We start from the raw sequence: 105,604 nt of genomic DNA on the forward strand, positions 1-105,604 counted from the left end.
GGGTATTTTTAAAACGTATCAGACATTTCTTTACTTTCTGAAGCAGAATACGGGGCCAGAAGGCTTTTTCTCCCCTTTGCTCCTATTTTCTTTAAAGAACACACTGCACAGCACCATCAGTGTGATCTAATTCAACAATCATTCTTTAGGAGACTGTAAAGCCTGTAATGTGTAACTATCAATATGCAAAAACTCCTTTTCAGCAGAATAATTACATTTACACCAGTCACACTAAGTGGCTGGCTGAACAAACAACACACGTTCACACAATAAGTCAACCGTCTTAACAAGGATTTACTTTAACAGAACCTTGAATGGGTACACTATACTCGGTCTCATTAATAGAGAGTTGATTGGATTTTTATACAGCACGAGCCATAGGCAATCTAAAATAGACCCACTGAAGAATGGAATGAAGAGTCAGAAATGCAACATTTTAGACCCAGGCTCTAGTTGCCTTTAATACTTCCTGGTTTTTTTTTCTTTTCTTTCCTTTCTTTCTTTTTTCTTTTTCTTTTCCTTTTTTTTTTTTTTTTTTTTTAAGAGAGCAAGCACGCACACAAGTGTGTGCTAAACAGATCTTTTCATTTATCATGTTTTTAACTTCTTTTCTGATGAAGAATTCTCTGAATCTGTGTCTTCATACTCTGCTCTGTGCCTTTTCAGTCCTCCAAGAGCTTGAGAGCAATCACTGTCTGTCAGATGCAAGTTGCTGATATCCTCTTTTGTGCCCACACTGTAAGTGTTGGAGTCCATTTCAGACAGGCAACAGTCTTTGTGTAAGGTCACACCTGTCTGTACAAGGTTGCCATTGTCAGCATTTAAATGCGATTGTAATCCTTGGGTCACGATCTCCTGCTCTCCAAATCTCTGTCCATTGTTGAAGTATGAAGGGCAAGGATGTAAGTGGCCATTATTGTGATTTACACAGGAGGTCTCAAGGTTCCTCTCTTCACTGTCATCAGTCTGGTTTCTGGAGTAATTACCAGATCCACTACAGACAGTGGCAGCAGAGAGTGAATCCTTGGAAATAGACAGTGAGTGATGACTTGATGCTGGTAGGCAGTTCTGGCCTTTTTTCTGTTCTAGAAGTCCTGCAGGTGGATTGCATGGCTCTTCATTACGACTAGTTAGCCCTTTGCAGATGGCTTTTCCATTGAGCTTTTTAGTCTCAAAAGAATGTTCCACAGACCCACTGCTGGTGTCTTGGGATGTGCTTTCTTGATCCTCCATCCGTCGCTGATTGTCATATTCATGATCTTGACCATTACTAGAGTTTTCTACCAAACCATATTCCTTTAAAGTTTCTTTGCTGTGACTTTCAGTAGAAATATCTTGGGAACCTTGAGGAACTAATAAACTCAAATTACTAGCATCTTCCTTATTTAATGAGGGTGCTGTACTGTGTCTTCCACTAGTTCCTGGTTTCCCCTCATCATTTTCCCCATCTTCATGGGAGGATTCACCATCTTTACCAGCTGAATAGGATATATAAGAATACTGAAGCCATTTGTAAGCCTTGTAAATCTTTCGCTCTACTGATTCACTATCTGAGCAAGGAGAAGCCCTTTCTTTGAGGACCTCCATATTAGTGGAACTCCTTCCAGGTGAAGAAGCTGGAGAAGAAGAAAGGTCATCTACTTTGATCTGTGGGTAATCATAGATATCCTCACCTATGTAGGTGCTCACATTTTCTGGATTTGTGCTAGTCCTCTCTTCCCTTTGCATTTTCTGTCGGCGTCTCAATGCATTGCGTTGACGTGTTGATGCACGTCGTTCATTCAATTCCTCTTCATTGTCTGTGCTGCTACTACTGCTGGAACTGCTAGATTCATTCTCCTCAGGACTTGGGGACCTTGGCCGTGGGAAAAGGTCTGTATCCAGTTCTGCCTCACAGGTATTCTCATCAGAATCAGACTCATTGGAAAGAGCCAAGAGACGTTTATCCTGATACCTTCTAAGTGCAGACAGCCTCTGTTGACGAGAAGCCACATCTTCTCTCGCTGGTGGAGATTCTGTTGCTCTTAAGGTCCCTAAGTTATAGGCCGTTTCATCTGATTCTTCTGCCATTTGGGGTGGGGAGTGATGCAGAGAGGCAGAGGATTCTGACTCGCTATAACCTGAGCGTTCACTTACTCCAGCATGGAGCTGCAAGATGGTGCTTTCACTAAGGTCGCTGTCAGAGTCAGAACTCCAACCTTCAATCTCCCGGCGCACGAGGGAGTCAAAGAACGCCATCATTCGTGGATCCTCTTGGACAGACTGGTTGGCATAATCATGGGACAATCCACTGCCACTGTTCAGCACAAGACTAATGTACTCTTCATGAGTGTAGAGGCAACGAGAATCATCCTCAATTCTACCATCCAGATCTCCTGTGCAGTCAGGCTGCTTATAAGGACTCCATATCTGTAAGATGAAAACAGAAGATTACATTGTTTTATTTTACACACACACACCCAGCCACCCACTATTTTAAAGCATTTCAAATACAATAGCAATAGAAATAGTTTTTCCTCCCTTGAACTTGGAGGCTCACATCACAAATCCTCAATAGTTTCAATATTTCAGACTAAATATTTCTCGCAAATAGCAGTGTTCTATTTTTGTATAAATAGGTGTTGCTTACTCACTATGGGTAGGAATAAATTGTTGCCTACAGTACAGCCTGAGCAATAAAGAAGGCACTTGTTTCCCAGGAAACTAGGATCACTTGTAATGATGATGTGCAGTGACATTTCATCCAGTTGCATATTTATACCTGTTCAGTGATCAGGATGCTGAATGCAGGCAAGTAAAAAGCTGGCTATTACTAGTACATCTGCTAAACAGTCCTGAATGAGGAGTTTATGTAAGAGATTGTTGTCGCTGAGGTCAAGTGACTGCAGCAGATCTAGTAAAAAAAAGATCCCCACTCCTGCATTCTCATGAAAAAGAAGAAAGTACAAATGTTTAGATATTCAGTTTTGCTACCTTTGAATGGGAGCTGGGCAGTGATATTGGGAAATTAAAAGTGAGTCAGTCAATGTCAACACTCTTGGCTATGCTACCAGTGCAGAGTACATTGCTGGTGGAGGTTTCCTTGCTGAAAGAACAGATCTTTTTTTATTCCCAGATGGAGGAGCAACAAGACAAAACCGTGAATCTGGACTAACCACGATCACACCCTGCTAATGATTAATGAGTCCATAGCCTGGATATTACTACCACCAAAATCTTTCTGATCACTCTGCAGGCATAGGAAAGACTGAAATATGACATTTAGTATTGAGAAATTGGGGGCAGAGGGCAGGCCCTGGAGCTTTTCCCCTGTGAGGTGCATTTGCCTAGAGCAGTGGTCCCCAAACATTTTTGGTCCACGACCACCCCCCTTACCCATTCCGTGCCCCTCAGAAACCAGAGCTGTGGCTGGGGTCAGGAGCTGCGGCTCAGGGCGTGGCTGGGTGGCACTCCCTCTTCTGCCCCTCCATGGGGGCTGGCCTGGGCCCCACCATGCCTACCTGAATGTTCCTCTGTGCACCCCACAGTTTGAAGACAACTGGCCTAGAGGAAAGGGAGGAGGAAGTTTCGAGACTTTTGAATTTCTTCCCAAAAAAATGCCTGATTGTAAAGAACGGGAACTAGGTCCTAAGAACTGAAGAAAAATGATCTGGCCTGTTCTTGTGGAAGTATCTCTGGAGGAGTCTGGTGTGTGGAGGTGGGTGAAATGCAGAAGTCCCAATAAGCCAATCAGAATAAGCCACTTTTCCTGGCAAAGTGAGGGTCTGCAGACTGGAAGCAATTGGGGCAGAGTTTCCTTTTGTGGCACCTGAGCTGGGTTTCTTCATAAACTAAATGCCTTGCCCTTTTGTCCTGTCTGGGTGACAGCCACATTGAGGGATGTGGAAGAAATGAAGATAATAAGCTTTGCAGGCAACAATCCATAAAATAATTTATCTCCCAGTAGAAAGATGAGAGGAGATGAACACTACTCACAGTTGCCCCAAATTTGGTTTTAAAACCTGAGATGGCAACAGATACCAAAGTGCAGAATTATCTGCCTAGTCAGAGATGGGATGTTGGGATGATCTTGCAAGGGACACAACTGAGCTCTGGAACTCTACATACAAGCCTGAGCTGCATTTATTATTTACAGGAAGAGAAATGCAGGCCCCAGGGTCTCAGACTTGGGGAGAGGTAATAATCCAGAAACATCCATGAAATACTGTACATAATTTATACACCATGTCAAAATAACTGAAAAGCTATGCTTCTTACATAAGCAAGAATAATTAAAGCCACCTGACTACATCAAATTATCCTACCAAGCAGCAGCAGATAAGCTAATGTCTACATGGCTGTCACCACAGAAACAAGGGTGAATAAATTTTCCTATATTTGATAGGCTGGTAATTTTCAGACAAGTGGGACAACATCACTCATCCTCAAATCCAAAGCTCCCATTCGTTTTAGGATTTAATGCAAAAGGGCCTTCATTCTTAAAACTCTCCCTGGACTTGCTTTAGTTTATCCCCTATGGACATTCTCTCTGTTCTCCCAGCATCCCCTGCCCAGCTGCACAGACCTCCTCTGTGTGATCCTTCCCAGAATTTCACAGGTGCTGGTGGGAATGCCTCATCTGCAGTTCTTGTCATCTGCACCTCTCTGTGGCAGACCCTATTTTATTCATTTAATTGTAAAGTATTTTGCAATGAAGTTTGTAGGAAAGATGGTAAGCTAAATAAGGCTGCAAAGGACAGCTATGAAACCAGTACCTTAACTCACTTCTACACCCTTCAAAATCATGTCCTCCTTTCAGAAGTCTGCACTTGGAAAGAGAGAGAGGCATATCCATGGGTTAATGCATCCAGCATTTCCTCTCTGGTAATATGGATTCAAACACACTTGAATCCTGAGCAAAATGAGCACGTTGGGTCTCAATCAGAGCATTTGAAATACTCAGGGTTTAACTATACTCTCAAAATAAGCATCCAGATTTGAATTTAAAGGTTCTTAAATGCCATATTTTCATGTCCAAGCCAATGAGTTATATTCATGTGGATTCATTTTTAAATATTTTAAAAAGGCCAAAGCCACCTCTAGAGTAACACCACAGATTTTATTGAAATTAAAGCAGAGATTAATTTGGCCTTTATTTGGGACCAAGCACTTAAACAGCAAGTGTGTTTGCAGAAGTGTGTGGAAATCTCAAATAACTTGTCTGTATTATACCTAGATGTTGGAGCTAGCAGTGCCTTTCTTCAATAAGTGCTAAATTTAGTCAAGCTAGGCTAAAAATTAACACCCAGACAAACAACTGCTTGTATCCATATTTTTAACTCATCACAGACTTCCTACAGCTGACGAAATAAAAACACTAGTCAATAGCTGAAAGATTGTCTTTAGATCTTCATTTTAAAAAATAATAAAAAAATAAATAAGTAAATAAGTAAATAAATAAATAAATGGATTTTTCCAAGCAGCAGTGAAGGGAAGAGCAGAGCTCTGAAAATGATTCGAAAACTAGCTCCAGAGGTCAGTTGTGCATCTCCCTCTCATTTGCAATATCATGACAACCCCAGGATAGCTACAGGAACTGCTTACATGAAGGAGTCACAGTAGGAAAGGATATGCATTTTGAGCATCTTTAATGTAATAAAAAACCATCTCATGTTGCTCTTCGTCTCATCTTTTCCATCCACCTGTTCTGGCCGCCTCTCCCCTCCACATGCATCTCTGCCACCTGGTGCTGTTCTCTTTGTCTACCCCTCCACATGCCTATTCCCTACTTTCCTGCTCAAGCTGCTCATCCACCTGGTCCGTTTCTTCCTTTTTTCTCTAGACAGACTGATCGACTGCCTTGCTTCCTGGACATCGTTCCCTCTGGCAGATCCTGCATCCTCTCATCCAAATACACAGGATGGGCTCTTAGAAGAGGTCGCTAAGCTGGCTTTTTCCTTTTTACAGGCAGCTGCTTTTATTGGTCACCAGGTTTTTCCTTGCAATGAAGAGCCTGTGCACTTGTTACAGGAGCTGGAAACAAGCAGCAGCAGCCACCACCTGCTTTCCATGATGAGCAACTGCTCTGCTGATCAGTTTGATAACTGCTGCTATGTAAGATGATATCTCTAATAGGTTAGCAACCTTCACCTGCAGTACTTCAAGTGCACTGGAAATGAGTTCAAGTGCTGGTAACAGACTTGAACCCAAAAACGTAATTAGCTGAGCCAGATTGATGTACAACAACCAAAGGGCAAGAAGTTCTGCCACTTTCATGTATGGAGTTGCCTGGATTTTATTAAAACGTTTTCCCCCTTGATTTGTTTCCAACTTGTGATATTAAAAAGACTCCACTTCTTTCAAAGTAGATAAGCAAGTTCCATCACACACACTGAGACACAACAGAAATTCTCTTTTAAAAGAAGTACTGGAGCAGAGTGGTCTTCGAAAGAGTTACACAACCTTTGAATGGACACTTAATTGAACCAACCTTTTAACCATTAAGCAAAGAGAAAAATAAGAAAAAAAAAAAAAAAAAAGTACACAAACACAACACAGAGGATGTATTTATGCCAAAATTAATCCAGCAGACCAAGCACAGTCATACAGAAAGGATTCACAGGATGAAGGATCAGTATATCCAGAATCCAAAAGAGAGACTTTATATTGCATGAATTAAGTTCACAGAGCCAAAAAATCCTCCGGCAGAATTGCGTTTAAATAGAAACAGGCAGTCTGTTAGAAATTGAAAGCCAATAAGCTTCTAAGACTATACGACACACCTTGTCAAAATCCATACTTAGGATGATGCAATCCAGATATTTTCTTTTGTTTTAACACACAGAAGTCTTCAGAAGAATATAGATGAAAATGAAAAGAAAGAAGAGGAGGGAAGTGGAGGAACAAACTAAAGTGCCCATGGAAGACACGAAGAAGAAAGTGGAATTAGGATAAAATTCTAAACGCTGTTAATAGTTGGAATGTGAATGACACAAATGGGCATTGGGCTGTGCTCCCAAGGATTTGGGCCAGGTCTAGTCCCTAAATTGCACATTATTAAAATATTCCTTGGCAGGGTTAAGATCAGTCAATTTGTAACTGACTAAAAGCATTTACTTATACTTGAACTACCTCAATTACAGCCATGTACATTCAAGAATCTTACAAAGCCTTTCAGCAATTTGTTTGAAGTAGGGTGGTTAGAAATTTGGTCAGTCTAGGTCTGTCAACATGAACAGTGACACTGAATTACTTATTTCTGTTGCAATAGTGGTAAGCAAAGCATGGTAGGTGCTGTACAAACACCTAGGATGACTCAGGAATAGAAGCCAATTTATCCTGTACCCCCAAGACAAATACTTGATAGCAAAATAGGTTATCCCTCAGCATTCCATGTAGTTTCTGCAGGTCACATGGTTCTAACTCTTGTCCAATACTCAGATGCTAAATTAAATTATATTAAAAAAAAAAAAGCTAACCCCTCACCCCACGCTTTCCTAATGTTACTTTTCTATGTATGCAATTTCTGTTGTTGCCACAGGAATACGATCATGAATGGGAGGGCACGGGATTACGAAGGGGAAAATGTCCACAAGACAGATTCTCCATTAAAATATAGTCCATATTATGAGAGCCCTGCTATGAAGTAATGACAACTTGTGGTGTACACACCCTGTCTGTGGTCAGATGGATAAAAGGACTAGCCCCTTAGTATCAAACCTTTTGGAAGAAAAGAGAATGAGTCATTGAAACAGCATATTCATTTTGTTAATATCAGTTTTTAAAAGGAGACATGTATTTTATGACAATGACTGTTCTCTTACCTTTATGATCTTTTCAACACCAGAGGAGCAAATCATGTAGGTATGGGGATTAAACCGGACCTGGTTTACAATTGACCGATGACCTTTCAACACCATAAAGGCACCATTAACAACCCTACCGATCCCACCTAGGAAAACATAAGTAAAAACAAGGGAACTGAACAGGAGCATACTATATTTAACAGTATATCTTAACTATATTCTGTAACTCCTATATTGATAGCAGAATACCAAATTTGCACATAAAGTTACTAAGGAAAGAATGCAGCTCTGATGGGTACTATAACTCTAGCAAATTCGCACTTGGAGACTAGACTTCAAACTCTTAAATAAAAAACATAGGAGGCTTTAGAACCCAGGGATAAGTGTGATAAACATATGCATATCATATAAAAGAGCAGCAACATATTTAACTGAACTGCAAGTGAAACTGGTTTGTTTGAAGCAGAAGACCCACTAGTGTCTAAATTTGAGGCAGAGAAAAACACGCAGGGTGGTACCCCAATCATTGTGCCTTCCTTTGTCAGTGGTAAAAACTAAAAGATAATTTGTAGGTAATAAAATGGAACAATGCAATTTTGCTCCACTGTGTGTTATTCCTTGTCATGAGGAAAATAAATTAATCCACACTGGCTACATAAAAGGAGTGCCAGAAAACAATGGTAGTACCTGTAAGGTCCTACATTAGTGATTCACATTTAAGTGAGAAAAGCTCTCTGTGTTTTATTTTATTAGGTCTATTTCCCAATAACAGTTTTTACACCATTGATTCTTCAACATATTTATATATAAATATAATTTGTTTGAGAACATGCACTTGCATGTTCAGATAAATAAATGCCATAATGAAGAACATGAGCAAAAACAGAACTGTTCTTTAAAAGTCAAAAATGAAAACTACAGAGGAAGGAAAGTGATTTAACAAAATACAACTCCTGAGGTCAAAATGCATCTTTTAGGAAACTGAAGGCGGTTTACTAACCTCTATGCTGCCTGCAGCAATCCTAGCTTCAAACACACACAAAGCGTGCTTGTTAGGTTTAAAGCGAACTGCTTTTCCCCCAAGTGGCTCTGCTCATCAGGTTTCTTTCCCCCTTTGTCCCTGTACTTGAGCTATTTCAGAACAAATATGCTACTGTAGTTTGATTCCTATGTTGTCCTAATTTACTAGGAACATTTTCTCCTGAAATGGAGAGTAGTGGAGTTTCCATAAAATGGCCATTTCCTGTAGGAAAAGCTGCACTGACACTTAACGGCAGCTGGGTTGGGGGCGGGACGACGACGACGACGGACAACCTCTTAAATGAAATACAGCTTTTATGGCAGCCTTCACTTGTTAGATTACATGAATAGTGTGGAACATATATTCTCTCAATGAATACTTTCATCTGCTGATTTCTATTCCACCCCTCTACCCATGAAAGCTCACCTCGTAACTTGGCAATGCATAAATGAGGGACACAATGTCTGACAAGAACCCAAAATGAGAGGGACACAAAATTACTCAATTTAAAAAGTGTAGGATTTATTCCTTTTATGTAAATAACTCTTTCCACAACTTCAGTTTCACGGTGCTTTATTTCTGGTGGAAGGACTTTTCAATGGTAAAAGTGAAGGGATGCTAGATCTGCATGGGATGCAATTAACTTTGGGACTAGAATGAACATAACACATTTGAGATACATGCATGAAAGAAAGAGGGAAGAGAGGTGGCCATAAATTATAAGAAAGTAAACAGCAAGACAGAGACAAATGCTTCATATGATAAGTTATTTAAGACTCCAGTAACCTCTGAGAAATTTGGAAAGCTCTTCCCCCCTAAACTATAAGAGCAAAACCTCTCTTCTCAGGCAGTCATCAAGATTGAACCGTGTGACATTTCAACTCATTTGGGCAAATCTCTGCAGAAAATACCAGTTATGCAAATGGAATCCCACTGGCATAAACAGGGTTGGTACAGGTATAACTGGAAGCATACCAGGATCCTACATCCTTAATTTCAAACTAGGGTTTGACTCCTCAACCTTTTCATTCTATTGTCCATGCTAGACATTCATGATCACATTCATTCCTAGCAACTTGCCCTACTTGCACAGCATTCTTTCCAACCAAATCACAGTTGTCAATCATTGGCACAGATCAGGCCAACTGTCCAAGTTTACACCAAGTCCATTTCTTGAAGTTTTATCTTAGTTTGGTGCACAAACATTGCAGGAAAAAGTTTCAGGAGTAAATAATTGGAAGCATTTACTGAGCAGCTTCTAACACATGTGATGCCTGGAAGGCAAGTTTTAAACCATCCACTGATTCCACACACTGGCTAGCTGAACACAGTCTAGTACAAAACTCAGTCTGATATTAGGAAATGCTTTGCAGAGGGTTAGGAATGCTCCTAAGAGACAGGCACAAGAGATGCAATGAGGAAAGGATGGGTGGTTTTGTGGTTAACACAGACTTGCAAGTCAGACACCTTGGGTTCTATTCTCAGGTTTGTCACAGGCTTCTTGCATGCCCTTGAGCAAGTCACTTCACCATGTGCCCCTCAGCTTCCTTATCTGTAATATGATAAAATTAGTTATTTTACCTCAGAGTTGTTCTGAAGATTAAAATTTGTAAAATAAATTGAGAGCTCTGGTTGGAAAATACCATGTAAATGCAGATGATCTTAAATACATGGTTATCCAGAACTTCACAGCTGTCACTATGCTGCGAAGCCTGGCCACTCAGAAATTCAGAGGCAATGGGAAAGGATCTCCACTCATTCTGCTCCAAAACTGGAAGTCATTACTATTTGAGCTAATAGAGACTCCACTTTAGCTGCTAGTAGGTAAAGACATATGAAACGTCATGCTGGACCAGATAGACTCATCTGGCTAATCTAGTCCGGTGTCCTGTGGCCAGTAACAAATGCTTTGGAGAAAGATGAAAGAAACTCTAAAATAGACAATTACGGAAAAATTTCCCTATGAGCAGGTTATTTTAACGCTATCAAATTAATGGTGAGCATGTGCTTCCAAACACAAATGTTTATATCCCTTATAATATTTTTAATGCTCTCCAATGTTACTGATGAGCTTGTTACCCCTTGTGACCTGGCTAGCCAAAAATTCAGGGTCTTTTAGATTGTTCCAGCTAGGGTGACAAATGAGAGAGAGTCAGGTATTTCTTTAATACAATCTTGTCTATTTACAAAAATTATACATAAAATAATGTTTCTTCGAGCAGAAATCAAATAGGAGACACTTCCTTTGGTGGCTGTTCCAAGCCTGCCTTTCCAGCCAGCACTTTGTGCCCCAAAAGCTTTCTCTTCTAGCTTTCCCTCAGGGCCACATTACCAGTACTTCTATTACTGTTTGCTTGGCTTTCTCTCTGCTTCTGTCGCTGTTCTGCTTTTCAATATCATGCACATATTCTTACCAAAACAATGCCCAGCTGAGCTCCTGCCCACAATTGAAATTCCTGAGTGCCTTGGATGTGCCTTTATTTTGGCAGGAGACATGGACCAGTGTTTGGGGTAGAGGCTGCTTAACTGTTTCAGTCATCTGATTACAATGGCTTCTTTACCTTTATCCTGAATGTAAGATGGCAGTTAAACCTTGTTATGGGTCCAGTGTAATTCAACCCATAACAGTATTCTCATCCATCTGTGTGTCATGCTTTTCAGTTTGTTGCAGCACTTGGTTTTTAGACATCTCAGTCTCTGACAATGGTGAAGGCTGATGTAAAGAAGCTATTTAGCTTTACTGTAATGTACTTATCCTCTAACTGGTCCTTTTACTCCATACTGATTTAGCGGACTCATTCTAATAGGTTCCATCTTCTAATATATTTAGATTTTGGGAGGTTTTGGTGATTAGTGGTTCAAATTCCTAACTCCATCTTATGTTTTATTTCCCGTAATTTATGTTTCTTTCTATTGGCGTCACTTGGGTTGGATTTCCATTTTATGAAAGACAACTGTTTGGCTAGAATAACCTCTTGTATTATGCCATTTAACTACACAGGTTCTTTTCTTGCTGTCCTTATTTCTTTTTTGTTCAAGGGTATTCATACCTTCTGTGACTGACTCTACATGGTAATTTTGATGTTCCTGTGTAATTATAGTACACATATAAACTGCTTCTATTCTGAGTCTGAGGATTTAATTTCCACACTTTTGACTTTAGGGTCTCTTTGATTATCTTCCTTATTTTAAAAAAAAAAATCCTCTTTTCCAAAAGTTAGGAATCAAAATGTTTAGCTTGGTTTTAATATGATTCTTCCCATGAAGACAATAAGTTTAGTTATACTGTAGTCACTGTTACTCAGTGGCTCAATAGAGGTGGTAGTTACTTTTTGATCTCTCTCTACCTCCTATATGTTACTCAGAACTAGAGTCAAGAATAGGTCTCCTTTCGTATGCTCAGAACTAGCTGCTCCAAGGAAGAACTGTTTAAGGTGTTCTATTTATTAGTAGTAGTAATACTGGTATTACCATATCGACTAGGAGCTATATAGCGTCCCAACATATTTGACTCATTTCTGAGTTGAAGTACAGGGCTTATGAGATACAGTAGGGTATTTCTGATTACATTTAGTAGACGGCAGTGGCAAATGCACTAACCGGTTTGGTTTAATTTTACATTATTATAGTAAAATCTATTTCTTCTTGTATTGAGTTAGTTTCTTTAAGCTAGAGATCTTGGATTACAAATCTGAACAAAACAAAATTCTACAAGCTATTACAGCCTACTTAAAGTTCTATTTAAATGTAATCTATTTACTAATCTTTAAAAAAGGGGGTATTTAAGACTTTTTAAAAATGGCTAACACAATAATTTATGAAATATGTCTGGACTCTAGCAGTAGACAAAAGGTAATAACCTGCAATGTGTCAATCTGGTAGGTGTCTAATAAAGCAACAAAGGGGCTAGAATTAGGCCTGTTGTCATCATATTTATTAATGATCTGGAAGAAGGGGTTTAACAGTAGGGAAATAAAATCCACTGATACTAAATTATGCAGTGCTGTAAACATTAATTTGGACAGAAACACCACAGACATGCCAGGAAATACCAAAGTGCAACTACGCTTGGAAACATGCATGCCAATACATTCAGGAAATGCTGTTAAACATATTGAAGGAGAGAGATTTACGTGGACAGGAGTAATTGTCAACCAAAATCTACAGGTATAGGAGATTGAAATCAGATAGGAGTTTGAAATGCCACATAGCACTGGGAAGGAATTAAGATTTTTGGACCACACAACCAGGGATATCACTGAGGCACCTATAGCATTCTAGGGTGGAGAGGAGTTGCTTAAGTGTAATGAGATGAACATAAGTAACAGATTGTCAGATTAGCTGGAAAAATGCCCTAATGTTGGAAGTCTACTGAAATGTGAAATAGTCTGAAAAGTAATAGAAGCCCCATTACTCAAATCATTTAAAATTGGACAAGGCTCTGGAGAACTTACTGCAGGGAACAATCCTCCACTGGCTCTCTGAGGACAAACTGAGTGACCTACTAAAGTCTTTTCCATCTAAAACTTTGAAAAAAATCTACTCATTCATTTAAGGTAGTGGGATGTTCCAGAGACAAACGTGTAACTTCATAGAAGCCTTGTAAGTTATTCAAAGCGCTGAAAACTAGTGAGAAGAGCCAGATGTTCACAGCTGCTGACAGTTTGCCACAAATTGCCATTAGACTGAAGTCATGGCACTATAGTAGGAAGCCAATTTAAATTAATTTATTTTTCAACAATAATAATAATCTGGGCCACATTGTGCCTTTGGGGCACAGTCCTGTATTTGAGTTGAACAATACTAGAGTGAGCTCATGGAGGGATTGTATCGCAGAGAGCCATGTGGTGTGGGGGATGGTGGTGGTAATGAAGGACCATGGCCTTGCCTCATCTCTCCACGAATGAGGAGGAAACAGGTTACCAGACTGGGCATGGCTCCTGCATAGGAGCGTGGGGGGTTGGGTAAGAGTGGAGGTAAAACTCCCTAAATTCTTCCTTCTCTCCATTTCCTTGTGCACTCATGCAAGGGACAGGCATGGTCTGGCTCTCTATATGTTAGCAAACACCAATGTTTCTAGTTTTTAAAATACATAGCCTCCTATTTGCGAAAAACACCCCAAAAAACCCAAACACACACACCATGGACTTTGTGTGCTGCCACCTCCCCTCTTTCCCAAAAAACAAAAAATCAAAGAAAAACACCTTCGTGAAGCTAAAGTTAAGCAAAAAACTGTCTTGTAGCTCATGGGATTTCTATTCCATCCCTTCTAGAGAGTGGGATTTAATAGCTTATAATGCGGACAAAGTGGTGGCCATTCAACCCAGGAGATGTTTTGAAATCCACAGGAAAGCTCAGACAAACATCTAAAGAGGGCAGGGGCTTCTGCACAGAGGGTGAGTCCCTGTTTAATGCCATCCCCCACCATTGGAGGCTTCCCCCCACTCTTTGAATAAACAAACAACCCTCCAACAAACCATATGCTTGACAGTCTGCAGGTGCAGAGCAGGATTTAAAGGAATGAACGCTGACAACGTTAATTCCTCAGAGGTTTGCCAAGGGACTGTCATGTGAAGGAGCCCCTCCACCCTCCCTAGAATGCTAGAACACCTAAATTGCACACGCCCAACCTGAGGATGAGGGGCAGGAAGTATGATACTACATAAACTCAGTTTTTCCCTCCAACAAATTTATGACCAATTATTCAGGGTTTCTACACATTTCTTCCTTCCACAGGGGAAGTTGTAGGGGATAACAAGGACCTAGCATGAATGGTAAGTATCTCATGTGAACAGAGTTCTTGTGAAACAAACAAACATTAACAGAGGTTTTTTACTGATTAGTGTGACTGGAATGTAGGTGGGCTAGGTAATTTGCTGATGAAAATTCTTGCTTTTCCCCTCTGGGGCATTTCGAATAAATTCCACCCTAACATAATCCAGCTCAGCATTCTTCATAAATGAAAATTGCTAATTGCATTCAAGTGGTTAAGTCACTACTGGGATAACACTGAAAGTGAATCACTTCCTAGCCTCTAGGGGAAGGGCCATGCCTATGAATGAAGGTATGCTAGAATGTGAAGTTTCTATAGTACAATGGAATTTGATTTACGAAGGAGTTACTGTCTGCCTGTTACTGTCAACTTGATTGTGAAACTCCAGCATCACTTGCTAGCAAGAACATTATTTTAAAAAGTTACAGTAAAAAATCACTGTGTCTGGATCCAGGACTGTGTCTACCTCAGGATTCTTTGTTGCTAAAAGCTGCCAGCACCTCACCTACCCTGTCCTCTTTTTGTTGCTACACTGACAAGCAGACAAGGTCAGAGTTATTACTGAAATAAACTGGAAACAATATGGAGAAGCAGCATACACCCTTCACATTTGCTCTTCTCTTCTGTCAAGAGAAACAATGTCTGCTGGTGTTTTTAGCTATACAGTTCTCAAAAAAGTGTCTAGCACATTGTTGGCGCCATACGATTAACAATGATCAATAATCCTCCAGAATTAATTTTAATGCTGGGGTAAGTAACCAGAAAGAGTCCTGGATGCTGAACCTTCTATTTGGCTATAGCAGTACAAGCTGCAATGCCTGTATTCTGGAGGCTGTCCTCTCAACAGCATCCGCCTTCACAGCCCACTCAGGGTTTCCCTTCTCTCCCAAGAAAGCCAACAAGGCCTTGTTAATGATAGCTGAGGTGGTAGTTTGTGCAATATGGAAAAGTTTTGGTCATTACTGACCTGAGGTGGATTTGAACCAGTGTCCTAGAAATGAAGGGATTTATATCCCATCACTAGTCCTCTGAGACACCACAGACTTTCTAAACTTAAAATTTCTTGAGTAGATTCCCACTGGCTTAGATCTCTTCCAAGAAAGCTAACAGTGTCTTTTATGTATATATATATTTGACACTAACATAAGAGGCAACCAATCTATTATTTAGCTCCACTAATCATGTTGGGATTTTGAGAATTTAAAGCACAAATTGTCTCCAATGCGATCAAATCTTGCCATCTAATACTTCAAGCATGAAGAACTGTTTGCATTTGCAAGGACAATGCAAAAAAGGAAGAAAAATTGCGCAAGTCATGCTGAAAATTGCCATAATTAGTTTAGTAACTGGACCACAATGACAGGCCGCTTACTGCCAGCAGTTACAGAGTTGCAGTCAAAAATGGGATTAAGAGAGATTTGGAAAAGGAGTTTATTTATTAAGCAGCTCAAAAGTTTGGTAACAGTCACTTCAATTAAACAACTGAGTGATCACCTTCTCCAATCACAAACTAACAACAAAATTCCTCAGACACATACACGCACCCCACCTCCCCACTGTGTTTATGGTAAATTCTGTTGAAAAACTGCAAGCAGTTAAACCAGTTTCTAACAGTTTTGCTGAACAGTGTGGGTGAAGCCTACATCTAATCTCACTTCAGCCTTCCTCACTGCCAATATAAAATTGTGGATATACTGTATTTGGTTACTGAAATAAATGACCAATGTCCCAGCATGGTGCTAGGGTGCCCTGTGCTACAGGAAACACTGTGTTAGAAGAAAGATAAAGTTGAGGCTCTGCCCACGTTTACTCTTCGATGAAGAGTCCATAGCTTTAATGAGGGAATTAGCTAACTCACTCACCAAGCCATTCATGATTATTTCTGAAAAGAAACTGAGAACTGGGTAGGAACTAAAGATGTGGAGGGAAGCATAGGAACAAATGTTCTATCATCTTCAAAGAGAGAGGGAAAGGGTGAAAGAATTGTGATCGCTGGCACTTACATATGTATATTACAGGATCCCTATTAAAAATGATCAAACATATATGGGAAAAGTTAGAAAAACATTTATGGGAAAAGTTAGAAAAACATTTCTAAGCTTCTTAACTGCTAAAGAGCTATTCTATTGTGACATAAATTTCTCAAGGTAAGCAGTGAAAGCCCCATTGTATGGGGCATTTAAAACTAGGCTGAATAAAGTCACTGGACAGTTTACTGTGGAGCAGGGAATGACTCAGACTGCCCACTGGGGGAACGCCTCTAACCTACAATTATTTGCAAGAGTAGCAGAGTATGCTCCAGTGACCTGGAAAGATGACAACACAAGTAGTTACATTCCACATACGTAAATTCCTTTGCAGTTCTATTTAAACAGCATATTCTTTACTGACTCTCCTAATCTGTGGTGGGGTGATGCTCTGAGCTGTTAAACAGCTACCACTTTCCATCCTAGAAGTGGCTACACTTTGGTAATGGAGTGAAATTCTCCTTATCTTGTAATTCTGTAAAGCAATTTCAGGGTTGCTAAAAAGGTACTATTTTATGTGCAGATCACCAGTACTGTTCCATTAAATACGTGTCTATGGAAATATGTCTCTGATCAGTTGAAGAGGGCTCATAACTCAGTTGTAGTCATACTGCCCACAATCTACCTTAATGGATCCTGGGCATACAAACATTTCTTAAGATTCCTATTGGAGGTCAGAAACTGAGCACAAGGAATTCCCTGTATTAGCTGAGATGGTATGAGGTGAAAAGGCCTCACCATGCCTGTGGCAAGAGATTTTTTAAAATTAAATAAAAGCAAATGTTCGTAATTTTTGTAGTCAAACTCCATTCACTGGGTTGGAACAACTGCCCTGTAGTTAAGAAAGTGCCTTTCACCACAACAAAGAAGGCTACATGAATTCTGGAGAATTCCCCCACTCTCTCTGTAGAGTGGAGGAAGAGGTGAGTGAAGAAGAGAGATAACTACAGATCAGTTCATCCTGGTTGAACTGGGTGGCTGGTGAATTAGTTACCACAGAAACCAATATCCATGGGATATATAATGGCTCTAAGCATGTTACTACTAGTGGAAGTCTTGAAAAGTCATTCTCAGATCAAATTCTGGAAATATTCAATGGGTACATTAAAATACATTGGGGATTTAAAAACAGATTAGCAGCACAAGACAGTTAAATTTGGCCTTCTCAAGGGAATGACATAATATCAATAAATAAAGTGATGCCTATGAGAGACAGGAATAGTTTACCAGCATGAATATAAGATCAGCTAAATTCTTCCAAAAAGAGAACCACTCCAGCTACAGGAGATCAAGACAAACATATTCCTCTCATGATTACTGCATTTGACCTTAAGCAATTAGTTTTGTAACTGAAGTGTTGAAAGCTTACTAACTCCCATCCTCAAGTTACAGTAAGAACTGTCAGGAAAAAAGTTGATTAACTTGACATTAATTTGTGTTAACTCTAGATCTCATTTCTTGCACATAGGTGCTAATCTGCTCAATACCAAGTTCAGGACTGTGTGGTTCACAATCAACAGCTGAAGACAATTAATAGAGGGCTGGATACTCTAGATATTAAGGCCATCAGCATCTTTTGCCAGAGAAATGCAGTATCCTGAATCCAGGAACTGATAGATAAGTAAAGGAAGAATATATGAACATGCCTAATTTAGAATGTAAAAGTTAAAAATCTACACAATTTTATTACAGTAATTACAGATAAAAATCTGTTTTAAACCAAAGATTACATAGGAAATTGAGGAGAGTGATCTTCTAGAGAAAGCATGAGAAAGTCAGAAGAGGAGGCAGGACAAATCCATATAATTCAGGTAAAGAGATAGAAATTAAACTATATTAACATGTTCTAAACATAGTCATCATTTTTATATCCCAATAAAATACATTGTTATACAAAATCAAGTTGATCAATCACTCCAAAATTAAGAGGCCACATTTTCTCCAAAGTTCTCCAGTTTGCTGAGCCTTTTATGACTTACTCTCCCCATAACAGCTAGCTCTCATAATTCAGTGTACCTGAACAGCTTTTTAAAATAAAATAAAAACATTGCACTTTACTTTTAAGGCAAGTTATCTGCTCCGTTACTTTGTAATTGTAGCACAAGAAATCATGACAGGTCATACTCAATTGTATTCAATATAAATAAGGTACACATTTCAACTGTGAGGGTTAAGAACTGAAGCCGTTTACCAAAGGAAGTGGTAGATTCTCCAAACACTTGAAGTCTTCAAATTAAGAGTCAAGGTTTTTCTAAAAAGATATGTTTTAGATCAAGCACAAGTTACGTGCCTCAATGCAACAGAGTGACTAGGTAAAGCTCTAGAACTTACATTATGCAGAAGTTCAAGCTAGAATACATCTAGTAATGCACAGTCTGTAATACAGTATGATGTTGTGCAATATTTTGAGAACTAACTAACATTTAATACTAGTATTCATTAGATTCCACATATAAACTTACCTGCTTCTGGATCTGGAGGAATTCTCCACATGTATAAGTTGAAGTCGTCAGAGCCAGAGAGGATATACTATTAAAAAAAATATAAAAATAAAGCAAATTACAGTGAGGCATCATTTGAATTAGATTCTCTTTCTTAAAAGTGGATTGAGAGGATTCCAGCTGTTTGGTCATGATTTTCAAGGTTTTACTTATCTTTGTTTTGGGTTGCCACCCTAGCTAAGAATCTCAGAACTCTGGACACAAAAGGACAAGAGTTCCAAGGAAGTGTCTGCTGTCCATGTTTTATTTTTGGTCTGCTAGACAGTCTAGCCTCCAAAGCAGAGATGGATCCAAAACAAAATCCTAGACCCAATTTTGGTCTAGACCCAACCATCCTGAACTTTGACCTCTCACCCTTTCCTAAACCCAAAAATTGTTGAGTCTCTCTCCTTCTGGGTTTCCACAGAAAACATCCTCAAAAACCACAAGCACCTAAAATGTGCCATACATTCAACCACTTGCACCACCAACACATTGACGTAGATTACCATAAAAAGTCACTCTCTGTTGCCAGGAGACATTTTGTTATTCACTAGAGGAATAATGACCAAATCTAGCTCTCTCTTATATTTCAGGAAATGCCACAAGTACAAGTGTATCACAATACTTTTTTTTTTTTGTGCTTATAGTTTTGCTGGGGAGGTGGTTGCAAACAGCACCTCCCTTCAGCTGCATATAATGGGTAAATAAATGCTTTATATGTACAAAATGGCACATTGCACATTACTTTAGGTAGTCCCTACTTTGCATAGTGCAAATGTGCAGTATGACAAGGGGGCATTTGAAAAGGAGAACATTTCACTACCTTCCAGTTGCCAGAGGACACAAAACCCATCTCTTACCACATCTTCCAACAAGCTCTCTGCTCTCTGACTCAGCTACCTTAATCTCAGATGATTGACAACAGGTATGTAAACTAAAGGGGCAGATTCTGATCTCAGTTACTCTGGTGTAAACTGAAAGTAACTTTGTTGGTATCTACTGACTTATACATCATTTAAACTGGTATAAATCTGATCAATGTAGCCCCAAAAATCAATTTTTTAAAAGCTTGGTTAGAGAGAGATGGAAGTAAATTTGGCCTTTTCTTGACCCCTGACAGAAGTTAAATTCTGTTTACCTGGATTGAGTTTAACTGGTTTCTAGTTTTCATTTTCTAGGAATAAACAAACTCATCAGGCAAAGCTATAGCAGGCGGTGAAGAGACAGGTCCCATGATCTTAATACAGGACTGAGAAACAAAAATAAAGCCAAACTACATGGAGAAACATTTGCTACAGAGTTGTGTGTTAACAATATGCTAATTACTGTACAGTTAAAAATGTATGCTGCCACAACAATGCAACATCAGACCTCCGGAATCCCCTCACAGTCCCCCTACTGACCCATAGCAGCCAACCATGCTTTTCTCCTCCCAGCTCCAATTTTTAAAATATATGGGTACAAGTAAGCACCTGCAAATGCAAATCTGCCTGTTTACTGATGTGAAAGAGCATGAATCAAACACCAGTTGCTTTACAAAACTTGTGTGCACTAGTTCTGTATTGCTTAGAGACCTTTCCTTTCAGTGCCAAGCACTCCAAAGAGTAATTCCTACAAGCCAACATGTTCAGGCACTTAGGCAGTTTACCAGTGCCAAAATGACCCGTTGGTGCCAGGAATATAAGCGGTTCCCTTTCATATGACAGCTTATAAATGTTAGGCCACAGCAGGCTAGGAGACTGTGCCAAATCTCCTCAAATTGGGGCTTATGCAGGCAGCCTCCCAAACAAAAACAGTTCAAGAAACAAAGCAGTTCTGCAGAAGGTATTTGTTATACAAGCAAAGGCTACATGGAAAGTTTTTTGTTGTTGTTTAAATTATACAAACTGTTGCCATCTTATCAGCATTTGTTACCTCAGAATGTAGTCAAAGCAGAAACTACTCAGTACAGGGCAAAAATGGCCCTTGCTTGAAATTAAATGATAAAATATCCTGAATAACTTGAAAATGGTTTAAGAAAAAGCTTAACTTAAATACTTCTATCAGGAAGCATCTGATACTGAACAATAATGTCCCAAGTTTTTCTCTCAACCAGAATTATTGCCTTACACAGCACCTCGTATCTTGCTTTAGATAACACATGTACTACAAAAGAAGTAACCAGAAGATTAGCTTCCAAATTATTTATTTATTTATTTATTAAGGGGAGAGGAAGAGAAATCAAAAGAAAAACATTTATAAAAGGGTAGAACAGACACATACAGCCCATCTGGAAACTTCAAAATGTATCAGGCTGCAGCCATGCTAAGGGTCTGATTTAGGAGCAAACCTCTTTGAGAGCCTAGTAACAATGGGAAAAACTGATGCTACGTACGTGGTAGTGTTAGCTGTACTTTAGTAAGTGGATGTACATAGGTCTAGGAGGCCAAGTTTTAGGGAGTCTAACTTGTCATAACTTGCATGCCAAGCACCTGCAAGATGAAGTTAAAGTAGTTCCTCTACTACTTTTTAAACTACTCTTTCTTAAACTTTCCTGCTAGTCATTCACTTCTTGCTACACTCCTCTCTCTTAGCCCATTGACAAAGTTGTACAAGCTTAAAACACTCGTTAGAGTCAGTGGGCCAAATTCAGACGTGAGGAATATTGGTGCATACATGGCATGATGTATTCTGTTGCTGCAGAATTTGCCACAGAATTCACTTCTCCCAGTTTTCATTTTAAATAGTGAGTTGTGCCTAACCTTACAGTTGAAGAGATAGCCATCAAAATACATTAATAGCGAAAACTGAAGAGTCACCTGCACAAATCTGCAGACAGCCTGAACCAACAGCTCAGAGGTGGGAGCTTCCTCATTCATCTTGCTCAGAACCCCATGAACTTTGGGTAGGAGCAAAAAGCCACATTTCAGAAGAGGCCAAGGATTCAGCATTTCTGCCACAGAATTTGCCATTTTACTGCTGTCATGCCAGTAGTCAACATTTTGTTTTCGGTCTCCTTGCCCTGCCAGGACTTCTCTGTAGTTGCCTCTGGTTTTCCAGCTTTCCTCACAATAGCAGAGTTTGCTTGCTGCACTGTTTCATGGAGCCATCTAGCAAGGGTCAGGGAATCACAGCTGGAGTCCAGTTTACAGCCAGGAACTAGGGAGCAGGCAGGAGTGTAGGCATGTGAGCTGGGTTGGCTGAAGAACAATGCAGCAACTAAGGACTGAGGAACAGGAGATGAGCTGCTAAAGCCGTCTACAAGCTCCCCCTGTTCCTGGCACATTCAGAGGGGAAATGAAGTTCTGATCTGGGCTATCTGCACAAGAGCATTGGAGCCAAAATGTGGGATGTGTGAATAAGCTACCTGTCCAGGATTGTTTAAACATCTATTTTTAAAAATAAATATTTTTACATCAATTAGTATTTAAATGAATCATAGTTACATGTGTTTATGTGGAATTGGGGGGATAGGAATGGGAATAAGGTGTACTTCATGATAGAGTGAATTAATACTGCTGCAGAATGTAAAGTGTTGCCATGGAGCACACAGTGCCTTGGTTGTGTGTTGATAACTGGCAGAAAGCATGAGGGAGACTAAGCTGGTATAAAGAAAGGCACCCATTGAAGCCATATAAGGAATGTTATGTTAGCTTAGATTCCACTTTATATATGGTCCAAGAATCTTTGTCTTGCACATTCCCTCAGAATCTGACTCCTAACAGAGTATCTTCTACCATTTGATTTGTAGAGCAATGCTGATGATGATCATGGAGGTTAAGCCAGCAGCGACAGAATCACAAGGGTTGTAGGAAACAAAGGATAAATGGTGGGCCCCCAAATAGAGGATGAGCGAAATAGTGGTAACTTTTGAATCAGGCCAGACACGGAGGGAAAAGCTCACATGCACAGATGTTAGAGAGGAGAAGCCTCCACCAACCTGTAAAAACACCTGCTTCACAATCTGCATTTTTGCTGCAGTAGTTGATCAGTACACTAGATATTAACATGCAGAATGTTCACATGTGCCATTAACCAAAAAGCATTAGCTAAGAATTCACAAATAATTAAATATTTCACTCTTTTAAAGGGAAGGATCAGCCTCCATCTATGTGGTTAGCAGCAATGAGGAGAAAAGGCTTCTAGATGGCTACAAGTTGCTGATTCAGAAGTTTGCCTTAGAAGGAAGAAAACTCGTGTGTGGTTAATATCTACTGCTGAAGAACACATGGATTCTCTCTCAGAGCTGTAAGTACGCATCAAATGCTTAGAATTAAAGAATAACCGGGACTCTGACAGAGTTACTTCTCAACTTATGTGCTCCCCTCTTGGTCCACTGCAGCTCCTCCCGTTTTTCCCACCCTTAATCTCCCTATGTCTCCCGAAGAAAATTACCACAGCTGATATACACAAGTTGGGATCTGATCTGTTGCCGCTGCAGTCTCACAACAGTAACATTAGCACATTCTAGAATCCCACTGCCTTCAGGTTTTGTTCCCCCCCCCCTCCCCCCATTGTCGTCTGTTGGAAAGCTTTCAGCATCTTGCAATCTACCTGAAGAATTTGAGAATTCCACTTTCTCTTATCCCCATGAAATGGTCATTCAGCTATACTGATTAAAGCAAAGTATGTGTGTAAGGAAGGGTCACTTAAATCTATCCCAATAAGCGGAATTCTATATGCCCCCTCAACTCCCACTTTGTTCTTTTTTTTTTTTTTTTTTTTTTTTTTAACGTTTATGTACTTGTTTTTGGGCCTTCCATCATATTAAATCAGCCCTATGACATGAGAACTACAGGCCCATTCAAACAGATAACAAAGAAGATACGTTTCATATGGAGAATATTAAATGACTGACATCTACTTTACAATTTCACTGGAATTCTAGTAATAATTCACCATTTTTCTTAGGTGTAGATAATGTGCAAGCAACAAGAGAATTTGGTATTTATGAAGGACCTCTTTTCAGTACTGTGTCACTGTCATGCTAGCCAAATGCCTGCTGGCCACAGCTGAGACAAAACTAAGGACATGTCCATGGAAGAAGTTGAGAGAAATATCTCAAAAAAACCTATTAGCAAAATACCACTGCCTAAGAGGAAAAACATATAGTTCATATCTAGGCTTCCCCTTTCCCCCAGAAAACCGGACAGTCTCCCCCCACTCTGAGAGATCAGTCAGTCCCTTGACCAAGCCTTCCTTTCCGCACATAAGCCTGTTGTCTCCCTGGCCTGGCTGTAGTCTCCAGGCCTGTGAACCCAGCTCCCTTTAAGCCTCTCAGTATGCGAGCTCCCCTCCTCAGGGCATCCACTTCCAAGGCTTCCCTCCTCCTAACTGTTCCCTTCCTATTTCTAACTCCAACCAAAGGGCCCAAGCTTGACATGCCACTTATATGTGTAGAGTGGAACGAATTTAAGTACCTGTATCCAGGACAGACTATTAATCCCTTCTTGCCCTCTCTCAGTGGGGAGTTTGTATGCCCAAATCAAAAGTATGAAAAGAGGCAAGTGGAAATTCTTCCTAGAAGCATTTGTTAAAATTAGAAAGACTTAATAGAAATTCTGTATGCAGAGTTGTTGTAGCCATGTTGGTCCCAGGATATCAGAAAGACAAGGGGGGTGAAGTAATATCTTTTATTGGACCAACTTCTGTTGGTGAGAGAGAGTAGCTTTTGAGCTTACAAAGAGTTTTCTTCAGATCTGAAGAAAACTTACTCAGTGTCACAGATCAAGGCCAGGTCTACACTACACACTTACTGTGGTATAACTATGTCACTTAGGGATGTGAAAAAATCCACACACTTGAGCGACATAGTTATACCAACCATCGCCCCCCAACTTCTCTCACCAACAGCTTCTCCCACTGCCAGCTAACACCTCTTGCAGAGGTGGAGTTAAGCCGATGGGAAAGCTCTCTCCTGTCAGCTTAGAGTGTCTTCACCAGAAGCGCTGCAGCTGCACAGATGCAAGTTTGTAGTGTAGACCTGCTCAAATACAAGGAGGAACAGATTGTTTAGCATAAATAGTGCATATTTCAAGGGACCATTCAAGGTGGCCCATTAACACCCCCTCCAATCATGGGGGGGGGAGGAAGAGGGAGGGAAAAGGCAATGGGGGGGGTGGTTGTTAGGTCATAGATAAGTCATAAATTCAGTGTCTCTCAGACACTTTTTTTTTTTCTTTAAATATTTAGCAAAGTCATGAATTTGAGCGCCCAGGCTCATCTTTTGAAGGTGTTGTGCAGATTTCCTTTCAGTATGCGGACTGAGAGAGGTCAGACAGATTGTTTTGTGAAAAGTGTTCACTCACAGGTGATATGGTGTTTTTGTCTTTTATCATTTTCCTGTGAGAGTTCATTGGAGAGCGTAGTGATTGTCTGATTTCACCTACATAGTTGCTATTGGGGCATTTGGTGCACTGGATAAGGTACATCACATGTTATAATAGGCACATGCAGGGACCCTAGGATCTTGAAAGGGTTGTGGGTGTTGATCATCTTGCAGTACAGATAGGTCTACAGGCTTTGCACCTGTTGTTCTGGCAGGGTATGGTGCCGCTTTGAGTTGGTGTGTCCTGGTCTGTGGACAGCTTGCTTGCGATGATGAGCTTGGAGAGAGTGGGGCTTGTTTGAAGTCAGAAAGGGGATTCAGGAAAGAACTCTTTCAGGATATGGCCTCATCAAGTATGGGTTGTAATTGTTTAATGACACCTTGTATAGATTGCAGAGTGGAACAACAGAAATGTCATTTATCCATTAAAAGTCTAGAAACCACAACTGTCTGCTTAGTACAGTGTTTAGATTCTATATGTGAAAGGTGCATCCAAAACAGGGTAGATAAAACAGGAAACAAACTGATAGAAGGAGGAGGAGACTGGCAGATGAGACAGATTAGATAACTGCATTGGACTATTACTAAGCAATTATCGTAGCATTTTTTATTGTTAATTTTTCCATTCCAGGATAGGACCTCTACAATTGCTTGATAGAGAGGTAAAAAGTAAGCTTATGCTTATGGTATTCCCTTATGGTGCTTATGATGTTCTCACGTTGAAGGAGGACAAGCTATTGGCGCAGTTCTTCCTAAATGGCCTGCCTCTGTTTAATCTATAACTGATAATCATTCCTCCCTATTCATGTTGTTGCCAATTTTAAGATTTCATCTGATCAGCTGAGTTTCCTATTGTTGTCTGCAAAATTTCCAGCCCATCCTTACTAATTACCTGTTCTTTTTATGAAAGAACTCAGGTAATGCCTACGCCTGCCTGGATAATGTGGGTCATTATTTAGCATTTGATGGTAGTATCATCGCTTCCTCCTTAATCCATTACCCTTCAGCAATCACAATTTTTTGCTATCTTTCAAAAGCCTTGGTAACTTTGCCAGACAGAAAAGAAGGTTGATACCATTGGTCACCACTATTTCATACCAGGCATCTTGTTTCTAGAGTCACCATCTAAATGCCAAGATGGTGACACTGAGTCTGAAGCTTTCCATTCCATACTTGCTCATTACTTCAGGGATTTATACAAGTTTCAGTCCCCAGCCAAGCAAACATTTGTACGTTTGATACTTTAATTAAACTTATCTGTACTTCTGAGGTAACAAGTGGCTTTTCCCCAGCTTCACCATCTCTTTCCCTGAGCCCAGATATCAAATCTATCCTTCCCTCTGGAAAATCAAACAAAAGGAAACCAAGCCATTCCATGTAAAAAGCATATAAAGAAATAAAAATAAAATTCATGACTAAGACTAAAAAGAATACAAGTCTGATGATTCTTCTCTGGGGTTTTTTGCTATCCAAGACTCACTTTAAAAAGCAAGACCCTGCCCTCTATGAATAAGATATACAGGATTCATGCAACACACCTATATTGGCTTTGAAAATTCACAAAGCCCTCCACCTGAATCTACCTTACAAGTTTGTCTTGTGCCCTAAAATAGCTTTTAAGTGTGGTTAATGAAAACCAATTCCATTAATATGGCTGTGCCACTGGTGATGCCAAGGCACAAGACATACTGAAAATCATGCAGACCTATGTATTGTGACCAAGAGGAGAGATTTTCAACACAAAAATTTGACAACAATCAGGCCGCTGGTGCGTGGTGAACCACTACTCTCAATGCTGGCCAATACAGTCTTATTGTTTTCTTGTACTCCCCCATCAGTTGATGTATCTGTATCCATCTGTCTTGTTTTATACATTGAATTGTAATCTTTTAGGGACAGGGACCATCTTTTTGCTCTGTGTTTGTACAGAGGGGTCCTGGTCCATGACCAGGGCTCCCCAGGTGTTATGGTAACAACAAAAACACTTGCTTAAAAGAAAAAATATATATATCTTTTTTCATACAAGGCAGCAGAATTGTGTTAACCTGAAACTGTTTTTAAAGCTGGTTCTTTAATTGTTTAACGTGGCTCAAATTGTAGCGTAAATAAGATTTAAAACCTCCGTTAGCCTCAAGAAGCAAGTCAAGAGCAGAGAAGAATCTTCTCCATTTATAATATCTACACAAATGTAGACACTGCATACGTTTGTTCAATTATAGCTGTTGGAGAAGGAAATATTCATCAACTACTGTTGTTAACCATGTGCTGATCAACTTACAAAGACCTCCAAAAGCTTTTTCTGCAGTAATTGATCGATTGTTCTCCAGTAAGAGACACATGCTGGTCTAATGAACTTACTGTAGTGACTGGAAAAGAAAAGCCAGATGGCTGTGTAACAGAGACTAAAGAACTTCACTGAAGATTCAAATCAAAGAATTACTATTCCCACCCCCAACATGCATCTCAATCTTAAAAGTAATTGAGTGTCCAAAGGGCAATTGTAAAGGCCTGTAATATAAAAGTGTCATAAAAACTTATCAATATTTTGCAGACTCACTGACAAGCATGACAATTTTTAAATCACCAGGAAAAGTAACTGAAAAATCTATGACTGCAGATTTCTGCAGCAGCAAGGAAAATAATCCCATTATGTCCCCAAAAAAATAAAGAAGAAGTTTTTATGCATGTGGAGAGGAAGAGGGGGAGATGTAGACTATTTCTGCACATTGTTACAGCTGCAGGCATCCTGCATGCTTTTCCTGCTCTCTTGAACCCACTGAATAGGAAATTCTATTAATGATGAGAGTACAAAATTTTTAGTCTTTTTTCCCCACTATCTATCTAAAAAAGAGCAGATTTTAAGCTTGGTTCTGAACACAGTCTGTCCTTTTCTACACTTGCAGTTTAACAGTTCAGTACCAGGCCAATTCAGCTGCAGCTGGCTCCTATTTTGTTAGCAAACAGGTCCTCCTTCCCCCCCCCTCCCCCCCAATAGACTAGACCACACCCATCATTCGAAAGAGAAGTCCTGACCCTGCAGTTCTCTTAAGGTGCACATAAAAGGAGTCTCAATTCTGCAAACCTCTAAGTCCTCAAAATCAAGGCTCTTCACCTGCAGAGTCTAGGAGGAGTGAAGGAGTACAGCTCTCTGTGTTGACTTCAACATCTAGAGAACTAAAGCTCTCTTACAAAGGTCTGCAGGAAACAGGGGAGAAGAAATGTACAGGACAGGAGGGTTTGTGGGGGATGCAAGGGAGACAGCAGAATCAAAGGGGAAGTTCCCCATCACTTCTGCTGAGACCCAGACCCCATGAAGTCTATTTTGGGCAGGGGGATGGAAGGAGGAGGGAAAGGGGAGACAACACTGAAAGTAACAATGTTTGGCTATGGAATTGGGACTCTTCAACTTCTATATACAAAGCTGGGTTCCAGCTGTATTCTTTAAAAAAAAAAAAAATTTAAAATCTGCAATAAAGAGCAGCCATTCAGCAAGCTGACAGGCAGACACAATTTCATCTCTTAAAAAGGAATATAGTGTCTTACTATATTTTAATGTAAGCTTGACAACCCCTCCCACCCCAAACATATTTGGGCACTGGATCCTTTACATTTTGAGACATGATGCTGCAAGAGAAATTAGTTGCTCTGAGCTATCATTCATACGCAGGCATCCTTTCACACAGGAAAAGCATAATGTACTCTTTAGAGAGGAAGACGCCCTTTAATTTTTTAAAAAATTAGACCCTGGTAAGTACCACTTCCTTAGAGAAATGTCCTTTTAATTGGAAAACATGCAGGAAAGTATAAGAAAAGTTATATTTCTATACCACAGCAATATACTCCATTTATGGAACTTTGCAGCCATACAACTAATCCTGTTTGGGGGAGGGCAGCACTGATGTTTTGATTAATTGATGGACACAAATCATATCATCCCTAACCAGAATTTAGCATGCAGAGTTAAACATAACGAAAGCTGTAACTTTATAGGGAGTTTGAACAGTCTGCAGTACAGCAAGTGATGCATTCCTGAAACTTCCCTCCAGTGTAACCTCAACAGAAGAGGCTGAGTGGTGATGTAATGTCTGAGGGCATGCCATATAGATTCAAGACACTTTTTGTTCTATTCACAGGGTAAAAATTAACCCTTTTTTGACACAAGCAACAACCAGCTGTATTTTACTACCACAGGCCTTGTAGTGATTCAAAATGCACACACACACAATGTGGGAAAAAAAGGCTGGTTATCAGCATTCTGTTCATTCGCACCACATATTGTAGCAGTGAATCACAAGCAGGAAGTTTATCTATCTTTTATATTGCTGCCCAACACCAAGATACAAATGCCTTCTACATAAATGTATATGTACAAAGTTTGGCCTATTCAGTTTGCTTTCTCCTCCACCCCTTATTTTCTTGTGCGGGTGTATGAGCACCTAGGCTGGGCTGAGCTCCTGACTAAGACAAACAAGATACTATATTGTATTCATTCACTGATCAAAATCAGAGCTCCTATACAAGGAAGAGGAGAGGCTTCTTAGTAAGTGGCACATAAGCAGTGCTTTTATATTTAATAACTAGGACAAGGGCAGAATTGTGTGTGGATCCAAACGATAAAAGTTTTCAGTCTGACTTTGGTCACCATAAGAAACCGGTATTTGAAGAAGAGTAATGCATCACTCAACAAGTTTGTAGCAGAATCTGGCTCTATCATCATCATGATGTCATAATCCAAACAAATGGAAATTCATTATGGGCTTGATTAAAAAACTAAAAAGAATGCAGGTATTTGGAGCAAACTAGACTGAGGGTCTGGCATCTCTGGGAAAAAACTTGAAATAATAAACAGACTATGCAACAGGTTCATAAGGACAATGGCTATGATAGTGTTCAGATTTGAATGATTCAGATGTTCTCATAGGAACACAAAGGCCTGTTACCAAGGGCTGTCCTCTACCCAACAAAAGGGATATGTTCTTGTCACAACCTCCATGCCCAAAATAACTAAGTCCAGGAGGAACTCAAACTGGTGAAGCACTTTTATAACATTTCTCTCAATTTCATTAATGATTGAGATTAAGTTTAAATTTTGTATGATTTTGAGTTTGGCAATTAAGACTAAAGAATGAACATTTCTACTTTTTACAGCTTCAAGGAACAATGATACTAACTCATTGACATCAGGCTTCTATTTAACTATTGACAGGCCTGCTTTAATACCATTTGCATGCATGCAAATCACTTAAAGCAGGTTCCCATTCTCAATGACAAATATTACACCATGTTCCATGGGATGGTTACCAGAGTCTATCAGTGAGGTATGCCAGAGCACAAAGCTCTATGAAGAGACAAAACACAAGAGCACCAGTAGAGACTGAATGCCAAAAAACTAACAGTTTTTATCTTCATCACTGGCTGGACAAAGAATCATCTAACCCAACAATATACTTAGCAATGTTGCTTAGTTAGGATTTTTGCTGTACAATGAAGAGTATACTTAATTCCCAATAGTGAGTAGAAACCTTTATATTCAGCAATCAGCCTAATATATCTGTAAAACTAAGTAGTGGAGTACTGAGGGGGAAGGCAGGAGGGGCCCATGCCCCTGGGCGCCAGCCTGGGAGGGGTGCCAGCCGGGCCCTCGTCGGAGGAGCTGCCACCTGCTCACATCCCCAGCGACCATGCTGACCCGGCCCCTCCACACGCGCACTGGGTGCAAGGAGAGAGCCACAGGGATCCCGGCCATGCAGGGGCCAGGTAAGCCCCCCCGCTACTGGGCAGCCAGGGGCATCTGCCAGGCCCCTGTCACTCTCGCTCCTCATCAGAGGGGCTGGGTTGGCACAGCCACCAGGGATGTCAGTGCAGGGGCGGCTCCTCCTCCGAGTCCCTGGCCAGCACTCCCCCGGCCACCTTATAGGAGCATGGCCCCCTCGGTACGCCACTGTCACTGCCCCAACAGCGGGAGGCTGGGGGGGGAGTGAGGGAGAACAGGAAACAGACCCACAGACACCCCTCCCCCAGGGGGCGCTGCTGCTTCCACCAACAGGGGGGCACAAATACCAGTATTGGCCCTCAGGCACCGGAGACCCAAGATGCGCCACTGAAACTAAGCTAACTAATGAATAACATATAGGGGAATGAGGACAAGGAAATCTACCTCTTCCCCTGGCTCCAAACATTTAATGAACTGCCATCCAAGAAATTTATTTTTCCTCCTCCATGTCTTTTCCTGATTTTGAATGATCATTTGCTAATATATTTATGACTTGTTCCATACCTCATCTTTGAGACCCCTTGAGTATGGGGTCTTTCCCACCTCAGCTCCCTACGACTAAATGAAATGAATCACTAGTTTAATGGATAGAACTCATTTCTCAAGTACCACTCCCTCAATGCAACCCTACACCGCAGCGCAAGCCCTATAGAGGTATGCTTTGGCTTACGATTTCCATTTAGGAGAATCATCTTTAAATCAACTACAACTTTGCAAGGTGGTCTCAACTTTTATACAACACTCAGTATTATTAAATGAAAATTGGAATAGAATATAAAGTATTAATCACTAGGTCCAACGTAAAATATTAAATTCCGAGTCTTTAAAATATCTTATACATAAAATTTAAAACAATGAGAACTGAATCGTTCCTATTGTCTGCTTAGCACTTATCAGAAAACAAGAAATGAGATTTGCAGCCAGAGAAAGCCCTTTTATTTCACAAATTGAACATCCCTTCTATTTCCAAATCCCTCTTCACATCTTTCTGTCTCCAAGACAAACCCCGACCTAAAGCAGAGTTCTGACCCCACAAAGGGAAAGGTGTCAGAAACTCCACGAAGCTCACTAGGGACCTTGCTACTGATTTTACATGAAAGACACTAAGGTACTACAGTGATGGGATGCAGTATAACACTTTAAGATAAACAGATGGGAGCAAATTTCCAAGCTCTTTCTGTAAATTCTGTAATTTTTCTGGGTTTCATGAATGGACACATATCACAAACAAAAAACAAAGAACTCCATCACACCAGGAAAAGTACAGAATTTGCCTTACAAAGAGCTGCAGAAGTCTCCTGCATCCCTTGTGCATCTGGCAGCAGGTTCCAGTATCTTCATGTGTAGATATGCCCCATCAGGATGCAATTCCGTTTGGAAGATATGACCACATGTCCAATTACTATCACTGGATATTTTAAAACATATCCAGTTACTTTTAACTATTGCTCGGTAGTTTCTGGAACCTTCATATTCCAATTAATTGTTTTTAGAGTCCTCTAAATCAGTGGTGAAAAAAGTCATTGAATTTTTCCGTTAGTTTGGTTGACTGACGTACTAGATACAAGCAAACGTGATTCATGTTCGTAGTTATACTTGATATTTCTACAGTTAACAGACTTCCCAGCATCAAAGACTAAAGTTACATGCGCATGTTTTGGTACCAGTGAAAGGTTTTAAGTAAACACACTAAAATAAGGTTGCCATTTTGGAAGACTGCCCCAATTGTCTCTTGAAGTTCCATCTGACATCTCAGCTTCCCTCTTTCCTGCCCTAAGTTTCATAAGGAAATGCATCTCTCATTCCTCAGACACTTCATACTGTATGTAATGCTTATATGCCAGCTTCCTAACTGAACCAGACAAGTTTTCTGTCTGTTGAGTTTTTTAAAAAGATTCAATAACTTGTAAATGCTTATTACATAAAGCAGATTCTTCCAAGGCAAAGAATGGGCCCAGTGAAAAATGCCCATGTTCTTTCCATAAAGTAATAAATGTACCAATAAAAAAAAGATTTAAAAATATAATGCTAAAGGTTTATCTGGGTCCTGAGTTAGAGAAAGAAGGTGAACCATCTTCTGCAGAGCCATGTAGTTCTACGCTGACCTCTAGTTGCTTCTGCAATATATTTCTTTGCCCTTTCTAAGTTTCTTTAGGACAAACTCCTCTTATTTTTAGATTGCCTTCAGTACCGCTTTCTATGCATTCTCAGTAGAAATGCATAAACATAGCCTAAGAAGCACAGGGAGTAGGTATGTGTAGACTAGCACTTTTGTCAGTAAAACTTTTGTTAGTCAGGGGTGTGGTCACTGCTGTCTGACATAAAAGTTTCACCAACAAAAGTGTCCATGTGGACCATGCTCCCATTGACACAAATACCACCGCTTGTTGGGGGTGGTTTAATTAGAACATAGAGCAGCACAGAATGGCTATACAGGAGACCTTACAGCAGTACAGCTGTGCCACTTTAAGATCCGTAATGTAGACATAGCCTAAGTCACAGGCATTTACTTCAGTAGCAAATGTGTTTTCATTCCTGTTACTTCTGCAGAGCCCTTCTAGCTACAAGAGACTCTTTTCTATCTCTTGCATAAGAAATAGAACTGAAATCTAAATTCTGATTCCAGATTCTTTATTGTTGATGATATGAGGGGAAATTTCAAATGCTGGGCAGGTTTTGTGGTGACAACTGTAAAAAAAATTTTCACTTGTAAAATGATAAAATTTGACATGAAAATTGAGAAAGAAGAAAACCCACAATGTTTGATTTTACAAGGCTGTTTCTCTTGCTTTAAAATAATAATTAAATGAAAAAGTTTAATTTTCTGACCTAGACAATATTGTCTAATTCATGGGTCTGAAAATTGGTCAGACCTTTCAGAGAGCTAGTTTACATCTTTCATTTGAAAACATTTTCTAATTTTAGACAACTTTGTTCGGACATAGAATTTACCATACCCCTTGGTGTGCATTCATTTTCATTTAATTTCTTCTTGTTGCAACACTACACAATTTTAAGAACCGCTCCCCGTGTGTTCTGGAGTAAATAATATTGCCCAAATCAGAGAAGGTTCTTAAAGTTGTTTTCAAATGCTCATGAAAGCCTCTACTCTTGCACAGAGTACCTGGCATGTGAGCTTGGGAGGGCATCACTTGTCTGTTACCTGGTCACGATCGCCTGCAAAACAGCAGCTCTTCATCGTACATGAGTTGAAGTAACCTTGGTTGTCAAACTGGAAGACAGGCAGTCGGGAGTGGATGTCGTAGAGGACTGGTGGAAGGCGCCGACGCAGTGCCAGCAGCTGGGTTCCATTGCTGTTGAATCGGACACTCATGGCACTTTGAAGGGACAGATTTCCACCATAGCGGAGAAGTGAACTAGGAAGTGAAAAAAAGAACAAGTCAGGCAAACTGCCCTATATTTAAAGTTTACATAAAAGAGTATCAATTGTGTTTCACTTTTTAAAATACATGTGACCTCCCAGTGTAAGTTATCAGTTTTAAAGAGAAGAGGAAATTCTGCAGAATGATCTTTGCTCTAGGTTTTGTCATTTTCAGCATGCTGCAATATAAACAATTTCATACATCTCAATAAAGTCTCTCTCTGCCCAGTTTCTGCAGAAAAACATTCAAAGGACCATTCCCAAGCAAATTTGACTCAAAGTTTGAATGGCAAGCTATCAAAAGTGCTCATCTTAGAAAAGCTTCTGGAGATAGAGGCTAATACTATTTGCTTCACTGACAGATTTTATCCTCCTCCTATTCCCCACCTGCAACAAATGGAATTTTTCCCCATGCAGGGATTTTAAGATAGACACAGATGATTACAATTGTTAAAAAACAAAAACAAAAAACCCCAACACTATTCTTGTAGGGTTGGGCTATTTGCATTTTTGACCAACCCTGCCAGCACTCAAGATCTTTTGGCTCATCTGGTGCCCTCATTAGCTTGAGCTAATCCTTTTTTGCTATCATTTTGGTGGAGGATAGAAGCTGCAGCTCTTTGTCCACAAGTAGATGTTCAGACCCTTCCCACACTCCTGCTTCCATTTACAGTTTACATCTCTACAGCACATCAGATAATGTCTGTCCTCACTAGCAGTCAACACAATCAGCTCCAGATATCTTAAATAAAAGCATATGTAATTGTTAAGTTATTATGAGAAAGCAAAAGATGAGAGCTAGCTAATCTCAAACATGCTTCTTCTATAAATATTGCTAAGTAGGCAAAAAGCTTATATTACATATGACACTATTACCTAAAATTCTTACATGGTAGAAGTCCATAGCCTCATGCAGCACTGTGATCACAACTAGTGTGCCTATGTCAGCTCTTGGTCATGTGTCCAGGACAAAATGAGTGCTGTGTGTCCCTAGACACTAAACATTCTTCTTTATAGGAAAACCAAGCTCTTTTTCTCCCCCAGGAGCACAGGATAGTAGAAACCTGCTTGAAATCCAGTTTGAGAGGCTTGGGTTCCTTTGTTCTTCCAAATGCATATTCACTCCCTGGATGGGGAAAACCTTCTGTTTGCTCTCTGTCTGGTTTTAAAGGATTTAATGACTCCTAAAATAACATCTGAGATAGACTTTTTGGTTCACGGATTTGGGGGTGTCCCCACAAGATGATTTATAAACTGCTGTGAATCTTGTCCACCCTCAGTAGCTAACAGGTGTGTGCAAACAGAAGTTACATTTTCAGAAGAAGTTACTCATAGGTTTTAATGCAACATATTTTCAGAGATAGTCCTCTGCCAACGCTTTTATAAAAATGAGTCACTCCCCATGAAAAGGAATCTGCATTCTACACAGGTTTAAGCATGTCTTGTTTCATGAGATATACTATAAAAGTGAACAGATACTGCTCTTTAGTAAGAATCAAGAAGAAACTACTAATGTACTTGAAATGTTCTCAGTTTTTTCCCAAGTGGCAAGAGCTGGATTTCCATGAAGAAACTAGAGACCAATTTTTCAAAAGTGATTAGTGACTCTCACGTTGGGCACCCAAGATGCTTAAAAGGATCTGATTTTCAGAGAACAGGTGCTCAGCATTTTCTGAAAATCAGCCCCCTCTTTAAGGTATCAATTTAAGCACACAAAATCACCAGTCCCTTTTGAAAATTTAGCCTTCGGTTCTATTCCTAAATATCAAATCTAGAAACCATTCAATGCCACCTTCATAACTGATTTCTTTATGAAATCTGAGACAGTGGTAGTATGGAAACCTAACAACAAATTGAACCCATTTCCAACCTCATCCGAAGGGAACAAACCTGAGGGGGAAGTTATATAAAGCCAAAAGTACCGCGAGGTGTTACAAATAACACTTATAACTATATTCTTGGTCACTAAGGCCAGGTCTATATATGGAAGGCTTTACCGGTACCATTATACTATATTAGCAAAGACCATGTAGCCCTGGTCTGCACACAGATTTTGTACTGGTCTAGTGATGTCACTTATGGGTGTCATTTCTTTTCTTAAAACCAGCATAGGTATACCAGTGCAGCTCTAGTACTGACAGTTATCTAGTATTGGTACAAAAATGCCTTATGCCAATATAAGTTATTTCCCTTCCAGTACGGGAACAGCTATCCTGGCATAACTGTGTTCACACTAAGGGGAGTTGTACTGCTTTATCTATACCAGTATCATCAAAGCGGTACAACTTTCTAGTTTAGACAAGCCCCTAAAATAGATGAAGTTAATACTGGAAAACTATGCTTTTGTCAATTTAGCTTATTCCAGCCACACATACCCCAGCAAAATAAGCTATATTTGCAAACGCCCAGTTTCTCCAGTATAACTGCCTGTATACTAGAGGCTTTTACCAGTGTAGCTATGTTAATCACAAATCATACTTTGTCATACCCCTAACCAACATAGCTATGCTGGCAAAAATCTGTAGCATAGACCTGACCTAGCAATGAAAAAGGGTAAGAGGGAAAAAGAGAGTCTCCTTCCGTTTGTTTGCACTGTTTCTGTGTATAGTCAAGTCAGTTTCCCTTGTTGTTTGTGTGGGGGTTTTTCCATACAGCAACATGGGAGAAAAAATAAATAACTTTTAAAAACAGGGGGCAGTGACAGCTATATATAGATTTTTTAACATGACTAGATTTCAAGCTGAATGTGTATTTCAGTGCTGGTTTATTTAAAAAAATGAAGAGCAGGTTGAAAAATGAGGTTTTTTCCCCTTTGGAGAAAATTTCTATGAAAATGGGAAAAAAAAGTCAGCATTTTCAGTGGGAAATTTCAACATTTTGTCAAAAACTTGAAAAATTTGCACTGAAACAGTTTTATTAAGTGAAAACTTGAATTCTACAAACAGCAGCTCTCTCTCATACACACAGTCAGTAAAAAACCTAGTTTTCTTTTGTGACTAGGTCTAGAAGAAACCTTCATATGCTTAATGTTTAAAAAATGTTTTATTATTATATATTAGAAGTTTACAAGGCCATTCCATTCATCTCCACAAAGTCATATCTCTACATCCTCCATTTCATCAATTCTGGCCATCCCTCTCACTCTATCTGTTCCTCCTTTCCACCTACACACTCCCTCATTTACCCCCTTTGATGAACACAGATGATGCCCCTACAACAGCTCTTTGAATATTTTTATTTTAAAAGAGAAAATCATTGATGATGCAAGGAGAATGTAGCTCAAAACCAACGTCTGTGCTACCTAAAAATTATAGTGTCCACCAGTGCCCCATGGCAATACTCATTATTACCAGCCTATTATGATTCTCCTAGTCTACTGTCCCCACCTGCTCTCTTATAGTAACCTTTCCATGGCTGGGATTGCTGAGAACTGACAACTGTTTGAAAGACCCATTCTAAAATGCCATTTTATAGTAGAAGCGTAATATTAAAGCAGATGGAAACTGGTTTACAGACCTTTCTATTAGGCTCCCACAGTGGTTGCAAAGTTATTTGACAAGAAATATTTTGTTACACTAGATTTAAAGTTGTAAATGTTTCAGTAACTTAGGAGAAAAACATTAAAAGAATATTTTAGCTCAGAAACAAAAGTCAAGCCCAAAAGACAAAAAAATCAGAGTTCAGGTTATACTTAAAAAGATATCTGAAGCTATGGAAATGTGTATTTAAGACTCCTCAAAAGCACCAAATCTCTGCCTTCACAATGCGAGCTAACCTTTTAATGTTAATACAGCTCAGATCAGTAGAGTCCCCTGTATTCTGCAATTCCATAGCTGTGGAATTTTACTTTAGAATCTCAGTTTTCCTTAAGTTTCTCTGGTTGCAGTGAAACCTGAACATGTGAACTGAACGTAAACCAATCAAATGTTATCTTTCGGAGACTCTCAAGAGCAAGAGAAGTGACTCCATGGTGCCACCTACCCCATTCATCGCGATCAGGGCCCCCTGGACTCAGATTCCATTGCCATAGGATTTGCTATTTTGTTGCACAATCATCTGACATTTTGTTTTCTGTCCTCCTGCCGGCTGGGACATGCCTGCATCTGACTCTCTGCTCTCCAGCTCCCCACTACAGGGGTGAGTTAATTAGATTATTGCATACTCCCTGCATTATTCCATGAAGCCACGCAGCAGGTGACTGGGGAGTCAATGGCAGGGAGGGAAACCAGAGATGGCAGAGGGGAGTTTGTACTTTATAGCAAAACGGGGACCCTGTTTTATGATTGTATGTAGGAAGATGGATGGGGATGGAAAGGAGTATGCACGATAAGAGGAGAAATTTTATAGAACACTCATATAGGGAAGGGTGAAGAAGAGGCTCTGATGGTTAGGGAAGCATCTGAGGCATACATCATAGAAGGTGGTGGTGACATCTAAAATCTTGCATACCTTTTGATTCAATAGTCGACTTCCTAAATCATGCTTAATGTTATCTGTGGATGATATAAGCTCCTGAAGATTTCTCATGGCCTTGCCCCAAATTTTTTGAACTCCTCCAAAATTAACCTATTAAAGCCTTCCCAAGACAGTAAAAGGCATTTTTCAAAGAAAAACAAAACAAACAAACAAACAAACCAAAAGTACGATGAATCAAGTTTGGAATTTCTAGGCCAAATTATTTTAAAAGTTATGAAGTGGCAAAAAAGTAAAAAATCTTTAATTTTTCAAATTTTTCAATTTTTCAGTTTTTGGGGCAGGGATAGTATCTTTCTCTGTCAACTATGAAGTGCATAGCACATCTTTAGTGCTAATAATCTGACTAAGACTGTCTAGATTACCCTCAAAACTTTCCCTAGCTAAAGGTCTCTTCTGGTAGAAGACCACATAAAATATTTCAGGTGGTTTAGTTTATAGTTATATTAATAGGTGCAAAGCTAGTTACAATCGTAACTACCTGGAGACTAACATATCTTCCAATAATCTCACTTTTTAGCATCATGACTGCCCCCTGCAGAAGGTTCATAAATGCATACTCAGAGTTTTTAATTCCAATAATTCAAGGTGAAAGGGCTCTTGCTTCTTGGATTTAGACAGATGGGCTGAACAAAACAGATAGTATTCTTTTAAAGCTTTGATGTTGGGAGATCAGAATTTTCCCTTGTCCCATACACATTTGTAATATAAGGTGATGCCTATGCCTGGTCCCACAAGAATACATTTGCAATATAAACAAAATAGTAGTCATGACGTACACAACAAGTTTACATGTTTTACATATGCAAAGGATAATTAATGGATAAAAGACTACCAAATACAGCAAGAGAAGCTGCAGCCATGAATGTATTCAAACGAGTTTGGACAAACTTTAACCCCTCTGTACGTTAGGAGATGGAACGATTGTTTTAAAATAAATAGTTTTCAAAACACAGCTCCCTCCCCATAAGCTTTAAACATTTAGCAGCCTGTGTTGATTTGGCCAAGTCACAATAGCCACCAGATTTAGAAATAGTAATTCAGTCCTGTAAAAGCAGATGTCAAGTGGGCTTTCTGAATCTAACATTGCATACTGTTTGGTCCACAAACCTATATTAAATTTTGTTTTGGGGCATGAGAGGAAGTGAGGAAAACTCATTTGCAGACTTTTCAGATAAGGGCCCCATTTTCTGCTATACACAGGGCTTACAAGGGGGGAAAAGAACATTTCAGGGTAAAAACTATAGCTAGGTAAATGAATGTATCTAGAGAAGCTTCTTACTAAACAGAGCAGCTTCTTAGCTACTGTATTTAGTGACTAAAATAAAAGTTGTCACTGTTTTTAATCCTGACTATGAAGAGAACGATGCACAAATTGGAATATAATCCATCTCAATCAAATTGTTTGCTAAATTTCAATCAATTACACCTGGCAAATCCATTGAGACAATGGGGCACCCTAGATGTCACTGATGGCCAAATTTGACCCTCAGAACCTTTATTACTGATGACCGGGATATTGAAAGAACACAAAACAAGAGTCTTGTAGCACCTTAAAGACGAACAAATTTCTGCGGGCATAAGCTTTCATGGGCTGCAACCCGCTTTGTCAGACACAACACAGCTTGCCTCAGACTCTGAGATGAATTTCCAGGACTGGTAGTTTGGGGGGGGGGAGGGATGATGATGATGGATGGATATCTTTTTACTTTTATACTATTACATTTGACCTGGAGTTAGTGAGAGATAAATGTGGGACCCCACGATGACAGTTTTAGCATCACATTTCAGAAAGGAAGCCTCAGAGGATTTTTTTTTAGGTCGTTATTGCTGTTGACAAAAAAAGGTGTGTGTGGGGGGGGAAAGTATGGTCATTCTGTTATCCTGAATTTCCCTCACTTGTTAATAATCATCATGTCACCTTATCTGTAGCGAGAAGAGCAGACAAAAAGTCTCTCCCCAAAACTGAACAGATAATATATACTCATGCAGCTTTTTCCCCCCTGTGTGAGCCACCAAGTAATAGGAACATAAAACTTCATCCACTTGTACTCAGTGAAGGGGTGTCATTTCCCTGATATAAAGTTGAGATATTAGATCAGTGCAACTGGATCCTCAGGTTTTTGCTCACTTTAAGACCTGTTTTCCTCTATCCCTTATACTCCCCCCCCAACTTTCCTTCATAGCATAGTTCTCAGAGGTGGCATCCTTCTGCAGCCACTAGGAAGTGTTATTAGTATAGCAAGCTAGAACCAACCCTCATCCCTGAGAGAGACAAAGACCATCGCCAGTAATGAGATACCCAACATCAACCCTCAGAGATCATCATCGATCATGGTAATACCAAGCACAACCAGACCAGCCATTGATGGGGCATCTCTGAGTGAGCAAAGTAACACTCACTTTCTGCCACAATCACCACCTTCTTCATTCACTCATTTAGAGTTGCCCTGGCATTTAGTCGGCTTCCACTGCTGGCTGAGTGAGCCAGATTTGGAATGCTAGCATTCCAAATCACAGTTCTGGAAACAATGTACAAAGACAACAGACATTTGACTTTTTTTTTTTTTTTTTTTTTTTGGGGGGGGGGGGGGGTAAGGTTTCATATGATTAAGAGAAGGAAAGTTCTGTCTATGGACTAAATCGAAGGCTATGTCTACACCATAGTTTCTCAAACTGTGGTACGCGTACCCCTGGGAGTACGCGAGACACAGGCAGGAGGTACGCAGCGAAAAACCCAGTGAAGGGAAGCAAGCGGCAGCTGCTGACTTCTGGGGAAGCCAGGTGGCAGGAGGCAGGCAGCAGCTGCCGGGTTCTGTGGGAGGCCAGCAACGGCAGCCCCAGCTTCCTGCCCAGTCCCACCTCCTAGCTGGGAGGTAGACAGCAGCTGCCCAGTCCGGGGAAGCTGTGTGGCAGCTACCAGCTTTTTGGGACACTGGACGGCAGCTGCTGGCGTGGGCAGCAGCCGCTGGCTTTTCGGGAAGCCAGGTGGCAGCTGCCCACGTCCTGTCCAGTCCCAGCTCCCAGGTGGGAGCCCAGCGGCAGCATCCTGTGCTGAGCCGATAGACAGCCTCTCGCGCCCTGGCTTGAAGACGGGCAGCAGCCGCCGGCCCGCATCCCCGGGTCCCAGCCTGCACGGAAGTCTCCTCTGCCCCAGCTCGAAGCAGGTGGCAGTCGCCCACCTCCCCGGCTGGCAGCCAGGCGGCAGCCTCCTGCAACTTGCCCAGGTGGCAGCTCCTCTCCCCAGCTCAAAGACCGGTGCACAGAAAGCCAGGCGGAGAGCCCAGCAGCTTGCCCAGTCCTGGAGCTTGGCTCTACCCACAGGCTTACTTGTCAATTTCACTGCTTTAGTTGTGTAGTGAAATTTACAACTATGACAGCCCCAGATTTTACTAGTATAAAAATGTTAAGAGGGGCCCACACAGTGTGATTTGCCCCAGGCCCACACTCCCCTAGGGATGGCCATGGGGAGCGTTGCTATCCACTCTGGGCCGCTAGTGCCTGCTCATACCTCACAAGTTCCCACCTTTGAGAGGAGAACACCACGTGACCCCGCCATGAGGCCATAGTGATTGTCTGGCGTTGACCTTTGCCCCTATATTGAGGAAGGGGAGGAGGAAGGAGGGGAGAATCAGCAGGAGGGTTTGTGATCTGCCACAGCCACACAGCAATGCAGAACTCAGAACTCTCCTGCTTTATGAGAAATACAGTTGTCCAGCAGTAAAGGGGGAAAAAGATTATATTTCTCAGAGGGGAAAATTGAGTGTTGAGGTACTTATTAACATTTTCAGAAGTTAGGGGATACTTGCTACTTAAAAGGCTGAGAAACACTGATCTACACTACCACTTATGTCACTCGGGTGTGAATATTCCACCCCCTGAACGACATAAATTACACCAACATAAGCGCTAGTGTGTACAGCACTATGTGGCTCATGGGGGTGGCTTTTATATGCTGATGGGAGAGCGGTCTTCCGTCGGCATACAGCGTCTTCACCTGAGGTGCAGCAGCAGTGCAGCTGTAATGGTACAGCTGCGCCGCTGCAGCACTGTACATGTAGACATGGCCTAAGTCCTAGCACACATATAACTAGCTCTTGGGGCAGAGTGAAGGACAGAAGGACAGAGTTATGTGCAATATGGTAATTTCCATAGCTAGATACACTGTGTATGGGCAGCACTCACATGTTAACTAAACACTGGGCTCAGATGAACAATATAAGGCTTTAAATCCAAGATCAGCACCATTAGTGCAAATAAATCAATTTCTGCTGGAAACTGGGGGTAAGGGTGGGGGAGGAGAAGAAGCAGATACTGGCTGCTGTGGTATCAGCTCAAGGCTTCCTTTCCAGGGGAAAAAAACCCAAAAAACCTTATGCCTGAAACAAAACGTTTGCCTTTTTAATAAGTGCTGTTTAAATAAACATTTCATCTACTTTTTTTTTTAATTTTAACATTTGGTGGGTCAGAATAAGCTTGCCCGAGGTTGTTCATAAGTTAGCTTGGCCACAATTAGTATCCAAGACATAGAGAGAGAACAACAGAGGGTTTTGGAGGAAGTTTAAAACAAAAAGGGCGATAGGACAGCATTAGTGGAGCCATTCAACATACATTCCTTTTGATAAGCAACAAATCTTATACTGTGAAATGTATTACAGTCAAAGTCTTTAGGAAATGAGAGTCATTTGTGGGGGAAGGAAGGAAGGGAGAGAAAGTGTTGATAGCTTCAAGCACTGCTGTTTACAATATAATGTAATAAAGACTGCCCTTAAAAGGAAAAATAATGAATTGAATGCTTGTAACTAATATGAAAACAAAAAGGCTAATACACATGATCACATGCAATCAGGTTTGTCAGCATCTCTAAGGCATTTTTAACAGTTCAGAAAAAGAATTTGTATTGGGATAAAACCTGGCAAAAAGAATCTCAGCCTGGGAAAACAAAGAAATTTTAACAGCTCAGTGAGGCTTTAAAAGAAGGTTGTTTTCTGTTTTAAATACACAGACAGGAAGTTCTCATTTAGCATGGCTCACCCCCTACAGGGATTGAAAATATTGATGGTATAGAAGAAAACACAAGAAGACAGTCTTAGCTTTTGAAATCAGTTGACTTCTCTACTTTGTAAATAAAGCCAAAACAAACCTGCTACATATCTAACCTGTTTTGTAAACATAAGCATATCATAAGAACGGCCATACTGGGTCAGACCAATGGTCTATCTAGTCGAGTACCCTGTCTTCAAACAGTGGCCAATGCCAGATGCTTCAGAGGGAATGAACAGAACAGGACAATTATTAACTGATTCATCCTCGGTCGTACAATCCCAGTTTCTGGCAGTCAGAGGTTTAGGGACACCCAGAGCATGGAGTTGCATCCCTAATCATCTTGGCTAATAGCTATTGATGGACCTATCTTTCATGAATTTCATCTCATTCTTTTTTGAACCGTGTTATACTTTTGGCCTTTCTTTTAACCAGTTACTGATCCAGGAGAGGACCTTCCCTCTTATATCATGACCACTTACTTAAGGGCCTCTGGTGAGGGTCCTGGTCAAATGCTTTCTGAAAGTTCAAGTATGCTGTATCCACTGGATCATCTTTGCTTATGTTTGTTGACACCCGCAAAGAACTCTACCAGTTTGGTGAGGCATGATTTCCCTTATAAATGCCATCGTGACTCTTCCTCAATATGTCATGTTCATCTATGTCTGATCATTCCATTTTTTATTATAGTCTCAGTGAATTTGTCTGGTACTGAAATTAGGCTTACCAGCCTGCAATTGCCAGGAACACCTCTGGAGCCTTTTAAAATTGGCATTACATTAGCTGACCTCCAGTCATCTGGTACTGAGACTGATTTAAGTGATAGATATGAAATTGTAGAACTACTAACTGTGGTATGTAACCTGAGTTCCTTAAGAACTCTTGGGTGACTACCATCTGGTCCTGATGAGTTATTACTGTTTAGTATATCCATTAGTTCCAAAACCTCCCTTATTGACACTTCAATCTGGGACAGTTCCTCAGATTTGCCACCTAAAAAGAATGGCTCAGGTGCGAGAGTTTTCCTCACATCCTTGGCAATGAAGACTGATGCAATGGCCTTTTCTTCCTTGAGTGCTCCTTTAGCACTTTAATCATCCAGTGACCTCACTGATTGTTTGGCAGGCTTCCTGCTTTTGATGCAGTTAATTTTTTTTGCTGTTAGCTTTTTGAGTCTTTTGCTAGTGGCTCTTTACGTTCCTTTTTAGATTGCCTAGTTATACTTGTACACTTGACTTGCCAGAGTTTATACACCTTTCTATTTTCCTCAGTAGGATTTGACTTCCTATTTTTAAAAGGATGTCTTTTTGTCTCTAACTGCCTCTTTTACTCTGTTGTGCAGCCATGCTAGTATTTTTTTGGTCCTTTTACTATTTTGTTTTGTTTTTAAATTTGGAATACACATTTATTTTAAGCCTCTATTACAGTGTTTTAAAATAGTTTCCATGCAGCTTGCAGAAATTTCACTCTTGTGACTGTTCCTTTTAGATTTCCATTTAACTAGTTTCCTCATTTTTGTGTAGGTCCCTTTTCTGAAGTTAAATGCTATTGTGGTGGATTACTTTGGTATTTTCCCCCATTGAGTTCTGCGGTCTCAATGCCTGTGAAACATGATAAAAAGGAGGTGAAAATAGTCCATCAGTGCATACAGTAAAGAAAAGTAATCTACACATACAAGATGTTCCTAAGAATTCTAATATAATTTAGTAGTATGTACACAATGTTCTGAATGCCCTTTAGTAGTATTTCTAATCATAGCACTACTTTGTGCAGGTAATTCCTGTAAGACTACACTACCCAGAATCCTTAACAGGAAAGTGGAAATGTTTGATCAGAGAGTGAAAAAACAAAGCTTGGGGGATTGTCAACATTAAGCTTCAAGATCTCTTCCCTCACAAAAATTAACCTCACATAAGTACAATATACTGCATCCTCCCAGATTGGATAAAGCTTGGAGAAATTAGGGTAACAGTACTGCCAATTCCAAACATTCAGAAATCATGTGCCATCATCTCCCCTGCCAAAAAATGAAATGTTTAAAAGGTCATGTGGTTAAATTTTATATTTATAAAAATCTGCAGGGTTGGGGGTGGGGGGAGGTTTGGCTTTCTGGTTCATGAGCCAGTAGGGTTCACTTAAGTCCCATTTTCAAGTTTTTCCTCCCCAACCAGGAGGACTAAAAAGAATTTAAAGAAAAAAAGTAGTAAGCTGAGATTCTCATGTGATAATCAACTTCAGGAGCTGGGAATTTAAAATAAATATTACAACGCTTGTGAGAGTTGGCAAACATCAGGAAGGGTTTCCCTAGGTTAGACCTGCCCTATCTTCCAGCTAAATGATCTAATTCACTCACTGAATGCTGCCTTTCCCCAGTCAATGAGTTCACTTCTCTTGCCAATTAGTCTACTTCTCACAAATACCATTGTGCCTTCTTCTATTTTGCCCGTTATTCACAGGCAAAGCTACAGGTTTTTGCGTTTGTGGGAGGAAGGGTGAAGGGGAAAGCATCAAAAACTTATCCTTCTTCAAACCCCTCCTTCAGACTCACCACCACCATTATTCCTACAAAACCCGGCCAGATAACAGCTAGGCAACTGAGTCGAAACTACTACTGATTTTGCAAAAACATGCTTATTTTACTGTTAACTCATCCTTCTTCCATCCCATCTCCATTTGCTTGTTTCACCCACCTGGTGAGTTTTCTCAGACTTGTCTCAAAGAGCTCAACCTTTGAACTGTCTTCATGACATATCTGAACAGCACTTAGCACAATGGAGCACTGACCCCTGTTTGGGTCCTCTAAGAGTTGCTGTACATCTAAATAATAAGTGACATCTACCAGATCTTGAAATAGTTTCTCAACAGAAGTGGTGGAAGACCTTTTGTTTGATTTAAAAAGTAAAGTGGAGAATATAATTTAAAGAACAATCTTGCAATGACCATAGAGATTGGTCTGAATCACCTAATAGACCTCTTCTATCTCTAAATTCTCTGTGACTTTAGCATTTTATTATTTAAATTGGTTAAAAGCAGTAGTTGTATGGTATGGCCAAGGTGAAGGGAATATGTGCAAGCAGGATTCCAAGGGTTTTTAAAAAAGAGCAGATTCCACCACATAATCATACTGATGAGATACCAGACAAGCCATGGGAAGGTGACCGTCAGACAAAATGAAGGCAGAAATTTTGGTTTCTGAAATGAAGCACATTTAAAATCAGTAAAAGGCAAGTACAAAGCTGCCAGGGAGGGCAGTATGTTAGTCTGGAAAGGTAATCCATTATGAATAAACTGCTGCACTTGAGAAGTGAATCTGTTACTACTACTTTAACTTTAACAGTTGTGCCAGAGTCAGATTGCAAAACAGTTGTCATATTGGACGGGGACACACACACACACACTCCCAGAAGTGACACTGCCAAGTAAATGTAACAAAGTACAGTCACAGACGTCTTTGGTATAAAAGTAATCACAACTTTCAGGGGTAGTGTTTTGCAGTTATGTTAGTCCTTCTTTTAGAGAATCTCAAACCAGTTAAGGATCACATCCTTCCCTATTGATGGGTAAACTGAGGGGGAGAGAGAAATTTGTCCAGCTGACACTGTGACAGAGTTGAAAACAGAAGTCAGGTTTTCTGACTCCTAGTCTGCTATGTGAAGTTACATTTATTCTTTGGGGGGAGGGGAGGAGGGCGGGGAAGGAACGAAAAATATACACCAAAAAAACAAAACAAAACCCTCTCGCTAAAGACCCCTTTCATGCTCCCATTAATTGACTGTTCCATAAAGGATTTTGTGATGCAGTTTTAACAAAAGATGCTATATAAAATGAAGCTGAGTAGCACTGAACCAAGGCAGGAAAATCTGCACACTGGAAAGGTCAGACCTTTCACAAGAGGCCCTGCACCTATTCACTGCCAACACTATTCCGGAATCAAAGCAGCAGTTAATATATAACTGCTGAAAGTGTTACAGGTGCCCTTTCACAAAGGCTCTCCTAGCACAGGTCACTGCCATTGGTGTGGGACTTACATGGCAGCAGTAAGAAGAAAAGCCAATTACTATGTGGTCAGAGCGCAGCCCTTCTCTTCTCAGCCCATCCCTCTACCACTTTCCTCAAGCACATGAGAAAGGAATGCGAGCAAAAGAAACACGTAATAAAAGCAGCAGATCACTTCACTGCTTTTACACTATCACATATGTGTGACACAGAGGCCCATTGCTGCCAGCTGCCAAGGGTTCACTGTTCTTGTAACAGAAACTCCTAACAGATATGTAACTCACTACACCTAGCACACCACTTTCACAGGATTTATCCATAAAGAACATCATGTGAGGTTTTAACTAAAAGTTGGTGTCATGCTGATTATGAATATCAATTAAAATGTATGTATTGCTACTATGTAAGGAGTTATGTACATATATTGGAAACACGTTCTTATAGTAAAGGTTGTATCAAGGTGTTAGTCCCAGGCAGAAGGGAAAAACTGGTTTCTTGCCAGATCAGATATGTTTACTCCTCTATCTGTTGAAATGTAAATTGAGTTTTGCCTCCTTCACAATCACCTTCATCTGCAAGGATTGTGAGATTTAGCAGGAAGAGAAAAATATCAGAGGGAAAAGAGCCTTATTTGAGGGTGCACTTCAAAAGGTATACTGACTGAATATAACTGGGGAACAAGGAAAGCACCCCAGTATCCTGCATCTATGAAATAAACAGACATTGCATTTACATTCATGAAAACGGGATCAAACCAGCCCTGGCTGGAAATGCTGCAAAAGACATTGGGTGAGATAAGATTGCTCTAGACAAGAAGTTATCCTGTCAAGTTTAGTCTAGTCCCTAGAAAATATGTATTTATTGTTTTATATCTAACCCTTCTGCTTCCATTAGCCTTAACTTACTGTCTCTTGAATCTTGATATTTGATCAGAAATGTATGATTGTTTTAATTATAAATAGATCTCAGTGTTGTAGTATTGTACAATTGGGACAGCATATCTGGTATTACTAGGAGCATTCAGTGGATAAGGGGGCTGTACACTACTGGGGAAGGCTTCAAAGGTGCACCTATTTGTTAACATGCAAGACAAAGCAAGGGCTGGCATAGACCGGACAAGATCGTGTGGGCAGCTGACAGGCTGGAGGAGTCAGGAAGCTGACACTCAGTTATGCACACGCAAGTCTCCCTGTCGTTGGAGGCACAGAGTAACAAGGTATTCTCAGTTCTGAGCACCTCAAGAACTGTCAAAACATGCTAACTAAAAATAAATAAAGTTCATTAACAATTCACCCTGAGTTTCAAAGAGAAAGAAAAATAAACCTATTATAGTCCTTTGCCCTTTGAGAACAAGACTAAGAAACCAACATGCCATTTCACCGCTATCACAAAGCAATGCCCTGTCTCGGGAAGAAGTGTATCTAGCAAGTGCACAACATTCATTTAAAGACCCATCCCTATGCCAGTGAATAGCTCTATTGCCCCTTCCCCTCCCCACCTTCCCTTTTGCTTGGCTCATGTCCTCTGTTTTTATGAGTGATTTAGTCTTTGTCCTGCAGATGTTAAATACCCTCATTACATACAGACATGAGGTCATACTTCTCTTAAACAGTTTTTTTTTTTTAAATTCCGACTTAATTATGCTTCCAATAGCCAATCAAAAGGAATTGGCCTTCCTATTTGCAATTGAGAGATCACAGATTGCTTGCTTGCATCAACGGCTTTGGTGAACACAATCAGTAACTCCTTTTAGAGGTCCCTTTCCCAAAAAGGCTAGCAGCCCTTTGTGAGAGGACCCACAAACAACCCCTTATGAATAAAGTCCATTAACATGTGTATAGCTTCTCTTCTCCCAGACTGAAGAGTTTGTTTTTCCAGACTAGTTCAGCATTGAGTTTTATGCGTGCACGCCTCCGCCTGGATCCCCTAATAATTGATCTACAACATTAGAAATACTCATTCGGACATACTTACCTATCTCACAGGCGCACTGAAAGTCTTAATATTTGTAAAAAGCTTTGAGATCCATAGATAAAAGTGGCAGGTTTTGTTATTCACAAGAAGCCATTCAACTCAAAAATAGTCAGACTCCTCTAAAGTTTCACTTTGGAGATGGGCCCTACCCTCATTCCACTCCCTTGCCTCACCCCCTCCCGCCCACCCTCCCTCCCCCCTCCAAAAAAAAGGGGGGATTAATCAGAGTAAAGAAAGATCCAAATTAAACAGCAGCCTTGCTGCAGTGACTAGCCTCTTATCCCTGGCACTACTACTAAAAATATGAAGAACCTGCTCAGAGCAAGGTCCAACTACAGTTTCTGAATTTGTGTTGGAAACGGTTTGGTCCTGTCTACATCTCATCTTAATCTGTTTTCAGTGCCACTCTGCAACCACTGCTGACACCAGCTGTCAGCACCTGGTAAGATTACTTAGTGTCCACAAGGCTACTGAGGAAGTGGTATCCTAGCTCCGAGCCCATATTAAGGTGAAGGATTGGAGGCAGAGGGGAGTGACAGACCTACAATCATACAGTACCATTCTCTTTTTGGGCAACTAAAAATAAACCGATTACCACAGTAAGACTTCAACAGTACCAGCCAGTGCCTATTTCTTCGCATATCTGCACCCTCTGACCTGCAGCAGAGCTCAGGCTGCTACACATCTCAGTCTTGGGTAGGGTTCACAAGATTATGGTCTGGAGTAGGTCAGACTCTGCTGGCAGTCTGAAAACACACGCTTCAGTGGGAGGAGGTGGGTGCAGCAGCACAGAGCTGAACACAGAGCTCAACTTCCCAGCTGCAGTATAGACCTACCCTTACAAATTTATCTAAGGTATGTCTAAAGATGCTTGTCACTTGGTATCTACATCAGCAAGTTAAAAAAGAGAGTGTTTGTCTCAGAGTACAAATATTTGGCAGCAAATACACCAGCAGTTTGTTGTTCAAATTTTACAGATTTAAAGCAGCACCTCTGTTTTTGAACCACTGGAGCACTGCATTTTTCCAAAAACTGCTACCAAAAACAATGCTCTGCCTTGAAGAAGCAGGACTTACAGGTCAGTGGGGGATAAAATCTGAATGAAGTCACAATATCCCTAATACCTGATCCATTTCCAAAACAGTAATTATTCTGAAGGCTTAAACACCCTCCCAAATGCACCATAGTAGGCACAAGAGACACAACATCATTTAACACTGGCAATGTCAAAGGAAGTCCTCTACTTTCAGAGAAACACTCACTTGCTACCTGAACGTTACAAAAACTTGTATGCAATTTTGGGGTAATTACACATTACTCACAGATAAGACTCAAAACCAGAACTACCACCATACCAAAATCCTCATCCGACAAAACCTGGCATAGTTCCAAAGATCGCCACAAATTAAATAGGGTTGCACTATCAGTTTCAGTGGTTTATTGCATTACTTTTCACAGCAGTAAAAGCTGTCTTCATAAACAATTGGAAATAAATGCGCATATCCCAATTTAGCCTCTAGGCACGTAGGGCAATTGTACTGAATTTATGCCTTGTCAGGAGAAGCCCAGGAGTGGAACAATAGCCAGTAATGCAGATTAAGCATAAAGCGTATCAGTTGAGCCGCATGGCAGGACGGAACTAGAATAAGCAAGGATGCTACAGTTTAGGACTGAGATGCTTTTGTAGAACTGTGGGAGAGGACTGCAAGTCAGATTTGAGGTGGCTTGGTACAGCTGTGGTGACAAGAGTTTACATAGCACCTATTTGTCCTATGCTTGAGTCTAGCTAACACCAGTAATTTCAACAAGCACAAAATTAGTCAAACTCACACCAAAAGGCAAAATGAGGGCAAAGGAGGAAATGAGTTGACAAAAATGCTGATGAGTAATAGTTGCCAAAAATGCGTTTCTTTTGCTGAGAACATCTTTCGGATAGGAAAAAGGCTGGCAGCTGTCGCAACACAAATATATATATGTAGCATATAATTTTATTGTACTGAACCAATTAAACAGTTAGTGCTTATACAGAGCCAAGCAAAGGAATGTGGTTTCTTGGCCATTTGAAGGGATTTCTGAAATCCCAAAGCTTGTGAATTAGTTTATTTGTTGGTACCACATTATCTGCTGTTGAGACTACTAATTTTCTTTGCCCCATTTGAATACCACAGCTCGGATCACTTGCCACTATGGAACATAAGGCCAGGGTGGCACAATATGAAGCACTAACCAACCCCCACAGTTCCTTCTCCTCAGAATAGGTCCTTTTATGAACAGAGCTCTACTTAAGATTGTAAGATCAGGCTATGTGCAGATCTTTTACTTCCACAAAGAATAGAGTGCACATTACGGTGTTTATTTAATGTTGTCTAAGTCCAGCAGCAATGCTTAACTAACATTCAAAACTCAGAAGTGCCCTTTCACAATGGAGGTTTATGTCACTCACAGGAGAAAAGAAAGTACTGGTGAGAACCACTGGAAAGTATTATATGAATAAATAGCACCCCATTAATTTTAACTAGGAGAAAAGTCTGAACAGTCCAGACTAGGTTATTTCCTTAGGAATCAGAATTATTCTTACATCTCACTTACATAATGGATGGAATTCAAAACAAAGGTTCCATAGTAGGCTTATTTCCCAGATGGGAGGAGGAAAATGTTGCACTGTGTAGCAGAGTGCAGAGGTCTTGCACTGGATCCAGGATCATGGAAGTTAACTCTTCAAGTTTCCATCAGCTCACACCCACATAGGTAAAGAGGGCTGAGGCAATAAAGAAAACCAATCAGGAGCTTAGGGTTGGATTTTCAGAGGTACTGAGCACTTGAAGTTCCCATTGATTTCACTTGGATTTGGCGGTTACATTATACGTGTACCATTTTGAAAGCTTGCAGACAACCAACCCAAGTTGGCCTTGAAAATGCTTTTCTTGCAAGCTTGTAGCTGACAGGGCTACAACAAGATCCAACCTGCATTAATCCAAAGTATCTCACATGCACAACTTTCAAAGCCTTTTGCTTCATTCACAGGAACACCATGACATGTTAACATGCTGACAGTCAGTAGGACACAGTGAAAGCTCTTCCTAAAGCCACCTTAGTAGCTTAACTGTTTCTTCTACAGAGAAGAAACAGTCTGACTTACTGCTTTAGTGCCTTAGTAGGTACAAATGACACCCTGCAAAGGTGCATACCTACTGCTTAATGCCAGGTGTGCCTGTTCACTGGAATCCAGAGGCTTGTTATAGCAAGGGGTTAAGTGGGTCAAGCAGAGTATTATATTCTCCTTGCTCCCACTAATACAGTTAGGATGAGTCCATTCTGTAACTTCAGAGGAGGCTTTCACTCTCTTCCCTTCTCTTTACAAGCTATTCCGCTTTTGATCTACAGAGCCACCTTTCGGTACTTCCTTTGGGAAGACAGGGTGAGAAATGCTCTTTTTGACTTTACTGGAGTCCTAAGACACTCTGAATTTCACCCCACTTCACGTCCTCCACATGATAGCCACCAACTTTCCAGTACACTAGGACAGGAAGGAACATTCTTCTATCCAAACCATCTGTGCTTTAAGTGATGGGAAGGTTCACTATTGAACTAAATGAGGCACTCCCTACCTACAGGGTTGGAACTTGCTTCCTGGGCTGGGAGTATGAGAGAGGCAGCAAGACCAGGCTCCAATTCTTGATGCTACGGTGCATGAGATTCTTTAGGCCAGCCCTTCTACTTCTAGTTTAAGTTCTCTATGAGTAATAGGGCATCTTAGGCTCAGCTAAATTTTTGACAATTATTTTAGCAAACACCTTTCTTATCTGAAGGGGCAATATAAATTCGAGTATTGTTCTCTTAGCTGAGGAAAGAAGGTCTACAAACCATCTAAGAGCAGAATTGATTTTAGAGGATTGGGTTTTTTTTTGTTTTGTTCTGTTTTTAAGTGTCAGTGAAAGCTACTGCCTTAACGTGGACACCCGCCTACTTGGAAGTGCACTGACCTATGTGACATGAGCTAGTAGTCATAGTACAGCCATCAGATGGTAACTTTTGGTTACTACAAACCTTAGCTGGATTTGAACCAGTCTCTTATAGGTGAGATGGTTCATATCTCACTACTAATCCCCTAAGGAAACTATTCAGTTTCTCCCCCCTTCACTCAAGCAAACAAGACACTTGTTCCTGGACAGCATTTAACATCTTTGCCCTTCGAGAACTAGGCACATAAGCAAGTCCTCGTTGCATGCAAGGGCAAGCTCATCATGAAAAGCAGTCACAGAACACTAATGGGAGTTCCTGAAATTGTTTGGTTTGCTGACCATTTTCAAAAGTAGATGGCCAAAAACAAGAGGGGCCTAAATCCGTTCTGATCTTAAATAATTTTCAGACTAGCTGATGTAGGTAATAGTAAACCTCATCTGACTTTTCTGAAGGGAGAGAACGGAGATGGAGAAATAGACAATAGCCCTTTAAAAAGAGATTTTCTTTAGTTCCAGGTTTTAAAAAGTGCAAGCTTGAAAACTTAAAAATACTGTATAATTAGACATGTCCAAATCAGCAAATATGTAATCTGCTTTGCTCACTTTCCCCAGGCAGTTCTATACAACACACTCCTTCAGTCTTGCAAGCAAAGACAATCATCAAGAGACACACAAACATGTTTCTTGAGTATACGACATGGATTCTAGACACCATCTAGTGGCACAAAAGCCTTAGGACAGCTCACTCTGAACAGTCATTCTCAAGAACTTGTAAAAGCAGTGTAGCATTTTCTTTATAGAGCTCACTAAACATCAATGGCACTAAAGTATTATTAAAGAAAGAGGGATTCTTGATTTTGGAGATCTGTTTCTTTTGACAAACCACCTTATGCCCTCGCTAGGATTCATACAGTATTGTTTGTGTTTTATCAGCACTTCACATATTACCTACCACTCAAGAGCCAAAGCACCATACACTCAGACTCCCAAAATATCAATGCAACAGGGAAATGCACTTGCTGTGTGAATCTGTTTGGCAACAGAAAATCAGTTAATTGACTTGGCTTGTTTTCAGAGATTAACTCTTTCTATTGGTTTATTTTTATTGGTCAGTCTCTCATATAAGATGTAACCTGGCTCATTGAGTTAGTATGTGATCAAATGAAGACTTGACCAGCGACTCTTTTTCTGGTCCTATCTCAAGCCTGTGTACCTGTCCCTCTCTTTCCCCACATATTTAAAGGAAAGGTTGGCTTTTCATGTTATCACTGCACTGCAATAGTTAGAAAGCTGCTACTGTCTTGTGCTTATCAGAAGGCTGATCCATTTCAAAGCATGGGGCAAGTTGTACTCAGACAGCAGGAACAGAAATGTAAGAATATTTTACAGTTTTTATGGCTAAGTTAGAAGTGGTGAGCAGTGTTGCCTTTTGTAGTGTATTATCCTCTAGTGGCTGGTGAACAGAAGGTATAAAAGCCTTATTACTGACAGAAATTCTCCTTAGCTCAAATGACAAAGACTTGTGTATTTTGAAGCGAAATAACCTGTTGTTATAACCCAGCTAATTCATAGAGCATAAGGCTAGAAGGGACCACAGATCATCTAGTATGACCTCCTGCATAATACAGACCATAAAACTTTCCCAGAATTATTCCTGTTTGTAGTGGTGGCTAGGGTGACCAGATATCCCTATTTTATAGGGACAGTCCTGATACTTGGGGCTTTTTCTTATATAGGCGCCCTATTGCCTCCCACTCCATCCCAACTGTTCACACTTGCTAGCTGGTCACCCTCGTGGTGGCTTCCCTATAACTGGTGATTTTAAAATACATGCTGTAGTTCAAAATTGTTCCACTAGTTACTCTAACTGTTAAAAAATTACACCTTATTTCCAGTCTGAAATTGTCTAGCTTCAACTTCCAGCCATTGGACCTTGTTATACTTTTGTTTGCTAGACTGTCAAATTTTTGTTCCCTCTGAAGGTACTTATAGATTGATCAAGTCAGCCCTCAATCTTCTTTTTAAGCTAACCAGATAGAGCTGTTTGAGTCTATCCCTATAAGGCAGGTTTTTCAATCCTTTCTTCATTCTCATGGCTCTTCCCTGAACCTTCTCCAATTTATCAACAGCCTTCTTGAATTGTTGACAGCAAAACTGCACACAGTATTCCAGCAGCAGTCACATTAGTGTGAGAGACAGGAGGTAATATAACCACCCCTATCTATTCCTTTCAATATTCCCTCCAAAGATTGCATTAGCCCTTTTGGCCACAGCATCACGCTGAATTCATGTTCAGCTGATTGAAGAAATCTGGGGAGTGACAGTGGATGAGTCACTGCTTCCTAGGAGAGAGTCCCCCACCCTGTATGTATGGCCTACGTTCTTTGTTCCTAGATGTAGGAGTTTATATTCATTTTGATGCCTTCCCACCATCCCGGCCAGCTTGAGGGGTGGGGTTATATCATACAGTACTGAAGAAGTGACTGTCTATGGGGGACATCAATCCTCGCTTATTGTAACAACATCATAGTAGTACTGGAATTGGGGGAACCCACATCCTGTTTTTTTGGTCAGCGTAACAAGTATGTTGCATACACTAGATATCCTGACATTCTGGATTACTTACTAAGCCTGGACAAGAAAACAATATGCATTTTAATATGGCTAAGTGCAAAGAAGTTTCCGTCTACAATAACGATCACACTGCAGTTAAGCATGCACCAAGAGATCATGGCAGCGCTTCTATTTATGCTTGTTTATGAAAAATACGGGAGAAGAAGTTTTCTGATGACAGAATCTTAGGGATAGTTTTCTATGCAGCTGTGGTGCTAAGTAGCTAGAGCGCAATCTTGGTGCTCAAGTACCAGAGGCCCTATGTTCTAGTGGTAGTTTTATTCTTGATTAGAGGGAGGGGACAAAAAGAGGAGCCCCCACTATGATCCTGGTGCTACAGGGTGCAGTCACAGAAAGCAATTACAATAAGGCCTACTCTACACTTACCTGGAAATACGGCAGAAGTTGACAGGAGTTATGCAAGCTACACAGAGTAGCTTGCGTAACTCCTGTCGACTTTGCAACTTCCCTTTAGTGCGCCGTCTCCACGGCACTGTGCCGACAGGAAATGCATTGCCGTTGACGCAGCGCTATGCCTTTTGAGGAGGTGGTTTAATTGAATCGACTTCCGGATCGATTGAGCGGATCTTCACTGCCACTCAATCAATCTGGATAGATTGATCTGACGGCAGCGAATTTGCCACTGTCAGTGTGTACATACCCTAAGTGGTACAACCACTGTCCTGCCATTATGACAGATAGTCTGGCTGTAGAGCTCCACTCAGCAATCTGGACAGATCTCTAACTCAACATTATTTTAAAGTGTTCCCAAAACTACTATTAAAAGAAAGCAGAGGGAGGGGAAGAATTTTTTAAAAATTCTTTTTACATGAAGCAGTTACAGATTACCCCACCTCCCATGCCCACAAAACATGTTAAAATAGTAATTAAGGCTAAAGTTGACAGAAGGTGCGGGGACAGGGCGACTCTACTTGAAACACCTTGAAACTGATTTTCAGAAGTGCTGAACACCCATGACTCTACTTCAAGACAGTGGATGCTGTATATGACCAGCACATCTGGGAGATTGGGGGGAGGGAGGGGAAACAGACAGCCTCCAGCATGGTGACATCCAAACAGTCAGTGGCTACCTTTGAAAGTTTTGGACTAGTACTTTAAATCCTATTTAGGAATTTGTGCTATAGGCAGTGGAAGTTGGTGACAGGTGTACATGGGTAGGCAAAAAACAAACAAAAGTTCAGAGGAAGTTTACAGCAATAGGAAGAGATCACGCTGTCTGACTAAACTAGAAAGGCAGAATCTGTTCGGAGGAGTGTCTCAGTTAAAGATCTAACCTCAGTTCAGACACCAAAATAGACATAATGGACAAGAATGCCAAATGATGCCATGGTCTCAGTCAGGGTCTGAACTGAACTGGTAAGCATGATACAGTACCCGTCACCTTTCTGACGTGGCTATATGATCTAGAATTACAGCTCTTTTTTTCCCTAAATGAAGTCCCTAGCTGTTGTGAAGAAACACTCAGTTCCCATTTTTTAGTTTAGTACATGCAGAGACATCTACAAGAATCTTCAGGAGACAAGAACAATAGCTCAGACACCCAAATTGCACCATCAGCGTCAGTGAGGTATTATCTCAGATGCCCAATGCTGATCATTAACAATACTGACACTTAGCTTGTTTCATTTTTCATGTAAGAAAGGGAAGGGAGGCCAGAGATCTGCACAATTTACTGTGAGGTCTTATTCTGGCAACTCACACAAGTGGAGTTTATTTGTGGGTGGAGCTTTGAAGAGTACCAACTTTTCCTGCTGTCTTCCTTCCCCTCCAACAATTCAGTCCACACAGTGGTAAAACATCTGAGCCCTGTCTCCCTCAGTGCTTTCATCACTACCACTACAGGTGGAACTGCACCAGTGGGATATTTCCTGAAAAATGCCAGTGTAGACAAGGCTACAATGGGCAGGGAGTGGCTGCACTATTTTGTAATGAAACTGTCATTATATGATCTAGTCATTCTCACAGATAACTGAAAGGCAAAGAGGGGATGCCCCTGACAATTGCAAGTAAAAGAGACACGCAGACACACAAGGACATCCCGCATTTCCATGGAAGTAGAAGTAAAGTTTGGGAAATGGGCGCATACAACATCGAGAAATTAGTTATTTTATATCATCTATTGTATATACTGCTCCCTGTGACTCTGGCAAGTTAACAGCAAATCAATAAATAAAATGTTACAGTACTTCTTTTTCTAGGATATTCCAATTACAAAAAGTATCCGAGGTACATACCATCAGGGAAGCAAAGGCTTCCACAAGGACCAAAGTAAATTTGAAAAGGAAAGAGCAGTTAACAACACAGTAGCCATCTCCTCTTTCCTGAGCTACTGTTTTAGTATGTGTTGGCCAAAATCTTGTTTTTGAAATATATGTAAGAACAGAGCCACAAACACCCCCCTTCCTACCAAAAGGCACATCAGTCTGAATCAAAAGCTAAAACCTCAAACTGACTCTTACTGTTCTACCCTTTTAAATGTTAATTCAAGTCTGTCTGTACTTTGTATAATTTTAAGATTGTTTGTAAATGTCTGTACTATGTCCACTGGCCAGTTTATCTGTTAATTTTACCTGCTTCCAATATATTTGTAAAAATCCTATTCTAAGTACAAAAGCCACACTGCAATGTAATGTATCTATCTAATTGTGAAAGACACTGTCAAAAATGAAATAAGGTTTGCTTTAAAAATAATATGTAAGTTCTTCAGCTAGGAGTTGGCCCTGAGTGATTGAAGTGTGAATGGCTGAGCAATTGAGTTGGGTGTAGACAAAAAGAGTGATTGAACAATTGGTCTGAGTAAGCGATATCGAAACAGACATGAAGAAAACACCAGCCTCACCTAAAACGCTTGAGGGAAGAAGAAAGAAGCAAAGATGATCAAATGGCCGAAGAGGAACCCACCCTGATAACTTTGGAGCCAGCCCATTTCAAAGGACAAAATCTGATCAGGCTTGCAACAATGTGGGTGATTGAGGATCACGCCAAGAATGCAGTTGCAGCATGACAATGCAAAACCCATAGATTTACATGGGGTCCTTTCCCTATAAAATGGGACAAGATGATGAAGGCTGGAGGTTCGGGTCTACAACATCACATCAGCCAGGAGTACCGATGCGCATCGGCAGAACCTTGCTCCTCATCCTCATGCTCTAGTCACCTGGCCAGTGACTATCATGAGCACCAAGAAGCTGGTAACTATGACATCTGGAAGATCCCTATGTATGTTTGTCTGTCTCTATCTGTGTGTGCCTGTCAGTGTGCGTGAATGTGAATGAAAGCATCAATTGAAACATCTCTGTAATTTGTAGTATTGATATAATGTTAATACTGTTTTCCTAGTGTTTACATTATTATTAATGCTATTTCACTAAGTAGAGCACAATATTAATGTTATTACAGTGTTGATACTTTTCTTTTCTTTGATACTATCTACAGAAGTTTCTGTGTTCACAGTAAATGCGGCTTGTTGCCTTATCCCCTAATAAGATCCTGTAATATTTGTTATTTGGGTAACATATGTGTCCCAGCACAATCCTGATATAAGCAAGCTTTCCAGAATTTCAGTAATTGAGGATTCACAGGGATGCATAACAACCTTCCTTCTTTAAAAAAGTTGTTTTTTGTTTTTGTTTTTTTAGCTCTAAGGCTTTTGATGTGATTTCAGATATGAAATGCAGGTTTGGCTCACTTTGGTGCTTACACTCTTATAAAGATATATACACAGCAATTTCTGGCATTCATGTAAACGTCTTTACTCACCAATTTCAACACTAACAAGTTTACAAATTTCACAAGTTAAAATTCCTTCAGTTTAGACCAAGGTTATTAAAAAATTCAATTTGCATCACATTTTCCCCATGTATCTCTGATTAAAAAAAAAAAAAAAAAAACCTAAAAAAAAAAAATCCCCAAAAACAGGAAACCTAAAATTTGGCCTCCATTTGTCAGGATCAGTGGTGCCTCAGTTCCATCTGACCCACATACTAAGTTTGTCTTCTCACCAAAATTATTTCGGGAGACCCAGACCACTGATTCTTAGTCTTTTTAATCCACGCCAAGACTTGCATTTTCCTTCTTTTCCCGCGTCCTCCAGTATATTAGAACAGCTGAGGTATACTTCTGAAACTACACTAAAACCTTGTCTAGACTTGTTAAAGTTTCTGGTTAGCAAGTCAGCCAACACAGCTAAAGAATCTAGTGTAGACAAAGAATCCTGCCTTTAACACACGCTTAATTCATCAAGTTAAGCCTAGGCCCCCCTTCCAGGCTTTAACTTAACAGTTTAACATGTGCTAAAGGCAGAGTACCTTGTCTACACTCAACATGCAATTCTTTGCCAACATATTCCTGTCTAGTCAAGGCCTCAGAGGCCTGATCCTGCACCCTTAGCCAGTGAAAAGAACTCACTGAAGTCAAGAAAAATTTCCCATTATTGAGTAAGGGATGTGGAATTTTGCCTTAAATGAGGATCTCATGTATCCGAAATTCCTAACAATAAACCTGTTAAACCTGGAACAATATAAATTATAGCCAAAAGAGAGAGAGTCACTAATCTGAGTATGTTCTAATGAGGCAATTTTGGGTATCAGAAAGAACAAAGCAATGTGAGTGTGGATGCAATTAGTGCCCTCTGAAATCATAAGCACACGTGGTTATTCCTCCCTTCTCCACTCATATCCCCAAGAGTTCTCCACGTTACAGTATATTACATATTGATAAGGCTAAGCAATGGGACAGAACAGTGTCCTAAGATGAGAGATCTAGGGTTATTCTACATGTTGCTGACAGAAGCAGCACACCACCAGGTTCTGAGGAAAACTCACTACTGACTCCATACAGACAAACCCAGAGACCTGGCAGGATGGGAATAAAGGTCTAAATGGGAAAACAAAAGAAGTACAAACTGGCCAGCAAGAGTGAACTCATATGGCCAGAAAAAAGTACATGCATAAAAATGGTGCCATTTTACATATTTAAGGTCATTTCTGCTGTCTTTAATGACAAAGGTTTTCACTACTTTCTACTGCTAGCCCAACACAGCCCATCTATGTGAGAAAACACGTTTCAATCTATTCTGGCTCATCCATGAGTTTGGAACTAAGGGCTTATCTACACAGGGAAATTTACTGGCATAACTTTACTGCTATAACTCTCAGTATGGAGAGTATCCAGAATAAGAGTGCTAGGTCATGACAAACTAAACTGGAAAAAGGCCCTAAGTTGCAACGACGGAAGCTTTATTATTATTAGATGGGGGTGAGCCAGAGACAAAAAGCCCAGATTGTCTCTCTTTTTACAAGTAAAAAGATAGGGTTTTTTCCCCCTTTGTCAATATCGTAAAATGAGCTGGGACCCTGAGAGTCAATCAATGAAACAGGGAACGGAACCCTACAATGAACGTGTTAGTAATTACTTAGGGCTTGTCTATACAAATAGTGTGCTGCAACTTAGAATGTAAATCTACACCATACTAATCTCCTGTGCACCCTGCTGACATGCACTATGAGTTCCCTGCTGTACTCCAGAAAGCTCACTACTAAATTTTGTATGTGTGGCAGCAGGATCCACACAGAAAGTTAGTGGGTGGCACACTAGTAAAGAGGTGATTTAGACCCTAGCTTGGCCCGAATAAGAGTGTTTGCATAAAGAAGCCCTTAGACTAGAACTTCATATTAAATGGATGAGCAAGGACAAGAACAATGCTCATTAAGGGCTAAATAAGTCTCAGTAACTATCAGGAAAGTTACAGTTAGCTTAGCATTGAGAGTGTGGAAAAGATCAGGTAAGACAATTTAGATACAGATTTTAAATACCCTTTTAGTTCACTCTCTCAACATTTAGATGTTTGAAATGTAACATTAGACATTACAAGGCATTCAGTGAAGGACTCTGACAGATCTTCCAAGTGAGAGTTCTACAGCCAAAGACCTATAGCTGGGAAAATCTGATCCAAATCTGATCAAAGCTAGGTAACCAGAAAACAAATCAATTCATTAAACAACTCGCAGTTTAAAAAAAATCTGAGCCCATCATTCTGTCATCAATACAATGGATGTCTTAACAGGTTTAAATAAGTTTTCTATAAAAGCCAGTCCTTATTTAACTCTATCAGATGAAGATTGGTCTGTCCTACCGCTGGATAAGTAACAAATCCAGGTGTACTGTTGTAGGAGGAAAATTGTAAATCTGGGGCTATTAGCAGTGTAAGTCACTGTCTCTGAATTCTTTTTTCACTTACCTGCCCCAGCCAATTCTCCCTACTCTCTCTGTACTGATACTTGCATATTTCCAATTATGAAACAAGCAAAAACAAAGGGAAATTTTGTACATTTACTTGAACTGCTCCAAAGAATTCTCAGATTATGCTGATCAAGAGGAAAAAACAAGGTTACTTACCAATAACTGATGTTCTTCGTGATGTGTTGCTCATGTCCATTCCATTATAGGTGTGTGCACGCCTCCGTGCACAGCCACCGGAACTTTTTTCCCCCTTAGCAGATCCCGTAGGGCCAGCTCTGGCATCCCCTAGAGCCCTGCACACATGCCACGGTATATGAGGCACTGCCGGCCCTACACCCCCTCTTTCCGCTAACTCCGGTGGTGGGGACGGGGGGTGGGTTGTGGAATGGACATGAGCAACACATCTCGAAGAACATCAATTACTGGTAAATAACCTTGTTTTCTTCTTCGAGTGCTTGCTTGTGTCCATTCCACTATAGGTGACTAACAAGCAGTACCTTGGAGGTGGGCCGGAGTTAGCGGTGAGCTACCTGCAGCACAGCTCTATTGAAGCCCATGTCTTCCCACGCCACAGGTTCCAAGGGGGAGCCCCGTGGGCCATGAAAGGATGAGGTCAAGATCCCAGGGAGGCACCGGGTCGCGGACCTACGGATAGAGCCTCCCCGCCCCCCCCAGGAACCTAACCGACGTCAGATGGGAGAACCGCAATCCCCCTTCCAGTGACTGATGGAAAGCTGATATGGCTGCTAGGTGGGCCTTCAGGGAGGTCGCAACCAGTCCCTGGAGCTTTAACTGTGGCAAGTATTTCCCGGATCGCCTGCACTGGTGAGAGGCTGGGCGGAATACTCCAGGACTCTTCCCAGCAGGCCACAGTCACTTCCATTTAACCCGGTACACGACCTGCGTGGAGGGCTTCCTGCTACTCAGCAGGACTCACTGGACTTGCTGTGAGTGGCTCGCTCGTCGTCTTTTGGTCACCGATCCACCACTCCCTGAGGTGTCGAGGGTCCAGGTCTGGGCACCGCCAGTGACCATGATCCTAGGATCATGCTGTCCCGGAGGCTCCTGAGGCAGGCAATCGAGAAGTCCAGCAGTATGCTGAACCGTGCTGGCGTGGCCAGGCCGGAGCAATTGAGATGGCATTTGTTTAACCCCTCCTCATCTTTAGCAGGACTGCATGCAGGAGGGGAAAGGTGGGAAAGTGAATATGAAGACGGATGGCATTGGCGATCACTCCCTCCCCTTGACCACGGAGAGAGCAGCACTGTGGACACCTCGGGCTCCAGTCCAATATGGACATATCCCCTTTGCGGAAACCCCCCCTCCAAATGGTTGTAGACACCCTTTGTGGGTGCAGTGACCCATCGTGGTGAGGGATGGCGACCCCTTGATGTGGTCTGCCTTGTCATTCATCACCCCCGGGAGGTGATCACCGCCAGGTCCTAAGGACTGATAGCTTTCCTTCATGCGGCTGATGAATGGGCTTCCCCAGCCTGTCGATGTAGTACATGGACGCTGTGCTGTCTGTCAGCACGTGTACTACCCTGCCCTCGATAAGCGGAGGAACATTCCGCAAGCCCTGCAGGTGTTTTACGGATCTTTACATTGGTGTGCTGACGCCTCTCCTTCCTTGGCCAGATGCCTTGTGAGCCGAGGTCAGTGCCAATATGGCACTTCACCCTCTGCCCATAGCATCCAACATCAGGGTAACTGAGGGAGCCAGCTCCACGAACTGAACGCCCCTTCACACCTCCTGAGGAGTCATCCACCAGTCTAGGGAGGCTAGGGCTTGCTGCTGTTTGGGTTTTTTTTTGGGGGGGGGGGGGATAGGCGGGGGGAGAGGGGGAAGAGGAGAGGGGACCGTAGCCTCCCAGTGTAGAAGTTACCTGCTTGGACTGTACATTGAGGCTAGCCGTGACTAAAGTGGCCTAAGCGTCAGGCTCGCTAGTCTCACCACACAGGTGCAGGCCATTCTGTGACCTACCAGCTGTTGGCCATGTTTGGCTGTTGTCGTTGGGCATTTGTGCAGGTGGGCCATTCTGAGGGATGCTGTCTCACAGCATGAAGGCCTGGCCCGGGAAGCAACTGGTCACATCGATGCATTTCATAGGCTGTACCTGAGTTAACGTGAACTTTGTTTGTTTACCAGCAGGACCTACCAGCTGCAAGTGGCGCCTGACTGGCTCACACTGCTCTGGACTTGGGACCTGGACCTGCCCTGTGCAAGTCCTGCACCCCCTTTTGCCTCAAGCATGCAGTTACCACTGCCAGGCCTTCGGTAAATACCCCCGGGGCCGAGAACAGGCCACAGGGTAAAGCCGTCTACATCAGAAGAAGCCAACCACTACGAGGTGAAGGAGGAGTTGAAGATGTGTGTCCCTGACATCCAGGCCAGCATACCAGGCTCCTGTATCCAATACTGGAGCTGGGAGACCATGCAAGACTTGCATCCCTTGCGGTATTTGTGAGACGACGTAGGTCTGATACCGTCCTTAAATCCCCTTTTTCTAGGGGACGAGGAAGTACCTCAGGTAAGACCTCTTCCACTGCACCCTGAGGGACCTTTCCCACTTCTCTGGGATGGGGCTCTCAACCTCTTGGATGTGGAATTGCCACTGAGAGGAAGGAAGGGGAGGTGTCGTGGGGGCTGTGGGAGAAAGCAGAGATGACCGGGGGGCTCAGCCCACCAAACCATATTAAGGACCCAGTGGTCTGAAGGCGTTCTGGCCCACGTGAACCAGAAGGAGGGTAGAGGCTAGGGCGCTGCCCTTGCATGCGCCATCAGAAAGGGCCTTTTCCGACTGCCCTATTGCCGAGATGACCCTTACTGAGGGCTTAAGGAGCCAGTCAGGGCGGATGGTGTCTCCTAGACCCCCTGACTCTGTCCCATTGCCCATAGGTCGTGAGACAACTGTGGTGGACACCTCTGCTGCTGCTGTCCCTAGGGACCTGCCTGACACCTAAAGGTCTGTGGGGTGTAACGGCCTACGGAACAGAGCATGGTCTTGGAATCCTTCGGACCACGCAGCTTCGCATCCATCTGAACCGAAGACAAGGCTGACTCATTCAAGGGAGGGCCCCGGCAGGGCTGCTGGTACCTTTTGGGACAACCCAGGATTGCCGCCACTAACATTAAGCATGCTGATGGCGGGGGGTATGGTTCTGCCCACCGAATCAGCAGCAACTGAGGATGGCTAGAGCACTGCTCTAGCTCCCGTAGTACCCTCTTCTGCAATGGTATACAAGTTCAGCGCCTGCTGCTGGGCAGAGCCTCAGCAAAGCGGCTCACTGAGTCCCACAAGAGCTCACCGTCTACTTGCTGGTAGTGCTGTTGAATAAAATTTTTCTCCAGACAAGTTGGTGGTGGCTCCCCCAGCGACTTCCTCCCTAAGGGACACCGAAGCACCGCCAAAGGACCATGGTGGCGCTGCCCGAAAGGCTCTCACTGTGCAATACCAAGCCTGGGGCGGGGGTGCCCCGACCCACAGGTGCTCTGTCACTCCGGTGAGCGTCCCCTCAGCGTCGATGACCTCGACTACCAGGTTCGACGCGGGTGCTGTGCCTGGAGCAGGCGTACGGACAACGCTCCGGCGAGCTGGGCTGACCAGAGCGTCATCCCGGTACCGAGGACTTTGCGCTCTGCATGCATCTCAGCATCGAGTCAAACTCCGGTGCCAGGTTCTGCGCGGCTTCGGTGCGGGGCAAATCCTCAGTGCTGAGTCTGTCTCCAGCATCCGGGTTCAGTGCTGCCTCGGTGCAGGGGGGTGAACTCCTCGGTGCCAAGTTTGTCTCCAGCAACTGGGTTCAGCACCGCCTGGCGAATTCCTCGGTACCGAGACTGTCTCCGGTGACCGGGATCAGCACCATGTCATTGCGGGCGAACTCTTCGCTGCCGGAGAGCAGGAACAGTGAGATGGACCTCACCCAGTGCCAGCGGGCAGAGACCAGTGTCGGACGGGCGACTTTGCTCTCCACCTCGATGCAGGTCGGTCTGGTGACCGCTACCTGGAATAACTTCTAGGGGAGCATTCCTGCTGTACCCTAGGAAACCGGTCTGCAAGAAATCTTCCTCCCTGTGCTAGGAATCTCTTGAGCCATTCAAGGGGACCCAACGCGGGCTTTCCCCGTAACACCAGCCCCTTCTCTCCTGTGGAGGTATGGGCAGCGGTGGTGTATGCAAGGCCAACAAGGCTCTTGCCACCCAACGGCCTCCGAAGTCGACGGTGCCGGTAGGTGCCAAGGGCTCCCCCACTCCCAAGAGTCGGGGGAGGTTCCCTGGCTGGAGACACTGGCTCAGGCATCGAGCCTCCATGATCCGACCTCAGTACAGATTGGTGCTCCACCCCCCTACTAAGCCAGTGCGGGGGAGTATCTGCATTCCAAGCGCTGATTCCGTCTCTTTACGGTGCCAAGTGAGGTCGGTGCCGACGGTGCCCTCTGCACTGATGGCACATTGGGTACCGCAGAGGAGCAGGTTGGTTCAGAGCCGGTCAGGGGCTCCATGAGTGAGGCTTTCGGGCGGATTTTGGTCTGAAAGCCTTGCAGATCCATTCTTCTCCTTATGAAAGCTCCCCACTGCCTGAAACGTGGGGGGGGGGGGTCACTTAGCGGGAAAGCCTTCCCGCTGGAAGCACACGGCTTGAAGCCATGAGACGGAAGCATACCTGCTCCCTGTAAAGTCTCAGCTAGACTATTTCAAAGACTCTAACTACCAACAACAGTTATTAAGCTAACTAACTAACACAAAAGATCCTTGCTTAAAGTTCAAAACACGGGGAATTATGCGCTTGCAGTGCAAGCACAGGCAGTTCCAGTAACTGTCACGGGCAGAAAGAAAGAACTGAGGGGGCCTAGGGCCGGCAACGCCTCATATACTGCAGCATGTGCGTAGGGCTCCAGGGGGCACCAGAGCCGGCCCTATGGGATCTGCTAAGGGTAAAAAAGTTCTGGTGGCTGTGCACGGAGGTATGCACACACATATAGTGGAATGGACATGAGCAAGCACTCGAAGAAGAATTAAATTTAGTTTTAAAGTTAAATTTGTAAAAAGGGAAGAAGAAAAAGAACCTTCCTTCCAAAAAAAAGCAGTTCCAACAGAAAAGCCTAAGCAAACATATCACATTCAGATGTGGAATGTCCTTCATTTTAAAACCAAGTTTACCTCTCCCTCATACTGTAATCTTACACTCTCATTTTAAATTGTAAATTTTTGCCAGAAATGCAGAATAATGAAGTTGAATTAAACAGAATTATACAATAGAAGTTTCAAGGTCCATAGGACTTTTTGAATATCCAAAACCCTTGGATAATGAGGAATCACTGCTGGGTCAGCTCACTCAAGGGAGAGACTTTGAAGACTGCTGGCTTTTCTTCCAGTTAGTCAAACATAGCTAGCTTCCACTAAGGTTGCCCACTCTACCAGTATTTCAGTGCATCAATGCAGTGTGTAAAGTTAAGAAACAGAGATAAAAGCCTGCTGAGCCTTGCAGCTTTCCAAAATTCCTGGGAAGATGAAGCCCCATTAACAAGATTTTACTATATACACACCAGAAAATGTAATCCTCCATTATTGCAAAACTTCATGCCCTAAAAATTTTATTATGCCTCATTTTGGGTCCTCTCTCATCACTCCACATTTGGACCATAGTTCATTGAATGGCATGCCAGCACCTCTGAAAAGAGGTAGATTAGACGGCATAATATGCTATAAGAACAAAAAGACAGCCAGCTCTTACCTCTGTGGTTTGCGAATGTCCCAAAGTCCCACACCCTCTTTAGAGTTGGCAGTAGCCAGTAATCTGGGTTCTACTGGATTAAACATCACACTATGAAAGGCTGATGGGTAGTTTGCCAAGCAGAAGGGCTCTATGGAAAAAATGAAGATTTCAGACATCAGAACAAACAATGCATGCAACTGTTCTGATGCAATGATTTTGCAACTCACTATACTGTTTCCATATAGTGATCTGAAAATACAGAGACATTTCCCAGTAGATTCTAAAGTTAAACACATTCCAAACAATGTAACTGATGTTTTGAAATCCACCCACATATATCATCTTTGCCCAGTGTGGAAAAATCCCATATATGGGACTTAAAGAGAATTCTCCACATTGAAGCTTAACAGAAGATTTAAGGCCATGACATTACACAGATCCAAAATTTCAAACTCATTAAGATGGAAGGAAAAACTGATCAGAGGAACAAATTCTTAAGTCAATGTGTTCTTACATAAGAGGTTCTCAAAGTTTCATAGTGCAAATCACATATTTACTAAAGGAATACATTTCATGGAGATCTCCCCATGTATTTGCAAGCACACAAAGCAGCTGAAGCACTTGCTTACATGGAACAGTAACATTACTTAATGCAATTTAAGCAGCTAGAAACAAGGGCAAAGAGTCAGAACCATGTGAGAAGCCAGCTGTCCACAAATCTCTATCTCATATTCCGTAGACCACAATTGCTCTAAAGATCACAGTCAGAGAACCACTGGCTTTGTCAATTAATTTTAATTCTAAGTGTTAGTCAATAGTTTTGTGATTCACAGATGTGCTAAAGTTTAGCGGAAACATACCTGTTACAAGTAACATCACATGTAGGTAAGTTATTTGGATAAACAGGTTTCAGGTTCCAATAGCATCATCTGCATCAGTTGTGTATTCAGTGGGCATGAAAAAATTAATGCATGTTACATCAATTTTATGTTCTGTGGTGACCACAATCAGCCCTGACTGAATCTGGGCATAACTCCCATTAAAATGAGCACTGAAGATTTTCAGCACCTCTGAAAGTCAGGTCACTTATATTAGGTTTTTAACTTTAAGCACTCCAGTTTGAAAGTGTTGGCAAAAGTTAGTACTACCCAGCAGAAGTTGTGTTACTACAACCCCACGATAATACAAAAGTACTCTAATTACTTATTTATTTTTGTAATCAACACAAACTAATCTCCAAAGTCTTCTATACAGAATAAAATAAAAACAAAAATATATAAACTTTTTAAAGAGAAAGATATGCCACTAACATGACATGTGTCTGCCATCCCCTTCATCCTTCTGCTTGTAAATTACGTGCTTTTCTGCCACATTTTTTGACTCAGCTCTTCAGAGCAAGGACTTTTTCCTTAAGTGTCTTTATAGTGCCTACTACAATGTGTCACCTATCTGGTTTGGGACCTCCGAGCAATGCAGCATTTAAAAGAAACATGAGGATCTGCTATCCAGTTTGAAGAGAAGACACAGAGCTGAAGAGGCTCTATCAACTCTACCATTAGAAATCTCTGGAAATGGAAGAGTAAGTTGTTTAAAACAACTTGACTTTTGGGTTTCACATTTGCAAGCATCCAAAAATGTTGGAGATCTATAAATATCAGGACTGTTTTCAAGAGGGAGAGATGGTTTGTTTTTCTTTTTAAAAAGAAGCTTCAAGATCTAATCATTACAGAGATAGCCTGGACATTATAAACCCATCACTAGGTTTGAGAAGCTGCCACTGTGATTTCCTCCCAAAAGTTCACATTCATAGTCTACCTTATAGCTACCCACCACTGGCTTTTGCACTCTTTTGGCTTTTGAAAATTGATTTCTTTTTGGGGAATACTTTTAGCCAATCTGCAGCCCAAGGAGGGTCAATTGCTGAAATTGATGGCACATGTCAAACACCTGCAGCTGAGCCAGGGGCCTCCATTGAACAGCTAATATAGCCTCTAGCTAAGAAGGAGAACATGTGAATAGAATGCATAGGAGCCTAGTTTAATTCACCAAGCACAGAACAGATAAAATGACCATATGTTTTAATAGAGACTCCCTTTGTAGCTTTGGTCAAGTCTCAGCCTCGAACTTATCTCAATTTTACAGACAGGGAAACATTTCTATTTTATAGTGCTGTTCTGGTGATTAAAGTTTATGAAAAGCTACCACAACTGCTAAAATATATTGGAAGGCACACAACTTTCTAGTGAGTGCAGTCCTAAAAGCTCCCAGATCTCTCAGCTTGAGAGAGCTGCCCCTTAAAAACAAACACACTTAGCTGTTGTGCTGCAGCCTGTGCCTAGCTATCAAGCAGCAAACTAAATTTCTCCCTCCCATTTTTAAAGAAGATCAGTTAAGTTTGGAGTACCAAGACTGGCCTGCGCTTAGTGGTGTGATCAAGATTATGTTGACAGAGAGAAGATGGGCAAACATTTGTTTTGCAAACCCATTCAAAAGCACTAATGCTGGTTCTAGTCCACAGGCAGTTTCAAAAGCAAACTAATGGTAAAGCTGATCCTTTCGGTTTACATCATCAGATCAGATCCCTGCTGGGACATATATGCTGGATCATTAAAACGGCAGCCCTCACTGAGAAACACAGACCCCATTCACTGAATGGAGTTACTGGAACAGTGACAGATTTTAAAAAAACCCTTCATTTGGCAACTAGCAAATACGTTTTTATTTAGTAAATATTCATTTGGGCAAGTTACTGTAACTCATTGCTGGAGTTTCACCTGCATTAAAGACACTACTGTACTTTGAAATGTAACTTTTCCTAACTTACGAAAGTCTGACAACTTGTTTAATTAAAAATTGACTAATGTGCATGGTATAATCTATTTAATGAATAAGGGATTTAATTTTGTTATTGTTCTCTTCTGCTTTATTTTACAGTTGAAGCTCTCACACATAGCAACGTAAGAAAGGTTTGTTTCTTACAAGATAAGTTCAACACCATCGCTGCCAAAGTCGGAGAAAAACGATTTTTACAGGGAATGACTAGGCAGGAGATTGAGGGCCTGGGGGACTGAATTCCCCTCTATGACTGTTAGTTTATATGTGAGATTTGATATTTTAAAGGAGTTTGCCAGACATTAAGGATTTTGACCCTGCATCCATTTACTACAAAAAGTCCCACTGAAGTCCATGAGATTACTTGCAGTGGTGAGCACCACACCTTGTACCAAAAATGATTGCAGGCCTCAGATTTAATGCTGAGCAGAAGCCTCCATACACATTTGCTTCTATTTAATCACATAGAAACCACACAAACTTTATACTGACATTCAATAACACCTGCACAAAAAGACCCACCCTTATAAACCAACCTCTTTTCTTAAGAGGCTGCCCCAGAAGAGCCTCAACTGTACCAAGTGCAATCCAGCTCCACAGTGGTTACAAGGCCATCTCTTAAATGAATGTCAGTAACAGGTACAAGTGAAGCAGTGACAAACATGGTTTAATTGCAAGCATAGGTAAATACAAATGATTTCAGAAGCCTTAGTTAAACCTGAGTTTAGCACATGATGCTAAATACAGTTTCATCTTCTGCACACTTTCAGTTAAACAGTGCTCAGCTCCACCTGTTGCTAACACCCCTTGTTAGCAACAGGTAGTTTCCCAGTACAGATAAGGTATTAAAGTCTAAGTGCTCAGAGAGAAATATTAAAGGAGGGTGGGGTTTTTTGTTGTTTTTCCTTTGTTTAAAGAAAACTGTTCAGTGGCCTATCTGTTTACTTGGGTCACTCAAGATGATGTAATTTAATAAACCTAATTATGTACTTACACTATCAAATAGTTTAGTTCCAAAATTGAGAGTTAAAAAAAAAAAAAAAAAAAAAAATTTTGCAAAACCCAAAATGCAGCAGAAATGTTTTAAAAATCAAACTTCACTCTTTGCCCTCTTTCACTTCCTTAGACAACCTACAAAAGTAGCTTGAAAATTGAACCAAACCTAAAACGAAATGCTAGATGTCACCACTAACCAAGCTGTACATAGCACTCAGTGTACAAGTCATATAATACTTTTATATGTGTGTTTGTATAGAGACAGACAGACTTGCAAAAAGGATGCTGACCAGTTCCAGGTTCTCTTTCTATACAACAAAATGTACCGGCACTGGACATCACAGCTACCTGAGAATTTCTGTGATAGCACACAAACCGTGGGGTTCAGAAAAGTTGTGGATTTATTTGTTTTAATTAGAGCATAGTCTAGTTTTATTGTTTTGTGAAGACTTAAAAGAGAGAAACACCTCTTAAAAAAGAGTTACTACTACCTTAAGGTACTTAGTTTCCATATAAAAGAAGAACAAAAAATTTTCAGGCAACTAATAATGTGATAGAAAGCAAAAAACATTTAACTCAATAGATCACAAGAAAACCTGAACACACAGTAAGCAAACACACAAAAAACTCTCCTTGTCACAAAGAAGAAAATGTAAATACAGAAGCAGAAAATTTTATACAAGATGAATTAATGACTCAGTAACCTCGAAAGTAAATTTTTAGTTCATGCTGCATGCACAAACTGTGGATTTATTATAAGTACTTCTGATGTTCTTTCATATCTAGTCCAAGGACTCGATTCATTCTAGGGCCTGAGAATGCAGGCCAGAGGGGTAGTGCCGGCAACCCTGCTAGTCACAGACAGTTGCACCAACCCCAGAAGTGAGTGGCACCGACATGTTAGTGGGCAGGACCAGGACTCCTAGCAGATGAACTAATTCAGTACATTCTCTCTAGGCAGAAACCAAAGTAGTCTGGTTCCAAACAGCAGTTTTACACCAAATAAAATGGTATATAAGAGGGCAATAAGATGAAATTGATGTAAAATCAGGGAGGCGAGAGAAAGGAAATAATTACTGCAGTGACCTGCAGAATGTTCTGAATTAAAATTTCCAGACAAAAATGTTTTAAAATGGAGTTAAGGGTGAGAATATATACCAGTCATTTAGAGTGATATACTACAGGACGTTATAATTATCCCCAAACGAACTATATAATCCCAGGAAATTCAGTTTTAGGATGAAATTTAAAAGGAACATGTTAAGATATGGAAATGCATAGTTAGGACACCTTAACTCCTTAACAACCATAACTTGCTCTATCGTAACAACATGCAATAACAATAGGATTATGATTAAGGCATTTTAAAAATCATTTCACTGTAGACTGGGATTAAAGACTTTTTTTCCTAATGTGTCCTTAAAAAGGGACAAAACGGAGAAGGGAAAGAAAAAGGAGAGCTCACATGCACCAACATTTAGGAGATGGGATAGGGTCCCTGAATTTATGTATGCAGAAAAATTGTTATTTAAAACTAAATCTGATCTTTAGGATCTGATATTTGAAGACTTGTAGGCTGGCAACCCTGTGCTATTACCACAATCCAACATTAGTACAGGATATCAAATGACCACTGCACACAAATCATGCACCACACTCCTTCTCCACCCCCAAAATCTATCCTGATAAAGGCAGTTTTTCAACATTCAAGAGATCTCTCTACATTAATACCCTTTTTCACCTACAGCTCTCACCTCCATGTGGAGACTCTCGGATATCCCAAATGAGAACCCGGCCATCGTCAGATGAACTGGCAAAGACATTATCATTCACTGGGCTCACTGAAAGGCCATATACCGCATCTTCATGTGCGAACACATCCAAGGTCTCAGTGCTGCAAGACAAACATGTATTATTTCCCCTCCTTTTGGTGTACGTTTTGTTGAGGGAGTAAGGTTGTTTCAGGAGGCAATTGATAGCTATAGCTTTGTCAGATGCCAATACTGAGTGACAAGATTAATATTGCTCAGACTAGATATCAGGTTCCTGTTATGGAGTTAAAAAACAACATTTGCTAGCTAGACACCTACATATCGATCACAAAAAGCCTCCAAAATTTGCAGGTGGCTACAAGAGTGATGTTGCATTAGATAAGTTTTGCAATAAATGAGCTAAGTCAGTTCCTCTTTCTTTTCAGTCTTTTAAAGGTTACAAGCTACTAATATATTAGTAATAGTAAACAAAATTAATATAAAACAAACAGTTATTCAATTGTGCCTTTTTAAGAGAAAAGTCATATCTTAAAATAATATGAGTTTATCCTAAGACCAGGAATGAGTCTGGCCTAACAGTCTGTGCTACTAACAGCACTGAAGCTTATTAAATTGCAAGAACCTAATGCAAGGCTGGAGCCAGCAACCTCAACAAATTAATAATAATTATATTGAGGGAAAATATGTTTGTCTGATGAGATGAGTTAATATTTTCTATAAAATAGAACTTGGATTTTGGGGATCAAATCTATATTAAAGAAGTAACCTTGCCTAAACTGTGCTTGCCCTTTTTATTTTAATTTTTAGTTCCTAAAGAAATGCAAATAAAATTAAATAAATAGGTGGTCTCAAAGGGTTCTAGTTTTAGGGGTTTTATCATCTTGAAAGTATCATGAATACCAGCTCTGTGCTCCTGTGTTTTTGAGAGGTCTTATTGAGGCCTTAAGGATAGTCAGCTTTCATTTCTTAACTAAAAGGGACAAGAAGGTAGGGAGTGTTGATTCTTTAATACAAGCTTTCTTTCACCTAAAGGTTTGTCAATCACTGGAGTTGACCATTACAAGAACAACAGTTTTAAGCAGTCTCGGCCACTCAGCTTTCCTCTTGTTCTCTAGTCCATAGTTTCTCAACCTGTGGTATGCGTACCCCTGGGGGTACGTGAGACACAGGCAGGGGGTACCTGGGGAAAAACAGAATGAAGGGGAGGCAGGTGGCAGCTGCCGTCTTCTGGGGAAGCCGGGCCGCAGCAGCCCGCTTCCCACCCGGTCCCTGCTCCCAGCTGGGTGGCATGTGGCAGCCCCCGGCTTCCCGGGAAGGTGGGCGACAGCCCCCGGCTTCCCACCCAGTCACAGCTCCCAGATGGGAAGTGGGTGGCAGCCACCTGCTCTTGGGGGAATGCGAGTGGCAGCCACCTGCCTCCCACTGGGACCCAGCTCCCAGGTGGGAGCCCAGTGGCAGCCTCCTGCATCTCGTGAGCTGAGCTCGCAGCTGGGTGGCAGCCACCTGCGCCCCGGCTCCGAGTCGAGGGACAGCCTTCAGCCCCCGGCTTGAAGATGGGCAGCAGCCGCCTGCCCACATCCCTGGGTCCCAGCTAGCGTGGAAGCCTCCTCTACCCCAGCTCAAACTGGATGGCAGTCACCCACCTCCTGGGCTAGCAGCCAGGCAACAGCCGCCTGCAACTCACCCACAGGGCAGCCCCCCTTCCTGGCTCCAAGCCCAGTCCCAGAAAACTTGTCAATTTTACTGCTCTAGCTGAGCAGTGAAATTGACAACTATGACAGCCCAGATTTTACAGTTACCCTCTTTTTCCTCTCTCTCTCTCCCTCCTTCCCTGTCTCTCTCTCACCTCTTCCTCCTCTCAAATCTATGGCAAAAAATTTGACACGGCGTTTTATATTCCCCAGCATTGGCATGCTGCTCAAAGCCTCCTAGCTTTGGCCAACATCACCTCTAGCCCAGCTACATACTTGAGTTGTGCACTCCTGGTGTAAAAGTGGTAACCCTACCCACACTAGATCTGACATCTGTCATATCACGGCCTTATATACTCAGCCCTTCTTCCAACTTATGGCTCACATTAGTCTGTAAATATAAAATCCTGTGGAAAAGTGAGTGTTGGGGTACTCAAAGTTTTCAGAAGTTAGGGGGTACTTGCTACTTAAAAGGTTGAGAAACACTGCTCTAGTCAGTGTCCTCCAGGACAGACCACACCTCAAGTTCTAATGTGGAAAACAAGTAGAGGAAAATCTCCCAACGTCCTAATCCCCCACTTTATCCAACATACAGCAGCAAAACAAGGGCTCAAGCCCAGTTTCCACCCTTCCCACAACTTTGTAGGTCACTTTGAAAAGGATCAAGAATGCCAAGAAAAGACAGCCCAGCATAACTACTTAAAGACTAGAACAGCCAGTGTGAGGCTACTTGACTTGCTGTATTTCTTGAGGAACAACCTGGATGTAGTCTGTGCAACAAAAACTCCAGGGTACAGAAAGTCCTTCAAGGAAATCCTGTCTGAAGTTAATGCAAGTTTTAACAGTGCCCATGCTAAAACTGCTGATTTGAGAGAGAGATCTAGTAACTGTCTCATGAGTGACTAACTTGGAAAGCAGTTTTGATAATGTAAAAGCCAGAAGAGCAACAGCAGAAAGTGCCACTTGAGCATATGAAAAAAAGAACTTGATAGAGCTAGTCTACATATAGCCATTATTAAAAAATAAAATGCTGAGTGAATTAGAGAATTCAAATCAGAATTCAAAACATCATACTTGATTGCGCTATCTTCTGCAGGGAACCCAAACAACTATTGCAATGTTAGATGAATGAGACAAATATGTTTTGTCCAATTGCAATACATCTAAAAATCCAATATGTAACAATCACATACCAAAACAAAAACAAAATACAATCAAAGAAAGGGCTGTACTTAAAAACACTCAAGCAAGATATATGGTAAACAGTAACCTTTAAGTGTGAAGAGCAAGACAAAGCTGCAATACTGACATTTGACTGAGGTGAAAGGTCAGAGACTAAGGTGAAACATTTATTTTGGAACTTTTATTCAAACACAAAGATTTTGAACAAGCTAAGCAACAGAGATCCTTCCAAATTATGCTAACCAGGACTCAGGCAACAGAGAGATTTAAGGTTTTTATATTTCTCACTATTCTTACATCTGTTCCTGCCTTGTCTGACTTTGAATTCATTTTTCATCAGTGCACATTACTTAAACTTTATTATTTAACAGTTTGTGGGAGCTAAACAGCATGTAGACCAAAACATTAATCTACAAAAGTTGTACGCCAGAAATCAAATCCAGCTCAGAAGAAACGTAAATATACTACCCTGATTGTTCAACTCTGATAATTAGATAGGCTATCCAAAATATTTTTAACATCATAGTGGTATCCCTTTTTACCCATGTTGTCTCACAATAGGACTTCTAGAGTCCAATTCCTCACAGCCTTGCAGTTTTGGTACAAAGGGGGTATAAAATCCTACAGGTGTGAATGACCACTGCCTTGCACCTTATGTAGTTATTTACACCAGTTTTAACAAAACTGCAAGGCTGTGTGGAATTGGGCCCTTGGAGACAGATTTTTAAAAGTATTTAGGCACCTAACTCCCCTTGACTTCCGTGGGAATTAGGTGCCTAGATGCTTTTGAAAATCCCACTAGGGCGTAGATACCTTAAAAAACGTGGCCCTTCAAGTCTATAATTCCGCATTTGGAACATATTACTGTTTTCATGACAGCACCCACCTCCTCGAGCTATGAATAACATGAAACCAAAGAGACACCTCCCCCCACAATGTTACATTTTTCACTTAAAAACATCAGTTTGGATGCCTCCAGTAACAAAGGTTATAACAAAAGCTGCTGAAGCAGTGGGAACAAATTATGAATTTACCTTTCAACATCGTGGAGTATAACTTGCTCATCATTGCCTATAAAGAGAAATAAACACTTAAAAAAAATCACATACTGGTCATTAAAAGTTTATAGTGAAAAAAAGTTTTTGCAATTTCTATTTCGAAAATGAAAGCACTGTGGAGAGAAGACCAGCCTGGTTACCAAGTGGTTAGCACCCTGCTCACCTACACAGAGGCTCCCAGTCTGTTGTCTATAGCACCAAGGGCTTACAGGAGCATAGAGTCCCATGGAGGTAGTATGTCTTAATAGGGCATGCATCACATTGCTCAGATGCTTCAGTTAATTAAGGAGTGTTGTTGATAATGCTCTGACCAGTCTCAGCCAAAACTGTGGTGCATGCATGGGTGGAGGAGGTGGTGATGAGAAGTTTCAGTCTCATACAGAGACACCCACACCCTGCAATTCACAAGGAAAGATGTAACTGCTTATGCTGTTGCAACAATAAGAGGAAGGACAAACTAGATGCTATCATAGTTTGTGTTTCAGTTGTGAGCCCAGTTCACTCTGTATGTTAGTAGTATAACAATGCTCAGTGCTGCTGCAGTCACAGCATATGGGGATACAAACATTGCTACGCACACTACTGTGACCACAAATTATTTTCATATTAAAAATGAGATAGCCTCCCTTGATCATGTCCATTAAACGCAATTCAAACTGTTCATATGAATGCAGGTCAAGGGGACTGTATCCCTTTAAAAAAAAAAACCTAACCTGGTCCCTTCATGTACTCCAATCTCTAGTGTTGAAGGTTGTTCTCCCCTTCACCCCCACCCTCTGTACTAAACACTAGCAAATACAGATTTAGCATTTTCTGTTTAAGAAACATTAAACAGCATTATGCATGCAGTTACCATTCATTTGCAGGGAATGAAGAAAAGGATGAGGTCCTTTTGTTTTATCTTAAGTATAAGTGCATCTATCCATCTGTAGATATGTCGTCAGCTGTCAAGTGGTGAAGCTCATGTGATGTTCATGAGAATTAACAAGGGTTCAGAAGGAATGGGAATCCATTTTAAATGTAAAGATGACTCCAAATTTTGGGTTATATTGCACATGTTTAAATCTGTTTGCTCTCATGGAAGCGAACTTGTTTCTCATGTTTACATGTAACTAAGTGGGGGCGGGAAGCATTTTCCTACATCCAGCTCTCTTTAGAGGTTTCTGGAAATGAGGACACAGAGCAACCATTACTGTGCCAGTGTTAGATTACTGTGTAAGTAGCTCTTCTCCATGTTCTTTGAATCAAACCATTTACACATACAGTGCTTATTATACTCAATAAAACCACATTGATTTCTATGAAGTTACACCAAATGATAAATCTGGCCTAGTTTTTCCAAAGACTTAGAATTTCATCCAATATACTCAGATGAATTGGAGGGAAGCCATTATATCAGGCTGGCTTCAATCTCGGCCTATTAAGGAACCTGCTTTCCCTCCCACCATAAGCTACAGTAGCAGAGTGGAGGAGAGAGAAGTGGGAGGTAGGTGGGGGAAAAGGAAGTGGCTACGACTTGCCTTTGGTTCTATTGTTACGGTGGGAGGAAAGGATGGGGATGAGGCCAGGACCACAAGTTGACTGGGTTACATGAGGCACCCTAATAGTTGCTTGTTGTTAAATGTGTCCCTGCAAAACTGAATAGTGGTGACACTTTAAGTATGGGTCATGATAACTGGGTTCTACTGTGATATTTAAAGAAAGTTCAGAGTTTGTGGCCAATTATTTGGTAAGAATTGTGTGTGTGACTCTTCCACTTCATTTATAACATCTCTCCTTTTGAGTACACTGGTTATGACAATGAAAGATCAGAAAGTGTCCACTCTTCTTTGCTATTATACTTACGGAGGTGAAATATAGTGTATATAGAGGGTGGTTTGGTAGGCTAAGCCCCAGATTTGTATTAGTGGGTCTCCACGAACCACAAATTTAGTTCAGCTTTTCATCCACCAAAGGTGTAAAGTTGAGTTCAATGAAGTTTATTATGATAATTTAAAAAGCATTCATGTTCTTTGTCTCCATTGGACATTAAAGGCTCCTTGGCACTCTTTGTAAGAGCAGGGTTTGCCAGGTGTCTTTGGCCAAGATTTCCTCTCCAGAGATTGTTGTGCAGAGCACTGTCCACTCAGCTGTTGCCCTCTGCTCTAGAAGTAGCTAGATACAGTAAATGCTACCTATATACATCACATACACACACAAAATGCATTGAGATCTTTTGGATGGAAGAATATAAAGTGAAAAAATATATACTTGTTTTGGGCAATCTGACTCAATCCACAATAAATACACTGTCAAACATATTTATAGTAAGAAGGAGCTCTTCTTTCACTGTGAGTATGAACTAACAGTTCCATTCACCTTAGGCAAGTTTCCATATTTTATATTTTCAATTTGCAAAAATAATCTGATTTTCTGTGGCTGAACTTCAACTCAATTCAAATTGAAACATTATACTGGACAGGGAAAGACCTTTACACTTGCACTTCTATCATACCTCTCAAGGATGTCAGATCACTTTACAAAGTACAGCTAGCCCCATTTTATAAATGTAGATAAAACAGAAGGTAAGAGACTTAATTTACAGCACTGATCCAAGTTCACAAATCTCAGTGTGAGAAGGAAATCAAGAGCTCCATAAATGTGCTAAAAATAAACAAATTTAACTGTACATTCTTAGGGTGGGCAGGTGACGGATACATTTCTTTCCTATCTTTACTGATCACATTAGATTGTGAAAGGGATGCTCTGCATGGATTTTGAGACATATGCAGATATCCATTAATTAAAGCATGTTTCTTCCCCTCTCCCTTCTCCAAAAGGAGTTTCAATATTAAAAAGAGTGGGGGAAGGGGAAATCGAGTGCTGATGAAAAGTGTCAGACCAAAAATTTTAGAGAGACTGAAGTCCTCTATGTATTTCCCCAGAGCAAGTACATGTTTCTGCCACACAGCTTCCACCAACATGCCTCAATCCTGAATTTTAAGAGCAAAAGTTGGTCAGTTTTAACAGTCAGTCTATTACCAAAAGGAAGTAAGACTATCAGCAAGTGGGCCAATTGGTGCCAAGTGTGGTGGTGGTTTTTCAATGGAGACACCTGCCCACTGAAAACTGGAATGAAATCACAAGCTCATTTCAGAGACCACTGAACAGCCATCAAATGGTAACAGCATTTGATCACTACCAACCTGTTCTAAATCTGAATTGGTAACCTACAGTGAAAGCTCTGTATTCTCTTTATTAAGATTTGCAGATATTCCATGTACACTTGTGGAACCGTCAGAGAATATTCTATTGGAGGGCCTGCTCCTTAGCAGAGTCAGAGCTCAAGGAAGGACAAAGGTGGCTTTTAGCCATCTATCCACTTCTTCAATCTCCAGGGCAGCCAAAGGCTTATTTAGATCCAGTGATATCTTCCATAAGCCTGAGTGCTCGGCCTCCTCTGCCAGCTTGGGGGAAGGGTTAGGAGCAATGGCATAGAGAGGACTATGCCAGCTCAGCACCATCCAAAATTTTCCCTATTCCAGGGGACTCTTCAGCTGCCAATTTAGAGCAGCTCTGTGCTGGCCAATGGGTCTTTGTTCAGCTCATTGTTTTTACTCTACAATCAAGTTTATAATCTAGTCTCTTTAAATCAAGTTTCTTTTCTTCCCTTACCTCCAGAAAATACTTTTGTGTTACCACTGTTGAAAGCTAAGCAGAAGATGTTAGAATGATGCTCCCCTTTCAATTGTACCGGTTTGACTCTGGAGTGGATGGCTTGTTCCATATGCCAAAGCAGAACCCGGCGGTCATCACCTCCTACAAAAAAAGGGAAAGGAAGCCTGTGTAACAGCCTGGACTAAAATGTAAGCTGATGGAAGAGAAAAGTAAGGTAATTAACATTGTCAACATTCACACAGGATTTGTTGGGGTCCAGATTAGTTTACCACACACCCTTATCCACCCCTAATGGTTTGGATAGGCTAATGGTTATGAAGAAAATTATTCCCATTGAGAGAAAACACCTGGACATTTAATTATAATTTATGAAACACGCAGAGAAGACAGCAGGTTAAGTCTAAAAGATTAAATATTTTCCTTTTTTTTTTTTTTTTTTTTTTTTTTTTTTGGGGGGGGGGGGGGCAGGGGGGTGGTCATCTGTCATTCTTTCAGCATCTGCAGATACCATCAGTCTGCAGGCACCAGAAGAGCCTTGTATAACATCCTGTCCTGTAGCCAGTCCAATTTAAGCATCAAGATTTTAATACAGATTCATCAGCACTCCCTCTCAATTTATTGAGAAATTAAAGATTTTTAAAGGGTAAAAAATGTATTTCTGTGGTGAATACCTGTCACAGGCTGATTAATGGGGCAATCAACAAGCAAGACGGGCTGAAATCCATTTTTTTTGCTTTGCAGTTCACTATACTTTTGACCATTAATCTGGTCACCATTTTGAAGGGCAGTAAGCCATCCATAAATACTCTCAAATATTTGCCAGACAGATAAGGCAAGAGTTGGCAAGGAAAGAAATATTAGCTGATTCGCAAGCTTCTAAAAAACAAACAGTGATTAGAAGAAGACTTAAGCAAAATAGCATTTGACAATGCTCTTTGAATGTGGAGTGCTTAAGAAAAGTATGTTTGTGAAGACTTGGAGAAGAAAGTGTATTTTAAAAGAATAGTGAAATAGGCCCACAATAAATTTAGTTGGTGATTTTTATATATGAACAAAAAAAAATTATACTGGAAATTAGAAGAGTCATTACATATAAAAGAGTTTCGGTTAAAACATTTTATCATTTCCTTGCATAACTGGAAACCCAAACACAGAAAACTTGGGTCACTGTAGGGGCCAAAAGTGAAAATGACTACAACCAAAGTGAAGCTGATTGGTTTTATTATCCAGGCAGACCAAAGTTAAATACATAGAGTGGGTTTTTTGTTTTTTTAAAAAAGTTAACATAATCAGATATGTTAAAACTTTTAATTTGAACATATGGTGCTATTAATAATAAAGAAGGAAGTTTTTCCATGAAGTTGAGTTATACTGAATGTGCCTTAAGTTACCATTCCTCAGCTGAATCAAATCTTTTAAGGCAACCATTCTAAAATCTGTTAGACAGCAAAGCAGTATTCAGCACTTCTTATACTATAAATTCCTTGGGACAGGGACCATCCCTTCCTCTATTTTTGTATTGCATAGTGCAAGCTGATGATATATGATAGACTTATAATGCATTTGATAATCACTAAACAGAGATGCCAAATAAATGACATGTCCAGTTTAATTATAAATGAACTTCAGTTTATTGTAAACTGATGTAAGCTTGGCTTTCTTGCTGGCTGGAAATGTGGCACAGGACGTTCACATGTACACTTCAATTGTTTTAGATGAATTAGTGATTAATAAGTGCAGGTTTCAGAGAGATGCAAGAGGCAGTCATTGAAAAACATTAAATTAAGTCTTTAAGGTGAAGAAATCTGGCAGACACAGACACTTTTAATTGGTTACTTTTCAGAGACCAGAGCTATTGTCAAAGTATCAACTTGTTTATGACAACCATGTCTTTTAGTTGTCACTAGCCAGCAGCACAAGCAGTTTAAGCTCAAGCCTTCAATATGTAGGGGAGGTGATATTTTGATTTCTCTTCTGTCCCCTGAATTTATCCTGTACTGGTCTTTTCTGGAGGCTGAAGATTTGTGTGAAGTCTCAAATTTGTAACTTTTGAGATTATGACAACATGATGCCACTCCTCACGCACCAAAATGTCTTGAACAGTTTCAAAAAGCAAAGGTTTTAAGTCTTTTAGAATTTGGTCAAGAAATTTCTATGGTGTACAAGAAGTACTTAGAAAAATTTGAGTTTGTCCTTGAAACAATTAATGTTTGAGAGAGATTTCTGTGATTTCTATTTCGTTATAGAAGACATTGATTTAGGTGAAAAAAATCAAATGCAGACTACTAATGGAGTCAGTAAGGTGCCTCTGTATTACTGACCCCATCCCATCTAAAATGGTGGGTGGAATAACTAGTAGGTATACAACCAGCACTGTTTACAGTGTCATGGTAGCATTAGAAATAAGGTTTGAATGACAACTCTCTTGATGAAAATTCCTTCTGAGTTGATATCTGATAGGCTGGTTCTCAGACGGAAAAGGAATGGTTCTGAAGTTTCGTTGTGTTAAAAAAAAAAAAAAAAATCTATTGAGTCATAATCTGTTGACAATTACTTGCATTGTGAGTTTTCCCAGTACTAATAATAAGCTTAAACCTCTATATTATTTGCATGAGCAAGATATCCTTTCTTCAGGATTAGTATAACTATTACCTTTAGCCAGAGAAAAATAATCAAAGTAATTGTCAACAGATTAAAGCCTGTTTAGAAGAACTAGTAGGCAAGGAACAAGAAAACTTCAAACCAGGCCGAAGTTGTATTGATCAAGATATTCGCACTCAGAGCGGACAGAAAAAAAGCGAGCATATGAATTAAAGATGTTTGCTTTTTTCCATCAACTTCAGGAAGGCATTTGATTTGGAGGAAAGCATTACGGAAAAGTAGTATAATCAAATGGAGTTCCATATAGGATAACTTTCCTTTATAATTACAGTTATGTACTAAGACTCCTGTAGTACCATAAGAATTGGTGGAAAATTAAGCAACTGGTTCAAGTCAAAGTTTAGTGTAAGACAAGGAGGCGTGGAATCACCATCACTTTTCATCATGTTCTTAAATTAGACATCAAGAATGGTAAGTGAGTTGGAGGACAGACACTTGGTGATCTAGAGTAAATCTTTTTAGTTTATGCAGATGATATCATACAACTGGCAGAGATGTTTGAATTAATGAGGATACTCTTTGCTACCTTGGAAAATTGGTGTTGTCAAGTTGGAGTTGCAATAAATGCCAAGAAGATGAAGAGGTTTTATCTATTGTCCTTTTTCCAAAATAAGGAGTTGAAATGCAGCAGCAAAGTCATAGAACAAGTAAAAATCATACATGTACCTAGGAAACTCGATGAGTGCTGATGGTTCCATCAAGAAAGCAGGTAAAAGGAGATGTGCTTTAGCTACAAGTGCTGCACTGAAGTTAATGAAATTATGGACTGATAAAAACAGTATGTTTGCTACCTAAGTAAAAATGTATCAAACTAGTGTACTACCAGTATTACTCTATGGTCTGGAAGCAGCTGCATTAAATGAACATATCAGAAAACAGAAGACAGGAAGGATCAGAGTTCTTCAGAAGACGGCAGGTGTAAAGTGAAATATTTTAAGACAAATGAAGTTTGGAGGACAGCAGGGTGTGAAATCAGGATACTGGATTGGCTGCAATAGAAAAGATTACAATGGTGGAGAGAGTGTAGAAGACAGATGAAAGGATGCCAAAGAAAATAATGCAAATGCAACAGAGGTCAGTCTGACCTAGAGGCTGACTGCTGACTAGATGGTGGGACATCGCATGCAGAGACATGATCAGGCTGGGCTTAATAGGGGAACAAGCCATGGACAGGAAAGAATAGTGACTCTGTAGTGCTCCTGTAAGGATGCCTTGGGATGAAAAGAGGAGTCATATGAAGGTACATAATTACGACTCCTCAAAATGTTTCATCCACTTTCCTTACTCCTACTAATCAGATGTCTCTTGGCCTGACATGTAGTTTTACTCATATCAGGGGTTCTCAGACTTTTTTTTTTTTTTTTTTTTTTTGGGGGGGGGGGGTGCTGCACTGGGACTCCTTGAAAATATTTCAGGCTGTGATGATCATGCCATCCTTACTGATATGAATGGAGGGCTGACAGCTCATGAACCCCCCCCCCCTCTATAATAACCTCACAACCCCCTGGGAGGTCACAACCCCCAGTTTGAGAACCCCTGGACCATATCAAGATAGCACATTAATACTCAGCATAATTTTTCTCCCTAGGCGTATTCAGATAGCGCATCTATTTAGTTTAGTGCCCAAGTTTTTACAGCATTTTGGTCATGTCAACACTTGCTGAACCAATTCAGCTAAAATAAACTGGATTTCTGTTCTTGTGGTACAGATTAATTTACTAAAATCCCAATCAGTTACACCTGTGCCACTGTAGACAGAGGCATTAAACAGGTGCCAGAGGCCTAATCTGGACTACTGAATCTTTATTAATAGTAAGGCTATGCAAGGTGAGAAGAGCTCAGTTTAACTCACAGATCCTGGGTCATGTTTGCAAGACTGGCCCTTTGAAAATTGCAGATTGAGCATGGAACTTCACAATGCCATTTTTAGTCACTTTTCAGACTAGAACTACATTTTAAAGGCTTTAACTGGTCAAGTAATTTAGTCTTCAATGAGGACAAGGGTCTTTATTCATTATAGGTCAAACTCTGGTTTCTTGCCTCAGCTCCCACACGAAGCTGTCAGCCATGTATCGAAATATGACAAAAACATCCACAGTCAGTCAGTGTGTCCTCCTTACCCTAAGGCTGCAGTGACTAGCACTGGGGAGAGGGTTAGGTAGCATTCCTATATCCTACTCAAAAAGGTGTTATACTAAGGTGTCCACAATAGGTAACTTATCTCTTTCCTAGCAGAATTGCAGGACATAAGGTTAAGCAGAAACTGCCTTCACACTAGCCATACTGAACCACTGCAGTTTTTCCCCACATACACATTAGTGCTGCCCTGAACTGCTTCAGCTGTGATGCCTTCTGAATAAATAGCTATCCACCAGGTCTCAGCACTGTGAATTCTGGGAGATGAGAGGCCACTGTGGGACAACAGTAGGAAGACCATATAAAATGTTTCAATACTGTCCACACCAGCCCTAAAATGATCCAGACTGACCCAGCATTTCACCTTGCTGAAACCAAAGCTAAGTCTAAACAATATTTGCCAGGCATTGCAAACTGTCTGGAGCACTTGTGCCTGGACACAGAAGGATTAAACAGTTCTTTACACAGAGTTTCTCTAATGTACACAAGGACTAAATGAGCTCTCTGAGTCTCTGTACTTCCTGCACACACCAGGATCAATCATAGAGGAACTAGTGCCTCAGGGAGGTGACACCCCAATTCCAATTTTCAAAACCTATTGATCCAACCATCTAGGACCAAGTGTCCCCATATATGCAAGGGAGTTGAACACTCTTATGCCAGGACTGAATTTGGCCCCTTTTAAATGTACTTGGGTAATGTGATTCCCCTAACAAAGAGATAGTACTCCTCTGCTGTTGCTAAGGTCCTCTTACTACCCTGCTTCTGATCCACACTCCTTTAGACTTGCCTGGCAACAGAATGAGAGGTGCATTACCAACACACTCACACATCCCTACAAGCTTCTAATTAAAACTTACAATCATAAGAAGGCAACTTAAATGCTATCTGGTGAGGAGAAGGGCAGGAGAGGAAATAGAGAGCAGGTAAATGTATACAAAGATTAAAGAAACCAAGGACCATAATATCCTTCAGAAATGCTCTTGGTGATGCAATTTAAACCAGAAGAAACTAGGAGGCACCGATAAGTATGTGTTTATCAAAGATAACAGGGATGAGCAAATGCACAAACAAGAAAACACACTCAAAAGTAAGGCTTGAAAACACATTATGTAATACTTACTAGCCCAAGGATAAAGTTCATTGGTAGAGAAAATACCTTTACCACCTCACCTCCATAAAGCCACACCCTCCAGTAGAATTAAATAGTTGAGTATAATTTATTGTGTGCTACACTTAACTTACATGTGGTCAATCAAACTAAATTTGTTTTTAAATGCAACTTGCTCTTAAGGCTGGTGGAAAAGCAGGAAAGAATTGTTGAATAAGCATGAAAACTTTCACATTTGTTGGTCTAATAATATATCTACCACACAATAGCTGATGAGCTACAGAGGAAGGTTTCCCCTCCCCTCCCCCCCCCCCCCCCAAACCTTTAAACTAATTTCACTGAATGATACTCATCCAGGCTTATATACATCTCTTCCTTATTCATTAGGCCTTTCCCTTCCTAATGTCATTCTACTCTTTTCATGGTCTGTCCTATTGTAGATCATGATGCATCTTGTCTTAAGGGCTTGTCTGCATGGCCTCACAGTTCGGACTACAGGAGCATGAACTAAAGTATGCACTAGCGCAGTGGTTCTCAAGCTTTCCAGACTACTGTACTCCAAGTCTGATTTGTCTTGCATACCCCAAGTTTCACCTCATTAAAAACTATTGATTACAAAAATCAGACATAAAAATACAAGTGTCACAGCACACTATTGCTGAAAAAAATGCTTACTTTCTCATTTTTACCATCTAATTACATTTCAGTGTGATACCGGAGCCTGTTTTTCACTTGTTGGCCTTGTCTGAAGCCCAAGCCCCACCACCCAGGGCTGAAGCATATAACTTAGCTTTGCTGGGGCCCCTGGGCCCTGGGGCCCCAGGCAATTATCCTGTCTGCCAACGCCCTAACGATGGCCCTGCACTTGGGACCCCCCTAAACCCATCCAATAATTCCCAAGTTGAGAAACACTGATCTAGGTAAGCTGAGTACACCCGGGAGACCTCTGCAAACCACCAGAGGTATGCGTATCCCTGGTTGAGAACCACTGCGCTAGCGTGCTGCACTGTAACAGTCTCCTTTCTTCTACTTCTGCCTCCTAAATGTCAGTGTCTCTCTCTCTGAAGTGCCTGTATCAATTCCACTGTTAAGGACAACAAAAAGAGTAAGAATCTCAAGACTGATGGTTAGGGTTGGAGACTAGCTAGAAATTTTCTATCACATTTGAAGTGAATTAGACAAGGATCTCCCAAATGTAGCTACCCTTTTTAAAAAAAAAAAAGGAAGTTCTCACCAGGGTTCAAGAAATCCAATTTCTTCTGACATTTGTAGCCCAACAAAAATTTTAAAAGGTGAAAATGAGAGAAAACTTACTTAACTGGATGTATCCAGTTTAGATCTCATATACAGGACCAAAGTTGATCAAATCTTTAATTAAGATTTAAAATATCAACGTTAGAATGGTTCACTGAAGTCCTATTTTAAGTTTATTGGCGATAAAGGCCTGTCCACACTGAGGAAGCTCTTCCCAAAAATTCTAACTGGAAAATCAGTTGAAGCTGTAATGTAAACCAGGTTTAGGCAATCAGAAATGCACTTACTGAACCAATAAGTAGTAGTCTTACAAAATCCATTAGGACCCACTGCTTCTGACAGCAGTCTCACTCAGGAAGCATTGGATATGTACCCAGAGGACATTCCAGATATTACAAATGAGAACTGGGCTAACTTGGATGCAATGTAACACAAACTGAATCAGTATGGCTAAATGCACTATTCCACTTGTGTTTAAACTGGCTCCTTTGAAGGCTAAGTTACAAACAGTTCAACTGTCAAATCAAGACAAACTATGATGACTAGAGAACTAGAAAAATTATTATATCAAGACAGTTTTTCAGTGGACAATTTTACAGTTTGCATTTCCTTTGTTCACATTCCTAATGCCACCCAAAATCTCCAGGCTGCTATAGGCTCAGTCAGCATCTCCTCTATTTCATCCCTACCTCAGCATCCTGACTGTTTTGAGGAAGCAATGTCTCAGCTAGCCTAACCCTCCCTTAGCTTTCATTTGAGTCCTTTTTTCCAGTGAATGTCACTGGCTGCCTCTTCTGCTGTTCATAGTTGAAATATTAAAAAGATGCCTTTACAAATAATCAGGCACATTTTGGTTTAGCTTTAATAAAGTCTGTACTTTTAAGGGCATGGAATTTAATTGAAAATCCATAATGATTCTGCCTTTTAACATCTAACTCTTAAATGAGCAACTGAGCACCTGTCTGACATTACTGTATAACATCAAACACACTAGATTTTGTGGTCACTGATAAGGGGAAAACAGTTTATAACAAATGGCTATGGTAGTCTGAGTTTCTCATTTTCTCAGGTATCAATACAAAGGCAAAGTTAAGATAGGAGAACTTGTACTATAGGTATTAAACAAATATCTGAGTTTCTAGTCAGTTTAATCTTAACTATTAGAGACACAAAATTCAGTAACGATTTTGTTGTTTTAAAATGTATTACAATGTTCTTGTAAGGATTTTCTTCCTGATGATTTCTGGAGGTCTGAAAAAATACAGCCCCACTGCTATGCACCTCCCAAACTCTGCAGAAGGGAAGTGCATCTCCTGTAGACCTCAGAAGAGGGTATTTCTTCCTGGGAATTGTATTAAAACTATAGATGAGGAATTCCTCTCCTTTCCTACAAAACTGCAGAGATCCACCTGAGAGAAGCTCTATCTAGGAAGTGGATATACACAGAGGTAACGGCATCAACTCCATGACAAGACTTAGGAGGGTCCTAAGGCAAATTTTCTGAAATGGTGGGTCCTGACCCACCAGTGAGTCACAGAGAGGTTCTGGAAGGGTCGCCACATTCAGGGCAAACATACACTTTCCCTGGTCCAGCATGGAGAGGAGGTGAGTTGGAGAGTTAGCCTGCCCAGTATTTACCCTGCAGCAGCGTCTCCTATCCTACAGAGCTGGGCCCAGCTCCCTGCTCCAGGTATTGTGACATGGTGCAAGAGATTGCTATGCCACTCGCTCAAATTTGGCCCAGTTGCCCCAAGACAGAGGGGCAGATGGGCCAAAACTGAATGATTAGTGTTGAAAGTCCATGTGCCAGATAGCAACACCTGGAGTGGGGAGTCAAGCCCAGCCCCACAGGACAGGAGCCACTGTTGTGCGGTGAGTGTGGATCAGGCTTGCCCTCCAATACATCCCACCCCCTTGGGCCTCTCCTCACCAGGCCATGATTGTGATGTGAGGGTGAAGAGTGCATATATGTAATGATGGGTTGCAAAAAAAAAAAAAAAAATGGGGGGAGAATGCAGTTGTTGGGTCTCCTTAGTAAAAAGTTTGGGAACCAATGTCCTAAAACTTTTCTAAGGAGCAGCAGTGTGAAACTAACGTGATTCCTGTCAGTTTCTCTTGTTGCCTACAAGATTCTTAATAGCAGTATAACACTCTGGTCATTTGTGTCTCTACCACAGATTAGGAAAGCTAAGGGCAGCAGATGCACTTGACCTCTTGGTGGATTAGGGTTTGTCTACACAGAGACATGTGCAAGCATAACTATATCATTATAACTAGCCACATGGACACTCTTACTCCAGGGTAACACTGTCCACATGGGAAATTACCACTGTATTTACAGCAGTATAGTTATGCTTGTAAGTTTCCTTAGACCAGCCCTAGGGAAGGCTCACTGTTCATATTTAGGTTCTCTTTTCTAACCATTATGGCTAGAATTTTTTTTAAATTAGTTTCTAGAACAGTTGATAGCATTCGCCTGGGAAAGATTCTTACTCAGCCCAATCAAATGGATTTTTCAAGCCCAAGTGTTGCTACCCTACACTATGACTATGCAACAAGCATCCATTATGCCCTTCTTCCCCCCCCCCATGTCTCCAATTACTGACCACAGCATATCAGATGTTCAGGGTTTTGCCTCTTGCCCGTTTGGCAATGATGCTAGGACCCTTGCAAATGAGAATCCATTCTTAAAGCACAGGCTGCAGAAACAAATCCCCACAATGAGCCATTAAGTACATGTGGTTATTGCTAGCAGAAGACTAGAGAAGCTGGAAAACTCAACTTCTTCCTTTACCCCATTTTGGAAGAGGGCAGAGTCAGACCTTTATTCTGGAGGAGAGGAATATAATCCCCTTATCCACCTCTATGGGGTAGAAGGCCCTTTGGTATACCTCCCCCCACACACACACAGTAGGAAGACCATGACTTTCAGTAGGGGGAGTAACTCTTCCCCTTCTTGTCTCTGGAATCCCCATTTTGGGAACCTTGGCTGCCTGGAGGCAAAGGGAAGCTGTGACAACCCTCTTCCCCCCCTCCCCACTCACTCACACACACACACACACACACAGAGAGAAAGGCCTTGGTGCAGCCTGTGACACACTCAAGTCTGGAGGATCTTGGCTCTCAGTGGGGGGGGGGCCGGGGGCCTCATCCCTTCCTATCTGCCCTCTCGTCAGGGGCCGCTGGCTCTGATGGGGAGGCTGCGGGCAGCCCTTTCCTTACCCTGGACGGGAGCTGGATCCCCCCTTCCCCCGGGATGTTCTGACCCTCCCCGCAATGGGAGTCTCGGCTAGGCAGGGGAACTGCACCTCCCAGCCCCAGCAGGGAGGGTCTGAACGCTGGGCGAGCCTGGCCCGGCCTCCCCTCCCCTGGGCGGATAGGCCATCGATTCCCCGGCCTGTCGCTATGAGGAGCCAGGAGAGCGACTAGGCCGCAGCTCCTCGCGAAGCCCCGGCCTGGAGTTTGCTCCCTGCCCCTCGGCGCGGAAGGGGAGAGAGACGTGAATCACCGCAGGGGAGAAGGCACCTGCGGCAGCCCCGCGAGGGGGGCGGGGGGAGGCGATCCAGGCACGGGGCCCCGCTGCCCCAGGCTAGCAGCTAACGTCAAGCCAGTGCCCCCCGCTCCCCGACAGCGCCGAGCACCCGACGGGGGCGAGATCCAGCCAGCGGTCCCATCCCCCCAAAGGGGGGCCCAGGAGCGAGCCGAGCCGAGCCTGCCGGCTCCATCCACCCGCGCTTCAGCCGCTCACCCCGGGCAGGGCTGCGCGCCCCGGGACCCCAGCACACAGCGGGATACAACAGCGGATACCTGACCCCCCTCCTCCAGCCACCCACCGGCCCCGGCCCCGGCGCCCGCCCCGTCCGGCGCCCCGCTCCCGCCGCCCAGCACCGCCCCGCCTCGCCCAGCGCCGGGGACCCGCGGGACATGTCACTGGGCTCTGCCAATTTCAGCCCGCTGGTTCCCCCGCGCCATTAAGTGCATCAAACCCCCGCCCCCCCCTTCCCCCGCCAGACACTTTCCTGCAAACTTTGTTGGGGGTTCGCGCCCCCCAAATAACATAACCCAGGAAAAGGGGGGGCGAACCTGTCAACCATTTTAGATCCTCCTTCGGGAACACCAGTGCCTTGCGGGGGAGGAGGGGTTGGAAACACCACCACAATCCCCCCCTTCCCCGGGTGAGCGTGGGGGAAGGAGGCGAGATGCTGGGGGGGGGGGGCCGGCAAGGACTGGGGGGGTTGGGGGCGGGGGGGTTGCTTTACCTGAGACCAGCCACTGGCCTCCATTGTTGGAGAATTCAATGGCATTGACACAGCCGAAGTGGCCCAGGAGGTCCTTCTTGTAGAGGTTTCGGCAGCCGCGCAGGCGTCGCCTCTGAAAGTCCTGGGTGAGCAGCGGGTCCCCCTGCAAGCCCCGCTGGGACAAGAAGCCCACCACCGACCTCATGCTGCCCCCCAGCCCAGCTCTCCTCTTCATGCTGCGGCCTCCGCGGCTGCTCCCCCACCGCCCCCCTCACTCTCTGCCTGCGCTCCCCTCCCCCCCCCCTTGTTATGGTTATGATGATTTTTCTTTAGCCAGCCATAGCAGAGAGAGGTGTTAGACACTCCGTTGCTTCCTGATCCCTCTTAAACTCCTCCCCCTCCTCCCCTCAGCAGCTGATCCATTCCACAGCTGCTGCTGCTGCTGCTGCAGCCTTGTCCTTACTGCAATTCTTCTGCCGGCTGGGCTGGTTTGAACGTTGGTGCTGGTGGCAACGTATTTGGCTGTGTAATGGCTAGCGCTGGTTTATAATAACTCCTCGACGTACTTAGGAGGACATCCTGTCTGTGCTCTCTTAACTTATTTCAAACACCCCTCCCCCCGCCCTCCAGAAAATCTCTGCGGAAGTACATTCTTCTCCCGTTACGGATCAAGGTGTCCTATCGTTGCAAGGGGGTTGCAGAGGCACTGGCTCTTTTGGATGGGGAGCAGGAGTGCGTGAGAAAGATGTAAAAGGGGGCAGCGCTATGCCTGACGTCGGTATCTGTTGCCTCTCAACTGCAGCGTGGCTGAGCCTCAGGAAACACTGCATTTTCTGAAGTTGAGCACATGTAATAAACCCACTTGGTTTTAAGGTCTCTGGTATTCGTCCCCCTTTACACTGACTGGTAGGAGCTTTCTTCTCCATGCTAGTAATGGGAAATCGCCGAATTGCAGCTAACTTTTGGGATGGGGAAGGATTAATATAAACACCACGTTAATTAGCTGGGTGTCAAAGCAGCTTCTTCAGGGCTAAGATAGCCCTAAAATAAAACTTTGGGACCACCACAAAATAACCCTGGAAAGAGAAGACTGTTTCTCCAACAAAGCTGCCAAATAACCCCTTGAGACAGACATTTACCATTAACGAGGATGCTTTCATTTTTTTTCATATACAGATCTTGGAATTGTGGGAGTTGAGTAGGAGGACAGGAACTTTTCTGAACTAGGTTCCAGCCGGTTCTGATTCATGTTCAGTCCTCCCTGAGAAGCAAATGCTGGGACATGTAACTGAGAAGAAAAAATGTTGGGGGAAAATTGTAACTGAAAATGCTGGTGAATTTCTGCAGGATTTCCAACCCCCCCCCCCCCCAAAAAAAAATGGTGAATTTCTACAGGATTCTTTTTATCAACCAATGGTAATTTTAAAAAATAATTGCCCTTTTTCTCCTCTCCCTTGCCCTAAAAACTGATGAATTTCACCAAGTTTTCCCACTTCCAGTCTAGTGGATTGCTGTGGATTTATCCTCATGAGATGTGGTGAAATTTGGCAGGATTCCCCCCCTCCCCCATCTGATGTTTCACCTTGCTATGCTGCAATATGTGTATGTGTGGTAGGTAGGGGGAGGAAAAGTATTTTTATTTTTTGTTCTACAGAGCCACATTCTTAAAATTTAATACCAGATACTATTGTAAGACAAAAGGAAAAATCATTCTATAAGCAATTAAAGTACAGTATAGACATTCTCCATGGTCTTTATCCTGCAAAGACTTGCTCACATGCTGTTTTATACACTATAAGTAATCGTAGGATTGGGGCCCAAACTAGGATTTTTAGCCCCATAATTCCCCATGTGTACAGGCTAACTGGTTTGGTACCTGTGGAAGTTGTAGTTTAGGCACAGCTCAGAGGATAGAAAACATGCCTGACCCAGTCTGAGCCTTGTGTATGTAAAAATGCCCTTGTTGGGAATACTAAGTCTAAAAAATTCTAGTGTAGACAAGATAAAAAAAAATTCTTTACTTCCTGCCAAAAACTGTTGTGTAGTATTATTGTGTACTCTTAAACATCTGCCTTGTTCCACCTCAGACGTGACTGCTTTGCAGTAGAAGGTGAAATTATTTAATTCTATAAAGTCAGTAAAATGCTTTGGGATTCTTCTTGGCTAAGGTTTATAGAAAGACCACAAAATCCCATAAACCACACTTTTTAGTTGACAACACTATAAGCACTACTTTTATATTTAAAGAGAGTAGCAAACCTTTCAATTATATTAAAAATGAAATCTGAGATTTGACTGTTTAAAGTGTGCAGCTTTCATTTTAGACAGCATTCTTTCAAATGAATGAAATGCCAGTATGTGAAAATGTCTTCAGATACATTGTTTGAACCCAAAAGATAATAAATGCATAATAGTAATTTGACAGGGACATTCAACCATAGTGCATTAGCGCTGGATGTTTCTGATACAATTATCACCTTAACAATATTAATATTAATTAATATTGAGACAGTATATAGGATATCAGATTGAACACCTCATATTTCTTAGGCCTTGACTATGCCAGCAATTTGCCCTGTTGCAGCTATAAGTGGTCAGCCAATAATGCACTGTACTCATACAAATTCCTAGTATAGACAGGCAAAGCTGTTTTTAGTCACAATTTGCACAAATGCAAATTACCCTAGTTTCAGTCATGGGTAAACTGCACTGGTGCAAATGATAGTTTATTGAAGTTTTGCCTGTCTACATTCAGGGCCAGAGTTAAGGGGATGTGACCTAGGTGACTGCTGTTTTTGTTGTTTGTGACAAATGGGAAAATAGAATGTTTGAAGTAAAATGTTTCAGGTATTCTGTATGTGGCTTCATTTTTCACTAACCTCCTAGAATGTTCTGGACCTTTGTAGCATATCATGGAACCTTCCAGATTTTCTGAGAACTACATTTTCCTCGAACCTCCTAGAATGTTGTCAGCCATGCTCTTGCAGGTATATAAGGGGTCAGGCACCACCAGTCAGTTAATGAGATATAAGAATGAAGTGAAATGAAGTGAGAGCCTGACTGCAATATTGTGAACCTTGTTTTATTGTGTAATTGTGAAAGTGTACTTGTATTTTAAGCAATGGCGTAGCTAAAGGTGGGCCTGGGTAGGCCATGGCCCACCCAATTGGTCGCGGAAGTTCTGCTGCAGACGTTCTGCTTAAGCTACTTTGACAACTGGAGCGTCGGATAGCTTAGTTTCTCAGCCGGTCGCTTCCTGAACTTCTGGCTTCCGGCCACGTGACCGGGAAGTTCAGGAAGCGCTTGTTTTTCGTGCCCACCCTTGTCAACCACAGGCCCTGCCAAAAATCAGTTCTGGCTACACCCCTGGTTTTAAGACTTGAAGAGTGTAGGTAGCAACTAATAAAGGACAAATGCCATTGGCCAATCTTTGGATTTCTCCAACACTGCTTCAGTTTGCAAGTGCAAAGGCAAGAAAAGCAACCTTTTGAACTAAAAGATTGGTTAACATTCTAAGGTTGTCACCTGCTGTAACACTGTTTAATACTAGTTCACCCGGTGTTGGTGCACAGTTCAATTTCTTGATGTTAGTACATTTCAGTTATTCTTAACATTAAAAAGTTTCTATAAGCTTAGAGAAAATGAATTTTTGTATTTACTTTTGTATGGCATGAATAAATACAGATTTATCATCTTATATGACAGGGATAAATCATACATGCAAACTGTGCAACAAATTTGTGAAATGGGCTACAAATGCAATAAAAAATAAGGTGTTTAACAAATGGAGGAGGGGCTCCGAAGACGTTCCTTGGCCTGGGGTGCCATTTAGTCTAGGGTTGGCCCTGTCTACATTAGAGGTCTACACCAGCAGTTCTCAACCGGTGGTACGCGTACCACCAGTGGTACTTCGCAGAAGGCTGGGTGGTATGCGAGCCATACCGCGCCGCCGAATCCGCCGCTGGAAGTGCCCACCCACCCCCCCCGGGAAACCCTGCCGCCGAAAAGGGGCAAACGGCGGAAGGGTTTAGGCGGAGGGCATTGTTCCCCCCATGTAACCCGCCGCCGCCAAAAGTCCCCCCCCGCCACCACCGCGAAACCCCGCTGCTGCCGCCGAAAGTCCCCCCTCCTTTTTTTCCCGAGTGGTACTCGGGTCAGGTACAGTCAGGTCAAGTGGTACTTGACCTGACTGTACCTGACCCAAGTGGTACTCGGGGAAAAAAAGGTTGAGAACCGCTGGTCTACACCATTTAAAGTTGAACTGGTGGTTGGTCACTGATGGCCAAATTTCCCTGTGTAGACAAGGCTTTAGTGACATTATTTCAGTCTGTCTGTAGACTCAGAACTATCCCTGTCAGTTTACATTCTATTCTACTGTATTCTGCATAGTTTCTTATACTGCCTGTGTGGTTCATTTTCTCTTTCATCCTCTTGCCAAAGGAAAAATTGTGTGGGTAGCAGATGTGCAGGAATTTAAATTAGAACATTTTTGGAGGGGCATGCTAGACACACACAAAAGAAAGGTTTGTGTGACCCCCCACCAGATTTCTCAGGACACCTCTGGCGGGGAGGCCCAGCAACAAAGAGGCAGTGGCTCCCCCTGGCAGCTGAGCTCCTCCTTCCCTGCTACTGGAGTCCCACTGCTGCTGCCTGCTTTGAAGACTACCTGCTGTGGTGAGTCAGGGAGCTGAGGCAGAGGAATGGGAGGGACTCCAGTAGCAGGGAAGGAGAAGCAGCAGGCTGTAGCTGTTGGGATGGGGGGAGGAGGAGGTCAGCCGGCAGCCAGTCATCCTGCTGTGTCCTCCCTCCCCAGGCTGCAGGGACACATGGAGATTTTTGAGGGGGCCCTGTGCCCCTGCTTGCCTCCCTTTATGCATACTCCTGGTGGCCAGAGTACAGTATTGGTAGCTTTTTAGTTTTTTTTAAATAAATATGTACATGTCCGTTGCATTTGGAGAGGAAGATGGTGAGGTTTGTGGTAGTTTTTAGTTCCTGTGGGAGTTTGTTCCACAGTCTGGGACAAGCCCTGAGAAAAGCTTCATCCTCTGCACAGATGAGCACATATAAAGATTATCTTTATAACCAGAAGTGACAGAGATTTTTCATACTACTTAATGGAAGTTTTGATTTGGAGAAAACAATCAAATCTGAGTGATGGGAAGAAAAACATTACATCATAAGAATGTGTGGGTTTCTATTGTCTTTGAACGAAAAATGATGGCAGATCTGCACACCAGTGCTACCCTGTTTCCTCTTTCTGAATTATCTTCAAAATAGAATTATAGTCCCTAAATAAATTTTCATTACCTATGCTGCTGCGTAGGATCTGGGTACCTTTTGTTCTTTAAGAAGACAATTCTGCTGTATATACTCCTGAATACGTCAGTCTGATCAATTCAAATATCAGAACTTAATTGTGCAAAACTCCTGTGAATGAAGTATTCTTTGGCTTTAATGGAAGTTCTACAGCAGGAGGTTGGTGAGGAGGGGAAACTTCCTGAATCAGGCCCATTACATTTGATCAGGTTACCATTTTAAGCATTTGAGAAGACAGAGTTTTAGTTGGTTGGTTTGGGGGTTTTGCTTTGTGTTCTCCCCCACCACAACAGACAAACCAATCTTTTTTAGAACTGAAGACCTGAAATATTAGGTAAATTGATTAAATCCCTACAGTAGGGAATTAGTGGCCACTAACATAGTGAAGATAGAATGTAATGTTTTTGGTGGGGACGATTATTTTTATTTATTTTGGGTCTGCTCCAGCAGCCACTGTAGTCAATGACACCACATTCAGATGGCTTAAATAGGTCCAAGTTTGGGGGCCTTAATGCTTAGAAAATTATAGTTCCAGTGGGGAGGGATGGATAAGAGATTCAATTGGTTAGCTTACTACTAAACTTTTACTTTTGGAGACTTGGATTTAGATTCACTGGGCAATCCTGGCCCCACTGAAATTACTGGCATAACTCCTTGATTTCAGTGGGGGCAGGATTTCACCAGTTATACTTATGGCTGCTGCCTAACACAATGGGGTCACAAATCCCTGATTTACTTCTCAGGCCACTGTAATTGTATTGCTTACTCTTCTCTTTCTTATAATGGATGTTTTACTGACAAAATGTATGTTATGCTGTATTATAAATTCTGTGATATTTGGATGAACATTTATCATTTCTATATCGCGTATGTAACTTAAGCAAAACAATAAAAATAACCCAGAACAATTTTTAAAATAAAGCTTTCTTTTAAACATAGCTCCATTCTGAAAAGTGACTGCAAAAATGGCTTAATGAGGTTTTATTCTAGTCTAAGTTATTCCACTTTTTGTAATGCTCTCATTACTGCAGTATCTGAGCACTTTCCAGAAATGCATTAAGCAATGTGACTGACATTGGCCATGTTTATTATTTCTCTATCATCGCATATCAAATTTCCTCAGTTTAACAGCCTAAGGATATTTTTTCTAACGGTGCATGAACAGGAAAAAACCCAGCTTAACTTTTAGATCCCCAGATCACACTTGGCATTTTAAAATAGATCATTTTAACAGCTGCAAGTGCACCTATTTGAATGTCAAGAACATTCTGAGTATCACAACAAAGTAATTCTGAATTTATTCTGACCCAGAACCTGGGAGCCGCTCTTTCTCCCCACTTATCTGTACAATGACCAAATCCTTTTACTTCGTCCTCCTCAATAATATACCAAAAATCCACCACTTCCTTTCTTTCCTGAGAGCTGAACAGCTTGTCCATATTATTCCATACTTTGCCTACAACCCAAACTGTGTCCATAAATGACGCCCCACCCACCTGAAATGTCAGAATGAGACGCCACTCACAGTAGATGGTGCAGATGTTGAAAATACGATAATACATTCTCTGTTGGGTACTTCCAGCTTAGCTTCCTCTTGGTGTGGTTCCAATACCATACTAAGCTCTGCTGGGTTCACCTCCCCTTGCAGGGGGTTGGATGCCCCATTGAGCACTGGGGGACTGACTCCTCAAAGGGGTTTGAATATCCCACCGGGTTCTGTGGAACCAACTCCCTCTTGGTAGGGTTCAGATGCCTCTTGCCATTCTTCCCATTTGGCTTGTTTGATTCTCAGATCAGATGCGGAAGGGTGGAAAAGGTGGTTCTCTCCCAGCCACTTCCTATTGGTGATATTCAGCTGCGACATCACTCTCAGAAGATTAGCAGATCTTGATAAAAAGACCAACCCTCTCATTTCTTACATGTGCAATTAAATAGTTAACACTGTTGACATTTGTTATCCTCAGTGAGATGAATAAGGCACTTCTCAGATATATTATTTCATTTTCTTTGAACTCTGCAAACCCCAGGCAGAGATCACTGCATCTATCACACTTGGTTCACATTTTGACTTAAAAAGCAACTTACTTAAAATGAGATTTTGGCCTGCATATCGAATGCAGGATTGGGCCCCAAGCAATATGTATTTTAATTATTAGTGGGCCAATGAGGGCCCCATGTCACTTTCTGTTCATTATTTTCTAACAGCCCTTTATAACTCTGGACTTGAGCCTCTTCTTTCTGATGATTGGTTACCATTGATTTTCCTTTGAATAGTGAGTCATGTACCCTACTCTTCCTCCTGTTACAAAATGAGTTATTACTATTATAAAAAAAAAAATTGGGCTCTTTGGCTGTAACCTTTACATAGATATCTCAAATCAGACTACTGACAGATAGTCTCCTTTATCCGGTTAGGCAGTCTTACTGCTTACAGATGCAAAGGTTCCCAGTTAACTTAACTGCTAAAACAGGTTCCTCATAAATAAGAATAAGTGTTCATTTAATATTTATTCACTTGGTTACCTTCTTGTCTTCTACAGTGTCCCTGTCAGGCTTTCCTAATTTGTATTTTTGCCAAAATGTACTCATGCGTCAGTTGCTTTCATTTATTTTTAATTTAACATTTATATGTGAAGAAGCTGCTCTGTAGATGGTTAGATGAACCATCAAAGAGAGTTGCTGCTTACTGGACAAGACTTGTGCCAATGATAACAGGACAAATAAAGACTTTAAATTCTCATTGATGGGATTCTTTTATGGTGGTGAAACTACATTCAAAGCAGACATGGGGTTTCCATTATATTTTACCTCTCTCTACAAATTATTCTCTTTGTAAAAAATGTTTTGGGGCTTTTTTTACTTTTTTTAAATCAAAACTCCTATTGCCTCAGAGAAAGCCAAATAAACGCTTTAAAGGAGAAACTGCCCGTTCCAACCTGGCCTAGTGCCTGTCTCTGACCAGACCCCAGTCTGTCATGCTTGGATCCAACCGCTAAATCCCATGCGTTTCTAAGCCCCCTAAGTAGTGACCAGTGGCACTGGAAAAAGTTTATAGTGGGAGTGCTAAAAGCCATTGAACAAAACTGTAAACCGTGGCATATATGTTGGAAACCACTTCATGCCACGGGATGCTACCACATCTCTACCACCCCTAGTTCTAGCACTCCTGGTAGTGACTGGTTCTTAGCTCTGGGTCTCCCAGGGACAGACCCTGTCTCTGACACCCTTCTTGGCAGTGGGACCCCACAGCCTGACTGCCGTGGACCGCAGAACAGTCACACAGCCCTCCTGAGCCTCCAGTTGCTTGGGCACATTCCCCCAGAGTCCACCTCACAGTGGAAGCTCAGGTTTTTCAATTAACCTCTTCAGGGATAACATGGCGACAAAGCAAGGAACACAAGCTTAGCAAAGGAATGTCTTAATCGTAAATACATTACTCTTAAAAAACCCAAGAAAGTTACAGATCTATGGAAAACAACAAACTTCCAATGCAGTCCTCCTGACTTCACCATCTCTGTGGACCCTGGCACCTGGTCCTTAGGCCAGGCAGCCCTTCCAGCCTTCTTAGCCTGGCCTTCTTGTTTCTGGTAATGGAATTGGTTCCCTTGTTTAGAGAAGCACTTCTTTTAAAACCCAGATCTGTCCCCCATTTGCTCACATGCTGCCTGAAAGCTAGGGTAAGGTCTACATTCCAAGGCTGCCCCCTTTATCTTCTATGTAGACTGCAGAGAGATATCCAAAGTCAATGGACCCCTGCTGGTAGAAAACACAATGTAGTTCAGTGTTGATGGACCCAATGACTCTCTCACAGCATCTCAAGCACAGTCTATCCCAGGCATAGTCAATAAGTGAACTGCAGGCCAAATCTGAACCATCAGACACTTTTGAATAGACCCCAAAATCTTTTTATTTACTTATAATCATAATTGTTGGGTTTTTTATTATTTTCTCTGGAGTCTGGACTTCGACTATACCTTGATCAAGAAATTTGGACCTTGACAAAAAATAATTGACTACCCCTGGTCTATCCACTAGGTCTCAGCCCTCTGCCACAAGATGGATGCTGTAATCTACCACAAAAGTTGCAATCACAAATGGTAAAAACAAAATGAAATTCACAATTTGACACCAACACATCCCCAAACGATCACGTCAAAGCAATTTTAAGCGACAACTGTCATTGTTTCAGTTTCTCCATACACTGAATAGATAATTGAGATTTTAACCATCTAAAAGTATGGAAATATAAAGTTGATATTTTCAAAGAAGTCTAAAGAAGTTAGATGCCCAAATCCTATTGAATTCCAATGGAATTCAGTTACCTAACATGTTTAGGCCTATCTGAAAAATACAGCACAAGACTTAAGGTTCTTACTGAATAACCTTAACTCTGTCCCCTTGCACATATACATAGCTGCCCTGTAATGTTCCCAACCTCTCTGTGAAGGAGTCTTGTGATATATCAGTACCTGCTTTCCACATCCTCTTGCCATGCCCGGGCATGGTTGCTGCTCCACAGTTGGCTTTTGTTTCTTTCCTGACTTTGTCCATCTTTTATCTTTTTTCCAGTTAGCTCTTTATTTTATATTTATTTTGGGAAGGGTGGAGGTTATGTTCCATTTTTCATTCTTCGTCTTGTTTTTTATTGTGTTTTTCCCACTGCCTTTTTTTCTTTCTCCCAGCCTCTTCTTTGACTTCCCAATTTTAAGCCTACATTTTACCTGCCATAGTTTATATTCCTTTCTACTGGTTTCAATGGGGGGTGGATTTCCATTTAAAGAAGGATGACTGTTTGGTTCAGATCAATTCTTGCAGACTCTGTTTAACAGACTGCATTTTGTCTTGCCCTTCTTGCTTTCATTTTAGTTTAGGGGTATGCATGACTTCTGTTAAACGTGGTTTTTTTTAAATCTCCCTTTCTAAAGTTTAATGTCATTAATTTTTGGTACAATCCCTCCCTCAAGGACGTTGAATTTAATTATACTGTGAAGACTATTATTTAGTGACTCAACTATAGTCACAACATTTTTTTTAAAGAAAGAAATTCCTCTTTGTTACTTAGTACTAGGTTGAGAGTAGCCTCTCCTTTTCTGTGCTGAATAACTAACTATTCCAAAAAACAAGAAACTGCCTCTTTTAATCTTGTGACATATGACAAGTTTATATGCAAGTAGCTAAAATCATCCATTTATGCTTTTTTATTAGATTTATTTACCTCTTTGATCTCCCTCTTCTCTACACAGCAATGTTTTTCATAGGTTTCCATGGAATCTTTCAAATATAATGTGATTTTCCAATTTCTACAACTTAATCAATTTTTCTCTATATAGTTTATACCCAGATAATACAGAATATAATTTATCTTCCATCATTCCACCATATTTAAAAATGTTTATTATGTCAAGGTCCTCTCCTATTGCCAGATATTATAATTGATCTATTTTTGCTCCTAGTTTCTCACACTGGTTTGTAGACATTTATAATGTTTAGTTTTGACTGTGCACCTATTTTTTTAAAGAATTTTATATGCCTTCCTGTTCTGCCTCTAATTTTTGTCCTATCATTTATTTTAAAATAGATATTTGTATTATGGACATCTCTCCTGATGTCTTAGTCTGAGGGTTTGCCTACACACAAAAGTAGTACTGTAACTTAATATATATATTTAAAGCAGCAACCTCCCACTCAGTGTGGATGCAGTTATAACAATATAAAAGTTTTTTACTTGTATAATTATTCTCTTACAGGAAGAGGATTAAGTCATAGTGCCCTAAAGCTTGGTCTACATTATACAGTTGAGTTGGTGCAAGGCAGCTTACATCAACCAAGCTGTCATATGTTTACACTCAACTTGGTCTCCCACTGCTGTAAGCGCCCTATTATGCCACATAACAACACTACCTCCCTGAGTGGCATAGAGCCATGGTCGATGTGCTTAGATTGACACTGTGCGAGTGTAGACACTGTTACTTATGTCAATCTAACTATCCTCCAGCAGCTTTCCCACAATGCCCCACACTGCCTGCTCTGGTTACTGTTGTGAACTCTACTGCCCAGTGGTCACAAAGATTGGAAGCCCCACTTTCCCTTAAAAATCCCGCACATTTTTCAAATTCCTTTTCCTGATTACCTAGCATGGCAAGCACACCTAGCAGCTCTCCCTTGTTAAGTGCAACCGTTACCCAGGGTTCCTTGACCCGGTAACTTTTACTCACTGTATACCCACCTGCTATATGGCAGGCAAAGGATGATTGAGAATCAAATGCTTATGACTTAAAAGCTTTAATTCTGGTCCCCAGTAATTCCCCTAGGAATTAATTTCACCACCGTCACCGCTTATTAGTCTTAAGCAACACAATACAATAGGTGATTCAATTACCTCAAAACTTAATATTGCCTCCACAAGTCTGAGGCAGTCTTCGGGTGAATCAATCACAGATTTCCGGATGGTCAGTTCTTCCGTCTGCACCTGGGGATCTTTCAATGTGTCCATGAAGTGATCCACTGACTTAGACTTGCTACCTCCCTTTTATACGCCAAAAATTACAAAGACATGTCAATCAAAAAAAAAAATGTTAAATAGCTGACCAAACAGATCAATCACTAGGCAGAAGCAGAAGTTACACAGACGTGTCACTAAAAAAAAAATTGTTAAGCAAGCAGTCTTAACTGTTAGTCTAGCAATAATTTCCCCACAGCTGCAGTTCTAAAATATATCCAGGCTTCCTGTCTTTCACAGACATTTGCCCCAGCATATTCAGAGAGAGAACGCACAGTCAGGCCCACTTCACGTATTCACTGTCTACTACCCCTTCTCCCAGTTGCCTATTTATGCTAAGTTCCTGCAAAGACCTGAAAATGGCTAAAAGCAGCAGGCAGGATAATTGGTAGTCCATCCCGATAATTGGCAGTGGCTTGGACACCTGGCTGATTGCTAAAATGCCTCTGTACACAACTGCCCAGCTGACCATGCCAGCTACACACTCTAGACATGCTCCCGCCTGGAGTAGACAGGAGAGATTGGATTTTCTGTGCCTGCAGGGAGAAGAAGCTGTGCAGGCACAGCTGCAAAGCAGCCAAAGAAATGGACATCTACGAGCAGATTGCTCAG

The 105,604-nt window shown here is 41.5% G+C and overlaps 1 protein-coding gene across 1 annotated transcript; it reads right to left on the reverse strand.

Annotated features, from left to right (window-relative positions):
• Positions 1–274: 274 nt before the first annotated feature.
• Positions 275–93,432, reverse strand: DCAF5 (DDB1 and CUL4 associated factor 5). The gene is made up of 9 exons (XM_067557811.1): positions 93,199–93,432; positions 81,775–81,918; positions 78,097–78,133; positions 74,172–74,311; positions 68,608–68,737; positions 34,332–34,545; positions 19,068–19,134; positions 7,803–7,930; positions 275–2,409 (listed from the first exon to the last, which is right to left on the reverse strand). The coding sequence occupies exons 1-9, from the start codon at positions 93,410–93,412 to the stop codon at positions 592–594; spliced, it is 2,892 nt and encodes a 963-aa protein (XP_067413912.1). The 5' UTR covers positions 93,413–93,432; the 3' UTR covers positions 275–591.
• Positions 93,433–105,604: the final 12,172 nt, after the last annotated feature.

This window comes from Emydura macquarii, unplaced genomic scaffold (genome assembly GCF_026122565.2).
Source record: "Emydura macquarii macquarii isolate MOO-44397 ecotype Brisbane River unplaced genomic scaffold, CSIRO-AGI_Emac_v2 contig_1876, whole genome shotgun sequence".
NCBI classification, from domain to species: Eukaryota; Metazoa; Chordata; order Testudines; family Chelidae; genus Emydura; species Emydura macquarii.

What these genes read in the sequence shown, in the direction of transcription:
- DCAF5 (XM_067557811.1), bottom strand. Translation starts at nt 93,412, where the DNA reads ATGAAGAGGAGAGCTGGGCTGGGGGGCAGCATGAGGTCGGTGGTGGGC. An exon ending in AGGCCAGTGGCTGGTCTCAG is followed by an intron (nt 81,919 to 93,198) that starts GTAAAGCAACCC and finishes CTTTTTTTGTAG; the next exon opens with GAGGTGATGACCGCCGGGTT. An exon ending in CCGAGAGTCTCCACATGGAG is followed by an intron (nt 68,738 to 74,171) that starts GTGAGAGCTGTA and finishes TTTTTTCCATAG; the next exon opens with AGCCCTTCTGCTTGGCAAAC.